The 140,277-nt window shown below is 52.4% G+C and overlaps 6 protein-coding genes across 7 annotated transcripts in view; 2 read left to right on the top strand and 4 right to left on the bottom strand.

Annotated features, from left to right (window-relative positions):
- Positions 1-11,806, top strand: part of FLNA (filamin A) — a 25,556-nt gene extending 13,750 nt beyond the window's left edge. The window contains exons 23-48 of one of the 2 annotated variants that reach the window (XM_036839568.1): positions 76-249; positions 336-498; positions 576-736; positions 829-999; positions 1,406-1,529; positions 1,619-1,775; positions 2,437-2,626; positions 2,782-2,805; positions 5,106-5,353; positions 5,437-5,532; positions 5,726-5,828; positions 5,916-6,056; positions 6,165-6,293; positions 6,489-6,662; positions 6,757-6,918; positions 7,012-7,215; positions 7,292-7,444; positions 7,561-7,683; positions 7,802-8,068; positions 8,205-8,342; positions 8,541-8,656; positions 9,183-9,315; positions 10,089-10,265; positions 10,430-10,648; positions 10,733-10,936; positions 11,319-11,806. In XM_036839568.1, coding sequence (XP_036695463.1) covers positions 76-249; positions 336-498; positions 576-736; positions 829-999; positions 1,406-1,529; positions 1,619-1,775; positions 2,437-2,626; positions 2,782-2,805; positions 5,106-5,353; positions 5,437-5,532; positions 5,726-5,828; positions 5,916-6,056; positions 6,165-6,293; positions 6,489-6,662; positions 6,757-6,918; positions 7,012-7,215; positions 7,292-7,444; positions 7,561-7,683; positions 7,802-8,068; positions 8,205-8,342; positions 8,541-8,656; positions 9,183-9,315; positions 10,089-10,265; positions 10,430-10,648; positions 10,733-10,936; positions 11,319-11,506 — 4,139 coding nt within the window. In that variant the 3' untranslated portion in view covers positions 11,507-11,806. The remainder of the gene's footprint in view (positions 1-75; positions 250-335; positions 499-575; positions 737-828; positions 1,000-1,405; positions 1,530-1,618; positions 1,776-2,436; positions 2,627-2,781; positions 2,806-5,105; positions 5,354-5,436; positions 5,533-5,725; positions 5,829-5,915; positions 6,057-6,164; positions 6,294-6,488; positions 6,663-6,756; positions 6,919-7,011; positions 7,216-7,291; positions 7,445-7,560; positions 7,684-7,801; positions 8,069-8,204; positions 8,343-8,540; positions 8,657-9,182; positions 9,316-10,088; positions 10,266-10,429; positions 10,649-10,732; positions 10,937-11,318) is intronic. The other variant, XM_036839569.1, reaches the window with a different exon arrangement.
- A 15,870-nt stretch (positions 11,807-27,676) lies between these two features.
- On the bottom strand, positions 27,677-65,496 carry TKTL1 (transketolase like 1). Its single transcript, XM_036839134.1, is given in 15 exon segments — positions 27,677-27,851; positions 29,134-29,253; positions 29,383-29,482; positions 31,763-31,846; positions 33,556-33,686; positions 35,253-35,409; positions 48,872-49,036; positions 52,446-52,639; positions 53,868-53,995; positions 54,077-54,268; positions 55,927-56,022; positions 59,639-59,731; positions 59,733-59,752; positions 60,364-60,481; positions 65,390-65,496. Coding segments are annotated over 15 exon segments (1,878 nt in total). The 3' UTR covers positions 27,677-27,678.
- Positions 65,497-71,383: 5,887 nt separating this feature from the next.
- Positions 71,384-117,387, top strand: TEX28 (testis expressed 28). The gene is made up of 9 exons (XM_036839351.1): positions 71,384-71,391; positions 71,485-72,216; positions 105,472-105,607; positions 105,885-106,287; positions 112,708-112,870; positions 113,048-113,243; positions 114,144-114,273; positions 115,690-115,859; positions 116,268-117,387. The coding sequence occupies exons 1-4, from the start codon at positions 71,384-71,386 to the stop codon at positions 106,194-106,196; spliced, it is 1,188 nt and encodes a 395-aa protein (XP_036695246.1). The 3' UTR covers positions 106,197-106,287; positions 112,708-112,870; positions 113,048-113,243; positions 114,144-114,273; positions 115,690-115,859; positions 116,268-117,387.
- On the bottom strand, positions 87,978-88,776 carry LOC118888921 (melanoma-associated antigen 10-like). The gene is given in 1 exon segment (XM_036840447.1): positions 87,978-88,776. A coding segment is annotated over 1 exon segment (798 nt). The 5' UTR covers position 88,776.
- Positions 93,041-93,838, bottom strand: LOC118888919 (melanoma-associated antigen 10-like). Its single transcript, XM_036840443.1, is given in 1 exon segment — positions 93,041-93,838. A coding segment is annotated over 1 exon segment (798 nt).
- Positions 106,611-123,869, bottom strand: LOC118888401 (medium-wave-sensitive opsin 1-like). The gene is given in 10 exon segments (XM_036839350.1): positions 106,611-106,721; positions 109,220-109,459; positions 110,412-110,577; positions 111,748-111,916; positions 114,032-114,292; positions 114,295-114,327; positions 117,339-117,401; positions 117,404-117,500; positions 119,213-119,347; positions 123,702-123,869. Coding segments are annotated over 10 exon segments (1,443 nt in total).
- Between the last annotated feature and the right edge of the window lie 16,408 nt (positions 123,870-140,277).

The raw sequence follows: 140,277 nt of genomic DNA, 5'->3' as shown, positions 1-140,277 counted from the left end.
CCCACCATAGGGCATGCGAGCAGGGAGAGCCGGGGCCCCTGGAGCCCCATTCTTCCTCTCCCTGCCCCCCTGCAGGCGTCTTCCGAGAAGCCACCACTGAGTTCAGTGTGGATGCCCGGGCTCTGACGCAGACCGGAGGGCCGCACGTCAAGGCTCGCGTGGCCAACCCCTCGGGCAACCTGACCGAGACCTACGTGCAGGACTGTGGCGATGGCACGTACAAAGTGGAGTACACGCCTTACGAGGAGGGTGCGTGCTGCGGCGCTGGAGGGATGGGCTGGGGGCCGGGGGCAGGGCGACCTGGGCTCCTCCTGACCCAGCCTGCCCTCCTGCAGGACTCCACTCTGTGGACGTGACCTACGACGGCAGCCCTGTGCCCAGCAGCCCCTTCCAGGTGCCCGTGACCGAGGGCTGTGACCCCTCCCGAGTGCGCGTCCACGGGCCGGGCATCCAAAGCGGCACCACCAACAAGCCCAACAAGTTCACCGTGGAGACCAGGTGAGTGAGAGCCCCAGAGGCAGGGGCCGCAGTGGGCCTTGGAACCCAGGGGATAACGGGCTGTCTGTTTGGACCAGGGGAGCTGGCACAGGGGGCCTGGGCCTGGCCGTAGAGGGCCCCTCCGAGGCCAAGATGTCCTGCATGGACAACAAGGACGGCAGCTGCTCGGTCGAGTATGTGCCCTACGAGGCCGGCACCTACAGCCTGAACGTCACCTACGGCGGCCATCAAGTGCCAGGTGAGGAGGCAGGTCAGCTGGGGCCGGGCTGGGACCACCCGTCCGCCCTCCACTCTGTATCACACAGCTGCCATCCCTCTGCCCGCCTCCAGGCAGTCCTTTCAAGGTCCCTGTGCACGATGTGACAGACGCGTCCAAGGTCAAGTGCTCTGGGCCTGGCCTGAGCCCAGGCATGGTCCGTGCCAACCTCCCTCAGTCCTTCCAGGTGGACACGAGCAAGGCCGGCGTGGCCCCGCTGCAGGTCAAAGTACAGGGGCCCAAAGGTGAGTGTTCCTGTGCCTGGGAGCGGGGGTCAGGTCAGGAGAGTGTGGTCCTGTGAGGGAGGGGACCCAGCACACGGCGGGGGCGGGGGGCGGGGCCGGTGGGCAGGCAGTTGATGGAGGAGCCTCAGGTGACCCCAGAGCCAGTGCCCTGGGGCAGGGGACCAAAAGGAGGTAGAAGAGACAGGACTCGGCCACTGAGCAGATGTGGCAGGCGGGAGGCAGGTAGAGCGGGCAAGGGTCTGAGATGTCACAGGGGCTCAGGGCTGTTCTGGGGACGGGCAGGTGAGGGCAAGTCGAGCCCCCCTGGGGTGAGGGCTGGGTGTGTGGCCCAGACTCGGCTTTCTAGTGTGGTGGGACTAGGGGCCCAGGGCACCGGCTAAGGCTCTGTCTGTGGGACTGGGGCCAGGCCTGGTGGAGCCAGTGGATGTGGTGGACAATGCCGATGGCACCCAGACCGTGAACTATGTGCCCAGCCGTGAGGGGCCCTACAGCATCTCAGTGCTGTATGGGGAAGAAGAGGTGCCCCGAAGGTAAGAGGCTGGGCCTTCTGCCTGTGGGGAGGGGCCTGGGCTGGGCACCAAGAGCCTTCCTGACCGCTCACAGCATCCTGGCCCAACAGCCCCTTCAAGGTCAAGGTGCTGCCTACACATGATGCCAGCAAGGTAAAGGCCAGCGGCCCCGGGCTCAACACCACTGGCGTGCCCGCCAGCCTGCCTGTGGAGTTCACCATTGACGCAAAGGACGCGGGGGAGGGCCTGCTGGCGGTCCAGATCACGGTGAGCTGGCCGCGCGGGTGGCCGCCTGGTCCTGCTGTTTTGCAGCTCCGGGCACAGGGAAGGCGAGGGAGGGGAGAGGCCCAGGCTGGAGCGGGGTGCAGCGCGGGGTCCGCGGCCTGGGGCAGATGGGCCAGTCCGGCTCTCTGGTCTCCCTTAGGAGCCGTGCCAGCCAGGGCAGGCCCCCCCGCCACACAGGCTTCCCCACGCACGCACTTGCTCACTTCTGATGTCACCAAAGCCCTTAGTGCCTCAGCTTTTCTGCCTGTAACATTCTCTGGGGCCAGGTATTAAGGCTAGGACTCTGAGATCTTCGGGGGAGCTCGTCCTAGTGCTGGGGCAGGCCCTGGGGTAGAGGATGGGAGCTGAGAGGTCCTCGTGGGGGTAAAGCAGGATGGGCGCCAAGTCCCTGGCCCTGCCTGTTATCACGCAGGGTGGGGAGGGGGGCACTGGGCATTTTGGCGCTTCCCTTCTGGACCTTGCCCGTGGGGAAGTAAAGGACAGTGGTGGACGCAGGCAGCCGTCTTGGGCCATGGTGGTTGAGCGCCTCGGAGGCTGTCCCTGCAGCAGTGGTGCTTGACGCTTGGTCCTTTGAGAGGGCCTGAGGGAACCCCGGGCCTGGCTGGGCTTGGGCCAACTGCCTCCCCTGTGCTCTGCCACACAGGACCCTGAGGGCAAGCCCAAGAAGACGCACATCCAAGACAACCACGACGGCACGTACACGGTGGCCTACGTGCCAGACGTGACGGGCCGCTACACCATCCTCATCAAGTATGGTGGTGATGAGATCCCCTTCTCCCCGTACCGCGTTCGGGCCGTGCCCACTGGGGATGCCAGCAAGTGCACCGTCACAGGTGAGCCAGCCCGCCAGCGGCCACGGCGCTCAGCACGGGGCTTGGGTGTGCCTGTGTGCAAGGGCTCGCTGCTTGGGGCGGCGTGTGGGAGTGGGGGCCGCCCCCTTGAGTGACTCACCTGACCTTTCTCCTTGCTCTCTGCCCTCTCACCTCAGTGTCAATCGGAGGTCACGGGCTAGGTAAGCTGCTTGCTGGGGCCACTCCCAATGCCCCTCCTGCCCAGAGGGCAGCTTCCTTTCCTCTTCCGTGCTGATTCCCAGGACAGTTCCAGCTGCAGCTCTTGGCAGGGACAGAGGGGGGAGCTGGAGGGTTAGGGCCCAGGGGGGCCTCCGGAGCTGAGCATGAGCGCTCCGGCCCTCCCCCTCTCTGGGCCTCCGTTTCCCCATCTGAGAAGTCGGGTTGCAGCTGAGAGCTTTGGGGTGAGGTGCATCCCGAGAGGCACCCCCCTGGGGGCTCTGGGGTCTGGGGATCTTGGCTTTCCGGGGAAGTCCCAGGGGCGGGCAGCAGGCCCTTTCTTTTCACTTCCTCTTTCCGCGTCCAGGGCTCTCGCGTGGGGTCTCCCCCAAGCAGCGGGAGTCCCCAGCCCCGGCCGGATCCACAGACCCCCATCCCCACCTCCCGGGGGCCTCTGCGTCCCAGGCCGGGGGAGGTGCAGGCTGCATGAGTGGGTGGGGCTGGCTGGTAGTGCCGTAGCACCAGCGTCGACTGCTTGGGCGGCCAGCATGGCGGGGCCCGGCCCGGCCTCAGAGCCCCAAAGTGCACTCGGTGGCCCCCCTCCCCCCCCCCCTCCCTCCCCCTATTCCCCAAGCAGTGACGTTATTCAGATGGTCCCCAACCAGGCACGGAGGTTCTCCTGCTCAGGCATGGGAGGGGAGAGCCAGCCCCAGCCAGGGACACCAAGAAGAGGCAACGACTACACGGGAGCCTCTGAAGGCTGTCGGCCTGGACCTTGGCCGAGGCAGCCAGGGAGAAAGTTAGAGGGTGGCTGGGGCTCCACGGCAGGGGCTCGATGACTTTGGACAGCAGGCCTCGGGGTCTGAGATGCCAGCCCTGCGTGCCTAGGGCAGGGGGTAGGGCCTGGGGGGGCAGGGGCAGGGGCAGGACTGGGCTGAGGGAGTGGTCTCGGTTTACCTGGCCACCGTGTGCAGAATGGAGACAGGGCGCCCAGCTGGGGAACCGAAGTCACTTCTGGACCAGTCGGAGGGGTGGCTTGGGCTAGGCTGCTGGTGGTGGGGCTTGAGGGGGAGCCAAATTGGGGGGTTACTTTGAGGATGGAGCAGCTGAGGGGCTGGGCGCTGGGCAGGGAAAGCGGGGAGTCGGGGCTGACCGTGAGGTTGGGGCCCGAGCTACTAGCTAGGTGGCAGGTCCAGGTTCTGAGCCAGGGAGACCAGGTGTGGCTGTGTGCGAGGTGAGGCCTCCCAGGGCAGGGGGGGCAGCAGGGGGGGCCAGGTGTAGAGCTCAGGAGAGCCGCGGAAGGCCAGCACGGAGCCCAGCAAAGTGGGAGCCCTCGGCGGACAGGAGAGTTCAGTGGCAGGCTGGCCGGGGGACCCCCTTGCACTCAGCCCTCGAGCTGGTCCGGTGCTCCCAGCTGCTTCCCCGGCAGGGGCCGGGCTCCAGAAAGCACTCACTGCCAGGCCTCACAGCCCACAGCCCCCCCGAGCCTCCACGGCTGAGCCCAGATCATAACGTCACTGTCCCTCCCCTCTCCTCGGGCACTCTGGGGCCCCGGAGGCTGCTCCGCTGCTCTGCTCTCGCCACCTCGCAGCCGCGGCTCTGGCTCGGGCCTCCTGCCCCCCTTCCCCCTGGGTGCTGCCACTGCCTGCTGCGCTGTGCTGCCTCCCTGCTTCCCTGCTCCCAGCTCCCTGCCTGCGCCGGGCCGCGCCGGGCCGCCCCTCTCTGCAAGCCTCCGGTCGAGCGAGCGTTCTCAGTTGTCAGGAAACTCCAACTTCACCTTCAGGCCCGGGGGGCGGGGGGCGAGTGTCACGTTCCCCACGCTGCAGCAGGACTCCGCCTCACCGCGTCCGCACACGGCACTGGGGGCCAGGGCCAGGCCGCGGGGGCGAAGGCAGCTGTGGGCCCAGCCGGAGCGCTGGCGCCGGTCAGCATGGTCCACAGCGCAGGCTGAAGCCAAGTGGGCGGGGGCAGTGGCAGCAAATGCTTGTGCCCTGATGGCAGCGGTGGCCTCGTGGGCTTCCCGGCCCTTCCTTCCTCTCAGACTCCTGGGTGCCACCCGTTGGGCCTTTCCCATGTGGGGGACTCCCCCGAGACAGGACTCCCAGGCTTGAGGTGGCTCGGGGGAACCTTTCCTGCCTTCTGAGAAATCACTCACCATCCCAGCTTGGGGGGGCGGGGGCGGGAGGCCTGGCTGTGCTTGGTGGTGGCAGTAAGAGGCCTGGGCGGGTGGCAGGTGGACAGGAGTGGCCCGAGCGCCGAGCTCATGCACTGGCCCCCCCTTTGGGGACCCACCCTGCCCCACCAGGCGCTGGCATCGGCCCCACCATCCAGATTGGGGAGGAGACGGTGATCACCGTGGACACCAAGGCGGCGGGCAAAGGCAAGGTGACCTGCACCGTGTGCACACCCGACGGCTCTGAGGTGGATGTGGACGTGGTAGAGAACGAGGACGGCACCTTTGACATCTTCTATACGGCCCCCCAGCCGGGCAAATATGTTATCTGCGTGCGCTTTGGCGGCGAACACGTGCCCAACAGCCCCTTCCAAGTGACGGTCAGGAGGGGTCAGGGGTGAGGCGTCCGGGCGGGACTCATCTGCGATGACAGAGTCTCCAGCTGTTGTGCGTTGCTCTGCAGGCTCTGGCTGGAGACCAGCCCACGGCACAGCCCCCGTTACGGCCTCAGCAGCTGGCCCCACCGTACACCTACGCCCAGGGCGGCCAGCAGACCTGGGTATGGCCTGGCCCACCTCCTCCCAGCCCTAGGGGACACTCGGGGACCGGCCAAGGGGACACTCGGGGACCGGCCAGCTGGGTGTCCCGTGAGGCCCTGTTCTGCCACCTGTTAGGAGGGACCCCAGATCCTCCCACGCGGGACTCCCTTCCCTCCTGCAGCTCCTCACTCAGGCCCTCTGTCTCCACTGCAGGCCCCAGAAAGACCCTTGGTGGGTGTCAACGGGCTGGATGTGACCAGCCTGAGGCCCTTCGACCTTGTCATCCCCTTCACCATCAAGAAGGGCGAGATCACTGGTGAGCGGGGGCGGGAAGGAGCTAGGGGGCCACAGAGGCCAGAATGTGCCAACAGGCTGCCCTGACCCGGGCCCCACTGCCCTGCAGGGGAGGTGCGGATGCCCTCGGGCAAGGTGGCGCAGCCGGCCATCACCGACAACAAGGATGGCACCGTGACCGTGCGCTACGCACCCAGCGAGGCCGGCCTGCATGAGATGGACATCCGCTACGACAACATGCACATCCCAGGTGCGCCCCCCAGCATGCCACCACCACCTTATAGGGGCGTGGGGCTAGGGGAGGGGCTTGGGGGCAACACGAGGCCCCCATTCCACGTGGCCCCTCTTCCTGCCTCAGGAAGCCCCCTACAGTTCTATGTGGATTATGTGAACTGCGGCCACGTCACAGCCTACGGGCCTGGCCTCACCCACGGGGTGGTGAACAAGCCTGCTGTCTTCACCGTCAACACCAAGGATGCGGGAGAGGGTGAGCGGCAGCTCTCGTCTTGACCTGCCTGTGTGTCGCGGGCTACTGTCAGCCGGTGGGGGGCTGGACACTGGAGATGCTCCCCAGATGAGGCTCCCTGCCCCACCCCCGGCCTCTGCTTGCCCGTTGGGGCTTCTCCTCATTGGCGCAGTGTCCCTGGGCACAGTTCCCACCCTCACCCACAACTCTCTCCAGGGGGCTTGTCCCTGGCCATCGAGGGCCCATCCAAAGCAGAAATCAGCTGCACTGACAACCAGGACGGGACGTGCAGCGTCTCCTACCTGCCCGTGCTGCCTGGTGACTACAGCATCCTGGTCAAGTACAACGAGCAGCACATCCCGGGCAGCCCCTTCACTGCCAGGGTCACAGGTAGGTGATACCCAGCGCAGTGACAAAAGGAGGCAGGTGGCAGGGTGGGTGCAGTCTCCCTCTGCCTGGACACACAGTGACCGTCCCCCGCCAGGTGACGACTCGATGCGCATGTCCCACCTGAAGGTGGGCTCTGCCGCTGACATCCCCATCAATATCTCGGAGACGGACCTCAGCCTGCTGACAGCCACGGTGGTGCCGCCGTCAGGCCGGGAGGAGCCCTGTCTGCTGAAGCGGCTGCGCAATGGCCACGTGGGTAAGAGGCTGGGGAGCAGGGCCTTCTGGGAAGGGGGGAGGCTGGGGGTGGGGGCACGCCTCTCCCCGGCTGACAGCCCCTCCCCGCGTCCAGGGATCTCATTCGTGCCCAAGGAGGCCGGGGAGCACCTGGTGCACGTGAAGAAGAGTGGCCAGCACGTGGCGAGCAGCCCCATTCCCGTGGTGATCAGCCAGTCGGAGATCGGGGACGCCAGCCGCGTGCGGGTCTCAGGCCGGGGCCTCCGCGAAGGCCACACCTTTGAGCCTGCGGAGTTTATCATCGACACCCGCGATGCAGGTAGGTGGTGGTGGTCTGGAAGCTGGGGTGAGCCCACTGTACTTGGCCCCCCGGCTCAGGGGTGTCCCTCCCGCAGGCTATGGTGGGCTCAGCCTGTCCATTGAGGGTCCCAGCAAGGTGGACATCAACACAGAGGACCTGGAGGATGGCACATGCAGGGTCACCTACTGCCCCACGGAGCCTGGAAACTATATCATCAACATCAAGTTCGCTGACCAGCACGTGCCTGGTGAGTGAGGCACCCATGCACCTTCCCCATGGCTGGGCAACCCTCCTTGCCACGCCCCAGGGTCCACCTGCAGAACGTAACTTGTGTGGGATGTGGGTTGTGCTTTCTTCCTGCAGGCAGCCCCTTCTCCGTGAAGGTGACAGGCGAGGGCCGGGTGAAAGAGAGCATCACACGCAGGCGACGGGCCCCTTCGGTGGCTAACGTTGGCAGTCATTGTGACCTCAGCCTGAAGATCCCTGGTAGGAGCTACAGGAGGCAGGGAGGGTCCCAGGGAGTCCTAGGTGCCAGCCCGAGGTGGTCCCAAACAGAGGGGTGGGCCCTCGGTCTCCTGCTCACCAGGCTGTCCCCCACCTACAGAAATTAGCATCCAGGACATGACAGCCCAGGTGACTAGCCCATCAGGCAAGAGCCATGAGGCCGAGATCGTGGAAGGGGAGAACCATACCTACTGCATCCGCTTCGTGCCCGCTGAGATGGGCATGCACACCGTCAGCGTCAAATACAAGGGCCAGCACGTGCCTGGCAGCCCTTTCCAGTTCACCGTAGGGCCCCTGGGGGAAGGGGGAGCCCACAAGGTCCGCGCCGGGGGCCCTGGCCTGGAAAGGGCTGAAGCTGGAGTGCCAGGTAGGCCCACTTCCCGCGGGGCTCTTGCCACTCCTGGGCGGGGGCTGGGGGGGAGGAGGGGGCTAGCAGCCATGCTTGGCGGGGGCCGATGCCAGGGGAGCAGCCCTCCGTGAGGACACACTGTACCTTCCCGCAGCTGAATTCAGCATTTGGACCAGGGAAGCTGGCGCCGGGGGCCTGGCCATTGCTGTCGAGGGCCCCAGCAAGGCCGAGATCTCCTTCGAGGACCGCAAGGATGGCTCCTGTGGCGTGGCCTATGTGGTCCAGGAGCCAGGTACTGAGATGTGGCTGGGGCTGGGAGGCAGCACCCGGGTTTGGGTGCTGGTCTGGGTCTACGCGGACAGCCCTGCCCGGCTCCCACCCTCCACCTTGAGGTCCCAGGGCCACTCAGGCTGTTTGTGGGAGGCGGCAGGCTCGAATGCTGACAGGTGGGGACCTCCCGGCACGACCTCTGTTCTCTCTCCCTGCTCAGGTGACTACGAGGTCTCAGTCAAGTTCAACGAGGAGCACATCCCCGATAGCCCTTTTGTGGTGCCTGTGGCTTCTCCGTCTGGTGACGCCCGCCGCCTTACTGTTTCTAGTCTTCAGGTGAGGCACCGAGAGAAACCGCCCGCCTGGGGCTCCTGGGCCCGGCCAGACCAGAGCCGCCGCACAGAGCAGGCCTTGGCCCTGTGTCGAGTGACCCGCCCAGCCCAGCTCGGGGCGCCGGGCTTCTGCTCTGGCCGGGTGCAGCCCACGCTTGGGGTCGGAGGAAGTACCCCTGACCGTCGCGTGGAGTTTTTCTCGTGTCTCAGCTCTAAAGGCTTTGAACAGAAGCCTGTGCCCCTTGAGCACCAGGGCTGAGGTTTAAAGAGGGACAGCCTGCCAGGGCTGAGTGCTGCCCGCAGGGCGGGGCCACCCCCCTTCCTGCCGCCCGGTGTGTGACTGTAGAGCGTGGGTCTGGGAGCGGGGGTGTGTGCCTGTAGCTTGCTGCCCCTCGAGAATCAGTGGCTCTCCCTCTTTAAACCAAGCTGGACGCCAGATGGGTAAGTGCAACCCCGTGGGCCTCCTGCTTCTGGAGCCCTGCCTTCCCTTGCCCCGCCCCAGCCCCTAACCGCGTCTGCTGTGCTTCCAGGAGTCAGGGCTAAAGGTCAACCAGCCAGCCTCTTTTGCAGTCAGCCTGAACGGGGCCAAGGGGGCGATCGATGCCAAGGTGCACAGCCCCTCAGGAGCCCTGGAGGAGTGCTATGTCACAGAGATCGACCAAGGTGAGGCCCTGTCCCTTCCCGGCCACCCAGCCGTCTGCCCTGGCCCCACTGGGAGCAGTGGGCCTCCCCCGGGCCTGGCCCACTGGCTGGAAGCAGGCTGAGAGTACAAAGGGAAGGCACAGACTCCGGAAGCAGCTGAGACAGGGCCCAGAGGCCTGGGCTCCTTCAGCCGGGCTCCTTCAGCCTTCAACTTGTGACCCAAGCCCTTGGGGACCTGGCTCAGCAGCCATGCTGCTAGAAAGGAAAACGCCTTCTGCAGGCCGTATAGCGCAGTCTCTTGAGGGAGAGACCTGAAGTCCAGTGATGGGGGCTGCCCAGGCGCCTGGAACCTGGGGACAGGCCCGGGACAGCCCCGGGGGTGGGGGGAGCTGCTCAGCCCAGTTTCACTAGTTCACAGCCTAGTCCTGCCCCTTCCCAGCTGCGTGACCTCAAGCAAGTTCCTGCCTGTCTCTGGGCCCCAGTGAACACGTGGGGGATAAGGCACTCATGGTACCCTTTGGAGAAGGAGGCATCGAGGCGGGCGTTTTGCCTACAAAAGATTCCAGCCCGAATGAGTCCTATCAGTAGCTTGGGCATCTAAGCTTCACCCCTCAGGCTTCAGGACGTCTGTGCAGTGGGGTGTGGTTGCCCACACGGTCTCCAGAAAAACCTGAGTGGGCCCCCTAGACCTGCTGGGCTCAACGCTGGCGGGCAAGGGAAGCCCCTCGCCGATGCCAGCTGCTCACTTTTGGAGGAGAGACCCCAGGCCCACAGCACGCTCCTCTGCTCCTCAGATAAGTACGCCGTGCGCTTCATCCCACGGGAGAATGGCATCTACCTGATTGATGTCAAGTTCAATGGCACCCACATCCCTGGAAGCCCCTTCAAGATCCGAGTTGGGGAGCCTGGGCATGGAGGGGACCCAGGCCTGGTGTCCGCTTACGGAGCTGGCCTGGAAGGCGGCGTCACAGGTAGGTCAGTGGGTGCAGCTTCCGGTGTGTGAACACAACTGCTCGGGTCCCTCCTCCGAGCTCTCAGTGACAACAGGAGGCGTGCGGAGGTGACAAGGCTACACTGGGGGGCTGGGGTGGGGAAACAGGCCAGGCCAGCTCTGCCTAACCTCCCGTGCCCCCAGGGAGCCCAGCTGAGTTTATTGTGAACACAAGCAATGCGGGCGCTGGTGCCCTATCGGTCACAATCGACGGGCCCTCCAAGGTGAAGATGGATTGCCAGGAGTGCCCTGAGGGCTACCGCGTCACCTACACCCCCATGGCACCTGGCAGCTACCTCATCTCCATCAAGTACGGCGGCCCCTACCACATTGGGGGCAGCCCCTTCAAGGCCAGAGTTACAGGTGAGCCTTGTACCAGACTGCTGCTACCCAACCCAGTGCATGACACTCTGGCCACCTCTTAGCCCCGCCTGCTCTGCCCTGCAGGTCACCGTCTGGTCAGCAACCACAGCCTCCATGAGACGTCATCAGTGTTTGTGGACTCCCTGACCAAGACTGCCAGTGCCCCCCAGCATGGGGCCCCAGGCCCAGGTCCCACCGACGCCAGCAAGGTGCTGGCCAAGGGCGTGGGGCTGAGCAAGGCCTACATGGGCCAGAAGAGCAGCTTCACGGTGGACTGCAGCAAAGCAGGTGGGCGTCCAGGCCGTAGCCCGCTTCCAGAAGATGAGGCTGGAAATAAGAGCAGACAGCCAGTGCCTGGGAATACGAGAAGGGGATGAGGGGGCGGGAATGCCTTTGGGAGCGGGCCACTTCCAGCCTGGGCCTCCCTGCCGTCTCCTCTACCCTTCAGGAGAGTGCCCTGGAGGAGCTGGAGTTTCCTTTGCTGGTCTTGCCGGGCGGGTGCGGGGGGTGGGGTGGGGGTTGCTGGCAGCTCCTTAGGAAGGGCTGTCACCCCGAAACAGGCGACGAGGTGGGAAGGGGAGGAGACAGGACAGGAGAAGGGAGTCAGCGCAGTCACAGCTGAGGGGAGGGACTTGGGGCCTGGCACTGAGGCCCCTTCCCCCACCCCCAGGCAACAACATGCTGCTGGTGGGGGTACACGGGCCCCGGACACCCTGCGAGGAGATCCTGGTGAAGCATGTGGGCAGCAGGCTCTACAGCGTCTCCTACCTGCTCAAGGACAAGGGGGAATACACGCTGGTGGTCAAATGGGGCGACGAGCACATCCCAGGCAGCCCCTACCGCGTCCTGGTTCCCTGAGTTCTGTGTCCGTGCCAGCCAGCAGCTCCCAGGATGAGAAGTGCCCCTGCGCCCGCCCTCCGCCACCCAAGCAGCACCCGCCCCAGCCCTGGCCAGCCCTGGCCACCCTGTCACCGCAGCCGACCCTGCCCTGTGCTGCGCTCACCTGCCTCCACTTGGGCAAAGGAGAGAGGCGAGCAGAGGGAGGCTGCCTGTCTTCTTTGCTCCTGGGAGGGGTGAGGGGTGGGGGTCTTGTGCACAACTGCCCGCTAGTTCTCTTCTCTAGCCAAGAGGAATAAAGTTCTGCTTCCATTCTCCTGAGGGTGGCTCAAGCTCTCTGGCAAGGGTGCTGACACGGTAGACAGGCTGGACGGAGGCACGGGCCCAGACCACAGGCTGCTGGATCTCCAGGCCCGGCCCCTTCCCACTGCCCTGGCACCCAGCGGGTCCTGACTCGGGTCCCATCTGCACTGGCCTCCTCTCTGCCTCCCTGAGTCCAGACCAATGTGGGGCAAGGGGTGTGTTGTGCCTCCAGAACAGGGCCTGACGCTAGTGTGCTTATCCCAGACCCCACCAGCAACGATGCTGTCCTGGGGGAAGGCCAGGCCATGGCCAGGCTACAGGAGGTAAAATGCTGGGTGGGAGGACCAGATAAGCAGGACCTGAAGTCACAGCGAGCCCTGGCCATCCCGCAGACAGCTTAAACGCGCCACCATCCCCCAAGGAGGGACTGTCACCAGGCCCCCCACCCGGGGGGCAGGCTGTGGGTCTCCAGGCCCCTCAGTGGGCAGGTGGCAGCAGGTGGACGCATTCCAGGCACTGGCCACAGAGACCACCCCATCCCAACTCCAGCCTCAGGTGTCTGCGCCTGTCCTGCCCTACCTCCCTGGGTGGGCCCTGCCACGGCTCCCGCTTGCCATTGGTGCGCAGGGGCGACCCCAGGCACTCGGGCTCCTCTGCATCCCTGCTCAGAGCCTCCCTCACCTCTGTGCCCAGTGCCACAACCTTGCTTTTCCGCCCTCTGCACACAGCTCTGATGTCCCTCCCGCGGCCGCACAGCCACCCTGCTCCTCCCCTGGGCGGCGGCCAGCCTCGCCCCCTGGATGTAGGGAAGCGCCTTAAAGCCAGCCAAGGCTCAAGCTTTCAGGCCTCCTCTCCCAACTGGGCAGCTGGAAACATGCTGGCCATGCCCCCCATGAGCCCAGATTCAGATCACAGTTGCTTCTCAGCCACAGCCCAGTAAAAAAAAGCATGAGCTCAGGAAGGGAGAGGAAGAGGAGCAGGCAGGGGCCAGTGGCCAGCTCCCCAACACCCAGACCAAGGGCTCCACCCAGCCTCCAGCCCCGCCTCGCGAGCATGCAGGGAGCAGGCAGAGCAGGGGCAGTCACTGATCTGCAGGAAAGGGTCGTGGTCCCCACCGCTACTGCCCCTGGGCTGGCCTGCGGCCAGTCCCTGGAGACTCTTCTTCTAGAAGCTGCTCAGGTGGAGAAGGGTCAGAGCCAGGCCCAGAGAAGTCCAGCCCCAGTGGGGGGGATAGAGGTGGTTCCCCCCCAGGCACCGCCTTCTGCCCTCGGCCCACCAGGCACCCCTCCCGCCGACTCACCCAGAGCCTCCTGCCTGCTCCCCGTACCAGTCGGCCAGGAGGAGACAGTCCTGTCTCCCGTCCTTTCCGAACCCCGCCTGCTGGACGGGCCCCCATGGGAGAATGGCCCCAGAGCCAGGCTGAGCTTAAACAGGAGGCTCCGTCCCCGCCCCGGACTCCACATCACACCCAGGCAGCCATGAGGCACGCTAGGCGGCAGCGGGGGAAAAGATGCCACCCTGGATGGGGGGGAAACAGGACCCTGATGACAGCCCTGAGGACAGAGGCCACGGGACAGACCAGGCCTGAGCCTGAGGCCTGCCCGGGCAGGGGTCAGGAGGGAGCGAGACTGGGGCGCCATCCCTGCCAGGGCTTCTGGGGCAGGGGGGATCAGGCAGATGGCACCAGGAAAAGGACCACCGAGACCCCATCCTGCTGGGGGCAAACGGCTTGGGACCTGGCCCCACTGAGCAAATCCCCCAGAGGACACCGCGGCCGCTAGGAGACAGGGAAGTGCGAGGCCTGGGCCTCAGCCAGGTTCACACGCAGGGTGTCCAGCCCGGGCCACCCACCCAGAGCCAGCAGGGGTGGTGGCCCAGCTCCAACAGGCCCCACGCCCATGCCCGAGCCCCGCTCACCAGCAGGTGCCAGGAGCAGAGACGAGGTCCCAGCCACACGCCTTCCCCCAGGCTGGCCCCATCTCACCTACTAAGTCTGGGGAGGGGGTGGCTGGTCGCCCCAGTTGGCAGCAGCCCCGCATCCTGCAGGTCCTGTCTGGCCTGAGTCCAGGCAAGGCAGGGGGATGGTGGAGCTGACCACCCACACCCCACGGCCAGCCTCCACCCCTGCTCTGGCCACACCTCTGCACCCGACCCTCCCTGCTGCCCGCTCCCCCAGGAGGATGGGAGGGACCCGGCTGAGGAAAGGGGAGCACCGGCCCCTCAGGATGGGACTGCCACCCACCCGACAGTGAGGGAGCCCCAGCACTTCAACAAGGGAGACATTAGTCTGGAGACCCTTGGGATTCCCATGCAGGCCCCCAGCACAGGCGGCCTCACCCAACTCCAGGGCACAGGGCCACGGCGCTCCAGGGCAGCCACCTCCACACCCCCCAGGAACCCCGATGAAGCCAGTGATGGGAGTGTGTGTGTGTGTGTGTGTGTGTGTGTGTGTGTGTGTCTGGAAGGTCCCCACAAGCCCAGCGAGGCCGCAGCCAGGGGAGCAGGACTGAGGACAGCGCTAAACAATGGGCGGGGCTGGGGGACTGCCCTTGGGTCGGCGCACCTACTGAGGACGGGCCAGGTACAGACGCCCGTGCTCAGCGGGGGAGGGGGGCACCCAGGTCCTCGGGCGGGCGGAGAGGGTGAGGGCCAAGGATGAGCACTGCAGGGGGGTAGCGGCTGGGTGGGGACAGGGCCTGGCTGCTGCCCTGATTATGCCCATCCACAGAGCGGGCTGCTAGGAAGAGCTCCCCCGGGCAAGGGAGGACCCACGCCCACGCAGTGCCCTGGGCCCCCGTGGGCAGGCCGCCTCAGAGGGAAGACTGCAGGGAAGCCGGGCCCGCCTTGTCGTTCCTTCTGCCCAGGGCTGAGGGACTGGAAGGTGGCTCTACTTAGGGGGACAGTCAGATGGCCCAGGAGTGTGGGGCTGCAGTGGGCCCGAGCATCTCCCGGAGCCCCAGGACCCTGCGGCCCCCCATCCCGGCCGGAGGGTGTCCCTGGCAGCCACCACCACAGCCAGGAGGCCGGGCCCAGCAAGCACGGCCTTGGCCTCGGCCTCTGCTCATGGGACAGAGACAGAGAGCCCGGCTCTCCTGACACCCACGGTCCTGGGGTTCAAGAAGTGCATGGCGGCCTTGGACGGGGCCGGGGAGCTGTCGCCAAGGGCCCCGGCGTTGCCCAGCAGCGAGAGCCAACAGGAAAGACACTCACCGCCCACAGAACCTGCGTGACAAATTCAGAGCCACCAAGCGTGTCATCAGGGAGTCACGTCTGAGTCCCAGCCAAGAAGGATGCGGCGGGCACCTCTCCCTTGGCCACAGTGGGAGCTCCTTCCTGGGACCAAAGGGACACTCGGCTGCCACCCCGGGCTGGCGCCTGCCACTGCTGAGCCATCACAACCCAGCCCGGGGCTACCTGGCATGGTCACTGAGGACAAGGGGCTCGCCAGCCTGCACCCTCACAATGGGGCCCACCCCTCTCTGCTCCCTGCCCCTACCCACTTCCCAGCTGCACGGTGGGAGGCTGGTGGGGTGGGGAGGGGAGCGGGGAGAGGAGGGCCTGCACCTATGGGCACAGAGAGGCCACCCCAGCCTCAGGCAAGGTAGCTGCCCCCGCCCCCACCCCACTGGGAAGGAGAGGGGGTGGGGACCTTGGAGGTCGGAGAGCACTGGGGCCCAGGCCTGGGTGCGCACTTGCATGGCCCTGGCAGTGGATGGGCTGCTGTGATGAGAAAGCGCTTCCGGCCCCCGCGCCCACGGCAGCGCAACTAGCCAGGACTCCCACCAGAGCTGCAAACTCCTGGGCAGGGGGCATGCACCGCTGGCTTTGTGGGCCACGCTGGGGTCCAGTCACATGTTCTTTCTTTCCTCTGGCTCTTTTTTTTTTAACTTTTGTTTTTAAAATTTTATTTATTTTTGGCTGAGGTGGGTCTCCGTCGCTGCGGCCGGGCTTTCTCTAGTTGCATGCGCAGGCTTCTCATTGCGGTGGCTTCTCTCGTTGCGGAGCACGGGCTCTAGGTGCACGGGCTTCAGTAGTTCAGGCTCGCGGGCTCAGCAGTTGTGGCTTGCAGGCTCAGTAGTTGTGGCTCGCGGGCTCAGTAGTTGTGGCTCGCGGGCTCCAGAGCGCAGGCTCAGTAGCTGTGGCGCATGGGCATTTTTTTTTTTCTTTTTTTTTTTTTTTTTTTTTTTTTTTTTTTAATAAATTTATTTATTTATTTATTTATTTATTTTTAGCTGTGTTGGGTCTTCGTTTCTGTGTGAGGGCTTTCTCTAGTTGTGGCGAGCGGGGGCCACTCTTCATCGCGGTGCGCGGGCCTCTCACTATCGCGGCCCCTCTTGTTGCGGAGCACAGGCTCCAGACGCGCAGGCTCAGTAATTGTGGCTCACGGGCCCAGTTGCTCCGTGGCATGTGGGATCTTCCCAGACCAGGGCTCGAACCTGTGTCCCCTGCATTGGCAGACAGATTCTCAACCACTGCGCCACCAGGGAAGCCCAACATGGGCATTGTTGCTCCGCGGCATGTGGGATCTTCCTGGACCAGGGCTCGAACCCGTGTCCCCGGCCTTGGCAGGCGGATTCTTAACCACTGCGCCACCAGGGAAGTCCCTCTTTCTCTGGCTTTTTGTGTGTTTTGTCTGCGACCGTTGAAAGGTGAAAAGCCACTCTCTGCCCTTACAAACACAGGCCTTGCCTGTCTCAGTCCCGGGCTGGAACCTGCCACCCCCGCTCAGACAAAGGACGCATTCCCAAGGGGCCTGTGCGGACCAGGAGTCCCGCACCCAGATTCAGGAGCGAGGACACTCCTTGGAGCCTTCTCATCCGCCATGAACGCGAACAAGCTACGCCCTAGCAGGTACCGTCCCTTCCTCCGCTGTTCCTGGGTTGACCCGTGTGAGCCATAAAAATACAGCAGAGGTGAGGGGGTGTCACTTCGAGCTGAAGTTCTTAGAGAAACACTGCGGCCTTGATCTCGGGGCTGCTCTGTCCTAGGTCGTGGGCTCTGGCGAAGCCCCGCCCTGAGCCGCCCTAGGGAGAGGCCCGGGGGAGGGGGAGGCCGGAGGCCCCGCCACAGCCACGCAGGCCATCTTGGAAGCAGAGCTGCCCCCGCCCATCCCCACACCCTAGGCAGACCAGGGGGCTGTGGCCCCAGCGGAGGCCTCGACTGAAGCCTGTGATGGACCCCAAGCCAGAAGCCCCCAGCCAAGCCTTCTAGAATCCTGTCCTTCACACACGCAGGAGAGTACGACGGTTGGCTGCGTTAAGGTGCTACGATTGGGGTAATCTGTTATGCAGCAACGGGTAACTAATACACGATGATTTTAAATGGAGAAGACCACTCCAAGTCAGTCTGAAGCAAACAAACCGACGAGAAGCCCCAGGAGCCATTAGGAGAAGCCTGGAAAGTCTGATGATACAAACACTAAAATCGTATGCCTGGCCAAACACAAACCCCAAACCACAAAGTCAAGACACAAGTGACAAAGCGGGGCAAAAAAATAGTAGCAAGACGTGACTCAGGGCTCATATCGTTAACGCATAGAGAGCTTGAACCAGTCAACAAGGAAAGCCCAACGACGCAAAGGAAAAGGGGGTGCAGGAGGGGGCCGCGGAAAATGCAAGCCGAAGGCTACCCCCCCATCTGATCCCACAGCCAGAACGTGCTCGGGTGTTGGGGTCCCAGAGCTGCTGGTTCCGGGCACACATGGGGGCTGGTGACTGGCACTGCATTTGCTCTGCGGCTCCAACTAGAAGGCGGGCCATCCTGGAGCCGAACAAAGAGCAGCCACCGCAAGGACTGGCCAGAACGGTGGGTGGTGGCGCTGGGCGTTGAGCAGGTCTGGGCAGCGTCACCCAGGAGCTGGGAGACCCTCTTGGTGAGGAACGTTTGGCAGGAAAGGCGGCGGCGGCGGCTGGAGAGGGCTGGCCACGCCCACAGACCAGACAACTGTCAGGGCAGTTCCCGGGCAGACAACCCCCTTTCTGGCCTCCACGCTCCCCCAAATCCACACTCTTGGTCTCAGGGCCCGTGTTCCTTTCCCATCTCTGAGCTAGGCGGTCAGGTCTTTTTCCTCTGCCTCATCAGAGAGTTCTTCCCATCCCCACGCCCAGGCCTCCGCCCCTCCCTCCTAAGTGTCCAGATGTTATCAGCCCCAGTCCGGGAACTGCTGAGCACGTGTACGAACCTGACACCTGATCCTGCCAGGGCGGGTGGGGGGGGAAGGGGGAGCGGGGCGCTGTGGACCACATCCTCAGGCAGGGAAGGGTGAAGGCTGCTCAACGGGAAGCCCCAGATCTCGCGAGAGCCAGCACCCTCCTGGCGCTTCCCAGGCCCGTGGGGACCCTGCAGAGGAGCCAGGGTGGGGTAGGGCAGGGGGCACACACCTAGGAGTCTCAGGCCTCTAGAGCAGTGCTTCTCACAGCGGGGTCCCTGGGCCAGCAGCAGCATCCCCCAGGATTGCTGGACTAGCAAATTCGCAGGCCCCGCCCCAGGTGTGCAAGATCGGAGCCTCTGGGGTGGGGCCCTGCAACCCAGGTTTGAACGCGCCCTCCAGGTGTTCTTACGCGCCTCTCAGCGTGAGAACCACCACCGGGATGGACGGTTCCTGATCGCACCCTCTTCTAGAGAAGCCATGAGCTTTCTCTCTCTGCGGGGCTCACCTTGACCTCCCAGGTGAGAGGCAGGCAGGCAGGCACTGATGGCCGATGGCTGCAACCACAGGCTGTCCTGGAGAACAGGCGTGCTTGGGCAGGACTCCTTCCCAGCAGGCCACACCTGTCAAGTGACATGGGGAAGACTTTGTTACTTCGTGCCGTCCCCCCCCTCCAGCAGCATGGACAGACACCCCTGGCAGACACCAAGTTTCCGGGCACGGGCCGCAGCTCTGCCCACCTCTCCCTGGATACCACGTGTGTGTGGAGCGGGGAGGATCCGTGCTTCACAGGGAACCGTCCGAATCACACTCAGGGGCGCTGGAACACAGTGGGCCAGGCAAGGGGTGGGGTGGCGGGAGGGTGGAAGCTCTCAGGAGCGCGGAGCCAAGGCCGCCCTCAGAGGCCAGGACTGGGGCGGGGGGGCCGCAGACGGAGTGACCGTGCCCTTTGCCATCCCGGTGGGGTCGCCGCCCTCCTTTCCCCCCTCACCAGGCCCCTGGGGACCCCCAATACACTGTCCCTGGCCATCTCGAGCGCCAGACGCCCTCAGGACAGTGCGGGGAATCCTGCCGGGAGCGGCGGGAGGGGCGCCCGACGGAGCCCCGAGGTCTCCAGGGGCCTGGACTCGCTGGAGGCTTCTCCTCGGCCTCTCCCCGGGAGAGGGCGTAGGCTCCCGGGGACTCGGGGAACGGGGACTCTGGCCAGGCCCAGGAACCAGAGGGGCGGGGGGCGGAGTCCGGGGAAGGTGGGCGGTGACCACAAGGCCGGGGCGTCGTCCCGGCGCGTCGAGCCCCGCCCTGACCGCCCCCGCGCCGGCCTCCTCACGTCCCTTCAGCGCGCCCACCGGAAGCCGCGGAGCACCGCCTTCCTGCCCACCCCTTCCGGCTGGCTTCGCCAATGACCAAGCTCGACTCGTGACGAGACCCGCCCCCAGAAAGCCCGGCCCCTCTGGTGTGACGGGCACCTCCGTTGCCCAATCAAAAGAAGCCCCCCTTGCGCGCTCCTCTCGGCTCTGCCCCCGCGCGGTTTTTCCGCGGCCGCCGGCTGGGCCGGCTGCGGCCTCTAGGTGTCCCCACCAGGAGAGCGGGGACTGTCCGTGCAGAGTCGCGCGAGTGGTCCGATGTGTACACTCTAAGCCCTGCTTGTGTGCTTTTGGTGTGAACTTGTATTCTGAAGGAATTAAGTTCACAGGAAGTTACACGGAAACGTCCAAGAGGCCGGAGCACCTCCCGCAGTTCCCCCAGCGTCAGCCTGTTGCACAGCTAGTGGGACCGCACACCAGGAAAGGGCATTGGTGCCAGCGGAGAGCTGCTCCGGGTTTTATCCCCGTTTGTGTGTGTGTGTGTGTGTGTGTGTGTGGACTCAGGTGACCACCACTGCCATCAATATCCAGCCCGTCCCCTCACAAGGACCCCTCCTGTAGACCTTTCATAGCCACAGCCCCCTCCCTCCTCCTCCTCCCAACCCATGGCAACCGGATTCTATTCTCAGCTCTGTAATTTTGTCATTTGAAGACATTACATAAGGACTTCCCTGGCGGTCCAGTGGTTAGGAGTCCCCGCTCTCACTGCCAAGGGCGGGGGGTTCCATCCCTGCTCCGGGCCGGAGCTAGGAGCCCGCGAGCCACCAGGGCTTTTTTTCACTCACACACTGCTCTTGAGATCCATCATCCATCGGAATGGTTGCAGGTATCAATAGTTAGTTGTTCCTTTGTATCGCTAGCTGTCGTCCTCGGTGTGGATCAGCCACAGTTTGTTCGGGCCTTCACCCGCTGAGGGACATGTTGCCGATTCCCACTTTTAGGCTTCTACAAATAAATCTGCTATGAACGTTCGTGTACAGGTTTTCCTGTGGTCAGAAGTTTCCATTTCTTTGGCATGCCTGCCCAACAGTGCAACTGCTGGGTTCGAAGGAGGTGGAAGTTTAGCCTTGGAAGAAACTGCCAATTTGCATTCCACGGTGGCTGGACCATTTTACACGTTAGCAACCCGCATATTTTTAAAGCACATAACTGAAAATTTTTACAAAACATTATCTTAAGCAAGACTGTTAACAGTTCTGTTTCTCACTTCTAACTATGTTCTTGTATGCAATCACCAACATAGTTACTCACACAGTTTTAAAAAACACAAACCCTGTACATTCAATTGTGATTTTCTTTTAACTAGCAATAATATAGCTTCGAAATTCTTCCATGTCAGTACAGAAACATGTAGCTCATTTCTTCTCTGGCCACGCGGTATTTGATAGAGTACACGTCCTATAATTTACATAACAAATCCCCAACTGATGAACTTTTACCTTTTCCCTTCTTCTTCTTCGTCTTCTCCTTTTTCTTTGTTTTTGCTACCTGCTCTGAACATGTGTCAGTGTCACCCTAGAATAATTACGTCTAAGTGGACCTGCCAGGTCAAAACCTATGGGCATTTACAGTTTCAATGGACACTACATAATTGCCTCCCCAAAAGACCCTGCTTGTCATACACTAGGGCTGTTAGTCCTTTGTTCCATATGTTGTAAATATTTTCCCTCAGTCTGTCTCTTGTCTTGAAAGACTAGGCTAGTTGGTTTGGGCTGTCAAGAAGCTATACAATTTTATATGACCAAATTTATTAAACTCTCAGTTGATGATTTCTGGGTTTTGTATCTTGGGCACAAAGGCCTCCTCCCACGTGTGAGGAGAGTGATGCGACTGCCGGGGGCGGGGCGGGGGGGATTTCTGAGTTCCCACAGCAAATTCCTCGTTGACCCTGGCTGGCGGGTCGGCCTGCCGGCCAATCACTGTGTGTGTGTGTGCGTGTGCGTGTGTGCGTGCGCGCACGTGTGTGTGCGTGCGCGCGCGCGTGTGTGTGTGTGTGCGCGCGCGGGGGGCAGATTGGGGGGAGGTGGTGTTTGTCACATGACCCCACGCTATGTAGACCGGGGCTGGGGGCAGTGCCTCTCAGACACCCAGCCCCTGCCCTCCAGGGGTGCCAGTCCAGTTGCGGAGAAGACAAGCAAATGTGTAACGAGAAGAGTTTAGCTATATTATTTAAATGCATAGGTGGCCCGCAGGGGAGCAAGGGAGATCCATGGGGGAAACCACAAGTGGAATCAGTGGGGTGGCTGGGGCCGAGGCTGGGGCTGGGAGAGGAGCTGCGGGCGGGCTTTCCGAGGGGCTCAGAGTTAATGGGCCGCAGAAGGTGAGAGAGCAGAACTGAGAATCCGCCTGAAACCAGCGCTCTTGAAAGGTCACCTGCACAGTGAAAAGGAAGGACAGGGCTGTAAGAAGAAGTGGGTCCATCCCAGCATGGGTCTGAGTGAGCAGGAGAGGAGCCCCCTGGCCCCATCATCCACAAGCTGGGGCTGCCTCCCCTCCCCACTGCCGCAGACAGAGGCACTTCAGAGAACCGCAGGCTGAGAGGGAGAGGACGCCCACCGCCCCCCATCGTGGTAGTACTGCTGGGCTCCCCGAAGAGCAGTCGCTCCCTGGACGGGGACACCTCACCCCTGGCTTCCCCCTCGGGACTCCCAGAGGCCCAGCCGAAGATGGGTCTGCCATCTCAAATTGAAGACACCGCCCACCCTCATGGAACATCGGAAGACTGGCCCTGTCAACGTCCCGTCCCCAGGGCATCCCGGTCAGAGGCCAGATAATATAGTTTTCGGTGAGGGCTGCGAGTGTCTGCTCCGTGCCTGGACTCGTCCATCCCACCCTCGCGGTGGCCCTAGGAAGTTGGGAGCGTGTCCTCCCCATTCTCCAGATGAGCAATGAGGACAGCACGACACAGAAGGGTTGAGTAGCTTGTTCTGAATCACTAGCTAGCAGGTGGCCGAGGCGAGGTGTGGATCAAGGACACTGGCCTCCAAGCCTGACCTCCTTTTGCGGGCCAGGCGCTGCATCTGGATCGCTCCCTCGCAGGGAGGCTCCTGGGCCGTGGTGGTGGTGCGTGTGGCACATCAGCTTGCCCTGAAGGCATCGGAGGTGAGTCCTGGTGACTATCCCCGCCCCGGCCTTGGGCCAGCCCATAAAGGAAGGAGGGTGAGAAAGAGAAACGCCTTCTACTCTTGTGCTTAATCAGGGGGGCCTTTGAAACACAGACTGACATTACCTTTGGATTCTCCTGAGATCAGAGAGCAGTTCTCATGGGTATTTACAAATCGTCTGCATTATTGTGACAGAAGGCTACTCCAACTCCCCAAGTCTTCAACAGCCTCCGAGACACAAAACAAAGATACCAAGGAAGGAATCACAAAGATAAGACTAATTTTAAAAGCCCAGGCCGATTTGAAAAAGAACTTTAGAAGTTAAAAACAAAGCCACAGGGCTTCCCTGGTGGCGCAGTGGTTGAGAATCTGCCTGTCAATGCAGGGGACACGGGTTCGAGCCCTGGTCTGGGAAGATCCCACATGCCGCGGAGCAACTAGGCCCGTGAGCCACAACTACTGAGCCTGCGCATCTGGAGCCTGTGCTCTGCAACAAGAGAGGCCGCGACAGTGAGAGGCCCGCGCACTGTGATGAAGAGTGGCCCCCGCTCGCCGCAACTAGAGAAAGCCCTCGCACAGAAACGAAGACCCAACACAGCCAAAAATAAATAAATAAATAAATTAAAAACAAAACAAAAAAACAAAGCCACAGTCATTGAAATAAAAATCTCAACAGATGAATCAAACCACAGATCGGATGCCACCGAAGAAGGAACCAGTGACCTGGAAGATAGGTGGTGCCTCGGAAATCCCCTCCTGCCCCTCCTGCCCCTCCTGCCCCTCCTGCCCCGTTGCCCCTCTTAGCCGGTGCTGTTGCTCTCTCCTTCCCTGAGAGACTGCAGCAGCCCCTCCTCAGAGATCCAGCCTCTGTTCTTCAAGGCCCCTCATCCTGGCTTCTAGGCTGCAGATGACGTTAACCCCCTCCCTTTTTCCCAGGCTCTGGGGGTGGGGGGCAGCTTCTTCCTGTACTATCTCTGTTCATCCAGCCCTCCGATCCCCGAGTAACCAAGTGGGGCTCGAGGCACCCATGACCTGCGGGGGCCTCACCATTCATCAAGCTCTCCCCTGTGGTTGACTGGGATGAAGGGCCAAGTGCAGCAAGTGCCCAGGGGAGCCGGACCGGCTGCTGCCCTGAACTGTCGTGGAGGGGACGCTGGGGAATCAAGGCTGTGCTGTGGGGTGACTCCAGAGTGTCCCCGGGAGGGCACAGAGAAAAAACTGACAAGGTCAGATTCCTTACCTCTCAGCTCAAGGCACAGTATGACAGCCAGAGCACTTCCACGGCCAGCCCTAAAAAATTCTCTTCCTCCTGTACCTGCAGGGCTGAGGGTGCTGGAAATCAAACACTACAAACACAAACAAAACCTGCATCATTGTGCAGAATCCCAAGGTCACCTGAATTCCCAGCCTCTCCATGTTTCTCGTGTGAAGGTACGGCACTGGGTGGAAGAGTGGGACCTGAAACCTAGAATCGGGACATCTGGTTGCCCTCAGGGGGGTTGACAGTCGGGAAGCCCGCAGTCCCTTGAGCCTCCCTTGCGGGTGTGGAAGTAGCCTGCCCTCCCGTGTCTGGCAGGCTGGTGTTCTCTCCCTTGGGGACTGTGTCATCACCTCACCTGGCGCAAGATGCCTTGCAAGGGGACACCCACTGTCCTCCACACCCTCTGCCACCACACCCTGTTGCCATTAGACCCGTAACTGGGGCCCAATCACAGCATGATCCAGGGGACAGACCAAAGCCTGACCTAGAGGAAACAGCTCATACGTCAATCAATATTTTCCATAAGGATATAAAAAAATATTTTCCGGACTTCACTGATACCTACCAATGAAACTGTATTTGAAACATTTGTGGTAGTAGGTTCTCAGGGTGTGCGACTCAGTAGGGGAGGTGGGCCACTCGATGGGGTGGATTAACTGATAGTGTATTTACTAGAGGTTCCAGATTAAAAGTATTAGGACAGGGACTTCCCTGGTGGCACAGTGGTTAAGAATCTGCCTGCCTAGGGACTTCCCTGGTGGCGCAGTGGTTAAGAATCTGCCTGCCAATGCAGGGGACACGGGTTCGAGCCCTGGTTCGGGAAGATCCCACAGGCCGCGGAGCAACTAAGCCCGTGCGCCACAACTACTGAGCCCGCGGGCCACAACTACTGAAGCCCGTGCACCTAGAGCCCGTGCTCCACAACAAGAGAAGCCACCGCAATGAGAGGCCCGCGCACCGCAACGAAGAGCAGCCCCCGCTCGCCGTAACTAGAGAAAGCCCGCACGCGGCTACGAAGACCCAATGCAGCCAAAAATAAATAAATAAATAAATTTAAAAATAAAAAAAGTATTAGGACATGCAGCTGGTGTGTAGTCTAGCACTCGCATGCTTGGCTTGGACCTACTGCTGACCTGCATTTCATGGGTTTTGATGCCAGAAATGCCCTGACAGGAGGTGCAGGACAGAATCCATAAGCTTAGGGAGAGAGGAATTTGAGAGTAGATTCATCATATCCAGCCTGAACACTCCACCCCCCAACTGTGTTCCAGGGATAGGTCCAGAAGCAGCTCTTTTCAGCAAGGCGCTGAGAGAGCCATTAGAGCAGGAACACCAGCGTAAGGACTGAGGACCAGCCGGAGCCAAGGCCCCGACCCCAAGGAACAATCTGGCATGTTCCAGGAAAAGCAAGAATGGCGGGCTGGAGGCAAGCGAGCAAGGCGCAGAAAATGAGCCTCTAAGCAGGAAATAGTTGGGCAGCCTGCTACAGGACTGCTTGATGCGTATAACCCTAAACCCTCTAGTTCTGGGAGCAAAAACCTGACTTGAGTTGCCCCCGTGGAGAGTCACACCTTCTCACCCAGTTTCCAGACCCAGAGCCCCCCTGATGGAAGGGGAGGCCGTGTTCCCTGGGAAGGACCTTGTTGCAGCATTGCTGGAAGTGCACACCGCAAATCTTCCCAAGCCTTCCTAAAGGACCCATTCACTAAAGTGACAGGTCGTCCTGGAGAAGAACAGGTGTGTCACACCTGTCAAGTGACATGGGGAAGACTTTGTTACCTTCTTGCTGTCCCCACCTCTAGGAGCGTGGGCGCCTCTGGCGGATACTTAGATCCCTGGTGGTATGGGTACTAGCTCTGGACACTTCTCTGGCAGCTATCCTTGGGCAGGCGGGGGAAGGATCCGTGCTTTATCTTAGAACATCTCAGAGGCACACTCAGGAGGCGCTGGAATTCAGTGGGCGGGGAGAGAACTGTGTGTGGGGGTGGGTGCCACATTCTGGGCCGTGGGAGGGTGGAAGCTCCCAGGAGTACAGATCAAGGCAGCTCTGAGAGGCCAGGACTGGGGCCCAGCCGGACAAGGAGTGACAGTGCTCGTTTGCCATCTGGGTGGGGTCGCCACCTTCCTCTTCCCCTTCTCCAAGTCACCCTGGGGAGCACAACGTCTCTTTTCTCTGCCGGGTCAGGGTGGGCCCAACGGTGCTCACGGGGTCTCCTGAGCCCTGGATCTTGGGGGCGGCTTTTTCTTGGCCTTTCTCGCGGGAGGGCGCAGACCCCGCCCCGGGTCTCCAGGGAAGAAGGACTTCTCGTACAGCCCGCAAAGAAGAGGGCTCAGGACTCTTCGGTTATGGCGTGGGGGGGGGGGGGTGCGGAGGCGGGGCCTATCTTTAATTTACCTGGCAGGTATTTTCTTCTTGTATTCCGGCCACATGGTTTACATGCTCAGAGCTAAATTAAGGAGTCAGCTCAGGGCTGGCTTTTCAGGCTGTATACTGTCCTCTAGTGGTGCATCTCCTGCCCAGTACCATTTCCAGGGCTTGTTAAGGGACATGGCTCTCTGCTGGTTTAGATAACAGCTCCTTCCTCATTTAGGATTTTGTCAAGGAGAAACCAAATTACACATACAAGGCACAAACGCAATAAAGCAGGTAGCCGGTTCTTAATTGCTTTATTAACATTAACTTTAACTAGCATGCTTAGCAGATGAGTACAGTTGAGATAACAGTTCGGGTTGGTCACTGGGCAAATGAGACACTTCTGAGATCTCACAGGAGAGTGCGGGGTGGAGACGAGAACGGGCTGTGTCCTCTCCGCGGAGCAGTCGCCACAAGCAGCACGGGACACACTAGGCGCAGCCTCCTCGCGGAAGAGAGGAGATGAAGGCAGACACCAGAGGAAGTTCCAGGGCAACTGCGCTGACACAGTGCCTGGGAGGCTACAGGTAGGATGGCAGCAGGTGGACTGAGCTGGGACAGCGGTGCGCAGCATGGGGGTATAGCGCTGCCAAACCTGGGCAACTGCAGTCTACAATTCAATTCGCATTTTCTTTACTTATGACACACATTTAAGAAACTGTTACCTTATGTTGGTCCCCAGCCCAGTTATCTGTAGTCTCGTCAGAAAATTTATTAGGTGGTTGTTTTGTTAGCTATTCTGTCACTTAAAACCTTGTCTTGTAACCCACATTTATGATTCAAAGGTGAAAGTTACTCTTGTATACGTAGTTATGGCTTAACAGGAAAGTAGTTAACTGGCTTTGCTTTTAAAAAGAATAAAGCGCAACAGTATAGATTTAAGTGATGGTTTGGCAATGAGCATAAATGTAAGGTAAAGAGACCAGTCTTCTAAGACCAAAGCCAACAGCTATTTTTTTTTTAAATTTATTTATTTAATTTTGGCTGTGTTGGGTCTTCGTTTCTGTGCGAGGGCTTTCTCTAGTTGCGGCAAGTGGGGGCCACTCTTCATCGCGGTGCGTGGGCCTCTCACTATCGCGGCCTCTGTTGTTGCGGAGCACAGGCTCCAGACGCGCAGGCTCAGTAGTTGTGGCTCACGGGCCCAGCTGCTCCGCGGCACGTGGGATCCTCCCAGACCAGGGCTCGAACCCGTGTCCCCCGCACTGGCAGGCAGATTCTCAACCACTGCGCCACCAGGGAAGCCCTATTTTTTTTTTTTTAAAGAGTTGCACTCAGTGCTACAACTTCTTTTCTTTTCTTTTCTTTTTTTTAATTTATTTATTTTATTTATTTTTATCTTTGGCTGTGTTGGGTCCTCGTCTTTCTCTAGTTGCGGCGAGCGGGGCCACTCTTCATCGCGGTGCGCAGGCCTCTCACTATCGCGGCCTCTCCCGTTGCGGAGCACAGGCTCCAGACGCGCAGGCTCAGTAGTTGTGGCTCACGGGCCTAGCCGCTCCGCGGCATGTGGGATCTCCCCAGACCGGGGCACGAACCCGTGTGCCCTGCATTGGCAGGCGGATTCCCAACCACTGCGCCACCAGGGAAGCCCCCAACAGCTATTTTAATTCATTAAGACACACTTCACAGCCATTATGATGTGTCTGGCACTGATTCCAAACATACTGAGCAGCTCACTCGGCCTTCCGCTCCGAGGCACTCCTGACACTGCCAGCTGATGGACCAGGATGTCAGGCTCCATGGACACCGCTGCACAAACAGCCTCCCCGATGCCACCTGGGGAAGCAAGGGACATCAGGCTCTGTTCTGGAAACAGCTAGTCAGCCTTAAAACCCCATCACATAGACGCCTTTGAATTTGTGGTTCCCAGGGAAAGATATTTTTCACTGGCTGTTGATTCATAAACAACCATTCCCCGACTGACCAGAAGCGTTCTCGTTCAAAAGTGCGAGTCTCCAAATTGCTCCCAGCCTCACTTATGGCAGGGGCTCTTTCCACTGGGGCTCCACGGATGCAGGCGTCTGTGGAACTCAGATTCTCAAAGCTGTCAGGAACCTACGAACTGGATGCCGGCTTCGGAAGGGCCAGCTGGCAAGGCTGCCCCTGGGGTGGTGCCCGGGCAGTGGGCTGGTGCGAGTGCCCTGCATCGACGAGACACTTTCCCTACTGATAAGGGTGGTCCCTGTGCCTGGACTCTGGCACCACAGGGTGGTTTATGGGGCACACCTGCTTTCCCCTGGGAACCGGGAAGTTTGGCACGTGCCGGGCTGCGACCAGCCCTCAATGAAACCCGGGGCGCTGAGTCTCGAGTGGGCTCCCTGGGTCCCCAGGGCGGCATCTGTGACTGCCGGGGAAGGGAGAGTGCTCGGCTGGCCCCTCATGGGAGGGAGAGAGGAAGCCGAAGGGGTGGGGCTCTCCACCCCCGACCCGTGTCTTCTGTCCTTGGGGGTGCTGGCGTGTGCCCTTTCCCTGCCATCAACCTCAGCCGGGAGGGCACTGGAGTGCTTTCCTGCAGATCACGGGGGTGCTCTTGGGGCCCCTGACACGCAAACACATGAAGCTCCCCACTCCCTCCTCTGCCCCACCTGACCTTCCCTGGCCAAACACTGCCCAGCCCCCTCTCCCTGGCCACACTTTTCCTGCATTTGCTGTGTTCTCTGCTTGCAAGGCACTATTGCCATTTTTCTGTGGGGGGCAAACTATTAATCATTCAATACTCAAGAGCAACTGTGAAGCTTCTTATGACGCCTCCCCTCACAATGCCAAGTTAGACACTCCTCTGCACTGCCACTGAGCCAGCTACCCGGGGACCAGGCACTGCACACTGCGCTGAGCACACACAAACGAGGATGGGCACGGCCCCAACCCTTAGCCAGCCAGTGCAGGCGGGCAAGAGACCCTATACCCATACCGTCGCAAAGAGCAAGTAATACAGGTTGCTGGGTGAGTGGTTGGCTGGAGGTGCCGCCCACGATCATGGCACACCTCTGGTCAAGGAAAACAGAAACACGCTGCACCAAAGCAGACTTTCAAAGTGGTCCCCAAGGCCTGCACACACCTTCTGAAGAGTGGTCCTCCACTGTGATAATCTGGCCGCCCGTGGCTTTTGCGTTGGAGATGATGGTGGCTGCATCCAGGGGTTTAACAGTAAACAGGTCGATGACGCGGATAGAGATATCTGGAGAACAGAGATAACCAGCTTGGTGTATGAAGCAGACTTAGCATAAAAGACAGACTGGGGCACACAGGCAGCCCAAGTCCCACCACTCCCAGCTTGAACTTCAGCATTCAGCAACAACCAACTGACCTTCTTGCTTAGAAAGATCATCGGCGGCTGCTAAGGCTTCATGCAAGGTCACTCCAGCTCCAACAACTGTGAGCTTGTCGTTGACACCGTTGCGGACGACCTGGTGTTGCACCCACAAAACAAAAATGCTGTGCTTACTACACACAGAGTGTGTCTCAAAGTGGAGGACACTCTGCTCCACTGCTCTCCTGAGCCTACCAATTCCACTCCTTACTAGCTCACTATAAAAAAGGCCGAGTCAGCACACTGACCAACAAGGACATATTCTTTTTAATAAGCCCCACTTCATGTTTGTTTAACAAATTCACCTACTTTTCCTCATGATTCACGATGCCAAATTACTAAGTTCTTTTACAATACGTATGCAAAATGACCCTTTAGCAAAGCAGGTGCATTTCCAACTGGGATGTGAAAGGCTGAAGGCCAGAAGCGAGTTGTACAGCCCATCTGCTCCAGAGCACGGACTCACGCCCACCAAGGGGTCTGCAAAGGCGCCACCTCTGGGCTGCGTGAACATCTTGCTGGGGCACTCACACAGACTGGACTCCAATCACGAACACGCGAATGGGGACCATTTGGGGGCATTTTCGAGGTGCATGCCCAAGTGCCCTGTGAAGCCCATGCATTAGCGGGCCCCTTCTGTGGCTGTGGAAAGCAAATCTCAGAACAGGAGGAACTCGCCCAGGGCAGGGCTGAGACCAGCAGCCAGGCCCATCTGACTTCAAAGCCCATGCTCCCAACCACCCGCTATTCTGTAAGCAGACAGGGTTCTCTGCTCTTTTTTCCATCGTTTTGTTTCCTCCAAAGTCACCCAACCAAAGGCATCTGGAAGTCTGCATTGCATTCCTCTGTATAGCTTTTCCTGTGGCTTAAGAACCATTGCTGACTACAGATATTCAGGGCTTCAAACCACTCACCCCCATTCTTCGAGAATGTTCTAGTGTTTTCATACACACACACACACACACACACACACACAAATATACATGTATAGATACATACATATACACACATACATACACACACCTACGTCCCCCTTTGCAAATCCAGCCCTTGAATTATCCATGACATGCATATTATCACACACGTTTTAACTCACATCAGGAAGTTTACTTCATTTTGTCAGGACAGGACAAACATCAGGGGGGGGGGAAAAAAAGAAGAGAGATATGAGAAAGCTTTGAAAACCATATAACTATCACCAAGACACACTCCCCACCACCCCCGGAGGCAAACATATGGCTTTGAGTTAAACGTGGGAGTCCAGGGAACAATAGTGTGAACGTGTAGTTCACACTGAAGTGAATAATACAGCTTTTCCATTCAGCAGAATGGAACTATGGGGGACTATTAACTGCTCTGGGTACGCCTGCTCTACTGTGGCACTAAAGCCACCCAGCGCTCACTCACTCATTCTGAGCACTAGCCACTGTGAATTCTGGGGCAGCCTAGCCCTTAGCAATCACGTTGGAAGTCACCTATTGCTCTTCAAGAGTGGCTATCAGTCTTTCACATACTTAAGGAGAGTATTAATGACGTTCTAAAAGGCTTATAAGATAAAGACAGGACATAAAACTTTCCTATGCAGTATGATCTCAACTAAGATATACACATATATATATACGTGTATATAGAAAAAGCCAGGAAGAAAACGCGGCCAAATGTCTGTAAGCCCTGCTCTCTAGGTGGTGGGCAGTCACTTGTTTTCTCCACAGACGCTGCTGGTTTTCTGCACGCGCAGCTCGGACAGGCAGGCACACAGACGTCGAGCTGCCGTAGGGGCTTGAATCCTGGTCTTCCTGAACACCTTCTCTGGCCCTCATCTACAAAACATGGCTGGCTGCTAACAATCTGTGCTTCTAGGGCTTTCTCAAGGATACAGGAGATAGGAGGCACCTTGCAACGCCAGCCTTTATCAGCAGGCCTGGGGGCGAGGCCACAATCCATGTGCAAAACCAACCGCAGGATCACACAATGGCCAGAGGCAAGATGGTTCATATTTGTTATATTCCTGGCCTTGGACCTGCACAACCAGAACCTAACAGATATACTATTCATCTGAAATGGGTTCTATTATTTTGTTTAGCTTGAGGCTGTGATAAGGTACAGCAAAGCAACTCAAAAGCCTTCAAGTTGTTACCAGCTTATCTTTAAGGGCTCAACAAAGAGACTCCTTTCAGAAAGGAGAAAAGTTCAGTTCAGGCTGATATTGGCAGAATGTTCCTTCCTGAAGAAAAGCAGGCAAAGGTCATGAATTTTTTTTAAACTAGTGCAAAGAAAGAATGAAGCGTCAACTGTGGATGTCTCTAGCGCTGGCTTTAAGAACAGTGCTCTCCACGTGAACTGATGCTGGAAGACACTGGAGAACTTAAGGCCTTACCTTGGCCCGTCCAACCTCAAAGTTTTCGTATACGGTGTAAATAACTGCAGTTGCTGGCCGACTGGTCCGAATGTAGCACATCCCCTAGGGTGTAAATGAACACCAGAGCCACAGTTTAGAAAATCAAACTAAATTTCCAACTAATAAACCTCAAAAAGAAGCGGGGGAGGACCTAACAATTCTTTGTACTAAAAACAAAATGTGCCTTCTGGAGTGAGGGCCAACTGTCACGGGGTCAGGTTACTACGAAGGACCCTGCTGGGTGCCCTGTGACGAGCTCTCCACACTGTCCTGCTCACCCGTTTAGGAAAGCTTTCTCAAATATAAATCGATCTGTTGTGTCTCCACAGAACATAAACGTGGAGCAGGAGCGCTGACTCACCTTGACTAGAAAGCCTAAAACACATGGGAAACAACTTTTGTCACAACAGCTTGTAATGAATGCTCCATCCTTAGAAGTACCTTAGACACCGGAATATAAAATGACTATTTCTCCAATAAAAAGATGTAAATACGTTTTTTATCACCTTGAACATATAAACAGGAATGTAAATGAATACTCAAATGTCTAGTATTTGTTAATTTACATACATATTTAAATCGTACATGATAAACCCATACATTAATTTAGGAACACTGATTCCTTTTGTTCATTTACATGTTATGAACTAGTTCTATTCGGTGTATTTTTACAAGGTAAAATTTACTTAAGTGGAGCACGCCCCGAATTCTGATAAGTTATACACCATGTAACCATCTCCTGAGTCTGGACAGCATTTGCACCTGCCCAGAAAGTTCCCTCATGCCTCTCTCCTGTCACTCTCCCCACCCAAGAAGCAACCTCTATTCTGATTTCCGTCACCACAGCTTTGTCTCTTTTGAACTTCCCACAAATAAGATCCTGCAGCACACGAGATTGCACTGTACATGCAAGGACATAGAACAATGTCCCGGATATAGCACGTAGAAAAATCCAGAACAATGTGTGAGGCCACTTAGGTTTAAAGGAAAAAAGTAAAAGAAACTCATGTCTCTAACACGTTGGAAATGCTTGGAACGGAACTCGTACAACCCACCCCAACTGTGCCCAGGTTTGCCTGTGCAGGGGCATGGGTGCGTGCAGGCCTGGAGGGTGAGGTGAGTCTGGCGGCCGCTAGCTAGAACGGTTAGAAAGGTAAAGATTCTGTCCCCTAGCCTCTGCTGCGGCTGGGTTCTGGACAGGAGTTAGGTTGTGTCCATCTGATGCCCCTGGGTGAGACTTCAGGAGGGGCAGGCAGGGCAGAAGCCAGACTTGTAGCCTTCTAAGCTGTTTCTGAGGGCGGGACAGGGCTGGGGACCCCAGGGTTTGTCTGCAGTGGCCTCCCACTGGCAACTGTCCAGTTTTCTGATATCACGAGGTGGCAGCTGCACGGGCTGTGTCTAAGGCCAGCACATGATGGCTTGTCGCTGGGACCCACTTCCGTGGCCCTGCCAAGGGCTCCCTGTCTCAGAGCCCCAGAGCACCCCCTCTTCTTGACCCAAGTCCCACCCGATACAGGTCGTCAGGGGTTCGAAATTCTTCTGCACTGCTTTTTACAATGCGAATGTATTCATGTTCTTCGTGGTTCATCACCCTTTTCTGGGGCAATGGTTCTACTTTTAAAAGGAATCCTACAACCAAATTTCCTATAACGAATATCTATTTTCTTTATGCTGAGAAAAAAATGGGGAAAAAAAAATCAAGCTATCAGTACCAAAGCAGCATCAGAGCCCAGCAATGTTTTCTGTCGGCGCCAGTGCCCCCTTACGGATACCTCGGTGTTGGCCGCCAGGAGCACGGCGTGCTCCGTTGAGATGGCATCGCTCGGATAGAAAATCGTGCAGTTCGGAACCGCTCGGAACATGGCCAGATCCTCCAGGGCCATCTGGGAGGGGCCGTCTTCACCTGAGAAAGCAAAGCCACAGCCCAATGGAAAGGTGAGCCCGCCCCGTCAGCCAAGCACGCGTGCCACCGGGGTGGCCGCCAGCGCAGCGCAGGTCACTGCCACGCCCCGCCTGAGGCTCCCAACCGACGCTGCAAGCAACACGGCACAGGCCTCTTCTCGGCCCCAAGCCTCGCCAACCCCTGGCACACGGTCCTAGCGCTGCTGCCCTGAGCGACCCAACACTCGTCCCCGAGCACCAGGTCTCTGGCCCTGTGCACTTCTCCCTAGGAGGCCCCCTCAGACTCTGTCATTTCTTCTCTGCTCTTCTACCTTCTCCATCAAGAGACTAAAGTTTTCAGACTCAAATGGTCTCATTCATTTCTCATGGCCTTCAAAGTAGCTGAGAATCACAGAACATAGCCTTTGGGGTGCCCTCGGGGTGCTGCTGGAACTCAGAGGGCCTTCGTGTGGGGGGGGGGAAAGAGACTCTGTGCAAAGAGAAAGCCCGATGTACACCAGGGCGGCCTAGCTCTTCCAGCTAGGAAGGGAACTGTCGCCGCGTACACCGCCTGGCCTGGGACCACTGTCTCTCCTCAGAACCCCGGCTCCTCTGGGCTGGACCTAGAGCCACTTCTCCGCTCAGCTGAGTCTAAAACTTACTCCTCACCCAGCCCCAGGCAGAGACCCCGGACCCCTGTCCAGGCCCTCCTCCCTCCTTGCTCTCTTCCCCTGCATCTGGCCATCCAGAGACTTCTTAGCCAGTCTTGCTCTCCCAGGAAGTCCCCAAGACGACACCCAAACACGCACGTCCAGCCCTCCCCTCCAGCATTCTGGCAGCAAGCGTTAGCTGCCACATCTACCTTGACCTGCCCCGCCACAGGAATGTCAGGTGCCCCGTCTCTCTAGACTCCCCATTTCTGTCATCCCGGACGTTTCCCAGGCAAGAAACCCCCGGGGACTGGGGTTCTGCTGTTCCTGCCGTCTGAGACTCCTCCTGTCAGCAACGCTGAAATCCTTCTTCAGGTTCTCACAGACTCGCCCGATTTTCTATCCACTGCTAACACACGCCTCGGTCCTCCTCCCGGCTCCCGTGTTCCCCCCAGCTTCCATGTAGCCCATCCACGGTTAATGCCCACGTGTTGGGCGCCTCGAGGTTTCCCATTCTGTCCAAGCAGGCTGCTCGGGCCGGGGGAGCCCTGGCAGGCTGTGCTGCTCACTTTGCTGTGCCCATGCAGCTTGTCCCCACTTAGACTAAGGCGACCAGAGAGCAGTAAACAATTCGGTGATGCCAGGGTGACCCAATCTCTACCTAGTACGTGGCTTGACAAAGAAGAGGCACTCAGGACAGATAATTATTTCTCGATGACAGAAAAAATGGGCACTTTTCAGTAATACCAAGAGATCGGCTCAAAAGTTACCCAGAGTGTCTGGAACTTCTAAAACATGACATGGCTTTTTTCAAAACGGAGGTTATGATAATCAAACATTATGGAACCTTAAGCACGCTGGCAGTTCAACCTCTTACAGGCTAATCTTTCTCTGTAAAGGAGGAAGGCGATTAAAATGACGGCATTGAGAACTCATACCTATGGATACCCCGCAGTGGGACCCAATGAGGTTGATGTTGCTTTGAGAGATGGCTCCCATCCGGATCTGATCAAATGCTCGGCTCAAAAAGGCAGCGAAGGTGCAAACAAAAGTAACAGTCCGACCACGGGTGGCGCATCCCAGAGCCACGCTCACCTGCAACACAAAGCAGGTGAATCAGAACACTCCCGGACACCACTGCCCCTTCCGTTCCCCAGCACAGAGTGTGGGGATCTCAGGGAAACCTCTACTCTGCACCCTCTCACCTTGCCACCCCTCCCCCAGGCACCTACCTGGGAAAACCCCAAACCTGGCAAATCCACGGTGTCCCCTGAATGCTGCCACAAAAGAGGAGCTGCAGTGCTGACCCTGCTCCTTCAAATCCAAGATGTGGAAGCTCGAGACACTCAAGGCTGCCCTGCAGTCACCGTGGGTCTCCTTCCTATTCTCTTCCCCTACCTTCTGTCCCCTCTCTCCCTGCCCCTTCGCATGCTTCCCCTGCGCATGTCCTGGGGAAGAGAGGCAAACAACGGAGGCTCTCCCATCCCGTCCCCACGTCCCCGCCGTGTCAGTAGGAGACGGGGCAGACCGGTACCTACTTGAGGCCCACTTGCCCACCCTGCTGAACCTCAGCCTTCTCCTGCTTCCTCAAGGGCATCTCTGAATGTGCAATCATTCCCTCCCCTCCCATGTTCCCTCAGTTTCTCCCTCTCTGATCACTGAAGTGTGTGCTACTATCTTCCATCTTCCCCCCTCACTTTCACCTTGTCTTCCCGTGCCAGATGCTGCCCTTCGTCTATGTTCTCCTTCACAGGAAACTTTGCACACTTCCTAATTTCCCACTTTCTGCCCGTTTCCCTTCATCTAGGCTGCCATTCCCTGTGAGGGACCCAGAAGCTGCCAAACGGAGAGGACACCTGACCCTGTCTGCATCGTACCTGGCCTCTCAGGAGCCTCCGGCACTACAGACCCTGCCTGCATCCTACCTGGCCTCTCAGGAGCCTCCGGCACTACAGACCCTGCCTGCATCGTACCTGGCCTCTCAGGAGCCTCCGGCACTACAGACCCTGCCTGCATCGTACCTGGCCTCTCAGGAGCCTCCGGCACTACAGACCCTGCCTGCATCGTACCTGGCCTCTCAGGAGCCTCCGGCACTACAGACCCTGCCTGCATCGTACCTGGCCTCTCAGGAGCCTCCGGCACTACAGACCCTGTCTGCATCGTACCTGGCCTCTCAGGTGCCTCCGGCACTACAGACCTTGTCTGCATCGTACCTGGCCTCTCAGGTGCCTCCGGCACTACAGACCCTGCCTGCATCGTACCTGACCTCTCAGGTGCCTCCGGCACTACAGACCCTGCCTGCATCGTACCTGGCCTCTCAGGAGCCTCCGGCACTACAGACACTTCCTGCATCGTACCTGACCTCTCAGGAGCCTCCGGCACTACAGACCCTGTCTGCATCGCACCTAACCTATCAGGAGCCTCCAGCACTACAGACCATGCCTGCATCGTACCTGACCTCTCAGGAGCCTCCAGCACTACAGAACCTGTCTGCATCGTACCTGACCTCTCAGGAGCCTCCAGCACTACAGACCCTGCCTGCATCGTACCTGATCTCTCAGGAGCCTCCAGCACTACAGACCCTGTCTGCATCGTACCTGATCTCTCAGGAGCCTCCAGCACTACAGACCCTGTCTGCGTCGTACCTGACCTCTCAGGAGCCTCCAGCACTACAGACCCTGTCTGCGTCGTACCTGACCTCTCAGGAGCCTCCAGCACTACAGACCCTCTCTGCGTCGTACCTGGCCTCTCAGGAGCCTCCAGTACTACAGACCCTGCCTGCATCGTACCTGATCTCTCAGGAGCCTCCAGCACTACAGACCGTGTCTGCATCGTACCTGGCCTCTCAGAAGACTCCAGCACTACAGACACTGCCTGCATCGTACCTGACCTCTCAGGAGCCTCCAGCACTACAGACTCTGTCTGCATCGTACCTGGCCTCTCAGAAGACTCCAGCACTACAGACCCTGCCTGCATCGTACCTGGCCTCTCAGAAGACTCCAGCACTACAGACACTGCCTGCATCGTACCTGACCTCTCAGGTGCCTCCGGCACTACAGACCCTGTCTGCATCGTACCTGAACTCTCAGGAGCCTCCAGGACTACAGAACATGCCTGCATCGTACCTGACCTCTCAGGAGCCTCCAGGACTGCAGACCCTGCCTGCATCGTACCTAACCTCTCAGGAGCCTCCAGCACTACAGACCGTGCCTGCAACGTACCTGACCTCTCAGGAGCCTCCAGCACTACAGACCCTGCCTGCATCGTACCTGACCTCTCAGGAGCCTCCAGCACTACAGACCCTGCCTGCATCGTACCTGGCCTCTCAGGAGCCTCCGGCACTACAGACCCTGCCTGAATCGTACCTGGCCTCTCAGGAGCCTCCGGCACTACAGACCCTGCCTGAATCGTACCTGGCCTCTCAGGAGCCTCCAGCACTACAGACTCTGTCTGCATCGTACCTGACCTCTCAGGAGCCTCGAGCACTACAGACACTTCCTGCATCGTACCTGACCTCTCAGGAGCCTCCAGCACTACAGTCCCTGCCTGCATCGTACCTGACCTCTCAGGAGCCTCCAGCACTACAGACACTGTCTGCATCGTACCTGATCTCTCAGGAGCCTCCAGCACTACAGACCCTGTCTGCATCGTACCTGGCCTCTCAGAAGACTCCAGCACTACAGACACTGCCTGCATCGTACCTGACCTCTCAGGAGCCTCTAGCACTACAGACTCTGTCTGCATCGTACCTGGCCTCTCAGGTGCCTCCGGAACTACAGACCCTGTCTGCATCGTACCTGACCTCTCAGGAGCCTCCGGCACTACAGACCCTGTCTGCATCGTACCTGACCTCTCAGGAGCCTCCGGCACTACAGACACTGCCTGCATCGTACCTGGCCTCTCAGGAGCCTCCGGCACTACAGACCCTGTCTGCATCGTACCTGACCTCTCAGGAGCCTCCAGCACTACAGACCATGCCTGCAACGTACCTGACCTCTCAGGAGCCTCCAGCACTACAGACCCTGCCTGCATCGTACCTGACCTCTCAGGAGCCTCCAGCACTACAGACCCTGCCTGCATCGTACCTGATCTCTCAGGAGCCTCCAGCACTACAGACCCTGTCTGCATCGTACCTGGCCTCTCAGGAGACTCCAGCACTACAGACACTGTCTGCATCGTACCTCACCTCTCAGGAACCGCCAGCACTACAGACCCTGCCTGCATCGTACCTGACCTCTCAGGAGCCTCCAGCACTACAGACCCTGCCTGCATCGTACCTGATCTCTCAGGAGCCTCCAGCACTACAGACCCTGTCTGCATCGTACCTGGCCTCTCAGGAGCCTCCAGCATTACAGACCCTGCCTGCATCGTACCTGATCTCTCAGGAGCCTCCAGCACTACAGACCCTGTCTGCGTCGTACCTGACCTCTCAGGAGCCTCCAGCACTACAGACCCTCTCTGCATCGTACCTGGCCTCTCAGGAGCCTCCAGTACTACAGACCCTGCCTGCATCGTACCTGATCTCTCAGGAGCCTCTAGCACTACAGACAGTGTCTGCATCATACCTGGCCTCTCAGAAGACTCCAGCACTACAGACACTGCCTGCATCGTACCTGACCTCTCAGGAGCCTCCAGCACTACAGACTCTGTCTGCATCGTACCTGGCCTCTCAGAAGACTCCAGCACTACAGACCCTGCCTGCATCGTACCTAGCCTCTCAGAAGACTCCAGCACTACAGACACTGCCTGCATCGTACCTGACCTCTCAGGTGCCTCCGGCACTACAGACCCTGTCTGCATCGTACCTGACCTCTCAGGAGCCTCCAGGACTACAGAACATGCCTGCATCGTACCTGACCTCTCAGGAGCCTCCAGCACTACAGACCCTGCCTGCATCGTACCTGACCTCTCAGGAGCCTCCAGCACTACAGACCCTGCCTGCATCGTACCTGGCCTGTCAGGAGCCTCCGGCACTACAGACCCTGCCTGAATCGTACCTGGCCTCTCAGGAGCCTCCGGCACTACAGACCCTGCCTGAATCGTACCTGGCCTCTCAGGAGCCTCCAGCACTACAGACTCTGTCTGCATCGTACCTGACCTCTCAGGAGCCTCCAGCACTACAGACACTTCCTGCATCGTACCTGACCTCTCAGGAGCCTCCAGCACTACAGACCCTGCCTGCATCGTACCTGACCTCTCAGGAGCCTCCAGCACTACAGACACTGTCTGCATCGTACCTGACCTCTCAGGAGCCTCCAGCACTACAGACTCTGTCTGCATCGTACCTGGCCTCTCAGAAGACTCCAGCACTACAGACCCTGCCTGCATCGTACCTGGCCTCTCAGAAGACTCCAGCACTACAGACACTGCCTGCATCGTACCTGACCTCTCAGGTGCCTCCGGCACTACAGACCCTGTCTGCATCGTACCTGAACTCTCAGGAGCCTCCAGGACTACAGAACATGCCTGCATCGTACCTGACCTCTCAGGAGCCTCCAGGATTGCAGACCCTGCCTGCATCGTACCTAACCTCTCAGGAGCCTCCAGCACTACAGACCGTGCCTGCAACGTACCTGACCTCTCAGGAGCCTCCAGCACTACAGACCCTGCCTGCATCGTACCTGACCTCTCAGGAGCCTCCAGCACTACAGACCCTGCCTGCATCGTACCTGGCCTCTCAGGAGCCTCCGGCACTACAGACCCTGCCTGAATCGTACCTGGCCTCTCAGGAGCCTCCGGCACTACAGACACTGCCTGCATCGTACCTGGCCTCTCAGGAGCCTCCGGCACTACAGACCCTGTCTGCATCGTACCTGACCTCTCAGGAGCCTCCGGCACTACAGACCCTGTCTGCATCGTACCTGACCCCTCAGGAGCCTCCGGCACTACAGACTCTGTCTGCATCGTATCTGACCTCTCAGGAGTCTCCGGCACTACAGACCCTGCCTGCATCGTACCTGGCCTCTCAGGAGCCTCCGGCACTACAGACCCTGTCTGCATCGCACCTAACCTATCAGGAGCCTCCGGCACTACAGACCATGCCTGCATCGTACCTGACCTCTCAGGAGCCTCCAGCACTACAGAACCTGTCTGCATCGTACCTGACCTCTCAGGAGCCTCCAGCACTACAGACCCTGCCTGCATCGTACCTGATCTCTCAGGAGCCTCCAGCACTACAGACCCTGTCTGCATCGTACCTGACCTCTCAGGAGCCTCCAGCATTACAGACCCTGTCTGCATCGTACCTGATCTCTCAGGAGCCTCCAGCACTACAGACACTGTCTGCGTCGTACCTGACCTCTCAGGAGCCTCCAGCAGTACAGACCCTGTCTGCATCGTACCTGATCTCTCAGGAGCCTCCGGCACTACAGACCCTGCCTGCATCGTACCTGACCTCTCAGGAGCCTCCGGCACTACAGACCCTGTCTGCGTCGTACCTGACCTCTCAGGAGCCTCCAGCACTACAAACCCTGTCTGCGTCGTACCTGACCTCTCAGGAGCCTCCAGCACTACAGACCCTCTCTGCATCGTACCTGGCCTCTCAGGAGCCTCCAGTACTACAGACCCTGCCTGCATCGTACCTGATCTCTCAGGAGCCTCCAGCACTACAGACCGTGTCTGCATCGTACCTGGCCTCTCAGAAGACTCCAGCACTACAGACACTGCCTGCATCGTACCTGACCTCTCAGGAGCCTCCAGCACTACAGACCCTGCCTGCATCGTACCTGGCCTCTCAGAAGACTCCAGCACTACAGACCCTGCCTGCATCGTACCTGGCCTCTCAGAAGACTCCAGCACTACAGACACTGCCTGCATCGTACCTGACCTCTCAGGTGCCTCCGGCACTACAGACCCTGTCTGCATCGTACCTGACCTCTCAGGTGCCTCCGGAACTACAGACCCTGTCTGCATCGTACCTGACCCCTCAGGAGCCTCCAGCACTACAGACTCTGTCTGCATCGTACCTGACCTCTCAGGAGCCTCCAGCACTACAGACCATGCCTGCAACGTACCTGACCTCTCAGGAGCCTCCAGCACTACAGACCCTGCCTGCATCGTACCTGACCTCTCAGGAGCCTCCAGCACTACAGACCCTGCCTGCATCGTACCTGATCTCTCAGGAGCCTCCAGCACTACAGACCCTGTCTGCATCGTACCTGGCCTCTCAGGAGACTCCAGCACTACAGACAATGTCTGCATCGTACCTGACCTCTCAGGAACCGCCAGCACTACAGACCCTGCCTGCATCGTACCTGACCTCTCAGGAGCCTCCAGCATTACAGACCCTGTCTGCATCGTACCTGACCTCTCAGGAGCCTCCAGCACTACAGACCCTGTCTGCGTCGTACCTGACCTCTCAGGAGCCTCCAGCACTACAGACCCTGTCTGCGTCGTACCTGACCTCTCAGGAGCCTCCAGCACTACAGACCCTGTCTGCGTCGTACCTGACCTCTCAGGAGCCTCCAGCACTACAGACCCTCTCTGCATCGTACCTGGCCTCTCAGGAGCCTCCAGTACTACAGACCCTGCCTGCATCGTACCTGATCTCTCAGGAGCCTCCAGCACTACAGACCGTGTCTGCATCGTACCTGGCCTCTCAGAAGACTCCAGCACTACAGACACTGCCTGCATCGTACCTGACCTCTCAGGAGCCTCCAGCACTACAGACTCTGTCTGCATCGTACCTGGCCTCTCAGAAGACTCCAGCACTAGAGACCCTGCCTGCATCGTACCTGGCCTCTCAGAAGACTTCAGCACTACAGACACTGCCTGCATCGTACCTGACCTCTCAGGTGCCTCCGGCACTACAGACCCTGTCTGCATCGTACCTGACCTCTCAGGAGCCTCCAGGACTACAGAACATGCCTGCATCGTACCTGACCTCTCAGGAGCCTCCAGGACTACAGACCCTGCCTGCATCGTACCTAACCTCTCAGGAGCCTCCAGCACTACAGACCGTGCCTGCAACGTACCTGACCTCTCAGGAGCCTCCAGCACTACAGACCCTGCCTGCATCGTACCTGACCTCTCAGGAGCCTCCAGCACTACAGACCCTGCCTGCATCGTACCTGGCCTCTCAGGAGCCTCCGGCACTACAGACCCTGCCTGAATCGTACCTGGCCTCTCAGGAGCCTCCGGCACTACAGACCCTGCCTGAATCGTACCTGGCCTCTCAGGAGCCTCCAGCACTACAGACTCTGTCTGCATCGTACCTGACCTCTCAGGAGCCTCCAGCACTACAGACACTTCCTGCATCGTACCTGACCTCTCAGGAGCCTCCAGCACTACAGACCCTGCCTGCATCGTACCTGACCTCTCAGGAGCCTCCAGCACTACAGACACTGTCTGCATCGTACCTGATCTCTCAGGAGCCTCCGGCACTACAGACCCTGTCTGCATCGTACCTGACCTCTCAGGAGCCTCCAGCACTACAGACTCTGCCTGCATCGTACCTGACCTCTCAGGAGCCTCCAGCACTACAGACCCTGCCTGCATCGTACCTGATCTCTCAGGAGCCTCCAGCACTACAGACCCTGTCTGCATCGTACCTGGCCTCTCAGGAGACTCCAGCACTACAGACACTGTCTGCATCGTACCTGGCCTCTCAGGAACCGCCAGCACTACAGACCCTGCCTGCATCGTACCTGACCTCTCAGGAGCCTCCAGCACTACAGACCCTGCCTGCATCGTACCTGACCTCTCAGGAGCCTCCAGCACTACAGACCCTGCCTGCATCGTACCTGGCCTCTCAGGAGCCTCCAGCACTACAGACCCTGTCTGCATCGTACCGGGCCTCTCAGAAGATTCCAGCACTACAGACACTGCCTGCATCGTACCTGACCTCTCAGGACCTTCCAGCACTACAGACCCTGTCTGCACGGTACCTGACCTCTCAGGAGCCTCCAGCACTACAGACCCTGTCTGCATCGTACCTGACCTCTCAGGAGCCTCCAGGACTACAGACCCTGCCTGCATCGTACCTGACCTCTCAGGAGCCTCCAGCACTACAGACCCTGCCTGCATCGTACCTAACCTCTCAGGATCCTCCAGGACTACAGAACATGCCTGCATCGTACCTGACCTCTCAGGAGCCTCCAGCACTACAGACCCTGCCTGCATCGTACCTGACCTCTCAGGAGCATCCAGCACTACAGACCCTGTCTGCATCGTACCTGGCCTCTCAGGAGCCTCCAGCACTACAGACCCTGCCTGCATCGTACATGGCCTCTCAGAAGACTCCAGCACTACAGACCCTGCCTGCATCGTACCTGGCCTCTCAGGAGCCTCCAGCACTACAGACACTGCCTGCATCGTACCTGGCCTCTCAGGAGCCTCCAGCACTACAGACCCTGCCTGCATCGTACCTGGCCTCTCAGGAGCCTCCAGCACTACAGAGCATGTCTGCATCGTACCTGACCTCTCAGGAGCCTCCGGCACTACAGAACCTGTCTGCATCTTACCTGGCCTCTCAGGAGCCTCCAGCACTACAGACCCTGCCTGCATCGTACCTGGCCTCTCAGGAGACTCCGGCACTACAGACCCTGTCTGCATCGTACCTGGCCTCTCAGGAGCCTCGGGCACTACAGACCCTGCCTGCATCGTACCTGGCCTCTCAGGAGCCTCCGGCACTACAGACCCTGCCTGCATCGTACCTGGCCTCTCAGAAGACTCCAGCACTACAGACCCTGTGTGCATCGTACCTGGCCTCTCAGGAGCCTCCAGCACTACAGACCGTGTCTGCATCGTACCTGACCTCTCAGGAGCCTCCAGCACTACAGACCATGCCTGCATCGTACCTGACCTCTCAGGAGCCTCCAGCACTACAGAACCTGTCTGCATCGTACCTGACCTCTCAGGAGCCTCCGGCACTACAGACCCTGTCTGCATCGTACCTGACCTCTCAGGTGCCTCCGGCACTACAGACCCTGTCTGCATCGTACCTGACCTCTCAGGAGCCTCCGGCACTACAGACCCTGTCTGCATCGTACCTGACCTCTCAGGAGCCTCCGGCACTACAGACCCTGTCTGCATCGTACCTGGCCTCTCAGGAGCCTCCGGCAGTACAGGCCCTGCCTGCATCGTACCTGACCTCTCAGGAGCCTCCAGCACTAGAGACCCTGCCTGCATCGTACCTGACCTCTCAGGAGCCTCCGGCACTACAGACACTGCCTGCATCGTACCTGACCTCTCAGGAGCCTCCAGCACTACAGACTCTGTCTGCATCGTACCTGGCCTCTCAGGAGCCTCCGGCACTACAGACCCTGCCTGCATCGTACCTGAGCTCTCAGAAGACTCCAGCACTACAGACCCTGCCTGCATCGTACCTGACCTCTCAGAAGACTCAAGCACTACAGACCCTGCCTGCATCTTACCTGGCCTCTCAGAAGACTCCAGCACTACAGACTCTGTCTGCATCGTACCTGGCCTCTCAGGAGCCTCCAGCACTACAGACCCTGCTTGCATCGTATCTGGCCTCTCAGGAGCCTCCAGCACTACAGACCCTGCCTGCATCGTACCTCACCTCTCAGGAGCCTCCGGCACTACAGACCCTGCCTGCATCGTACCTGACCTCTCAGGAGCCTCCGGCACTACAGACCGTGTCTGCATCGTACTTGACCTCTCAGGAGCCTCCAGCACTACAGAACCTGTCTGCATCTTACCTGGCCTCTCAGGAGCCTCCAGCACTACAGAACCTGTCTGCATCTTACCTGGCCTCTCAGGAGCCTCCAGCATTACAGACCCTGCCTGCATCGTACCTGACCTCTCAGGAGCCTCCAGGACTACAGACCCTGCCTGCATCGTACCTGACCTCTCATGAGCCTCCAGCACTACAGATCCTGTCTGCATCGTACCTGACCTCTCAGGAGCCTCCAGGACTACAGACCCTGCCTGCATCGTACCTGGCCTCTCAGGAGCCTCCAGCACTACAGACCCTGCCTGCATCGTACCTGGCCTCTCAAGAGACTTCAGCACTACAGACCCTGCCTAATCGTACCTGGCCTCTCAGGAGCCTCCAGCACTACAGACCCTGCCTGCATCGTACCTGGCGTCTCAGGAGCCTCCATCACTATAGACCCTGTCTGCATCGTACCTGGCCTCTCAGGAGCCTCCGGCACTACAGACCCTGCCTGCATCGTACCTGACCTCTCAGGAGCCTCCAGCACTACAGACCCTGCCTGCATCGTACCTGACCTCTCAGGAGCCTCCGGCACTACAGACCCTGTCTGCATCGTACCTGACCTCTCAGGTGCCTCCAGCACTACAGACCATGTCTGCATCGTACCTGGCCTCTCAGGTGCCTCCAGCACTACAGACCCTGTGTGCATCGTACCTGGCCTCTCAGGTGCCTCCAGCACTACAGACCAGCCGTCTCACTGAACGCTGCTGACCCTGCCTAGGCCGCTTCTGCTGGGCGGCGCACCTAGACTGAGTCCTGGGCCTCGGGCCACACTCCTCCTCATCTGCGCCCTCCACAGGGAACCAGCATATGGTCCCACTGTGTCAGTCTGATGTGCTTGATGCTAACCACGCTTCTCTCTCTCTATTCTTCACCTCCGCTGGAAGGGCAGGCTCACATACCCTGGCAGGCTTCAAACTAGAAAATGAACATCTTGAGGTAAACAAAGACCGTCCAAGGGGCACATGGCTGTGGCTGGTCTCAACGTCAAGATCCTTGACTCCCATGTCCGTCTGCCAGCAAAAGGGCCCAGGGCCTACTTCCCGCTGTCTCCCTGATAATCGCCTCCCAGTCACTGACTGCCGAAAGGCGCTCTCTCACCCTCATCGGGTCCTTCAGTTGGGCAACACCCTGGAGTGTAAGAGCTCCGGGTCAAAACAGAAAGGACAATTCGAAATAATCATAGCAGCCTTGAGAAACTACAGAACTCAAAAGATTGGATAACAAATTCTTTTTTAAGTCAGGGGTTTTCCAATTCTTTTAACAAAACTGAAAGAGAACCTAATGTAACTGTCAACCCTTTACAAATAATTTTCCACCAACAACTTAACATGAAAGATCACTGTGTGATATTTGGCTTATAACTGGGAAGGAATTCAAATGAATTGAATGATGTTGCCACAACAAAACTCTTTCCCTTCCCATCACCTTATTTATGTAAACAAGGTTTCTTGGCACTTACATCATTAAAATACGAATAGATTTTGTTCTGAAGCTTGTCTCATTCTAGCTTTAAGTGTACTTAACCAATGCTACACGAGCTAATAATTATAACTGTAGCTCAATCTAGAAGAAAACAAATTGTAATGCTCCAAGGCCTATGGACATAAGAAAATTTTTAAAAACTGTCAATGTATATGCATATTTTTATTGCAGAAAAGAACTGTCAACAAAAGGCTTTCATGCATAAATATATTTGGGGAAGCAGAACGGAAATAAGAATTCAAGTAGAAAAACGGATTTAATTTCTGACAAAGAGAGCCTTCATGTAATTGGATGATTTGAGTGTTAAAGTGTCACAAATTTCAATATACGGGAAATTATATCCTTTGCATCTACTTAAATCTGTGATGAAAAATTTAGATGTTAACTTAAAGCTAGGCAGAAAAAGATCTAGTTTAGAAAAACACATTCAGCAGTTTGGAAAGCAAACACATTTGGAGATAAATGATCTATCCTCTAAGCTACCTGGCACCCCCATCCCCAGTCTAACAGGTACCCTGACCCCCCTACCCCAGGGCCCAAAGAGAGCTCCTGACTGCGTTCCCAAAACCCATTCCTCCCCCAGTCTTGTCCATCTCAGGAAGCAACACTCCTCCGCTCCCAGGTGCTCTGGCCTCTGCCCTAGCGCCAGCCTTGGTTCCTGCCCTGACACCTACCCCATGGCATCCTGCCGACTCTCCCGGCAAAGCAGATTCTGGATGAGTCTGCTCCTCTCCAACCCCACAGCTGCTGCCCTGGTCCAAGTCGCCATCTCCTGTCACCTCCCCCGCTCCCCCCAGCAAGCTGTTCTCCACAGCGGCCCTCCCTTCTGCTCCCTGAACAGCTCAGATTTGGGCGTGCCACAGAGCTAGCTGGGCCCCCTGCTGGGAATACCGTCCCCCAAAGATCTGCGCATGACTGACTCCTTGTCACTTAAGTCTCAGCTTAAACGTCACGTCCTCTGAGACCTTGCTGCTGACTGGCCCTAGTCACGCTATCACTGTAGTCACCAGTTTCACCTGGTAGCCCTGGATGCTACCCACTTGCTGGCTGCTGCTTTATTCGTTGCCTTCAGCTGCTGACTGAAAGAATCAATGAGTTAGGAAGTAAGCTTTTTGATAGGTGGCTCAATTCAGAAAATTATGAATTGTATTTTTTTCCATTCAAAATGGAAACAGCTTAGCTTAATGAGACCCACAGAAAAATGTACATATTCTTACAATTGCAATGACCTACTTTACTGAACAGGGGGGCTTAAATTCCAACACTGACAGGGCCAGGGAAGCACCGTGAACAAATGAGCGGGCCAGCAGGACGCAGGGACATGGTGAGCTGGCTGTGGACCCCCATCTAAATGGGGCCCCTGCTTGGCTCCAGCTAACTGGTGGCAGGAAGGAAGGAATGTCGTCCCAATGTTGCCAGATCTTCCCATTCTTCAAGAGAATCCAGAAATTTGGATTCCATATAAAATTTCCTGACTTTTAAAAGCTGGCAACTGGGACTTCCCCGGCGGTCCAGTGGTTAAGACTCCGTGTTTCCAACACAGGGGGGCGCGGGTTCGATCCCTGGTCGGGGAACTAAGATCCCACACGCCACATGGTACAGGCAAAAAAAAAAAGAAAAAAGAAAAAAAAAAGCTGGCAACTAATTTAAAATATCTGTAAATACTACTTGTTCCAAATACAATCTCTCTGGTGGTCACGTAAGGCCTGCTGGCCCATAGATTTCTGGCCAGTGCTGTTTTTGGCCTCTACGATGTGAAGGTACATGTGCGCTGGCCTCTGCAGTGGCACAGAGCTTTACAAGTCAAGGCGTTTACTTGCACAAACTCCTTTCTCTCTCTCGAGGGGAGTGTGTGCGGATATGTGCATGCATAAGGGACTCCTGCGCTAATGTCATCCTGGGAAGAGACTGAAGCACAGATAAGCAGAACAGCTCTACCTAAGGCCACAGCACTACTGACATTCTTGAGGCTGCAATTAGGGCAACATTTGAATATCTAGGATATATTAGGCCCCATGCAACAAGGTGGAGAGAAAAACCACAGTCCCTTGTAGCTTTCAATCTATTGGCCTCTGGGATGTTGTAGGATTGCCTGGTTGTGGGATGGGCAGGGCAGGAAGAGTGGGGTCACCTAGAGCTACCAGGGAGCTGGGCATGCTTTAGGCCTGGAGACCTGAGGGCAGATGGCTGGAGCCCCTCCCTGCGGTCCTGGAAGTCACCCCTCAGACTCTGCCTGGCTGCTCTGTACTTGTTTCCCCCGACACTTTTTTCCTCCAGCTCCTTTGCTTTTATAAGTGGAAAGAAAAACTGTAACACAGCGCAGCCCCTCCTATGTCTGGTGGGCCACTGTTTGTCAATGAGAAGACTCAAGATGGATGTCCCCAGCATACATACCATGTTTTGCTCAGCAATACAACACTCAACGAAGCGCTCAGGGTGTTCCTTCTTGAATATCTCAGAGAAGGTGGAGTTCTTGCTGTCACCGTGCAGCACAACGACTCTGTCATTTGCATGGCCCAGCTTAGCCAGGGCCAAACCACATGCTTTCCGAGTAGCTATCTGGAAGTTAAACAGTAGAGTTTCTTAGAATGGGTTTAGAAGGAAGGTGAATTGGTAGAATTATAAACTGTCATCTACCTTAATGAAGAAAGCAAATTTGTGATTCACCAATAATCTCCTTTAGGGTCATAAAAAAGGACTGCTAGCCAATTTTAAATCCATACTTGGCTCACTGGGTATCAATTTCCCCCAAATAAATTTATTCTTCTGTCCCATTCCTATAGTTGATTTAAAAATTTACATTGCCCAAAATGCAAATGCCTCTGTGAGTGTTTAACTATAAAACTGATAATACTCACTGTAAATATTAAAATGTAGAACTTTAGAAACATAATACAAATAATAAACAATTCCATTAGGATATTGTTTGAGATTGGACTCAATCTATGGATTAATTTAGGGGAGAACTGACATCCTTACAATATTGAGTTTTTCTATTAAAAAAAACAAGGTTTGGCATTTCCTCAAAGAGTTAAACAGAATTACTACGACCCAGCAATTCTACTCCTAGGTATATACCCAAGAGAAAAATACATCTATACGAAAGGTTGTACACAAATGTTCATTGCAGCATTATTCACAATAGCCAAAAGGTAGAAACAACCCAAATGTCCAGCAACAGGTGAATGGATAAATAAAACATATGATATACCCATAAAATGGAGTACTGCCACCACACGGATGAACCTCGAGAACACAGTGCTGAGTGAAATAAGCCAGACTCAAAACTTTGCATATTATATGATCCCATTTACATGAAATGTCTGGAATAGGCAAATCCACAGACACAGAAAGTAGATTAGCAGTCACTAGGGGCTGGGTGGGAATAGAGAGTAACTGCTAATGGGTATAGGGTTTCTCTTTGGGATGACGGAAATGTTGTAAGATTGAGTGTGGTGATGGTTGCACAACTCTTGTCAGTATGCTAAAAACCATTGAATTGTACATTTCAAATGGGTAGATTATATAGAAATCTATAGCTTTATATAGCTTTATTATCTCAATAAAGCTGTTATTTAAAAAAACAAGGTTTGGGCTTCCCTGGTGGCGCAGTGGTTGAGAATCTGCCTGCTAATGCAGGGAACACGGGTTCGAGCCCTGGTCTGGGAGGATCCCACATGCCGCGGAGCGGCTGGGCCCGTGAGCCACAATTACTGAGCCTGCGTGTCTGGAGCCTGTGCTCCGCAACAAGAGGCCGCGATAGTGAGAGGCCCGCGCACAGCGATGAAGAGTGGCCCCCCCTTGCCACAACTAGTGAAAGCCCTCGCACAGAAACGAAGACCCAACATAGCCATAAATTAAAAATAAATAAATAAATAAAAATTTAAAAAAAACAAGGTTTGCCTCCGCATTTGTCTTTGTTCATTCATCTAAACACTCCTAAAAATATTTTTTAAAACAGGCAATTCATGTAGATGAGTACGAAAGTCAGGTTATGAAAGGATATCGAGTGAAAAGGCCATCTTCCTCCTGCTCTCCCAGTTCCTCTCCCCAGAGGTAAGGGAAATGACAGGTTTGTGTGGCATCCTTTTGGCAATGGTCTACTCACAAATACTTGGTGAGCACCTCATGCATACAAGGCATGTGAGCTTCTTTTAGGGCTATAGTTTTATAAGTATCTTAACATAGACCTTATATACTTAAGTTTATTTTTAGTTATTTTAGTTTTTATTGCCATTGTAAAAGGGATAATCTCTCCATTTTATTAATATAAGAATCAATCTTTGTATATTAGTTTTGCTACAAGTTCTCGTTCTGGACTCCTCTTATTTCTAACCATTTTCTGTCGATTCTCTTGGGCTTTCCAGACATACAACTCTACCACCTGCAAATAGGCTTGCCTTTTCATCGTCAGGACTGAGTCTTTAATTGTTAATGATCATAATTTCCCCCCTCCTAATACTGGGGAATGATATGCATTACTAATTTGAACTTCACTGATTCATATACCTCTTTAAGGTACTGAGTTGAGACCAGCGAACATTTTATTTAGAATTTTTACATCAATATTCATAAGTGAGGTTGGCCTGTAGTTATTTCCTTTGGGCTAGCATTATAACATTTCGGCTTCATAAATGGCTTTTTCCATATTCAAGAAGGTTTGAAATAGCCTAGGAATTAACCCATTCCTTGAAGGTTAAAATTAAGTCACTCTTGCAACTTAGTGAGCCTGGCACTTTGGAGGTACAACTCTTGGACAGTTTTCTCAAATTTTTCTATGGCTGTTGATCTACTTAAGTGTTTTGTGTCTTTTTAGTCAATTTTGGTATTTTATGTATTCCTAAAAGAGGTCCTTTTTTTTTTTTTTTAGGTTTTCATACCAATTAGCATAGTTTTCTCAAAATTCTGTTTTCCGCATCTGTGGTTATCTCCTCTAGTGACTAATTTTATTCATTTATGATTTTCATCTCTTTAAGTAGGCTAGATAATGGTTTGTCTACTGTATTAGTAATTCAAAGAGCCAACTCTTTGATTTGTGTATTAATGTGACTTCTTGTTCTTTAATTCATTAACTTTTTACGAACTGGCCTGTTTCCTTAATTTTTCCTATTAGTAAAATATATACACTTCTTTCAAAAAATGAAAAGCTCCCATAATCCCACCTACCTTCCAGACATAAACATTTCATCATAATCAATGCTGCAATTGACATTCATTCTATTCTGCACACTTGCACAGGTGTTTCTGTAGGATAAATTCCTGTGAGTTGCACTGCTAGTTTGAAGGGTGTGAACAGCTAAAGTGTTAACACATATTACCAAAGTAGCCTCTGTTTATATGTACTTTTCCCTTATTAATAGCGTTCTTCTGCTTTTAAATTTGTTTTCTAATTTCTCAAATAGTCAATTCATTTATTTTAAACCCATATTTACCAGGCTAAGAAAACGTAAGTAACACTCAAAATGTCCCCAAATAAATAAGTATTTCCTTCCTCCCAGGCTCACCACCTTATTTCCTTAGGTTGTGAAGACCCTGCATACTTTGAATACAAAAATGGTAACAAAAAGCAGAAAGGTTTTATGTTCAGCCTTTAGTGCCTAATTTGTTTCCTTTTTGAAGAACTGGTCCTTGATGAATTGGTGTGTTTCCTTGTGTAATCCAGGGAATAAGCCCAACAGATCAATCCAGCCAGGCCCCCATCCTTTGAGTAGACACAGAAGCAAACAAAAGTTGCACAGCACTGGACACAAATAAGTAGTGACTGACTGGTAAGAAAATTCAGACCTGAGTTAAGTTTGAAATCAAAGAATAAATATCAGAAACAGTACAAGAGAAGGTAAATCCATATTTATTGCTTATAATCTTTAGTTAAGTACCACATCACCTAACAATTTGTTCATTCCTGGAGATCAGAGTAAACAGAGTCCTCTGTATTTAGGAAAAGCAGAGAAAAAAGCAGTTTGCCTACCATGTCACCAACATTGTAAGCAGGTGGAGAGATCATTTCTATATCTGTGATGTTGATTTGAGGCGAGTCTTCAACAGGGGGTTTTGGGTCAAGCTTCTTCTTGGTCTGTATCTGGCTCTCAATTAGTTTGATAATTGTATCCACTCTTTCTTTTGGCATTGGCCTTTCATGCCAATTTTCTGAATCCTCAACTTCTGCAACCCAATGGATAAAACACATTCATTCCCTAAGTATCTAATGAGCTCCTATTTGGTCATCTGAAAGACATCCAGATGGAAAAGATGTCAGCCACAGAGTAAAAAGCTGGCACAGGGGGCCTGACATGGTACTGCAGTCGCAGGAGACAGCCTTGACAAAGGCCGAGAGGCTCCTGAGGGGGCCACTGGCCCATGTGCTGGTGAATGGAGGGGAGAGTGAGGGAGATGAGGCTGGACAGGCAGAGCAGACCATGGAGGATCCTATGGGTATAAGGAGTCTGAGTTCTGTCCAAAGCAAGATGGGAAACCACTGACGGGTTTGGAAGGGGGATGGTGACTGATCAGATCCGTGTTGTAGAAAGATCACCACGGCAGTCATGTGGGGGCTGGCTTGGGGAGACTGCAGTTAGGGAGAGGTGACTGGGCCTGGGCAAGAGAGATGGAGAGGAGCGAACAGACTTGAGACGTACGTCAGGAGCAGAATCAATCAGAATCGATGAAAGACTGGGTATGTGTGTAGGGGGCACATAAGGGAGAGGTGGAGGCAAGGACAATACCCAGGTTTCTGCCAGGAGCAAACTGGTCCAGTCGTCATTTACTGAACGGGGGTACCAGAATAAGACTGTATTTTGAGAAGGAGTCATAGAAGAGTTTTATTCTAAAATGTCAACACTAAAAACACACCAGGGATCACACCTACTGCAACTATTTATACTTGAGATGAACAACTTCAGAGGTCCACTTTGAAATCTGCAAGAAGTTAAGACTTTCAAAACCCCCTCCCTTCCCCGACCCTCAGTTCCACAGTTACCTTTCCCAGAGGCGCTGCTTTACTAGTGGCCTGTGTGTCCTCCCAGGTAGCGTGGGCACAGGCTAGGGCGCTCGCAGGCACGTACACTCATGTTTACGTATCTGCTCACGCTCAGCCCCCCTCTGGCTCTGCACTCCCGTGGAGATGGCTCCCTGCTGGTCCTCTAACTGAGGGACTATCCTCTCAGCCGCTCCCTTGCGCTCGCTTGCTGGGGGTCTGGGCTCCCTCCCCCTTGCCCTAACCAGATCTGCTATCTACAAGCATGAGAAAGAGCAAGAGCGCTGGGCGCACGTCACAGGCGTAATCACCGTGCGTGAAGTCAGCTGTCTGCCCAGCTAGCCTAAGCCTCCCTCCACCTCATATGCTAGGCAGAGGTTTTTGACAACCACAAGCAGAAAAGCAACACTTCCTTACGTGGCATGCCGTGGCCCCTGAAGGTCTTGGCAACTATAGCAGTGGGCTTGCTCTTCACTTGAGCCGCCTGCTGGAACACCTGGCACAGTGCCTCCACATCGCGGCCATCCACCACGAAAGTATTCCACCTGTCAACCGAGAAGTGGGCCAGGTTAGAAGGCGAAGGGGGGATGGGGCGGAAAGAAGGTGCCACAAAACAGGACAGTTACCCAAAGGCTTCACAGCGCTTCTGAAAGACGTCTGTGCAGTGCTTGAGGGGCAGGGTGCCTCTGTGGTACAGGCGATTCACGTCAAAGATGGCCACGAGGTTGTCCAGACTGTGGTGGGAAGCAAAGGCCATGGCCTCCCAGACGGAGCCTTCCGAGGACTCGTCACCTCCAATGAGGCAGAACACCCGGTAGCTGGGGCAAGCCGAGAGACGTTAGGACCGTGCCTGGGGCTCCTCTGGGCAGCTCGAGCAAATATATTTCATGGAGAGAAACAAAGGAGGAGACAGAAGCAGCTGCTTCAGACCTAAGACAATTTTCCCTGTCAACGCTGCCCAAATTCCACAGCTGAGGAAACACAGCTTTAAAAGCTTGGGCCTCACGACATGGGCTGCACCTTTGGCTAGTCTTCTCATTCTAGCTGTAAAAGTAATTTCTACGTTCTTCTGCCACTTCCCTGGGCCCAACGAATAAGAGCGGATGGGGAGAAGGCAGCTCCCTTAAATGCCCAAACATTTACATATATGGTTTCTTGATAAGCTCCATGTTAAGCACTGCCACCTTCTATTTCTGATCTTACAAATTTATATACAATAACAACAATCAAAACATCCTACCTCAGGAGCGTATGTTCTGTTACAAATATTAAACTCCTCCGCAGCAGAAACATGAAATGTTTAAAGCACTAAAACACAACCCAGACCCCCAAAAAATGCTATAAATGAGGTATAAGAAAAGTGATTAACCACAGGATAGGGACTAACAGAGGCAACAGTGAGAGATGAAAAAGGTCAACAGTGGAGGAAGCACAACAAAGTGCCTCCAGAGGGGCCACCTGGGCTGGAACCTGGGACCGAGGGGCTGCAGACTCAGGCACCCTGGGTGAACCATGGGAGTAGAACATGCACACCATCATGGCCAACCCTGAGCCCCCCAGGATCCCCCATCTTGCTGCTCCTACCATCAGCAGCACCTGGGCACACACCCCTGCAAGAAAGGCATGGATCTGCCTGTCTTCAGGAAGGTGGACCATTCCAGAAAAAGAGACCTTTGATTAACATGTAGGGGTCCCCAGTGGAAAGGCAAATACACCATCTGTTCACTCTACAGTGAAGCTCACTGAGATATGGGAAACAGGAAGATGTCTCTCTTAGTAAAAACTTGAATCCTAGGACTTCCCCGGTGGTCCAGTGGGTAAGACTCCGCACTCCCAATGCAGGGGGCTCGGGTTTGATCCCTGGTCAGGGAACTAGATCCCACAATGCTGCAGCTAAGACCTTGCATACCACCACTGAAGATCTCGCATGCCGCAACTAAGACCCGGCGCAGCTAGCTAGCTAGCTAAATAAACAAACAAGTAAATAAATAGATGTTTAAAAAAAACTTAGACTTGAATCCTAATAAACTGTTTTCTTTCTTTTTTAAAATATTTATTTATTTATTTTGGCTGTGCCGGGTCTTAGTTGCAGCATGTGGGATCCTACAGTTGTGGCATGTGGGCTCATAGTTGCAGCATGCGGGCTTCTTACTTGCGGCATGCATGTGGGATCTAGTTATCTGAACAGGGATCGAACCTGGGCCCCCTGCACTGGGAGTGCGGAGTCTTACCCACTGGACCACCAGGGAAGTCCCTAATGAACTGATTTCTATACTGCAGGCAGCACTTAGAACCCAACAGGAGATGCTAGAACCGCTTCATGAAATATGATTTCTTTTTACTCCTTGAGTACTTGGTAAGCTGAACTTTTAACACAATCACTGCCTTCCCAAACTAATAAGCGATAAATAAAGCCAAAGTGCTGGGGGTGGGGTGGGGTGGGAACAGTTAAGTGGTTTCTGGGTAAGCGCCTTACCTGGCCTTGTCAAGGTACTTGCCAGTATATGCCATCCCACACGCGACCCCCAGTCCTTCCCCCAGCCATCCAGTTGCCACATTAACAAACGACAGACTCTGTAAGAGAAAGCACCAAATGAATCTACACACCCTCATGCACCTCAAAGTGTCAGATCAACGTCACAAAGACAACAGAGTCACAGGTAATCCATGCAGCTGGTGAGGGCAACTGGAGCTCTGACAACACAGAAGTGGGAAGCTTCTGCACACAGCAGTCTAAACAGAGCCCAAGAGCAAAGCAGAAAAAAACATAAGCAGAAGTCTTGCCATTTCCACAAGACCTTTTATCTAGCTGTACACAGACCAGATGTTCAATGTTTTTGGAGAATATGGACTCTTAAACAGAAACTAGAAACACTGAAGAAGATTTCAATTTCCCTGGTTTGTAAAACTCAAGTCAACTGAGATTTGGGAAGTGGTGATGTAGGAGGTTATGCTAGAAATAAGTCACTTTCTACCACCACTCCATTTATCCCCACTGACCTGCTTGTACGCACAGGCTATCACGGTCCCACGGAGAGAATGTGGCCCTCTGAGGGCCACAAGGTGGTGCCAGTGCCAAAGGTCTGCTGCACTGAGGCCTCACTCACTCCCAAGCTTCTGAAGAGATATCAAACTTATTCAACACTTCTGCTGCCACCATCTTGGCCTGGCCACAAACACCTCTTGCCTCTGTCAGAGCAGTGGCCTCCCTGCTTCCCTCCACAGTCGTTCTCAACACAGCCACCAGGCGGAGCACGATAAAACCGAAGCCCGCCCCTCAATCGCTGCGGAGAACTGTCCAAGGTCTTGTCGTCTAACGTCAAGTAGAGCTCAAGTTCTTGCAGTGGCCTGTTCACTCCAGACCCCCATCACCTCCCACTGCTCCGGGTGCCTGGCCTCCTGGATGTCCTTGGAACACGCCACGCACATGCCTGCCTCAGGGCTTTAGCACGTGTGGCCCCCTCTCCCCCGAGTGCTCAGTGCTTGTGCCTAAATAAGGGCACAGCTCACTCCCTCACACCCTCCAAGTCTCTGCTCAAATGTCAACACCAAGGCTTTCCTGGACCATCTCTTTCACCTAGTACCTGCCCTCCACTTCCCTTGGATCTAGGATACTCAGCCCCATCTGACATGCTATTTCTGGGTTTGTTTCTTGTCTGCCCCCTTCCTCCATTCAGATGTCAGCTCCATTCAGAGACTGGTTTGTGTTGTCACTACCACGGATGAGTGGATGGTACTTGTTAGTCTCAGATCCCTCTCCTGTCTTGCTCCACCCTACTGTTCTGCTCTTCCTGGGGCTCTTGACCTTCCTTAACTTTCTCTACGTGCTTTGTGCCCTCACAGATTTGTTTTGCATCTCTAGCCCCGAGAACTGCCCCACTGAAGTCTCTCTTGACAACATCGCTAGCTTAGTCTTTCTCCCTACAGCTCCTATTTTACGCCTGTAACAAGCTCTGGCTCCCAGGTGCCTTACGTGCCCTTGGAGTGAGCCTGCGCTCTACACTCAGACCAACTCCACTTCCCCCCAGCTTTAACGCAGGGGACAAGTAAGCCCACTTCCATAAGGCTTTGCTCTCTGGGTATGATGGCGAGGAAAGCCCCGTTCAGGAAGCAAGAGGCTGTAGGATTAATTGAGAAGATTGGTGGGGCATCAGCATGATGTCTGGCATGGCGGAAGCACGCCCACATGGGTTCCCTTTCCTTTCCCAAGAATCCTTTCGCTGTAGGGGGGACACTCACAACTGAGGGGCCAAGAATAAAGATGCACACAAGCTGCTGAGGGCACCCAGGAAAGAAAGCTTTCTCTTCCAGGTGGTACTTCTCATCTTTGTTCTGACACAAAGTGTGCTTCAAGAACAAATTTACAAGAAGGCTTTTTGGTTACTTCCCAAGCCTCCTTGGCTAAAGAAAACAAAAGAGCTGATAAAACAAAAACTAAGGCCTGGGTGGTGGACGGAGAGATCATGAGCACCTCAGTCAGTGCCATGGCCAGGCCTTAGCAAGCGGCCTCCTCATGCAGCTGTCTACATAGACACTCCTGCCCCGGGAGCACAGATTATGGAGACCCTGGCTTCTCGGCCTCTAGCGAGTCCATTTACTCCATTCCCAACCAGAGCCAAGATGGACTATGCTCCTGAGTGTTTTTTTTTTTAAACTAAATTTATTTATTTTATTTATTTTTGGCTGCATTGGGTCTTCGTTGTTGCATGTGGGCTTTCTCTAGTTGCAGTGCACGGGCTTCTCATTGCAGCGGCTTCTCTTGTTGTGGAGCACGGGCTCTAGGCGCACGGGCTTCAGTAGTTGTGGCGCGTGGGCTGAGTAGTTGTGGCTCGTGGGCTCTAGAGCGCAGGCTCAGTAGTTGTGGTGCACGGGCTTAGTTGCTCCGCAGCATGTGGGATCTTCCCGGACCACGGCTCGAACCCGTGTCCCCTGCATTGGCAGGCGGATTCTTTTATATATATATATATATATTTTTTTAAATTAATTAATTAATTTACTTATTTTTGGCTGTGTTGGGTCTTCGTTTCTGTGCGAGGGCTTTCTCTAGTTGTGGCAAGCGGGGGCCACTCTTCATCGCGGTGCATGGGCCTCTCACTATCGCGGCCTCTCTTGCTGCGGAGCACAGGCTCCAGACGCGCAGGCTCAGTAGTTGTGGCGCATGGGCTTCGTTGCTCCGCGGCATGTGGGATCCTCCCAGACCAGGGCTCGAACCCGTGTCCCCCTGTATTGGCAGGCAGATTCTCAACCACTGCGCCACCAGGGAAGCCCAGCAGGTGGATTCTTTACCACTTCGCCACCAGGGAAGTCCCCTGAGTGTTTTTTCTTGTCTTCAAACTTTATCTGCTGCGTAAGCCTGATGAACACACAAATCTGGCAAATGAGTACAGCCCAGCCTGAGGCTACACGCCAGAAAGTCTCTCTATCCCTCTAAGGCCAATGACTCTGATTATATGATAGCAGCGGTTATGGGATAGTCTAGGCATCTTTTTTTTTTTTTTTTTTTGGCTGTGCTGCGCGGCTTGCGGAATCTTGGTTCCCTGACCAGGGATTGAACCCAGGCTCCCAACAGTGAAAGCGTGGAGTCCTAACTACTGGACCACCAGGGAATTCCCACATCTTTCCCTTTTTTAAAGTAAAGCTCTAAACACCCATACTTTGTTTGTACACCTATAGTTATTCAGTTTTTAGGATGAAGGAAATTCAAGCTTACAGAAAAGTTGTACGAATAGTACAATGAAGTTCCATATACTCTTTACCTAAATTTGTCAACTATTACTAATGGACTTCGTTTGCTTCATCTCTCTTCCTCTACACACACGTTTTATTTATCCTTTGCCAAACCTCATTTGAGATTATGTTTTAGACACCAAGGCAAGGATCATAACTACGGCTCCAGGTACTCTGCCTATACTCTGCCTTTGTCTTTACTTCCCGCTGCCCAGATTTGGGGTTTCTATTTGCACATGTTGTTCTACCAGTTGAGCTTTAAATGCTTTGCTCAGAACACAGCAAACTTTCAGACAGCATCAAAAGAGCTGCTTGTTCTTCTAGATCGACCTTGCTTTTAATATTTCTTTTCTTTCCTGTCCCCCAGTGTCATGAGGTTATCTCGTACTATAGCTAGCCTAATGAGAAACTCCTTATTGGTATCAGGTCAGATATGCAGAGAAATGGAAGAGAAAGCTGACTGACGGGTGGGACATCCCTCCAAATCAAGCTCAACGCTCCTCGAGCTCAACAAGTTGGATTCACTCATGTGGCCCTCCTCTACCCAGGTGGCAGAGGATCGGAGCAGCATGACCCTGACAAGGGGGGCTTTAGTGCTAGGTGGGGTAAAGTGAGGCACCATCAAAGGAAAAGAAGGACTGCCAGCTGCCGCAAGTCATCCTTCCCACCACGCAGTCCTCACTAGAACACCTTTTAGATCTCTATGAGGTGCCATGGTCTGAATGTTTGTGCCCCCTCCCCAAAATCCATTATGTTGAAAACCTAATGCCCAAGGTGATAGTATTAGGAGGTAGTGGTCTTTGGGCAGTGATTAGGTCATGAGGGCAGAACCCTGAAGAGTGGGGTTAATGCCCTTATAAAAGAGAGACCATTTCTCCTTACATCACACGAGGATACAGTGAGAAGTCTGCCACCAGGAACAGGGCCCTCACCAGAACATGACCATGCTGGTGCCTTGATCTTAGACTTCTAGCCTCCAGAACAGTGAGAAATAAATTTCTATTGTTTATAAGCCACCCAGTCTTTGATGTTTTATTATATCAGCCTGAACAGATGAAGACATGAGGCAAAGCGAGAAGCACCAAAAGGATAAACAGAGGCCATTTCAGGTCTTGTTGCCACATGGTGGCTTTTAAAATGAGTTCAGGAACCAAGTGTCTGAGCATGGGTTCCCATGCCAGCTTACCTTGGAGAGGACGAATCTGTCATTGTTCGGGTTCTCCGGGTCCATCTGTTTATACCTCATGATGTAGAAAAACAGCACAGACATGATCTCAGCAGCACTGCTGCACACTGTGGGGTGGCTGAAAGACATGGCACAGGTCGTTTCTCACAGGCAAGTGACTCACCAGGGACACACACAGTGCATGAGGAGGCCTTTCAGCACATGGTCTCCTCAAACTGGAAGCAGCAGTCATTTCTGCCAGTCCTGAAAGAATCCAGCCAAGGGAAAGGGATGCTGGGCCACTGCCCGCCAAGTTCACAGCTTGTAAGGATGCTTTCAGGCCCAGGAACCTCACAACTCCTCTCCCTGTAGGGAGCAAGACCTCACAGGCCAGCCCCCTTCTATCAGTGGAGCACTGGCATACTTGGGGAAGTTCGCCTGGTGACTCTGTAAGCATTTGAGTGTCATTTCACTTGTTTGAATTCACCTGTGATATCATTAATCAGAAATTTCACAAAGCAGAAATAAACCCACACGTATGTGGTCAACTAATTTTTGATGAGGGAGCCAAGAATACTCAATGCAGAAAAAAACAGTCTCTTCAACAAGTGATACAGGAAAAATTGGATATTCACATGTAAAAAAATGAAACTGGACACCTACCTTATACCACTCACAGAAATTAACTTGAAATGGATTAAAACTTAAACCTAAGACCAGAAACCATAAAACTCCTAGAAGAAAAACATAGGCACTACGCTACTTGACCTGAGTCTTAGAGAGGGTTCTTTGAATCGGACGCTAAAAGCAAAAGCAAAAAAAAAGCAACAAAAACAACAAACAAAAACCAAGTGGGACTGAACCAAACTCTTCATGGCAGAAGAAACCATCAACAAAATGTAAAAGCAACCTACTGAATAGGAGAAAGTATTTGCAAATCACATATCTGATAATGTGTTTATATGGAAAATATATAAAGAACTCACATAATTCCATAACAAAACAACAAAAAATCCGCTTAAAAATGGGCAAACGATCTGAATAGGCATTTTCCCAAAGAAGACATACAACAGGCACATGAAAAGGTGCTCAACACCATTGATCATCAGGGAAATTGCAAGTCAAAACCACAATGAGATATCCCCTCACACCTATCAGAACGGCTGTCATCAAAAAGATGAGTTAACAAATCTGGCAAAGATGTGGAGAGAAGAGAACCCCTGTGCACTGTTGGTGGGAATGTAAATTAGAGGAGCCACTATGGAAAACAATATGGAGGATCTTAAAAAAAAACACCACCATATGATCCAGCAATTCCACTACTGGGAGTATATCTGAAGAAAATGAAAACACTATGTGGAAGAGATATCTGCACCCCTACGTTCACAGCAGCACTATTTACAATAGCCAAGCTATGGAAACAATCGAAGTGTCTGATAGATGAATGGACAAAGGAGATGTGGTACAGATATATAATGGAACATAATTCAGGCACAAAAAGGAAATTCTGCCATTTATGACAACATGGATGGGCCTTGAGAACATTATGCTAGATGAAGTAACTCACAGAAAAAGAAATACTGTATTATTACACTGTGGAATCTAAAAAAAAACCCAAACCCAAACTCACAGAAAAAGAGATCACCAGATTTGTGGTTACCAAAGGTGGGGGTTGAGGGGATGAGGAACTGGATGAAGGTGTCGAAAGTTACAAACTTCCAGATATAAAATAAATAAATACAGGGCTTCCCTGGTGGCGCAGTGGTTAAGAATCCGCCTGCCAATGCAGGGGACATGGGTTCGAGCCCTGGTCCGGGAAGATTCCACATGCTGCAGAGCAACTAAGCCCATGAGCCACAACTACTGAGCCTGCGCTCTAGAGCCCGTGCTCTGCAACAAGAGAAGCCACGACAATGAGAAGTCTGCACACCGCAATGAAGCCCCCGCTCACCACAACTAGAGAAAGCCGGCGTGCAGCAACGAAGACCCAACACAGCCAAAAAAAAAAAAAAAAAAAACAAACCCACAACACCCCACAAATAAGTAAATAAATTTTAAAAATAAATAAATAAATACTTGGGATGTAATATATAAAATGACTATAATTAACACTGCTGTATGGTATATTTGAAAGTTGTTAACAGTGGATCCTAAGAATTCTCATTACAGGGAAAAAACATTTTTCCATTTTTTGGTATCTATGAGATGATGGGTGATAAACTTATTGTATTTATCATTTTACAATATATGTAAGTCAAATCATTATGCTGTATACCTTAGATACTGCTGTGTGCTCAATTACATCTCAATAAAACTGGGAAAGAAAATTTTTTAAAAATCCAACAAAGAAAATGCATTCTACTTCCTAAAATGAATTTCTTTTAGGAAGTGAATGGTCAGACTGAGAAGTTTCTCGTTGTGGTGTAACTTGAGGCCCTTATAGAATGAAGTAACTGCTACTCTTAGAAAGCAGCCTGCATGGGAGTCCAGGCAGTCTGCCATTAATTAAGAAGGGGAGGAGGTGGCAGGGCAGAGGACAAAACCAACTCCCTAGAGCCCTGCCACACCCCAAAAGTCAGAAGAGTAACATTTTAAGCCCAGCTCATGTGTATTAATAATCTCCCCTTTCAAGTTTCACAATACAGAAAATGGAGAGTTAAACCTCTTGCTTTTGCAAGTATCCCAGGTGGATGATTTGGATTTAAAAGCTGTTACAGATCTCTTGAGAAAATGCAAACTTATTAATTTTGAAGGTGAAGGGAGCAAAATGAAAGTGTAAAAAAAAAAAAAATCCAAAACCATGCAGGTCTTAAACTCATTGACATTGCCTTTTTCATGTTATAGCACAGGCTGGAAAACAAAACTTAAAAAAGATATCACGCAAACTATTTTATCTGAGCAGGACAGGGTGAAGTTAGAAGTCAATAATAGAAAGAAAATGGTAAAATTCACACATTTGTGGGAATTAAACAACACACTCTTAGAATAACTTTAAATGGGGTATAATACATAAAAACATTAAATCACTATATTGTACACGCGACACTAATGTAAGAGTCGACTACACTTCTATTAAAAAAGAAAACAACCTTCCCCCACAACGCACTTAAACGAACAATGGGTCAAAGAAACTTCAAGAGAGTTGGAAAGTATTGAGACAAATGAAAAAGAAAACACAAGATACCAAAATTTATGGGATGTGGCAAAAGCAGTGACAAGAGATAAGTTTATAGCTGTAAATGCTTGCATTAAAAAAGAATGATCTCTGGGAATTCCCTGGTGGTCCAGTGGTTCGGACTTGGCGCTTTCACTGCCGTGGACCCAGGTTCGATCCTTGGTCAGGGACCTAAGATCCCGCAATCTGCACGGCGCGGTCAAAATAAATAAATGAATAAGTAAATAAAAATTTTAAAAAAAAGAACGATCTCGAAGAAAACCTAACTTCACAACTTAGTAACTAGGAAAAGCAGAACTAAACCCAAAGCTACCAGAATGGAAAACGTAATAAATATTATTGCAGAAATAAATAAAAGACTAGGAAAGCAATGTAGAAAATGAACCAAAAGCTGGTTCTTTGAAAAGATTAACAAAATTAATAAGCCTTGGGCTTCCCTGGTGGCGCAGTGGTTGAGAATCTGCCTGCTAATGCAGGAGACACGGGCTCGAGCCCTGGTCTGGGAAGATCCCACATGCTGTGGAGCAACTGGGCCCATGAGCCACAACTACTGAGCCTGCACATCTGGAGCCTGTGCTCCGCAACAAGAGAGGCCGCGATAGTGAGAGGCCCGCGCACCGCGATGAAGAGTGGCCCCCGCTCGCCGCAACTAGAGAAAAAGCCCTCGCACAGAAACGAAGACCCAACACAGCCAAAAAATAAATTAAAAAAAAAAAAAAAGAATCCGCCTGCCAATGCAGAGGACACGGGTTTGAGTCCTGGTCTGGGAAGATCCCACATGCCGCGGAGCAACTAAGCCCATGCGCCACAACTACTGAGCCTGCGCTCTAGAGCCCGCGAGCCACAAGTACTGAGGCCCGTGTGCCTAGAGCCCGTGCTCCGCAACAAGAGATGCCTGCGCACCACAACGAAGAATAGCCCCCCCCCCCCCGCTCGTCACAAAGCCCGCGCGCGGCAACGAAGACCCAACGCAGCTAAAAAAAACCAACAAAAGCCTTTAGCTAAAGTAAGGAAAAAAGAGAAAATTACTGAATTTACTAAATCCGATTTGAAATTACTAATTACATTTCAGGAATGAAAGTAAGGATATAACCACCAATTCTACAGACATAAAGAGGATTATAAAGGACTGTGAACAATTGTACGCCAATAAATCAGTTAACCTAGAAGAAATTTTTAGAAATAGAAAATCTGAATAAACCTACAATAAGGAGATTGAATCAGTAGTCGAAAAGCTCCGTGACAAAAAACAACTTTGAACCTGATGGCCTCACTGGTGAATCCTCAATCCTCCTCCAACTTTCCCCCAAAAACTGAAGGGAACACATTGAAACTCACTCTGGGGTCAGAATTGCCCCCATACTAAAGGCAGACAAATACCTTCGGGGAAAGCTAACGGCAGACAAATACCTTCGGAGAAAACTAACGGCTAAAATCTCTTACGAATACTGACGCAAACATCCTTGACAAAAGCAGAACCAACAGTCCCCTTTTGCTCCGATTCTTACTCGCCTATTACTTTTAGGCTTTATTTCCCGGAACTCCACGTCCTGGATCGGACCCTGGCGTCGAGGACAACCACTTACACGGATAAACGCCGGGCCGCTCCCACTCTAGCCCGACGGACGCAGGCGCTCCGCCAGCCGGCCCGCGTCCCGGCTTCTCTCCGTGGGCCAGTGAGGGGCGGCTGCCTTAGTACTTGGCCAGCGGCGGCTACGAGTCTGGGGGTGGCTGCCAAGCCCCGAGGGCCTGAAATGGGGCCACTAAATAACGGAGCCCACCCCGCCCCCGACGGCTCCGTTCAACTCTCTCCCCGGTCGTCGCCGCAGGGCCGGCCGCTCAACGACCGGAGCTTCGACCAGGGTGCCTTACCAACAGTTTGAGGCACAGAGGGACCTGATGACGTGGAGGCGCAGGCGATTGGCCATGTCTTGCAGCACCTGCAAGATGTTCTCGTCAAGCTTGGCTTCTTCCGCCATCGCTCCGTTCGCCTCCTCGTCAGCCATAGCTGCGATCTCGCCCGCGTCTGAGGAGCAAATGGCCCGGAGCCTCCTCAGCCGGCCGCACGCGCGACGCTCCCGCCGCGCGACGCTCCCGCCGCGCGACGCTCTCGCCGCCCGACGCTCCCGCCGCGCGACGCTCCCTCCGCGCGCCCTCCAACTCTATGGATTTTGAACAATTGTTATTCATGTGTTGCACATTATTCGAAATAATTTAATTCTTTTATATCTGCCCTGGTCCTATCAATTTAAAGAGGGCTGCCTCCGCGCAGGACCAGGTCTACTTTTGGGGTGATAAAAAAATTCTGGAACTAGATGGTGTGATAGTTGTGCGACGTGGTGACTGTAGTAAAGGAGGGCCGATGCATTCACAGGCTTTTAAAGAGTTAGTGATACAATAGTGCAGTTTGTTTTGCGCACTTCCTCACACTATTAAAAAAAGCCACGCTGGAATTTTCCCCTTTGCAGCCGCCTCCCTCCAGCCCCTTAGCAGCCCAGCCCTGGGCAGTGGGGGTTGGGAGGTCTTCACAGCAGGTGAGGCTGCCTGAGCGTTCTGAGGCAGTGTGGCGTCTCTGCGCGGACCTTCTTTCTCTTTCTAGAACCTTCTGGACGGCCAGCCCCGCCTTACCGTTGAGGTGGCGTGAGCCCAACGCTAGGCTACAGCTTTTCTGGGAAGCCTGAGTTGAGGGGGCTTCCGTTAACTTTCAGTCTGAAAGCCCCCATCACCAAGGCCACAGTGTAGTGTTGGAGCTTATCCCTCCGACTCTGAGATGCTTTTCCAATGCCCCAGTGGCACCATCCCCACAACACCACACCCTCACTTCAGCCACTGGGGAGCTTCTTAGTTCAAAAGTGTCGCCCTCCCGAGAGACCCCCAGCGGCCCTGAGGTTGGCCGGGGGCCCACGTTCTCGCCAGGTTAAAGGCTTCGTGCATTGACAATGGCGCAACGAAACCCCAAACCTCCATGTCCTCCTACCGCAGATATATGAGTGCGCCTTTCCCCACGTCCCCATCACCACCTGATGTTAGTCTTTTTAATGTGTGGCATTCTGATGTTCTGATGTTCTGATGAGAACATCTTTTTTAATCATTTGATTTATGTCTGCCTGATTTCCTTGCAGTTGCACATTTTTCATATGTTTACTGGTATTCATAGTTCATCTTTTCTGAATTGTCTATTACTACCCTTTACTGTTTTTATGTTTGATGATTTGTTTTTAGCTTCCTAATTTGTAGGAGTTCTTTGTATATTATGTTGATTAGCCTTTTATCTCTTAGAGGTAATTGCAAATCTTTTTTTCTTAATCTGTTGCTCTTTAAAAATGTTAATGGAGATACTTTATTTTTAAGAAGAAGCAAGTGTTTGAACCAAAACCGAAAGGTTGCTTCTTAACTTTATGCTTCCTTCACCATAAGAAGGTTTAAACATTTTTTTAACTGTAGTACAATATGTAAATCTTTTCCTTTATGGCATTTTGGTTTGAGACTTGTTCAAAAAGGTGTTCTCCACAGAGAGATTATAAAAACATTTCCTATTGTGTCCTTCTGATACCTTTAGAGTTTCATATTTATGTTTAGTTCTCTATTCTGTCTCGACTTTATTATTGTATATGATGTAAAGTAGCACTCTAACTTAGTTTTATTCAAATAGCCAAGTATCCCAAGACCATATTTATTTTTCGTTCCCAAAATTTCTTAGCTATTCTTTTGCATTTTGGAATTAGCTAATCTAACATTCATAAGACATTCCCATTGGGTTTTTAACTGTTATTTCATTGAATTTATAAGTTAATATGTAGAGGGCTGACATATTTACAGTATTGAGTCTTCTCAAGAACATGGTATACAGCCATTGATAATCACATCTTATTGCCATCCTATTTTGTATTTTCTATTTAACCTGATATCTCATTTCTTTTTGTTCCTCCTTTCCTTCCCTTTTCTGGATTAATCGAGCTCCTTTTTTTCTGCCCTTGATTATTTGGATGTTATTTACCTGGCTTTTTTCTACTGGTTGCCTTGAATTTTTTTTCCACCAGTATATTCTTTTGTCAGTTTTGAGTTTTATATGATATCTATAAAATTCCTCAATAGAACAAGTCATTAGCAAATTTTAACTTTCTCTATTAACTACTTTCTTTAAAAATACTTAGTTCTTTCATTTATCAGTGCTATGTATGAACATTGTTTAAAGCAGGGGTCAGCAAAGTGTTTCTGTAAAGGGCCGTATAGTAAATATTTGATGCCACATGTTCTCTGTTGTAGCTGCTCAACTAGACCTTTGTTGTGGCACAAAGGTAGCCATACACTCTATGTAAGTGAATCAGTGTGGCTGTGTGCCAATCACACTTTGTGGACACTGAAATTTGAATCTCATATAATTTTCACATGCCACAAAATATCCTTCTTCTGATTTTTTTCAACCATATAAACACGTAAAAACCATTCTTAGCTCACACCTGTACAAAACCAGTCTATAGTTTGCCAACCCCTGGTTCAAAGAGTTAAATGGTTCTACAAGGTTTATTACAAAAAATAGCAATCTCTACAGGACTTCCCTGGTGGTCCAGTGGCTAAGGCTCCGCACTCCCAATGCAGGGGGCCCAGGTTCGATCCTTGGTCAGGGAACTAGATCCCACGTGCTGCAACTAAGAGATCGCATGCCGCAACTAAGAGATCGCATGCTGCAACTAAAGATCCTGCATGCTGCAACTAAAACCTGGCACAGCCAAATAAATACATATTTTTAAAAAATAACAGTCTCTTGCTTCCACCCACAGTCGTCCATACATTCCCCAGAATCAACTACATTCAACCCTTTTAGCTGTTTCTTTTGGCATTTACCTCTAGTTCTGTAAATAAATTGTTTATAGTGCTGTTTCTTTATTTTTTAGATTTTGGGAATTATTGATTGACTTCTCACAGTAAAAGATGATTATGTAGCTCTTTCACCACCCCCATCCTTCCAGTACAGTATACAATCATCTGCATTAGATTATTCTTTGGTGTTCACGTTATCAAGTCTACGGCAACTCTGATGACTTTTCCTTTCTCTCCTGATGTTTTGTTTTCCTTAGAGTTAACACTTGTCTCTCCCCACCCCGTGTTGCTTGTTCTCTACTACTTACTATAGGTCAGCACTTCCCCAAACTGGCTATATCTCCTCTCCAGCTGCTGAAAGATGTCCTGCATATTTCATTCACTTGGAGCACTCTCTCCTGGAGCCTTTTGACTTGCCCGCCAGGCCCACTGCCCAGCTGCCAGCCTGGGTCCCCTTCCATCATCCTGGAGATTGCACTTGCCTTTCTTTTAGCTTGGGGCCCCAGTTTCATAAATCCCGTCTCTACCTCTGTCTTAGGTTCCTCTCTGGTTTTGGTGGCACGTCTTCTCTAGTAGCTTCCAGAAAAAGAATTCAAAGGAAGTAAACTATTTGAGTTCTTTCATGTTAGAAAATGCCTTTAACCTAAAAATTGACAGTTTGGTTATAGAATTCTAGGTGAGAAAATCGTTTTTCCCCCAAATTTGGAAGGCATTACTTCATTGTTTTCTAATTCTTAGTGCTTCACTGAAAAGTTTGAAGACATTCTGGCTTCTGATTCTTTGAATGTGACCTTTTTTTTTTCTCTCTCTGACAGTTATTCTCTCAGCATATTGAAGATATTATTCAACTCTTCTGGATTTCATTGATGCCTTAGAGAAGGTAGCTTTCAGTCTAAAAGTCATGGTAATCAGCTTTTACAATCTGGCTGCTTCTAAGATCTGTGTCTAGGTGTGGATCTATTTCCGTTTTATCCTGCTTGGGATATCTTGGGCTTCTTTTTTTAAAAAAATTAATTAATTAATTGATTTTTGGCTGCGTTGGGACTTCGTTGCTGTGCGTGGGCTTTCTCTAGTTGCGGGGAGCAGGGGCTACTCTTTGTTGCAGTACGCGGGCTTCTCATTGCGGTGGTTTCTCTTGTTGCGGAGCACAGGCTCTAGGCGTGCGGGTTTCAGTAGTTGCAGCACATGGGCTCAGTAGTTGTGGTGCACGGGCTTAGTTGCTCCGTGGCACATGGGATCTTCCAGACCAGGGCTCGAACCCGTGTCCCCTGCATTGGCAGGCAGATTCTTAACCACTGTGCCACCAGGGAAGTCCCCATGCTTTTCTTTAAAGCTTTACTTCCTGTGTATGCATCCCTAAGCAACATCATTTCATTTTGCCTGCTTTTGAACTTTATATGAGTAGAACCATATGTAGTATGGATTCTTCTGTATTTGGCTTCTTTTGTTCAACATTATGTTTGTTCATTCATGCTTTCAAGGCTGTAGTTTATTTTTATTGTTGTATAGCAGTAAACTGTTGAATATATTACAGTTCACTTACACATTCTATGATGATAGGCCAGGTGGGTTGTTTCTAGCAGTTGGTTATTGGGAGTATTATTGTACCTGCCTTTCAAGGATATATCTAGGAATGCAATTGCTGGACCATTCAGTATGGATGTCTTCAACTTTATGATATTACCAAATGCTTTCCCAAAATATTTGTACCAATTACTCTCCCACCAGGAGTGATTGAGGGATCCTGTTGCTCCATATCCTTTCTGAGATTTATTATAGTTTAAGTTTTGCCAATCTGCTAGGTGCATAGTGGTATCACATGTTTTTTTAAATATCAAGGTATAATTTGCATAGAATAAAATACACAGAACCAAAATATCTATTACACTATAATCACTCCTTGCTTCCCACTGGGAGAGCATTTTCAGATTGAAAACAGTCATGAAGGGCTTCCCTGGTGGTGCAGTGGTTAAGAATCCGCCTGCCAATGCAGGGGATACGGGTTCGAGCCCTGGCCCAGGAAGATCCCACGTGCCGCGGAGCAACTAAGCCCGTGCACCACAACTACTGAGCCTGCACTCTAGAGCCCACGAGCCACAACGACTGAGCCCGAGTGCCACAACTACTGAAGCCCGCGGGCCTAGAGCCCATGCTCCACAAAAGAAGCCATGACAATGACAAGCCTGCGCACCGCAATGAAGAGTAGCTCCCACTCACCACAACTAGAGAAAGCCCACGCACAGCAACGAAGACCCAACGCAGCCAAAGATAAATAAATTAATTAATTAATTAATTAAAAAAAAAACAGTCATGAAGGTGCTTTTAGTTAAAAAGTAGAAACAGAACAGAGGCTCCACCTGTCCTGACCTCACCTACCTCTCCTAGCTCATCCCTGCCCACTCTACCCTGGTCTCCTGTGTTCCAGTTATGCTGCTATGTCCTTCTTTATTTTAGAGATGAGAAAACCGACCCTCTGAGCGGTTTATTAATTTACTCAAGGTCTCAAGAGTGGTAGAGTCAGGATTTGAACTGGGCTCTGTCTCCAAGGCAGTGCTCTTACTATTATCCTTCACCATGCAAGAGACTCATTTGTTTGTGTTACAGTAGAACTGTCCACCCTAGGCTGTCAGCTCTGTGAGACCAAGGAATATGTCTGGCTTCTGTACCACATAGTAGGCACTCAGGAAATATGTGTTGAATGAATGATTAGATGAAGGAATGAACCTGATAGGATGCAAATCTCCCTGTCTATCTCTTCTATCCACCTGGCAGTAGCAATACAGCAAGCTGTATGGATTAATGGAAATGAGTTTATTCCATGCTTTACAAGAACAGTTCTCTATAAAACGAGACCCACTGTTGGTAATTCTTGGAAGAGAAGTCCAAGAACAGGGCAGGTGTGGAGGGGGTTGCTAGCCACCTGGAGGTCATAGTGAGGTGCACCCATAGAGCAAGGAGCCAGGTGCTGAAGAGGAGGGGAGAATGTCCAGTCTGTGTCGGGCCCACCTCAGATGCACAAATCTTGCAAATGAAGTAATTGCGCATATGCATAAGTATTGTTATAGAGTGGAGCAATACGTGTCTAATTCTCCAACCATTTGCATTCACAGAAGTACCTGTTTTGTGAGTCTTGTTTCCCAATGCAGGCGGAATACACTAAGCCCAACTGCAACCTTCCCCTCCAATGTTCCCTCCTGCAGATCCCTGTCATCCAGTGAGGCTGGCCCCAGTGGCCCCTCCAGCCTCTCAGATGGGGAGCTGGCCCGGAACTTACAGGACAGCATCAAGCACCGCATCCTGTACCTCTCAGAGCAGCTGAGAGTGGAGAAGGCCAGCCGGGCCAGGAACACTGTGGGCTTCCTCAAGCTGGTGTCCACAGCCGACCGGCACCAGGCCCCCCACATCTGGCAGGCCTTCGAGAAGGTGAACCAGCATGCCTCTGCCACCGTTGCCCAGATTGAGCGAAGGCTCCACCGGTGTCACCAGCAGCTGCAGGAGCTGGAGGAGGGCTGCAGGCCCAAGGGCTTAGCGCTGAGGGCAGAAAGCAGCCTGGGGGACAACTGCGAGCAGCCCAGCGAGAAGGCTCTGTTTTCAGAGCCCCCCAAGCCAGGTGCGGAAGACTGCCCGTCCACTGGCCTGTTTGATGTCATTAGACACTTCTCTCCGGAGAGTCACTCCCCAGCCTTGCGGCAGAGGAGGTCCTCGGAGACCAAGCATGGGGTCCAGCCGCGAGACCTGCTGTGGCAGAAGGTGAAGGAAGAGCTGATCAAAGTCAAGACCTTCCACCTCAGCTTGCAGGTGTCCTATCAGAGCCTCAAGGAGCGGTATGTGACCAACCTGCAGGCATTGCTGGAGTCCCTCTGGGAGGAGAAGTGCAGGTGAGGCGGCCCCCTTGGCCACCTGAGCTCTGGGGCGGGTGGGGGGTGTCTGTGTTCCTCTCAGTGACCAAGCCCCGCAGCGGAGAGGGCTCGTCCCCTGCCCACCGTGCATGCCTGCCTGGCCCTCTCCTGGCCAATGGGGCTCTGACTGGGCTGACACCAGCCTGTGGTGGCGGGTGGGCCAGCAGAGGCCTATCGTCAGCCAGGCAGGTGTCCGCTGGTCCCCATGTGCTGCAGTGGTGTGTGATGCGCAACTGGAATCGCCTCGCCAGCCCTAGTCCCTTCACCTGGGCTCATGGCTAAGTTGGGGCACAAGGTCCTGTGTGGGTTATTTGTTCCGAAAATGGCTGCCTTGTGGGGAATGCTTCCCCCCCGCCCCCCTGCCCCCGTGTGGTGGGTTGATTTTATTTTCATCTAAGGTCAGACTAGGGCCCACCAACAGAAAAAAAGGTGAACTCAGTCTCTCAAAGGACCCTCTCCATTTCTATTTGGACCCTTCCTGGGGTCCCAGCCACCCTCAGAGGTGCCATACTCCCTCCTCTGCATTAACTAATCCTTCCAGCAGCCTGGCCAGGCAGGGAGGGATTCGCTGAGATGAGCCCAGATTCCCAGCACTTTCACGAAAGAACTCTGCAATCCCTTTAGCATCCGTGTGTTTGTGGGGAAGTGGTGATGGGAATCAATTGTCTTGTTTTCATAGAGAAATCCTACCCGCATTGACGCCACTTGACAAATCCCTCAAAAGCAGTTAAGGAGTACGAAGGGGCAACCCATGGTCAAGTAAGGTAGCCAGTGAGAATTCAGGTTTCTTTTGGAGGTGATTTTCTTTTTGAAATTTTGAATTTTATTTTATTTTTTTATACAGCAGGTTGTTATTAGTTATCCATTTTATGCATATTAGTGTACATATGTCAATCCCAATCTCCCAGTTCATCACACCACCACCACAGTCCCCCCGCCCCCACCACTTTCCCACCTTGGTATCCATACGTTTATGCTGTACATCTGTGTCTCTATTTCTGTCCTGCAAACTGGTTCATCTGTACCATTTTTCTAGGTTCCACATATGTGCATTAATGTACGATATTTGTTTCTCTCTTTCTGACTTCCTTTACTCTGTATGACAGTCTCTAGAACCATCCACGTCTCTACAAATGACCCAATTTCGTTCCTTTGTACAGCTGAGTAATAAAGTACTAGTAATAAAGCTCTTCTTTATATGGACTGATTTCTTGTCTAGTTGTATCAACTAGCCATCTTCTCACGTGGCAGAAGAGGATGAGGCAGCTGTCTGGGGTCTCTTTTATAAGGGAGCTAGTCTCATTCATGAGGGCTCCCCCCTCATGGGCTAATCACTTCCCAGGGCCCCACCCCCAAATCCCATCCCTTTGGGGGTTAGAATTTAACAGGTGAATGAGGGGGACAGGTTTACAAATATTCAGTCCATAGCACTGTCTGTCCAACTATTTTTGCTCCTATGTTCCCTTTTTCCTGCTGAGATCATCAAGTTTTTCATTTACATTTTAACTTCTCTACTGCCTTTTTAGGCAATTATCAGTTTGTGCTAAAACTTTACAATTCACCTATGAAATGGAAGAAAAACCCTCACCATGTCTGCGTCTGCAAAGTGCCTACCCTAGCCTTTCACTGGAGAGGTGTCCCATGGGTGCTGAGCAGGAATCCTACTCTGGACCCCCGCCCTCACCCCCAGCAGCCCTTTCCCTCCATTGCCCACAGCAGAGGCCAGACTCAGCTGAAACTTTCAGGGAAATTTACTAAGAGAAACATTGACTGAAACCATTGAACAGAGGGCATGATAACACAGAGAGGAACTTCTAACAGCCACCGGAGACCACAGGTCCCCGCCCACCCCCCTAGTGTCCCCAACAAGGTGCCTTGGCTACACCCCACCCGGCGGCCCTCCATCCCCCCACAGTCTCCCTTTCTGAGGGGCCCGCGTGTGGCTTCTCGCAAGGAAGATAGGCGCCGGCATTGCCCCCTTCCCCCAGGGCAGCCCCTCCCACTCTGGCCCAAATGCCCGGGGCCTGGCCCTGCCCTATGGTGGGAACAGGACAGTCTCACAGCAGGGCACGCACCACTGAGCTGACGACGGGGTGTCCCGAGGAGCAACTGGGTGGCCTTTAGTTGTACTGCTAATTACTTTCACATTTCCAAGTAAATTCCTATTCCAATGCCATGTTACCTTCTTCAGGATCACAAAATAATATGGGAATCTTACAATTTGTGTTACACAAATGCAAAACTCTTGTCGTTGAACCGAATTGGTTCAAATACATGTGTGATTAATGTCATTCACAAACTTATATACTGAAGCTTATTAAGCCTTCTTTTAAGTGGAACAATATTTGAAAATTTCCTAAAGAAAACAGAGATGAAATTCCACGTCATCATACACAACAGGAACCCAAAGATGCTGCACACCAGGTTCCCCCGACAGGCCCGGGCCCTCACTACTTAGAAGGCTAACCGCTCCCTCTTCAAACTCCGAGGGAAGGATCAGCCTCCCTTCCTGCCCCACGGGAGAAGCTGCTGGACGTGGGCCTGGAAGGAGCCTGGCTTCTGCTCTGGCCCAGGCCCCCTCTTCCTCATCGCTCACACCCTCTGCACACAGGGATGGGAAGGACCTGGGATCCCATCCACTGACCCTGAGCAGATGCTCCAGGACCTGCCACTTGCTGGTCTCCGCGTGGGCCCGGGGACCCCACAGGAACTCGTAGCGGGCGGGGTCGCTGTGGGGCACCTGCCGGTACTCCAGGTAGCCCTCCTGCACCCACACTTTGGTGAGCAGCTCCCTGGGCTCTCCATAGATGCAGTGCTGCCTCCCGGCACACAGCCCCGTCTTGCTTTGCACGTACATGAAGATCAGCTTGAGTAAGAGTCCTTCTAGTGATAAGCTGATCAAATCATGGAGACTCCCTATGCCTCGATTTCTCCATCTGTAAAATGGGCCTCGTAATAGTACAAGGCAAAAGCATTGGTGTGGGTTTCCCCATGATGTGACCTGTTTGTAAAAGGCCTGGGCCAAATGAAGTGGTCGGTGGATGTAGCTCTTGTTACTGAGTGTGTAAGAAAGATGCGCCCTCCCCCATGTTGTGAAGATTCCAAACCAGTACATGTCTTCTGATCCCCGCATACGTGGATTAGTGCAGTTTTCCTTTTCTCGTGAAAATTTGTTATCAGAATGCTTGGATTCGCCTTACTCTTTTTCTCGCTTGTCCCTGTTCACGATGAGGCTATTGATTTGAGGTGTTGCTTCCATGTGAACACAGGTGTTTGTAGCTTTAACTCCCAAGTGCCTCTTTGGCCGCGTGCCATAAGTCCTGGGGGCGTTGGTATGTGTTTTCTTCATTTCAAAGTATTTTCTAATTTCCCTTGTGATGTCTTGTGTGTTCCCTGGGCTATTGTTAGGGACTGACCTGCGTCCCCCCAAATTTTGCATGTTGAAGCCCTAACCCCTAGAACCTCACAATGTCACTGTGACGGGAGTTAGTGGCTCTCAGGTTGACATGAGGCCATTGGGATGAGGTCTAAAGCGAGATGGCTGGTGCCCTTGAGGGAAGAGCAGATCAGCACATGCAAGGAGAGAAGGCAGGGCCTGGGGCTGCGTGCACAGAGGGTGACCATGTGAGGGGCGGTTAGAGCACGGCCACCTGCAACCAAGGAGACCGGCCGCAGTACAAGCCACCCCTGCTGGACCCTCCCTCTCGGCCTCCCGGGCCCCACCACCGTGAGAATCTGTGTCTGCTGTTTCAGCCCCTCATCCTGTGCTGTTGCATTTGGCATCGTCCCAGACTAATGCTGTTCTTTGGGGAGGCCTGGCACAGTTTCCCTCTATTTGCAGATTTCCCAAGTTTCCTTCTGTTATTGATGTCTAATTTCACTCTATTTTGGCCAGAGAACATACTTTGTATGATTTCAGTCCTTTTGTTTGTATCCCCTTAAGTCTACTGAGGGATGCTGTGTGGCTTAACGTGTGGACTATCCTGGAGAACGTTCTAGGTACACTTGACGAGCACGTGTGTGTTCTGCTCTTGGGGCTAATAGTCTACACGTGTCATGAGATCTAGTCTTTGTACAGGGCTCTTCAAACCTGTGATTCCCTTACTGCGGTGCTGGCAGGTTGTTGTACCCATAATGAAAGCAGGCTGTGTTAGTCTGCTTAGAGCTGCCATAGCAAAGTCCCACAGAGTGGGTGGCTCAAACTACAGAAACGTACTGGGTCCCACTCCTGGTGGCTAGGAGTCCAACATCAACTTGCTGGAAAGTTGGGTTTCAGGTGAGGGAAGGCCTCTCTTCCTGGCTCGCAGAGAGCCGGTTTTCTCTTGGTCTCTCACTTGGCTGCTTCTGTGCACAGGTTGGGGGGACGGGAGGGAGGGAGGGAGAGAGAGAGAGAGAGAGAGAGAGGGAAAGAGGGAGGGAGGGAGAGAGAGAGAGAGGGAGGGGAAGGGAGAGGGAAGGAGGGCAAGAGAGAAAGGGGGGAGGGAGGGAGAGACAGGGAAGGGAGAGAGAGATAGAGAGGAGCAGGGAAGGAAGGAGAGAGGGGGAGGGAGGGAGAGAGAGAAAGGGGGGGCGAGGGAGGGAAAGAGAGAGGGGGAGGAAGGTGGGGAGAGAGAGAGAGAGGTAGGGAGGGAGAGAGGGGGCAGAGGGGGACGGGAGGGAGGGAGGGAGAGAGAGAGGGAGGGAGGGAGAGAAAGAGACAGAGAGAGGGAGGGTGGGAGGGAGGAAGAGAGGGTGAGGGAGGGAGGGAGATCTTCCCTGTCTCTTCCTCTTTTCCAAAGGACACCACTCTTGTGGAATTAGGGTCCCACTCTTATGACCTCATTCAACCTTACTGACTCCCCCAAGGGTGCTATCTCCAAATACATTCACCTTGGGATTAGCACTGCAACAGGTGGATTTGATGGTTGGGGTGGGAGCTGGGGGATCCATTTGAATCCATCACAGGGGGAACTGAAGTCTCCCACTTCTGTTGTACACCTGTTTCTTCCTTCCCTTCTGTCCATTTTTGCATCGCTCATTTTGGGGCACTGCTGTTGGGTTGCTCAAGAGACCCCCCTGACGTCCACTAGCTGTTGGATTGTGACAGACGGGAGCGGCAGATGGGACCACCCCTCACCCGGGCTGACCCGCGGCTCCTCTGGCTGCTGGTGGTTGGATCATTCCTGGTACCTTGGGTCTACTTCCCCTCCTCCCCCAACCCTCCTTTTTTTGCCTTTTTTGTGTTTTTGGCCACCCCACAAGGCTTGGGGGATCTTAGTTCCCCGACCAGGGATTGAACCCGGGCCACCACAGTGAACGCGTCGAGTCCTAACCCCTGGAACTCCAGGCAATTCCCGCTCCCCCCCCGCTGCCTCCTTAGCAGTGTTTCGGAGGGGGTGTCGCCCTATCGCTGTGACAGCCACAGAGGCCTGGCCAGGTCCCCCAGCCCATCCCCCACACGTGGAGGCAGCAGCTGTGAGCTGGGGGCGCGCCCTGGCCTTCAGTGCTCTGCACACATCACTGGGCGCTGACCCTGCTCACTGTCTTCGTGGGGACGCAGGCTCAGGACGCCCGCCCCCCACCCCCGAAGCTGGGACCCAGCACATTTCCAGAATTTACGTCGTTGACCAGTGCGAGCTGGCTCAGTCACGTGTGTGCCCGCGTGGTGCTGAGCCCTCGGGGCCCTGCCGCGGCTGGTATCGGCACAGCCGGCAGCGAGGGCGACGAGGCCGCGGCTGGTGGACGGGCAGCCCCGGGCTGACCACGGGGCTGAAGGAGGCTCGGGCAGAGCTGGTGGCAAGTGAGTCCGCCATCGATCGCCAGACTCACGTGGCTCTGCCCGTTTCGGCCTCCAGGGTCACCCTTACAGAGTCTGGAGCACTTGTGACGCAGCCCTCTCTCTCTCTGAGCCACCCTTTCTGGTTGAGAAGCCTTTCCACTGTCCTAGACACTGTCGCCTGGGACGCCCTGGGAGCAGAAGTCAAGCCCAGGGCTCGGGACCAGCCTGGCCTCTCCTCTGGTGGCCCGGGCACGAGTGGTTCGGCAACTCTATGTGGTTGTCACAGGTCAGCCTGTGAAGCCCCTTCTCGCGTCCCCTTTACTCCTGCGGGAGCTTGGGCAGCTGCCTCTACCCAGCCCAGGAGGGCGGGAGCTCAGCCAACGCCAGTGCGCAGACATGCGGTGCAAAGTCTAGAGGGACTCAGCGCTGGCGTGAGGTACGCCGCTGCTCTCTTTACTGACGCCAGGCAGCCTAGACTTCGTAAATCAAAAGGTTCCTTTGTGAAAAGCAGAGAGCTTGATATTACAGTCCGCACAATCTCCCCTTTCTCTGTAGAGTTACATGGAAGCAAGTTCCCCACGGGCTGAGGTGAACGGGAAAGTGGTTTTTAAATACAAGCATCTCCCTGTGGTCCCAGGTCAGGAGGCCTACGGAAGTCCACGACCAGGAGGAGAGCAACCTACTCCTTAAAAGCTAAGGCGTGCCCCAGTCAACGAACCCTAGAAAGGGGCTGAGCGCGCATCAGCGGGCCTCGGGCTGTAAGCGCGAGCATCCCGGGCCGGGCGGCACCTGCAGGTCAGCGCCCGGGTGACGGCGCTCCTCTCCTGCACCGCCCAGTGTGCCCGTCTCAGGGGGCCTGCTCTACCTGCCGCCAAAGTGCAAAGAAGGGAGCCCCCAGTCTTCTGGTTCTGGTGGACTGGTGTGTGCGCTCTCTCCTCCCACTGAGCTCGGGGCTCTTATCTCGACAGTATGACCGTGGAGCCTGTCCCGGACGTACAGATGGCCAAAAAGCAGATGAAAATATGCTCAACATCACTAATTCTTAGAGAAATACAAATTAAAACTACGATGAAGTACCACCTCACGCTGGTCAGAATGGCCATCATTAAGAAGTCTACAAATAACAAAGGCTGGAGAGGGTGTGGAGAAAGGGAACCCTGCTACACTGTAGGTGGGAATGTCAGTTGGTGCAGCCACTATGGAAAACAGTATGGATGTTCCTCAAAAAACTAAAAATAGAGTTTCCATATGATCCAGCAGTCCCACTCCCGGGCATATATCCGGACAAAACTCTAATTCCAAAAGATACATGCACCCCTATATTCATAGCAGCACTATTCACAATAGCCAAGACATGGAAGCAAGCTAAATGTCCATCGACAGATGAATAGATAAAGAAGATGTGGTACATATATGCAATGGACTACTACTTAGCCGTAAAAAAGAATTAAATAATGCCATTTGCAGCAACATGGATGGACCTAGAGATTATCATACTAAGTGAAGTCAGACAGAGAAAGACAAATACCATAGGATATCACTTATATGTGGAATCTAAAATATGACACAAATGAACTTTTATGAAACAGAGAGAGACTCTCACAGACATAGAGAACAGACTTGTGGTTGCCAAGGGGGAGAGGGGTGGGGGAGGGAAGGATTGGGAGTTTGGGATTAGCAGATGCAAGCTAGTATGTATAGGATGGATAAACAACAAGGTCCTACTGTATAGCACAGGGAACTATATTCAATATCCTGTGATAAACCACAGTGGAAAAGAATAATTTTAAAAAGAATGTAAAGAGAAAAGAGATACTTTCCTGTGGACAGATTGAGCAGCCCAAACTTAGCTACAGGTGGCTTCAACCCAAACAGGCATGAAGAGTTAGATTGTCAGTTCAGACACCTGAATAACAGACACTGTTGCCCTGTCAAGAGCTTCACAGACAGAGACCAGGCAGGCTTCTCAGAGTCCAGAGCCTGGAAGGCAGGCACCACTTTGATGAGGTCCCAGGGAGTCCTGGAGCTGCTGCTTTGCAGGCCTATAAATTCAATTTTAGCAGTTCCTCCAGAGATAACCAGGTCCTGGAGGCTGCTCAGTAGAGACAATGGGACACTAACACACAATTTATCAATCTCCAGGTTTTTCACTATTGAGTGGAAATTTGCAGAGAAGCAAGCAGGGGAGGCAGTAATGATCTATGTGATGGTGGGTCAGAGTTGGAGACATCAGTAAGCACTCTTGTTTAGCTTAATATATATGCAGATGATTACATATAAAATATTTAGAGGTATATAAATAAAGAGTAGTAAGCACACATATAATTCTTTGCTCTGTCAGCCAAGGGGTCCTAGAAGCCATGACACCCCAGTAGCAATGAGCACACGTAGTGCCCAGATCTAGTTTTTTCATAGCATTTTACAATAAAAGGAACAAGGGCTCCATGGAGAAATTGATGATTCTAGAATTGGGACAGGAAATATGCAAAATGAGCCTGGGGCATCTTGTAGTGTGTGAAAAGAAAGTGCTCAAAAAAAAAAAAAAAGAGCAATATTTCCAGGGGTATGACAAAGGTATGTACGAAGGGAGCTAACAGGAAGAGCACCGAGGGCCAATCCTACAACAATTTGAAAATAAAAATATATAAAGTTATATTGGATTTTACCCCCAAAGTGTCATACAAATACCATGAGTCCATACTGAGAAAAATAAATGATTTATTAATGACATAAATAAGGAAGAATAGACACATCTCCCTCAGAGAAAACTTCCGGTTTATACAGGTACTTGCACTTCAAGAAAGTGCAGCACAACTCCTCACCCCTGAAGTATGGGCCACACGTAGTGACTTTCTTCCAAAGAGGACAGTATGAAAAGGGGGCACAAAACAGTCACTTTTCAGTGTAGACACCTGACAAGCACTACCTCAGCCAGATGCTCAAGGTGAACGTCATCAGTGCTCAGTCGTGCTCATAGTGTGTACACACTTGGCATGGTGTGATGAGAATGGCATTTTACATCTGTAATCCTCCTCCTCCACACTCATAACCCCAGACTAATCATGAGTAAAATAGCAGACAAATCCCAACTGAGGGACATGGTACAAAATACCTAATGAGTGCTCCTCAAAACTGTCAAGATCATCAAAAACAAAGAAACTGTTAAAGCTAAGAGGAGGCCAAGGAGACATTACAACTAAATGTCATGGGTTTCCTGGCTGGATTCCTGGAGTGGGAAAAGGACATTTAGGTAAAAACTACAGAAATCTGAGTAAAGTACGGGCTTTAGTTGATAATAAATAATGCATCAATACCTGCTCATTAATTGTAATAAGTCTGTCATATTAATGTAAAATGTTAGTAATAGAGGGAACAGGTGAGGGGCATGTAAGAATTCTGCTATTTTCACAAAATGTTTTCAAATCTTAAAGGAAAAGGTCAAAATAAATAAAGTCTATTGACATTTTCAAAATAAAAAGGACAAAAGGAAACTTTGGACAAAAGGTGATGGGTATGTTAGAAAAGGAAATAGAAAGGAAACCAAACACAAGCACACAGAGCCTGTAAGTGTGAAACAAACCCTTCCTAAATTATCTTCAGCTTTCCCTCTCCCTTAACCTCCAAGCCCATATGATACACAAGCCCGGCCTCTTCCACTGCATAAACATACCTGGAATCCACTTTCTTCTCAAGCCCCGCAGTCAGTGCCTTGATTCAGCCTCATAGATGTTTGCCTGGACTACGGCAGGAGCCCCCTAATGAGGCCAGGTGTGGACCTGGAACCCCGTACTTGCTCAAGAATGGCTCTAGGATATCTGCCAGTGTTACTTAAAGAGGTCTGTCAAGACCCAGGCAAGATTCAGCTTGTTGCCAAGGAAACGGGAGTTCAGAGCAAACCATTAGGTATGCGTGGGGAAACACGGGCTTCTCAGAGGAGCGGGACCTTGACTGAGAGTCCTCAAGCCAGGGCTGCTGTCTAATCTTCCCCACTCTGGGTAAGATTGGTTTGGGAACTGCGTGGTGTGTGCCCACACAGAGGCTGCTGCTAAAGATGCTGGATCCTGGAAATGCCTCCAGATAAGTCAGCGGGGTTGGGAGGGTTGCTTTGGGCCTCTTAGCTGCCACGACCCTGAGGCAAGACGTCACCCACACCTGACGGTCGCCTCCAATAAGGGGCAAAAGGAGTGTCTGTTTCCAGAGGCGCACTTCTTCCATCCTGGAGTGTCCCGCAGGGACGTGTCCCAAGAGTACACATTTCATGATGGGGTCCAGGGCTACAGCCTGGGGAAAGGTAGATCTTGGATACGCAGTAATAATAGCCCCTTGGCATTGAGCACCTACACTGGGTCAGGCACTTCATATGCAGGTGACACCTTGTGGCATATTTGCTTGGGGTTAAATTACGCCCCCCAAAAGATATGCTGAAACCCTCATCCCCAGTACCTGCGAGGGGAACTTATTGGGAAATAGGGCCTTTGCAGATGTAGTCGAGTTAAGATGAGGTCATTACAACAATCCCACTACTGGGCATATACCCTGAGAAAACCATAATTCAGAAAGAGACATGTACCACAATGTTCATTGCAGCACTATTTACAATCTCCAGGACATGGAAGCAACCTAAGTGTCCAACGACAGATGAATGGATAAAGAAGATGTGGCACATATATATGATGGAATATCACTCAACCATAAAAAGAAATGAAATTGAGTTATTTGTAGTGAGGTGGATGGACATAGAGTCTGTCATACAGAGTGAAGTAAGTCAGAAAGAGAAAAACAAATACCGTACTCTAACACATATATATGGAATCTAAAAAAAAAAAAAAAAAATGGTTCTGAAGAACCTAGGGGGCCGGCCAGGAATAAAGATGCAGACGTAGAGAATGGACTTGAGGACATGGGGAGGGGGAAGGGTAAGCTGGGACAAAGTGAGAGAGTGGCATGGACATATATACACTACCAAATGTAAAATAGCTAGCTAGTGGGAAGCAGCCGCATAGCACAGGGAGACCAGCTCGGTGCTTTGTGACCACCCAGAGGGGTGGGATAGGGAGGGTGGGAGGGAGACGCAAGAGGGAGGGGATATGGGGATATATGTATATGTGTAACTGATTCACTTTGTTATACAGCAGAAACTAACACACCATTGTAAAGCAATTATACTCCAATAAAGATGTTAAAAAAAAAAAAAAGATGAGGTCATTAGACTGGGCCTAATCCCATATGACCGGTATCCTTAGAAGAAGAGGGCAAGTTGGCCGTAGGCATGACCAGAGGGGAGACAGCCATGTGAAAATGAAGGCAGAGACTGGAGTAATCCAGCCATAAACCAGGGAACACTTGGGGACATCACGAGATGGAAGAAAGAAGAAAAACCCTCCTCCAGAGCCATCAGAGGAAGCATGGCCCTGCCAGCACCGTGATGTTTTTCACTTGAGCCTTCAGAAAAGGGAGAGAAGTCGCAACCCCACTGGCGACTTCAATTTGTGCTACCTTGTTGGGCGGCTCCAGGAACCGAACACAATCTCATATCAAGGCTCAGAAGTTGTACTGTTACACTCTCCATTCTACAGATGAGGACGCTGAGAGCCTGACGTCGGACCCTGCCCACGGGGACTCTCCTAAACCCTGTCAAGACACCACCTCCCCTGAAATGAAGATGAGACCCTGGAGGAGAGGTGGGATCTAGCAGAGAGGGCGTGAGGATGGAGGAGGTTTCCATCTGGACGTGGGGGTCCGAGGCACGGCCCTCTGAAGGCGGCTCTTCTGCGCAGGCTTGGGCCCTGCTCTCTCCTTCCACTGCCCACTCTGCTCCCGTCTCTCCCGGCGGCGTGGTGGCCCCACGTTCTCCTGCAGGCTCACTTCCCTGGGCAGACTGGCTGTCAGGCAGGCGGCAAGCCTGCATTCAAAGCACGGGGACCGCCGGGCTGGAGGACTCTCACAGTGTCCTCACGGGGCGTGAGTGTCTGTGCCCTTCAGGGCCCTGTGGATGCACCCCCTCTGGATGCTTGAGCGCACGTGGCTTTGCACCCTGCTGCTGTCTTGTGAATGTCCCTTGGCTTCACACCCTGCATCCCGCCACCATCCCAGCCCTATCCCTGTGCCCAGCCCCGTCCCTGTGCCCAGCCCCAGCTCAGGGACCAAGGACAGGCAAAGGCCCGGGACCCCTTACTTGCTCACGAAGGCCCCTCAAGCAGCAGCCGGCGATGTTTGCCACAGAGGAGGGTAGGCGAGAGGCAGGCAGGAGGTCAGCGCTTTGCCAAGGGGGCTGGAGCTCAGAGCAGACTTTAGCTGGGGCCCGGGAATGGGGGCTTCTCGGGAAACAGGGCCACGGCTGAGACAACTCACACCAGCCCCTCACGGGGCAGGCTCAGGGCACGTAGAGGACGTCAGACCTTCCCGCTGATGGGCAGGGAGCTCCCGTGTGCTCTGCCCCGCCCTGGTCAGGACTGGCTGGGTGCCGGGGTGGTGTGTGCTCGTCCAGAGTCTACTGGGGAGGGTGCTGCTGCCCCCCTGAAAAGTGCCTCCCGGAATGTCCCTGGGGTGCTCTTGGCGTGTCCCGGCCGCTGCTGCCCTGCCTGCCGCGGCCGTGCCTGGGCTAGCACTGTCCCCCATCAGTCAGTTCACTGCACGAACGGGCACTAGGAATCCTGCTTTCCCCCGGGAGTGCCCCACGGGGGTCTGGTCCTGGAGCACCCATTTCCTGCTGGGGTCCAGGGCTGCAGCTCGCCGGCAGAGGCGCCTGCTCCCACCGGCCGCCCCCGGCCAGCCCAGGGCAGGTCACATGGGGTCTGGTGGGCGCTGCCCCTTCCCCCTCTCTGGGGCGGCTGACCCTCTTCACAGCCTGCATCACCGGGACCCCAAAGCCCTCTCCTGCCTGGCTCCTTTCCACATCCTCATGCGGGTCTGCGGGTGGCTGGGGCCTGGGGGAGCGTCCTGGGGACCACCCCTGCCATCTGCTGCAGCCTGGCCCTCTGCTCAGACACCCTGATCGGGGACACCAGAGTCCTAGCCGGCTCTGCGCGGGGCTCACAAGACGCCCCTCTGCCTCTCACACTCAGGCTCAAAAACCAAAAGCTCACGGTCACATTCAGAAGGCCATCAGTGTACTCAAACATTGGGGCATTACGTAGGGAATGATTTCAAAATAACTCGGAAGCACAGAGATTCGCCCCGCATCCACGCGGCCATGATTATCATTTACCAACCACGAGGAGACTCGCTGGGTGGCTACGTCCCGTCCTGCCGGCTCCACCCGAAGCATGATATTGGTGGGAGGGGATGCTCCTCTGGCACTTTCAGATAAACACACATGCATGAGGTCATCAGGACCGGGGCCTAAGCGGCTCTCCGTGGGGGGACAGGCGGGGCAGAAGCCAGGCTGCGCAGACCGAGGCCAGGTTCCGGAGAGAGTGGGCGCTGGGGGCAGCGGGGTCACCCCCGGGGGGGACTCGGGGCTGGGCCCCCCGAGGACGCCCCCGACCCCAACAGGGCCGTTTGGCAGCTGGCGGCTGCCCTCCTGACAGAGACTCAGCACAGCCCCGTGGGGATGGATGGGTGCAGCTCAGGGACCTAAGGGTGCGGGTGGCTTGGGGGAATTCCCTCCGCGGGCTCCCTGTGGGGCAGCCTCTCTCTGGAACACCTCCAACCCTGCCCAGGGCCTTAAAGGCACAGAGGCTGGCATCTCACATCTAGGGGTCAAAGGTGCAGGACTTAAGACCCTGGGGGAGGAAACACAGTGGTCTGTGTCTGTGTTGTCATGCCTTGAGGATTAACCCTCGGCCCCGCTGTGCCTTCTACACAGTTGGCCGTGACAAAAGTGCTTCTGCTCAGAATTCAGTGGCAAAAGGTCATCACATGAGCCCTCCTAAGTAAAGAGGACTGGCAGTGCTGTGTCCCCATTTGTGCGGGGAGGAGAGGAAGACAAGATGGGGACGAGCACCTGACGTCTCTCCAAGTCCACACTGCCTAGTAGAGGCTCAACAGAAGCAGCGCTTACCATTTGTGATGACAAAATCCCCTTCTTTTCCGGCAGGAGTGTCTGAACACGTCACATTGGCCTTGAAATTCTCCTCCTTTTCCAAGTGCCCACCTGCTATGTGGCAGGTGCTTCAAATCCAGGATCACACGTAACGTTCACGTTGCTCTACGGCGCTCAGCAGGGAGGGCTGCCTCTTTAGCCCCCGGCGCCGTCTGCACCTCCCACTGCAGTGACCTCACAATCTCATTAGGCCCAGAAGTTGCTCCTTCCTTTCGATGCCAGGTCACGGCCCGAACCTGTGGGTCTCTGATGCCGCCACATTTCTGAACTTGCCTGAACCCGGGGACACTGGCGGACATTGCTTCTTTAGTGGCTAGGACTTATTTCTAGTATTATTCTGATCCCAGACTCTGTCCCTCTTTCCTCTGGAAATTCTTTTCTTTTCATGACATCTCAGGGAATTTGCAGCTCCATAGGAAACGGAATAGAAAACCAGCCAAAATTGCTGCTCTGTGTGTTTTACTCCTGGAGGATGTATTATTCAATTTGGATGTGTGTGTGTGTGTCTGTCAGCGGGGAGGGAGGGGTGGTGTTTTCCCCAGCTCAGTGCAGCTCACGCAAAGCTCCCAGGATTCCAGTCACACAGCGAGTCCTTTCCACTTTGGCAGCCTCTCTTCGTTCAAACCACCTATTTTCATCCATTTCATCCCAGTGAAAGCTAGACCTTGCTCACAGGTGGCCAAAGTAAACTCCAGGTGACTAAAATAGTCGTTTCAATATAGTTGGTAACCGGCTCTCCCAGGGCAGGGAGAGCAGGGCCAGCCCAGGGAATACTGAGCAGTACTTCAAAGTGCAAGATCCTCATTTCTCTGGAAATCCTTGCAGGTGGTGGGGATAAAACACCTGCTGCTTCAGTGTAGTCCACCGCAATGCGACAAGAGCCGGCACCCCTTCCTTCCTGCCCCAGGACGGTATTCCTCTCGCCTTTATCCATGATCCAAAAGGACATCTCACAGCCATGTCGCATTTCAGACTTTCCCCCCAAACCCAAGACACACCCTCTGCAGGTCTGGCTGTTGCCACCACCCAGCTCCATCACCATCACCTCCCACAGATGGAAGCCCCGCTTCCCAAAGGCCCAAACTGCCCTGGCTCCGGGCACTTACCCTCCAGGGCTCGCTCCTGGAGCCCCACCGCCTCGTCCCATGTCGACTTGTTCTGTGGGACTTGGGGGACGTCTCACCACCTTCCTCATGTGACTGCGGCTCCTAGACCATCCCCCTAGGTGTGGGTGTGTCCTGCTTTTCCTAGCATTCCCGCTACTAACACAGGCCCTTCCGGAGAGCAGAGGCTCCCTGGAGGTGTGCGGAATAAACAAGCCAGTGGGCAGGGGGCTTATTGACGCAGATTAATCTTCTCCTACTTTCTTAAAATACCCATGCAAATCCAACTGAACAGAGATAGTTAGTGTTATAGAATGACAGACATGACAGGGAAGAAGCAAGAACTGGAACTACGATTACTTTTATTTTTCTAATTCTTCCCCCATCTATATTACTGTTAAGTACTTCCACATTTCCAAAAGAGTTCTAATTCTTATTTCCTGTTATCTTGTACACGGTCACAAAATGAACTGGGATATTTCCCAACCTCTCTTACAGAACAGCAAAACTCTTGTTCTTGAACTGGATTAGTACAAATACATGTGGGATCAATGTCATGCACAAAGTGAGACACTGAAGCTTGTTTAGTCTTCTATTAAAAGAACCAACATTTGACAAATTCCTAAAGAAAACAGAGATGAAATTCCATGTCATCATACACAACAGGAACCCAAAGATGCTGCACACCGGCTTCCCCCGACAGGCCCGGGCCCTCACTACTTAGAAGGCTGACCGCTCCCTCTTCAAACTCCGAGGGAAGGATCAGCCTCCCTTCCTGCCCCACGGGAGAAGCTGCTGGACGTGGGCCTGGAAGGAGCCTGGCTTCTGCTCTGGCTCAGGCCCCCTCTTTCTCATCGCTCACACCCTCTGCACACAGGGATGGGAAGGACCTGGGATCCAAGGTATTGACACTGGGCAGATGCTCCAGGACCTGCCACTTGCTGGTCTCCGCGTAGGCCCGGGGACCCCACAGGAACTCGTAGCGGGCGGGGTCGCTGTGGGGCACCTGCCGGTACTCCACGTAGCCCTCCTGCACCCACACTTTGGTGAGCAGCTCCCTGGGCTCCCCGTAGATGCAGTGCTTCCTCCCGGCACACACCCCCATCACGCTAAGTGCTTCCCAGACCTCCTCCTCAGGGGCGCGGTCACCGTACAGGGCGATCAGTCACAGGACCATCACCAGGAGGCCGGCCTTGGGCCTCTGCCCGTCGCTCAGCACTGCATCACAGGTGAGGCCCAGGGTGGGGACCAGGACGTAGGTGCACTCGCGGGGGTCCACCTCCTTCACGTCCACGCCAAACACCAGCTGCATGCACTCGCAAGCTCGGCTGAAGACCACGGGGAAGTGGTCCCGATGGTCACGGAGGACCATATTCAGCATCTCCGCCTTGGAGATCGGCTCCTTGGTGCGATACTTGAGGAGCAGGAACGCCACCAGGTCAGCCATCAGCACAGTAAGTGCCTCCTGGGGCAAGGACTCGGCATAGGCGGAGAAGGAGGGGGCGACGGGGGAGGAGGAGGACGAGGGGGATGCGGCCTCCTCGCCCGCAGCCCCGAACAGCTGCGCCTCCACCGGGCCCTGGGCCTGGACTGGGGCCTGAAGGTCTGCCTCAGGCTGGCGCAGCTCGCTCATCTCGACCAGGGGCCTGATGACTGGGGTCAGGCCGCCGACGGGAGTCTGGGCAGGGGTGACAGATACGGACCACGGGCCTGTGGGAGAGAGGGGGTGTGAGTGGCCTCGGCGGAGAAACACACCCTGGGCAGCTCTGACGAAGGCCACTTACAGGGCTCGTCTGGAAGGGTTCCCTCGGGCATCACAGGGGCGCTCCTCCTGGGCGGCCTGTCCCCTGCCAACCTGAAGAAGGAAGCGAGGTGGCTCCTCAGGGTGCAGCCAGCGCAGCCCCAGGGACCGACCGGGGCTGAGAGGGCTGTGGGGAGGTGCGGTGACTTGAGCCTTGTGGGGTCCCCTCTGTTCTGGGAGGGGGAGCCCCTGGGTGCACACTCAGGGCACGCACCTCACCTTGACTCCTGGCGCTGCCTGGGCCTCCTCTGCTCTGTGGCCTGAGGACACGTGCCTCAGACCTGGGCCTTCGCCTCCCGGTTCCTGGAGCCCCTGTAAGAGGAATGGAGGGCGCACCTCGGGTGTAGATTGTGGCACAGCTCTGGGCCCCTCGATGCTGGTAGGAGGGGTGGGCCGGACTCTGTGGGCCCCCCATCGTTCGGGGATTGGGCTTTACCCCAAGTCCCCACTCTCTCTGGGACCCAGATGTCAGGAAATGCTGCCTGTGGTCATCCCGCCCCGCTGTTGCCCAGGGCTGACCACACGGATGGGTTTCTGTGGGCTCCCCTCAGTCCTCCCTCAGGGGCCTCACCTTGACTCCCAGCTGGACCTGGGATTCTCACCTCTTCCCACCTTAGGCGCCGCCCCTTATAGCAGGTGCCCAGTCGCTCTGAGAGCCGGACGTCAGAAACTGCTGCATGGGGTTATGCCCCTCCATCGCCATCCAGGGCCCACTCTGTTCTGGGACCCTGGTTCCCTTCAGTCCTCCCTCAGGGCCCTCACCTTGATTCCACGCAGGACCTGGGATCCTTCCCTCGGCCTCCCTGAGACACCGCCCCTTATACCCGCTCCCCAGTCTCTCCACGGCCAGGATGTCAGAAAGTACTGCAAGCGCTCATCGCGCCCTATGGCCTCCAGTGCGACCTGGAGCTTCTCGATGCCTCATGCAGGGGGCCAGAGCCCCTCTCTGGACCCCCACAAATCCATCTGCCATGGCCAACAGCCTCCACCAGATCATAGCAGCCCCAGCGCCTCCCCTCTCAGCATCACTTACGACTTACGCCCCTCGTGGCCAGGCGGCTCCTCCCCGCACCCTCCCCCACTACATCCCCCCATACACCCTCCCCCACCCCTCAGCTGGTGGCACTCCGCTCTGGGCCCTGCAAGCCGGGCGCCCCCCATGCGTAGAGATCAGACTGCCTCTCTCACCTCCCCATACCAGGGAGTCCTCCCCCGAGCACCCTCCGAGCCAGGGACTCTCGCCTCTCGCACCCCAGACGCCGAGCCCCCCCCTCTTGCCCCCGCCCACCCGGGAGCCGGAGCCCCCTTCCTGCCACGAGCGTCCTCCCCCCCACCCCCCCCCCCGCCCCGGCGGGAGCTCCCCCAACGCCTACCGCACCCGCGCCCGGGAGTCCTCCCCATCGACCCGCGCCTGCGCCAGGAGTAGCTCCGCCTTCCTCCCGCCACACGCAGCAGCCGTTAGCCCTCGCCTCGTGTCTCGGCCCGAGGAGGGGGAGTGGCCCGCCCGTCGCGTCCTCCCCACCCCCACAGCCACTCGTCCTCTCTTCTGGCCCCCAAAGCCGGCCCCACCCGCCCAGCAGGAAGCCCTCCGCTCCGGGCCCCCCCCACGCTTAGCCATTACCCCACCCTCTGCACCCCGACTCCAGAACGACCCCACCCGCCACCCCAGCAGCTAACGGTCCTCCCCTCAGACCCGCACACTGAGGGACCCTTCCCCCAGCCCCCCTTCAGCCCGCTGCCCTCCGCCGCCCCTCCCCCACTCCCCATCGAGCAGCCCGTACCCCTCCCCCCACCCCCACTCCTTCCCAGCGCCCCCGGTACCTGCGGAGTCCAGCCCCCGGCAAAGCCCCCGCCTGTCTCCTGACTCTCTCTGACTCTGTGGATGACGCCGGAGTCCCGCTCAGAAGGGGCTGAAGAGCTCGTCTCAGCACTGCAGCCAGGAACTGTGCAGCCCACTGTCCCAGGCACTCTGTGCGAACGCCACGTGGGTTTCCGGGTGCTCCCGGAAGCCCGAGGAAGATGAGAGAGAAAGTTCTAGACGTCTCCTTACAGAGAAAGTGGTTGGATCAGGAGAGCACGTGAGGAGGCGCTTTGCTACAGAAGCTGCAGTAGCCACTCGCACTGAGGGCGTGAGGTCCCAAGGCTTGGCGCCTCTGGAAGCAAAAGACACGCCCATTGGCCTTCCACCAATAGGAAGGCCTCCCTGCAAGGCTGCGGAGTTGGAGGAGCAAACTTGGAGATGCAGAGCCCATGGTGGCACATTGGTCAATCTGTCTTTACAGGTGGGTTTCTACTGTGATTGGCAACGTCAGAAACCTACTGTTTTTCCTTTTTCTTCTTTTTTTAATTTCTGAATTTTGTTTTATTTTTTTATACAGCAGGTTCTTATTAGTTATCCATTTTATACATATTAGTGTACATATGTCAATCCCAATCTCTCAATTCATCACAGCACCACCACCCCCGCCCCCACCACTTTCCCACCTTGGTGTCCATACGTTTGTGCTCTACATCTGTGTCTCTATTTCTGTCCTGCAAACCGGTTCATCTGTACCATTTTTCTAGGTTCCACATATGTGCATTAATATACGATATTTGTTTTTCTCTCTCTGACTCCCTTTACTCTGTATGACAGTCTCTAGATCCATCCACGTCTCTACAAATGACCCAATTTCGTTCCTTTGTACGGCTGAGTAATAAAGTACTAGTAATAAAGCTCTTCTTTATATGGACTGATTTCTTGTCTAGTTGTATCAACTAGCCATCTTCTCACATGGCAGAAGAGGATGAGGCAGCTGTCTGGGGTCTCTTTTATAAGGGAGCTAGTCTCATTCATGAGGGCTCCCCCCTCATGGGCTAATCACTTCCCAGGGCCCCACCCCCAAATCCCATCCCTTTGGGGGTTAGAATTTAACAGGTGAATGAGGGGGACAGGTTTACAAATATTCAGTCCATAGCACTGTCTGTCCAACTATTTTTGCTCCTATGTTCCCTTTTTCCTGCTGAGATCATCAAGTTTTTCATTTACATTTTAACTTCTCTACTGCCTTTTTAGGCAATTATCAGTTTGTGCTAAAACTTTACAATTCACCTATGAAATGGAAGAAAAACCCTCACCATGTCTGCGTCTGCAAAGTGCCTACCCTAGCCTTTCACTGGAGAGGTGTCCCATGGGTGCTGAGCAGGAATCCTACTCTGGACCCCCGCCCTCACCCACAGCAGCCCTTTCCCTCCATTGCCCACAGCAGAGGCCAGACTCAGCTGAAACATTCAGGGAAATTTACTAAGAGAAACATTGACTGAAACCATTGAACAGAGGGCATGATAACACAGAGAGGAACTTCTAACAGCCACCAGATCCCTCGGGTCCCGGGCACCCCCCCCCAGGATCCCCAACAAGGTGCCTCTGCTATACCCCACCCGGTGGCCCTCCATCCCCACACATTCTCCCTTCCTGAGGGCCCCGCGGGTGGCCTCTCGCCAGGAAGATGGGCGCCAGCAATGCCCACTCCCCCCAGGGCAGCCCTCCCCATCTGGCCCACATGCCCGGGGCCTGGCCCTGCCCTATGGTGGGCACAGGCCAGTCCCACAGCAAGGCACGCACCACTGAGCCGACGACAGAGTGTCCCGAGAAACAATGGGGTGGCCTTCAGTTGTACTGCTAATTACTTTCACATTTCCAAGTAAATTCCTATTCCAATGCCATGTTATCTTGTTCAGGATCACAAAATGATATGGGAATCTTACAATTTGTTTTACACAATTGCAAAACTCTTGTAGTTCAACTGAATTAGTGCAAATACATGTGTGATTAATGTCATTCACAAACTTATATACTGAAGCTTATTAAGCCTTCTTTTAAGTGGAACAATATTTGAAAAATTCCTAAAGAAAACAGAGATGAAATTCCATGTCATCATACACAACAGGAATCCAAAGATGCTGCACACCGGGTTCCCCCGACTGCCTGGGCCCTCACTACTTAGAAGGCTAACCGCTCCCTCTTCAAACTCAGAGAGAAGGATCAGCCTCCCTTCCTGCCCCACGGGAGAAGCTGCTGGACGTGGGCCTGGAAGGAGTCTGGCTTCTGCTCTGGCTCAGGCCCCCTCTTCCTCATCGCTCACACCCTCTGCACACAGGGATGGGAAGGACCTGGGATCCCATCCACTGACCCTGAGCAGATGCTCCAGGACCTGCCACTTGCTGGTCTCCGCGTGGGCCCGGGGACCCCACAGGAACTCGTAGCGGGCGGGGTCACAGTGGGGCACCTGCCGGTACTCCAGGTAGCCCTCCTGCACCCACACTTTGGTGAGGAGCTCCCTGGGCTCCCCATAGATGTAGTGCTCCCTCCCTGCATACACCCCCATCACGCTAAGTGCTTCCCAGACCTCCTCCTCAGGGGCGTGGTCACCGTACAGGGCGATCAGGCCCAGGAGCATCACCAGGAGGCCGGCCTTGGGCATGCTCTGCCCATCGCTCAGCATCCCATCCTAGGCGAGGCCCAGGGTGGGGACGAGGACATAGGAGTGATTGCTGGGGTCCACTTCCTTCACGTCGAGGCCAAGGACCAGCTGCGAGTGCGCGGAGGCTCGGCTGAAGACCACGGGGAAGTGGTCCTGGTAATCACTGAGGATGGTCAGCATTTCTGCCTCTGTGGTAGTCTCCTTTGTGCGATACTTGGGCAGCAGGAACGCCACCAGGTCAGCCATCAGCACAGTAAGTGCCTCCTGGGGCAAGGACTCGGCATAGGCAGAGAAGGAGGGGGCGACGGAGGAGGAGGAGGATGAGGGGGATGCGGCCTCCTCGCCCGCAGCCCCAAACAGCTGCGCCTCCACCGGGCCCTGGGCCTGGACTGGGGCCTGAAGGTCTGCCTCAGGCTGGCGCAGCTCGCTCATCTCGACCAGGGGCCTGATGACTGGGGTCGGGCCGCCGACGGGAGTGTGGGCAGGGGTGACAGATACGGACCACGGACCTGGGGGAGAGAGGGGGTGTGAGCGGCCTCGGCGGAGAAACGCACCCTGGGCAGCTCTGACGAAGGCCACTTACAGGGCTCGTCTGGAGGGGTGCCCTCGGGCCTCACAGGGGCGCTCCTCCTGGGCGGCCTGTCCCCTGCCAACCTGAAGAAGGAAGCGAGGTGGCTCCTCAGGGTGCAGCCAGCACAGCCCCAGGTACCGACCGGGGCTGAGAGGGGTGTGGGGAGGTGCGGTGACTTGAGCCTTGTGGGGTCCCCTCTGTTCTGGGAGGGGGAGCCCCTGGGTGCATACTCAGGGCACACACCTCACCTTGACTCCTGGCGCTGCCTGGGCCTCCTCTGCTCTGTGGCCTGAGGACACGTGCCTCAGACCTGGGCCTTCGCCTCCCGGTTCCTGGAGCCCCTGTAAGAGGAATGGAGGGCGCACCTCGGGTGTAGATTGTGGCACAGCCCTGGGCCTCTCGGTGCTGGTAGGAGGGGTGGGCCGGACTCTGTGAGGCTCCCACTGTCCTGGCGTGTGTGGCCCCCTGTGTGCTCACTCAGGGCAGGGCCTCCGCTTCCCCCTGGCAGGGCCTGGGCCCTCTGTCTGCTGTCCTGAGGCAAAATTCTCAAGACACATTCCCTGCACTGAAAAGAAGGAAGGGAGGACCTCCACATCAGGCCATGGTGCCCAGGGGCTAACAGGGCTCACAAGGGACAACCAAACTCCGTGGGGTCCATCTGTGCTGGGACGATGGCGGTCGGCTCAGTTTCCACCTTGACACCCTGCAGGGCCTGGGACAGCTCCCTCTGCTGACTGTGACTCATCTCCTTCAGCCAAGGCCTCACCTCCATAAGACACCAGAAGAGGAAGTGAGGGGCAATGTACCCACCTATTCTGGGACACCCACGGCTGACAAAAGGGGCAGGGCCGGCTGGGCTCCAAGTACTCTGTGTGAGGAGGGGTCTCCCCAGTCTTCTCCATGACCCTTGCCAGGGCCTGAGGCCAGACCCCCAGAGCAAGGCACCCGCCTCCCTGAACCCACCCATCTGGAAATGAGGAGGGGTCAGTGAGACAGGTCCTGGCTGGGGTTTCCAGGGTTGACAGTTGGGTCAGGCCAGATTTCTGTGGGACCCCCCCCGCTTTGTTCCGGGGATTGGGCTCCCCTCCGTCTTCTCTCGGGGTCCACACCTTGACTTACAAATGACCCAATTTCGTTTCGTTTTATGGCTGAGTAATATTCCATTGTATATATGTACCACATCTTCTTTATCCATTCGTCTGTCGATGGACACTTAGGTTTTTTCCATGTCCTGGCTATTGTAAATAGTGCTGCAATGAACACTGGGGTACATGTGTCTTTTTGAATTATGGTCTTTTCAGGGTATATGCCCAGTAGTGGGATTGCTGGGTTGTGTGGTAGCTCTAGTTTTAGTTTTTTAAGGAACCTCCATACTGTTCTCCATAGTGGCTGTATCAATTTACATTCCCACCAACAGTGCAATAGGGTTCCCTTTTCTCCACACCCTCTCCAGCATTTATTGTTTGTAGATTTTTTGATGATGGCCATTCTGACTGGTGTGAGATGATACCTCATTCCAGTTTTGTTTTGCATTTCTCTAATGATTAGTGATGTTGAGCATTCTTTCAAGTGTTTATTGGCAATCTGTATATCTTCTTTGGAGAAATGTCTATTTAGGTCTTCTGCCCATTTTTGGATTGGGGTGTTTGTTTTTGTAATATTGAGCTGCATGAGCTGTTTATATATTTTGGAGATAAATCATTTGTCCGTTGATTCATTTGCAAATATTTTCTCCCATTCTGAGGGTTGTCTTTTTGTCTTGTTTGTAGTTTCCTTTTGTTTGCAAATGCTTTTAAATTTCATTAGGTCCCATTTGTTTATTTTTGTTTTTATTTCCATTACCCTAGGAGGTGGATCAAAAAAGATCTTGCTGTGATTTATGTCAAAGTGTGTTCTGCCTATGTTTTCCTCTAAGAGTTTTATAGTGTCCAGTCTTACTTTTAGGTTTTTAATCCATTTTGAGTTTATTTTTGTGTATGGTGTTAGGGAGTGTTCTCATTTCTTTCTTTTACATGTAGCTGTCCAGTTTTCCCAGCACCACTTATTGAAGAGGCTGTCTTTTCTCCATTGTATATCCTTGCCTCCTTTGTCATAGGTTAGTTGACCATATGTGCGTGGGTTTAGCTCTGGGCTTTCTATCCTGTTCCATTGATCTATATTTCTGTTTTTGTGCCAGTACCATATTGTCTTGATTACTGTAGCTTTGCAGTATAGTCTGAAGTCAGGGAGTCTGATACCTCCAGCTCCATTTTTTTCCCTCAAGACTGCTTTGGCTATTCAGGGTCTTTTGTGTCTTCGAACAAATTTTAAGATTTTTTGTTCTAGTTCTGTAAAAAATGCCATTGGTAATTTGATAGGGATTGCATTGAATCTGTAGATTGCTTTGGGTAGTATAGTCATTTTCACAATATTGATTCTTCCAATCCAGGAACATGGTATATCTCTCCATCTGTTTGTATCATCTTTAATTTCTTTCATCAGTGTCTTATACTTTTCTGCATACAGGTCTTTTGTCTCCCTAGGTAGGTTTATTCCTAGGTATTTTATTCTTTTTGTTGCAATGGTAAATGGGAGTGTTTCTTTAATTTCTCTTTCAGATTTTTCATCATTAGTGTATAGGAATGCCAGAGATTTCTGTGCATTAATTTTGTATCCTGATACTTAACCAAATTCATTGATTAGTTCTAGTAGTTTTCTGGTGGCATCTTTAGGATTCTCTATGTATAGTATCATGTCATCTGCAAACAGTGACAGTTTTACTTCTTCTTTTCCAATTTGGATTCCTTTTATTTCTTTTTCTTCTCTGATTGCCATGGCTAGGACTTCCAAAACTATGTTGAATAATAGTGGTGAGAGTGGACTTCCTTGTCTTGTTCCTGATCTTAGAGGAAATGCTTTCAGTTTTTCACCATTGAGAATGATGTTTGCTGTGGGTTTGTCGTATATGGTCTTTATTATGTTGAGGTAGGTTCCCGCTATGCCCACTTTCTGGAGATTTTTTTATCATAAATGGGTGTTGAATTTTGTCAAAAGCTTTTCCTGCCTCTATTGAGATGGTCATATGTTTTTTTTCTTCAGTTTGTTAATATGGTGTATCACATTGATTGATTTGCGTATATTGAAGAATCCTTGCATCCCTGGGATAAATCCCACTTTATCATGGTGTATGACGCTTTTAATATGTTGTTGGATTCTGTTTGCTAGTATTTTTTTTTTTTAATTTTATTTATTTATTTTTATTTTTATCTTATAAATTTATTTATATTTATTTATTTTTGGCTACTTTGCATCTTCGTTGCTGCGCATGGGCTTTCTCTAGTTGCGGCAAGTGGGGGCTACGCTTCGATGCGGTGCACGGGCTTCTCATTGCGGTGGCTTCTCTTGTTGCCGAGCACAGGTTCTAGGTGCGTGGGCTTCATTAGTTGCAGCACGCGGGCTCAGTAGTTGTGGCTCACAGGCTTAGTTGCTCCGCGGCATGTGGGATCTTCCCGGGCCAGGGCTCGAACCCGTGTCGTCTGCATTGGCAGGCGGATTCTTAACCACTGCACCACCAGGGAAGTCCCTGTTTGCTAGTATTTTGTTGAGAATTTTTGCATCTATATTCATGAGTGATATTGGTCTGTAATTTTCTTTTTTTGTAGTATCTTTTTTTTTATGCTATCTTTTATTTATTTATTTATTTATTTTATTTATTTATTTTTGGCTGTGTTGGGTCTTCGTTTCTGTGCGAGGGCTTTCTCTAGTTGCGACAAGTGGGGGCCACTCTTCATCGCGGTGCGCGGGCCTCTCACTATCGCGGCCTCTGTTGTTGCGGAGCACAGGCCCCAGACGCGCAGGCTCAGTAATTGTGGCTCACAGGCCTAGTTGCTCCGCGGCATGTGGGATCTTCCCAGACCAGGGCTCGAACCCGTGTCCCCTGCATTAGCAGGCAGATTCTCAACCACTGCGCCACCAGGGAAGCCCTTTTTGTAGTATCTTTGTCTGGTTTTGGTATCAGGGTGATGGTGGCCTCATAGAATGAGTTTGGGAGTGTTCCTTCCTCTGCAATTTTCTGGAAGAGTTTGAGAAGGATGGGTGTTAGCTCTTCTCTAAATGTTTGATAGAATTCACCTGTAAAGCCATCTGGTCCTGGACTTCTGTTTGTTGGAAGATTTTTAATCACAGTTTCAGTTTCATTATTTGTGATTGGTGTGTTCATATTTTCTATTGCTTCCTGGTTCAGTCTTGGAAGGTTATACCTTTCTAAGAATTTGTCCATTTCTTCCAGCTTGTCCATTTTATTGGCATAGAGTTGCTTGTAGTAGTCTCTTAGGATGCTTTGTATTTCTGCGGTGTCTGTTGTAACTTCTCCTTTTTCATTTCTAATTTTATTGATTTGAGTCCTCTCCCTCTTTTTCTTGATGAGTCTGGCTAATGGTTTATCAATTTAGTTTATCTTCTCAAAGAACCAGCTTTTATTTTTATTGATCTTTGCTATTGTTTTCTTTGTTTCTATTTCATTTATTTCTGCTCTGATCTTTATGATTTCTTTCCTTCTGCCAACTTTGGGTTTTGTTTGTTCTTCTTTCTCTAGTTCCTTTAGGTGTAAGGTTAGATTGTTTATTTGAGATTTTTCTTGTTTCTTGAGATAGGCTTGTACTGCTATAAACTTCCCTCTTAGAACTGCTTTTGCTGCATCACAACGTTTTGGATCGTTGTGTTTTCATTGTCATTTGTCTATAGGTATCTTTTGATTTCCTCTTTGATTTCTTCAGTGATCTCTTGGTTATTTAGTAATGTATTGTTTAGCCTCCATGTGTTTGTGTTTTTTACATTTTTTCTCCTGTAATTGATTTCTAATCTCATAGTGTTGTGGTCAGAAAAGATGCTTGATATGATTTCAATTTTCTTAAATTTACTGAGGCTTGGTTTGTGACCCAAGCTGTGATCTATCCTGGAGAATGTTCCGTGTGCACTTGAGAAGAAAGTGTAATCTGCTGTTTTTGGAGGGAATGTCCTATAAATATCAATTAAATCTATCTGTTCTATTGTGTCATTTAAAGCTTGTGTTTCCTTATTAATTTTCTGTTTAGATGATCTGTCCATTGGTGTAAGTGAGGTATTAAAGTCCCACACTATTACTACTCCAGCTTTCTTTTGATTTCCATTTGCATGGAATATCTTTTTCCATCCCCTCACTTTCAGTCTGTATGTGTCCCTAGGTGTGAAGTGGGTCTCTTGTGGACAGCATATATATGGATCTTGTTTTTGTATCCATTCAGCGAGCCTGTGTCTTTTGGTTGGAGCACTTAATCCATTCACGTTTAAGGTAATTATCAATATGTATGTTCCTATTACCATTTTCTCAATTGTTTTGGGTTTGTTTTTGTAGGTCCTTTACTTCTCTTGTGTTTCCCACTTAGAGAAGTTCCTTTAGCATTCGTTGTAGAGCTGGTTTGGTTGTGCTGAATTCTCTTAGCTTTTGCTTGTCTGAAAAGCTTTTGATTTCTCCTTCAAATCTGAATGAGATCCTTGCCGGGTAGAGTAATCTTTGTTGTAGGTTCTTCCCTTTCATCACTTTAAACATGTCATGCCACTCCCTTCTGGCTTGTAGAGTTTCTGCTGAGAAATCAGCTGTTAAGCATATGGGAGTTCCCTTGTATGTTATTTGTCGTTTTTCCCTTGCTGCTTTCAATAATTTTTCTTTGTCTGTAACTTTTGCCAATTTGATTACTATGTGTCTCGGCGTGTTTCTCCTTGGGTTTATCCTGTATGGGACTCTCTGTGCTTCCTGGACTTTGGTGGCTATTTCCTTTCCCATGTTAGGGAAGTTTTCGACTATAATCTCTTCAAATATTTTCTCTGGTCCTTTCTCTCTCTCTTCTCCTTCTGGGACCCCTATAATGCAAATGTTGTTGCGTTTAATGTTGTCCCAGAGGTCTCTTAGGCTGTCCTCATTTCTTTTCATTCCTTTTTCTTTATTCTGTTCCGCAGCAGTGAATTCCACCATTCTGTCTTCCAGGTCACTTATCTGTTCTTCTGCCTCAGTTATTCTGCTATTGGTTCCTTCTAGTGTATTTTTCATTTCAGTTATTGTATTGTTCATCTCTGTTTGTTTGTTCTTTAATTCTTCTAGGTGTTTGTTCTTTAATTCTTCTAGGTCTTTGTTAAACATTTCTTGCATCGTCTCCATCTTTGCCTCCATTCTTATTCCGAGGTCCTGGATCATCTTCACTATCATTATTCTGAATTCTTTTTCTGGAAGGTTGCCTATCTCCACTTCATTTAGTTGTTTTTCTGGGGTTTTATCTTGTTCCTTCATCTGGTACATAGCCCTCTGCCTTTTCATCTTGTCTATCTTTCTGTGAATGTGGTTTTTCTTCCACAGGCTGCAGGATTGTAGTAGTTCTTGCTTCTGCTGTCTGCCCTCTGGTCAACATGTGAATTCGTTCAGAGGCCTGAGCAGTGGGAGCTGCAGCCCTGACTCCAGCAGAGGCCTGAGGCCCAGTCGGTCCTCAGCAGAGAGTGGCAGGATGGGCACTGGGGGCTCCTGAGCACCTTTAGCACCGTCTGTGGCCTCAGGTTGAGGAGCAGTAAGCTCGGGAGCTGGAGCAGTCCATTCACTGTGAAATTCCTCCTCATTTGTGGCTTTTTCTGCAGCCCCTGCCCTTCCTTTCCAATCTCTTCAGGATCTGTGGAGGTGATTTTCATAGGACACTTCAACCAAATTGGAAATCTTGGGATTCCTAAAAGCCCCTTTGTCCAAATAAGACTTCCAAGGTCGGACTTATATAAAGCAAAACCAGAGCTCGATGGCTGTTATGAATATTCTCATATGTTTCTATACTGCCCAGGCCAATGGGACTGTTGTGCTCTAGTAAGTTCTTAACCCGTAGCAAATCAGCAGCTGCCAGCCGTGCACGGGAGCAGAGAGACCTACCTCCCTGCAAGACTCTGCGTGAATTCTGCAAGCGTGAACTTCTAAGCCACCACCCTCCTCACACATCACCACCACCAGCAGCATTGGACTGTGGTGGGAGTGTGAAATAAGCTTTCATCGTCTTCAGCCACAGACATTTTCTGGTCATTGGCTACAGCAGTTAGCCTACCCTGATTAATATACATTAGAAACAAAAGAGCAGGTCTGTATGACTCAGATTTACCAGGAGAAATGGAGACTGGGCTGAAGAAGACTTAATGTAGTAACAGTGACAACAGGGAGCGTGTAGCATTGATCACCTGTAGCGTTCAACACCCACTTTACAGACAGGGAAACAGAGTTTCAGCTCAATGAAGTGTCACCCAGTGTCCACAAATGTGTGGTCACTACCCAGGCCCCTGCAATTGTCACATCTCCTCTGGTGTGTCACAAACTGAGGTTTCAAAATGAAAAGTTCTGTGACACTTCTTACACGTTATATCTGTTTGCTTTCAAGAGGGCTTTTTAATTTTTCAATTGAGACAAAATTCACAAAACATAAAATTGTTCATTTTAAAGTCTACAGTGGCATTTAGTGCATTCACAGTGTTGTGCAACCACCACCCTATCTAGATCCAGAACATTTTCATCACTCTAGAAGGAGACCCCGCCACTCCCCATTCGCCTTCCCTCAGCCCCTGGTAACCACCAATCTGTTTTCTTTTTTTTTTTTTTTAAACATCTTTATTGAAGTATAATTGCCTTACAATGGTGTGTTAGCTTCTGCTTTATAACGAAGTGAATCAGTTATACATATACAATATGTTCCCATATCTCTTCCCTCTTTCCAATCTGTTTTCTGTCTCTCTGGATTTGGCTATACTGGGACAATTCATGTAAATGGAAGCATATGTTATATAGGCCTTTGTGTCTTACTTCTTTCACCCAGTGTAATGATTTTGAGATTCATCCACGTTGCACACAGGAACAATTCATTCCTTCTTGCTCAGCAGTGCTCTGTGGTGTGAATGCAGTGCATTACCCATTCATCTGCTGCCAGTTGGGGCTGTTATGAATAGGGCTGCTATGAACATTGTTCTACACAGCTTTTTGTGAACATATGCTTTCATATGTGGAATTGCTGGATAATAGGGTAGACGTATGGTCAACCTTTTTTTTTAATTTTTTAAATTTTATTTATTTATTTTTGGCTGTGTTGGGTCTTCATTTGCTGCACGTGGGCTTTCTCTAGTTGTGGCAAGCAGGGGCTACTCTTCATTGTGGTGCATGGGCTTCTCACTGTGATGGCTTCTCTTATTGCAGAGCACAGGCTCTAGGCACGCGGGCTCCAGTAGTTCCGGCATACAGGCTCAGTAGTTGTGGCTTGCGGGCTCTAGAGTGCAGGCTCAGTAGTTGTGGCGCATGGGCTTAGTTGCTCCTCGGCATGTGGGATCTTCCTGGACCAGGGCTCGAACCCATGTCCCCTGCATTGGCAGGCAGATTCTTATCTACTGCGCCACCAGGGAAGCCCTGGTCAACTTTTAAAGAAGCTGTTTTCCAACATGGTTGTACCAGTTTATGTTCCCACCAGGAGTGTGTGAGAGTTCTGGTTGCTCCACGCTCTTGCCAACACTTGGTATGGTCAGTCTTTGAAACTTTAGCCTCTTAAATTCAGGCGTCACTTGGTGGCCCTAAACTCCAGATTGTGTCACCATAGCCCAGATTTTCTCAACCTCAACACTACTGACATTTTTGACCAGATGATTCTCTGTTGTAGGAGGCAGTCCTGTGCATTGCAGGATATTTAGCAGTGTCCCTGGTCTCTACACACTAGATGCCAGTAGCACCCTGGAGGGATTTCGTCTGGCTGTCCTAACAGGGTATCCCAAACTTGGTGGCTGTAAACAACAGAACTTTATTCTCTCATGGTTCTGGAGTTCAGCAGTCTGAAATCAGTTTTCCTTGGGCAAAGTGTGTCAGCAGGGCTGTATCCCTGTGGAAGCTCTAGGGGACAGTCTGTTCCTGGCCTCTTCCAGCTTCTAGGGGCTGCTGGCTTCCTTAGCCTGTGGCCTTGTCACTCCAGTCTTCAAGGGCAGCATCTTCCCCTCTCCCTCTGCTCTGTCTTCACGTGCCCGTTCCATCTTCTAAGGATGCGTGTGATAGCACATGTGCTCAGGAGGAACTGCCCTGTCCCTGCCGTGTTACCCCATCTGACCCATGCTGCCTCACCCCTCGTACCTCTGTTTCTCCATCTCAGACTTCTCCTCCAAGTTTCAGGCTGTTAGGTTCTAGCTCAGTTTGTCAAAGCCCATCCTCAGATGTGAACAAGAATACACTCTTCTGCAACAACAATAACGTTTGAGACCATTTGTATTGGAGAGGGTGGCCTTAACAGCTCTGGAAGATTTGGGGGGCATTTTGGTTGACTGACCATGATTTTGTCTTTGTAAGAGCATTTTCTACAGTGGTGCATTTGCCTCCACGGCTGTAGGAGATGGACAGAGAGGAGTCCTTGACCAAGGGAGGGACAAGAGAGGAGAGTCAGCCGTGTCACAAGCCAGGACGCTGCTGCTGCCTTGCAGAGGGCAAGGAGGCTGGGCGCCGGAGAGAAGGGGAGACGGAGGGAATAGCCTTATAAATTAACATCTTCTTATTTAGGAATCCCTTTAAGAATGTGTTTAAGAGTATAGTCATGGGACTTCCCTGGTGGTCCAGTGGTTGAGAATCTGCCTTTCAATGCAGGGGACGTGGGTTCGAGCCCTGGTCAGGGAACTAAGATCCCACATGCCGCGTAGCAACTAAGCCCGTGGGCCGCAACTACTGAGCTCGCGCGCCTCAACTAGAGAGCCTGTGTGCTGCAAACTACAGAGCCCACACGCTCTGGAGCCCTGGAGTCCATGCGCCACAACTAGAGAGAAGCCCGTGTGCCGCAACAAAGATCCCGCGTGCCAAAACTAAGCCCCGACACAGCCAAATAAATAATAAATAAATTTTTTAAAAAAATAAAATTTTTAAAAAGAGTATAGTCATATGTTCTTATAAATATATATTAATGAAGAATCTACTTGTTGACTTCATACTTGTGAAGAATATATTCATGAATATACACTTGGACGTGGTTGGTATCTTGAATGTCCTTGCAGCTCCATCCTTCATGTAAATGGAAGGACAGCCATGGGGAATGTGCTTTCGGGGTGGACACCCCACCATCTCACCCTCTTTGTGGGTGGTAGCCTTGGCCACATTGTCAGACCAATCTCTTCTCAACAGGGAACAAGGCAGAGACTAATGGAACAGTCCTTGCAATACCATCACGAACTGGCTCTTGATTAATTGGCTTCAACAAATGCGTGTTCAGCTTCTCAGCTGCCTGGGGGCCATCTCCACGTGGTGCCAGTCAAGTCCCTGAAGTAGGACCTAGTTGACCCGCTCACCTCCCATTCCCTGTCGGTGCCTGTGCTTCTCCGCAGGGCCCCGGGCCCCAGCCATTCTTCAGCCTCACCACCCCTGGCTCGGGTCAGGCCTTCCTCGGCTCTTCCCTAAAGAGCTAGAAGCTGCTGTTTGGAAATAGTCTAAACCCAGGGAAAACAGAGAAGAACATGATGAAGGTGATATGACCGCCCCCAGCTTTCTCAAGTCTTAATCTATTTGCTTCAAAAAATTTTTTAAGAAATAAAAGTTTAAAAGATGATTCGCTTGAAACTCTCCCATTCCCCTTCCCCCTTTCTCCCCACCTCGCTATCCTCACTAGGCGCTTACCTTTTCCAGGCATGTTTTTAGACTTTTACTACTTACATATGTGGCCATAAACAACAGGTAGTGATGTTTTATTTGTGTTTTTTTAACAGGTCTACTGAGATATAATTTATGTGCCATAAAATGCACCATTTGAACTGTTTCAATGATCTTTAGTAAATTTACTGAGTTGTGCAGTCGTTACCACAGCCCAATTTTGCTTTTTGTTTTAAACAGCTTTATTGAGCTACAGTTCACATCCCATACAATTCAGCCATTTAAAGTGTAAAGTTCAGTGTTTTTAGCATATTCACAGAGCAGGCCCAGTCCAGAACACTGTCATCGCTTCCAAAAGAAATTCCATCCCCACTAGCAGTCAATCCCCACCTCCTACCCCGTCCAGCCCCCAGCAACCACAGATTTATTTCTGTCTTTATGGATTGGCCTATTCTGGACATTTCTTATAAATGGAATCATACGATATGTGGTCTTTTGTGATTGCTCCATCCCTGTAATCAACAGACTTTTATGGAAGAACTACTGCATACCAAACACTGGTGTGGGACTATGTATGGAATTTAACAGCACGCACGGACAGTTTAGATCTTGATTTGTGCAACTTCTAGTTTATTGCTATTTTTGTAAAGCCGTTACAAAACAGTGACTATATATAAAAGATACATGAATATCGGTGTGGGTGTGTGGCTGACGTGCACCTGGGGTGTTCTGAGGCAGCCCTGGAGGAGGAGGAGGAAGGTGGATTCTGAACCCAAGTCTAGTCCTGAGGGAGGGCCGCTCAGCCCCAGAATGAGCTTGGGGCCGGGCACTCAGGGAGTGTTAACTTTCCCTTTTGCTCCCAAGACAAGTGCAGCTGGAAGGACAGGTGAATGAGCACCTACAGGGGCACCTGGACAAGATTTACCACCTCAAACAGAATCTGGCCTGCACCGAGGAGAGAATGGCCTATCTGTCCTACGAGAGAGCCAAGGAGATATGGGTGAGAACCTCACAGTGGGACCTTGTGAGAAGCGGCCAGTGAGAAGGCCGTGGGGACGAGAGAAGCAGAAGATGAGTGAATCCGCTCTGACACCCCTGAACCGAGGGAAGAGGCAGATCCTCAAGCTGTGCCCCACAGCGTCCCGTGTTCCCGTTCATGCTGCCCTTTCCCCGGCTCTGGCTCCGGCTTAGCTGATCTGGGAACTCGCGCACTGAGGCTCCGGTACCCCCGGGTGGTGGGGGATCGGGGTGACAGCGTCACTCTCTTCCTCCTGCAGGAGGTTATGGACACGTTCAAGAGCCGTGTAGTCAAGCTGGAGGCTCTGCAGCAGGTTACCCAACTGGAGGTGACAGAGGGCGTGCGTAGCCGGCCCCGGGGCTTCCTGGTCCTGGTCTCCAGTGCCTGCGCCTGCCCGGTGCCGCTGCTGAACTCGCGCCTGCGCACGGGCACCGCGTTCCTGCTCGTCGGGCTGGACGCCCTGGCCTGGCAGAAGCAGCATGCCATCCCCGCCGCGGACTGGCAGGCCTGGGTCCCCTCCAGATGGAGACTGTGTTCCGGGGATTCCAAGCCTCTACCAGAGGGGCCTTAAAGGGCCTGGCTTCGCTAGCTCCTCCCGCCTCCCCAGACAGCTGCTTCTCGGCTCCCCCTTTCTTGTTCCATCACCAGCAGCCCAATGAGAGGTACGTGGACGCCCGCCCGCCTTGCGCTCGCCTTTCTTGCGATCCTTCTATCCCGTCTGTAGACATGAGGCTTAGAAAAGATGAGCAGCTCCAAAGTACGGTGCTGCGCCCCTCTCTCCCCCACGTGCTCTCTCACGACCCAGTGACCCAGCGCTCAGAGGCTCGGGTGTCCCAAAACTGCAGTGGCAGCCTCTATGACTCGGTTGCTTTTGGCAAAGAGAAACTACATTTATTTCACAGGGATGGAAAAAAGGGGCAGGGGCGGGGTGGCCAAAGCCCCGGAGGGTGGGGGTGGTTACATTGTCCAGTGGGAGACAGACGACTCAGGCAGGTGAGATCGAAGAGACAGATGAAGCTTCTGCTTTGCAAACGCTGGAGAGCTCAGAGCTGTCTTCCACCTTCTTCCCAAAAAGCTGCAAGCTGCAGCTTCGAAACTGACAGGACAGAAAGTGTCATTGAGCAGAGCAGGCAGGGCCAACGCGCTAGGCTAAATGTCGTGCTGGGGCACTCCGAGGAAAGCGCTCGTTCAGTGCCACCTCGATGGCGTACACGCTCACGATCTACAAGGAGAATGGACGAAGCCTCCAGTTACTCCTTGCACATGGGGATGGTCTACTCCTGAGTATTCGATTATCTAAGTCATCTAATTTAGCAGTTGACAGTGACTATTGTGGGCCCAATTGTGTTCCCCCAGACATATGTTCAAGTCCTGACCCCTGGAGCCTGTGACTGTGACCTTATTTGGAAATAGAGTCTCTGCAGATGTGATTAAGATGCATATTATCATGAGGTCATGCTGGAGTAGAGTAGGCACTAATCCAATGACTGGTGTCCTCATGAAAACAAGGGAATTTGGAATCAGACACAGAGGGAAGGTAAAGGCAGAGATTGGGGAGACTCGTCTACAAGCCAAGGGACACCAAAGGTTACGGGTACCTGTCAGGACCTAGGAGAGGGGCCTGGAACAGACTCTCCCTCAGAAACAACCAACACTGCCCACACCTTGATCTCAGATTTCTTGCCACCAGAACGATCGTCTCTTCAGCCAAGAGAGTCTTCTGGCAACAGGAGGGCTCTGCGCTTTACTGCTCCACCCCTAAAGGCATGCGGGCTGTGCTCACTTCTCAGATTGTATCTCCTGTCGTCACTGAGTTAAGAACAATGCTTTGAGAATACAAAGCAGAGGCATTTGCTGTATATTTCGGGCCTCTTCTCGACTACGTCCAGCTACTCCAACATCAAAACTCTTAAAAAAACCATAATTTCTGAAATCAATAGCATTGGGCCGGACAGCAGAACTGACTCGGCTGAAGAGCTGGCAGATGAGGCTGAGGGACTCACCTCTTCAGCTGAGTCAGTTCTGCTGTCCGGCCCAATTCTTATGTTATTTTTTTTAAATTTATTTATTTATGGCTGTGTTGGGTCTTCGTTTCTGTGTGAGGGCTTTCTCTAGTTGCGGCAAGCGGGGGCCACTCTTCATCGCGGTGCGCGGGCCTCTCACTATCGTGGCCTCTCTTGTTGCGGAGCACAGGCTCCAGACGCGCAGGCTCAGTAGTTGTGGCGCACGGGCCCAGTTGCTCCGCGGCATGTGGGATCTTCCCAGACCAGGGCTCGAGCCCGTGTCTCCTGCATTGGCAGGCAGATTCTCAACCACTGCGCCACCAGGGAAGCCCTTCTTATGTTATTGATTTCAGCAATTATGGGTTTTTTTTAAGAGTTTTGATGTTGAAGTAGCTGGACGTAGTCGAGAAGAGGCTGGAAATATACAGCAAATGCCTCTGCTTTGTATTCTCAAAGCATTGTTCTTAACTCAGTGATGATAGGAGATATAATCTACATACTGGGCGCCCACTCTGTACTAGACTGTGTCCTCGGGGCATCAGCAGTAAACCAAAAAGAGCAAAATTCCATGTCTTTGTGGAGCTCAATTCCAGAAAATTCTCTCTGAATGCAACAGGAAGGGATAACAGTGTGGAAAGGGTGAAAGCAAAGTTCGAAAGTCTGGAGAGTCTGGAAGTGCAAATAACTGTAGAGGAGGGGGAGTTCCAGAAGGGGAGAATGGAAAGGCTCAAGTAAAGACAATATTTGGCAAGATGGCCTAGGATTCCACAACCAAAAGCCAGACCTAAAAAGAGACCCACGTGAAAGACAGGAAACAGTGGTCAGGTGTAGAGCTATGCTCTGGGTGTTGAGGTGCCAACGGTGGAGTCCCGGGCACTCCTTTGTGGTGCCGGTCCTACTTGATACTTAAACGTTACCATGGTGAGATGGGACGCCCCTGAGGGGGTGGTATTTCTGACCCACAGACCTTGCTGGTCATCATCAAGTCACATCACAGCTGCACCTTAGTGAAGTGGACATGATGGATTCAAGGACGAATAAGGCAAATTGCCCTTGGAAGATGATGAGCCTCAATCACCTGTAACCTACTAAGAGGCCTAGGACTTGTGGGCTGCCATCTAGCAAGACCACAGCATGTCCTGCCTGAACTAACCCATGAAGTCACAACAGCCAAAGATCAGCACAGGCAAGAAGGGCCTCTTTGTGTCCTGGTCACTGTTAGGGCTTGAAGGTGGAAAGATTAAGTTCAAGAGAAGAGTTGTGTCTATGAAATCAAGAAGGGCATGCCTAGGGGACATGTAGACACGTTCTGGCAATCCTAGGCTGTCTGAGCTCCGGGCTCGCCCAAAGGCCAGCAGAGGGGAAGGGCACGCAGCACACAGTACACTGCGGGAAATGCCCACCCTCAGGCCCAGATCATAAAGGGATCCAGAGGGAGGGCTGGCTGGGGCTGGGTCGCGTGCTGAGCCTTCCCTGATTATTGTCCTGGAGGTCATTGTCAGCCTTCCCACAGACACGCTTCCAGGTGGGAGCCATCACTGGGCTCTTCCAGGGTCCATTTCCAGTTTGCTCTGTCAACTGCGTGACTTACCTGCCGGTTCATAAAGACATAGATAATGGGGTTGTAGATAGTGGCACTTTTGGCGAAGTAGGATGGCAGGGCGGCCACCAGAGGGTGGAAGGCATAGCCAGGGTGGGCAGCGGCAAAGCATGCAAAGAATGTGTAGGGCCCCCAGCAGAGGCAGTACGCGAAGATCATCACCATCACCATGCGGGTCACCTCCTTCTCCGCCTTCTGGGTGGACTCGGATTCTTTCTGCTGCTTCGCCACCTGGGGGAGACAGAGAGTCGCCCCGGGGGCAGTGCGTGGGAGAGCCCCTCAGGGCTCCGTACCCCAGGGCATTCCCTGCTGCTGCTGCTTGGGTAGCTAGTCAGGGAGGGTAGTGGGGAGAAGCAGATGGGCCCAGCTGTGTGCGGATACCTGTGGGAGTCGGCTAAGTTGCTTCTGGTCCCTGACTGCCAACATGGTGAGGGGAGCGAGAAGGGGGGCAGGCCACACACTGAAGGCAGCGAGGGGAGGGGAGCTTATCTCCAGCCCGTGGCCTCCACTCCACAAAGAGCTCATAAGCACGTGCTGATCCGATTGTGGGCACAAGCAGCTTCGTAGAGGAAAGGTGCCACCCCAGAGGCCTCTTATTCCCTGTGCCAGGCAGGAGCCCCACAGGGACAGATGGCACCTCCAGATCAAGCTGATTGTAGGTAAGCTGACTGACAAAGGGACAACGTACGCACAGTGTTCAGGACCCCGATCTCATTCTCCTGCTTCGCTCTGATTTCCCACACCAGGGGATCACCTTCCCGGGGGGAGGGGGGAGTACAGGTCTGGGGGGCAGATGGCATGTGAAGGGGACGCGAGCACTCCGGTAGCAGCCTTTTCAAAACACCCCTTGACTGGCAAGTTTAGCCTTTGGATCTGGCCGGCTGTGCTCCGCTCCATGGCAGAGGCTGGCTTTCCACCCCCGGGATCAGGAGGAAATGCAGTTGTGTTCCCTTATTGGGTCCCTCCGCGAGGAGGCGGGCAGTCCCTTCCCACCCTGTAGGGGCGAGGCCGAGGGAGCCAGGGCTGCACCTGCCACCCCGAAGGCATTGGCAGATTCTGGCAGTTCCAGATATCTGGTTTTGGGGCTGGAGAGCGGACTGGGCGGTCCTCTGTGCCAGCCTAGACCTCCCCGGCGTTCATGATCCTGCCCGCGGGGGTGAAGCTGGGAGGGTGCGGGGCTCACCGCTCGGATGGCCAGCCGCACTTGCAGGTAGCAGAGCACGATGACGCTGAGCGGGAGGAAGCAGCAGGTGGTCATGAGCACGATCATGTAAGACTGCGCCCCGGGGTACGAGCTGCCGCTGAACACGTCCGGGCCGCACGAAGTCTTCAGGCCGTGGGGCCAGTACCTGGGGAGAAGGGCCGGCAGCCCGTCCTGAAGTGGGCAGGGACCCGGACCCCCGCCCGCCCCAGCACACCACTGACTTGGGTAAGGTTGTTGGGCTTTTTTATTGAGGTGAAATTCACATTACATGAATTAACCGTTTTTGAAGTGAACAATTCGGAGGCATTTAGTACGTTCACAGTGTTGTGCAACTGCCACCTCTGTCTAGTTCCAGAACATTTTCATCGCCCCCAAAGGCAGCGCCTCAGAAGGATTGTAGTAAATCCTTGTCCGTCTCTGCTCTCACGTTCCCTTCTTTCTTTATTGAGGTAAAATACACATAACATAATTATGAGGTTTGGTACATTCACAATGTTGTGCATCCATCACCACTATCTGGTTCCACAACATTTTCATAACCCCAGTCACACCCCCTTTCTATGAAGGGAAGGCGAGGCACCCTCTCGTCTTAACACCTGTGAACCCCTGAGGATTCAGTGAGCACATGTTCAACAGTCGCAGCCATTGTGGGCCTGGGAGCATGAAGAGGGGGACAGACAGAGCCTGGTTTCCCACAGTGATGGAAGCTTCCCAAAGAAGGACTATACCCTCTCCAGACACCACAAGAACTTGTTCACGAGCTTGCAGTGGAAGATACGAATGCAACGGCCTTGTGCCCGTCCAGCCCCCTCAAACACCTGAGCCGTTTCCTTGGAAGTTCGGGACTTCCCCCAAAGGATCCGCCTGGTAAGGACACTGGTAACCAACAGCCCAGGTGTACCTGCGACCCAAGGAGCCTCGGAAAGGGGAGGCCCCTCAGCAGGTGCAAGAAAGAGGCCTGGGGCAGAGTGGGCAAGAGGGCTCTGGAATCCAAACGTGCCTGTGGCCTCAGCCGGCAGCGTTTCTCTGTGTGTTCTCATGAGCTGCCCCTGTTTGGGAGAAACAGACCTTTCCAGAGGCCTGGAGACCACGCGGCCCATTTCCATGTTGCAGCCAGGCAGATTCACGCATTCACAGACAGCGCATGCTCCAAGGGGTCTCAGGGAGAGTCAGGGCCATCCTCACTTTACTCGTGGAGCCACAAAGGCCCAGGGACAGGAAATGATTTGCCTCAAGGTCACAAAGGGAATCACGAGTTTGACCCTCCCTGCTCTGTTCTAAACGAATCGCCTTCCTGGCACCCTGGCATCCTTACCTGCTCCAACCAAAGATGGGTGGAGCTGCCCACACAGCAGCCCAGATCCAGGAGAAGGCAATGCCCGCGATGGCCAGCTTGGCATCAAATCTCACGTTGCCAAAGGGCTTGCAGACCACCATCCACCTCTCCCAGGAAATGATGGCCAAGGACCAGAGACCGGTGATCCCTGCAGGAGGAGGAGCAGACAGAGGAGGGCTTTGAGTCAACGCTTTTCAAGATCAAGAGGACACCCCCCACCTACCTGCAAAACCTAATTCTCCAAAAAGTGTTTTCCGGTCCAGGGAGCAGCGGGTCTCTTGGTCAGTTTCTTTCTCTAACCCCTGCTTTCCCGGCTCCTTCCCCATTCGGCCTGCACCCGCCTCCCCTTGCCTTCTCTGATTTGGCCTCATGGCCCACCTCACTTCCCATCTCTCTTTTACTCGGCCACCAGCCTTTCTTGTGATGCTGTCAGTGCAACTCCTGATGGCCACGTACACACCTGAGGCCACACTGAGGTGCTGCAGTTCCAGCCCAGAGCAAGGAAACAGGAAGTGTGCAGTAAGCTGTGCCCTCCTGCCGGTGGGCAGGCCTCCCCTCAGCCCAGGCCTCTCAGCACCACCCACCATGCAGCGGTCCGTGGATGGGATCCGGGGCTCCATGAACTGGGGTGGGGAAAATGATGTCTTTGTTTCCACTAAGGTCTACTGGACACTTGGACTTCTTTACTTCCATTACGAGTGTGGTAGCATTAGCAGTGCCCATGACTTGGTCACTTTACAGGGGTGGCAGACATTTCCCAATATGACTATATTCATTACTACTTTGACATTTCAGTGGCTGTCTGGCCAGATACAGTTATTTGATACCTTAATAAAGAATAGCATCACGAATACTTCTAAAAATACTGTTAATACTAATACTCTTAATGAGGGATTATGTCGCTAATTAGTGTTTAATACTTTGATAACTATATTTCAGTATCATTGGCTTCCTTTGTAATCCTATGGATCTCATTGTGCACGTCTGCCAACGTTCTTCTAAGAAGGGGTCCACGGGCTTCCCCAGAGGGCTGAGGATGTCTGTGGCCCCAAGACTGGTGACCCGAGAACAGACCTCGAGCAGTTGCAAAGGCAAGACGGACGTAAGTGAGGAGCCGCCCAGGGGGGCCGGGCACCAGCTACCGAGGTGCATGGAGTGTTTGAACTTGGGATGGACTTTCTCTGCCTAACTTCGCTGGTAAAGTAACTTGGTGGAGCTGACACCACTAGTAATTCAAGTCATTGACCAGGTCCCCGCTCCCATGTCCCTCTAATCCTAGTGTCTTTCTGTCATTCTCTCCTCAGAATCTGAATTGGAGATCACTTCAGGCGGCAACAAGACAAACCCAAGTTAGATGTGGGAGCTAAGGACCCAGGCATTGTGACCAGGTGGCCCTGGGAAACTTGAAAAATGGGAAGGCAGCTGCAAGTCTTCGCTGCTTTGATGGCCGGGGGCCTGGAGACAGGCTGCACGTGGTGAGTGCTGTGGCCCTTGGGCTCCCTGTCATCTCGGGTGGACGCCAAGCTGCAACCCCACAGCCCTTGGTTCTGTCCTGGGGACGTGGTGCAAGGGCCTCTGAGGCGTCCTTGGCCTTGTCAGGCCTGCCTGTGTGCCTGTTCTTCATGGGCCCTTGGCAAGGAAGCCCCGCCACCCTGACCTTGCCTGGCACCCAGTGCAGGCCCACACCCTGCTCTACCTGCCTCAGCCCTCGCTCCCTCATTCAGCCTCCCCGCTGTCAGCCAGCCTCCTCCCGGTCTCCCCATGGGGTCCCCTCCTCCCCACTCCTCAGCGTGCCGTCCTGCTCTGGCCACCCAACCAGCCCAGCTGTCTGTGCCCCTTCCCGCTGACTCAACATTCGGCTCCCTCATCGCCTCCTCCTCCAACTCACGCTCCTCTGAGAGTACTGATGACACCACGTGCTCACTATCTGGGGTGGGAGCCCCTCAGGGCTCGGACCCCGTGTGCAGCATCCTAGAGGCCTTACAGCACGGAGCCGGGAGCGCAGGTACTTCTGGCCCAAGTTGACGTGAACAGGGTCACAGCCCACGGAGATATTAGCAATGGGGCTGGTAGGATCTAGTTTCAATATCTCGGAGCCCTCCCCTCCCACACTGTTCTGAGGTTATGTGGATCTGTCTGTCCCCGTTCAGAGATGTGCCTCGATCACGCCCCAGAGGCACACCTGCAGATTTTGCCGCATGAGTGTTTCCTTTACGCACGGGAGGCTGTGCCCAGGCCTGTGCCCAGGCCCCGGCTGGCTTACCACACAAGGAGACAGTGTAGCCCTCCACGATGCACAAGCGGTGGCCCAGCACAAAGTAGCCGTACATCTGGTTCACAATGCTGATGGTGCCGGCAATGATCGTCTCCGCCAGGTCAGCGATGGCCAAGTTCACCAGGATCCAGTTCAGAGGGTGGCGCAGCTTCTTGAACTTCATGGTGGCTGCCAGCACGAGCCCATTGGTGAGGATGGAGGCGACGACCACAAAGACCATCCAGACACTGGTGAGCTGATACACCCATCGGGAGCGATGTGGTGATTGGGGCCGTCGAAGGGGTCTGGAGGCAGGAGACACGCAGTGAGGAGAGGAGCTGGACAGCTACATCTCTGCCGCCCTCCCCACCCCATCAGAATCTCCCCTCAGCCCCCCTGCCTTCCTCCCGCCGCACTCACCTTTGCGACTGGTCTTTCCCTCTAGCTTTGCACATCTGCAGACAACCTTCCCTCCATTCTGTCTCTCGAGCTCGAGGCCATGGCCTGCTAGATGCCTGCACGGGCATCCTTGAACTTAACAAAGCGGAACTCCTCATCATCGCTGCCGGGTGTCGCTCCCCCGTCTGATCTGCGCCCTGCCATATGCCAGGTCGGCCTCCTGGAGTGTGGTTGGCCGGCTTGCTCCCCTCCCCTGAACCCTTCTGCGCCTGGGCCTCATTCGCCCCTACCACAGGGAGCTCCCAGAAACCTGCCGACAGTATCTGCAGCCACGCTAGATACCACAGGTTCCCGAGGAACAGGCCTCTGACAACTTAACACCTGTGTAGTGCCAGTTTCTGTGCAAAAGGGAGCAGAGGGGAAGCCCTGGGGTTGCTGATGGGCCCGAGAACAGCAACCCCCCAAATTGCCAGCAGATCTGACCCAGAAAGTCCAATGGGTTAGTGTGAGAAAAGCAGCTGGAACTAGGAGGTGTGTGGAATGCTCCGGCTCGCAGGCCAGCGAGAGGGGCTGGGACGGTTTCAAAACAAGGCAGCCCGACTGTCCTTCCTGGACGACCCATGGAGTCTGAACCAGGCAGGGACAAGGGCCATGTGTGGCACGGAAGGGACAGGAGCATTCCAAACGCGGGAAGCAAAAAGAGGGGGCCTCCGGCAGCGCAACAAGAGCAGGTGCACCGGCCTGCCCCCTTCTCCTGAAAGTTTCAGGTCTAATTTTGTGAAGAAATGAGCACGAGAAGGGTATCACAGTCAACTCCCAGGTAAGGGTCTCCTGAGCAATACAGGGCGGGAGGGAATTGGGTACGGGGGCTGGCAGGAAGCAAGATTTCTTCCAGTATACCTTGTTTTCTGGATTTTAATTTGGAGCCTTGTAAATATTTTATTCCATAATTATAAAACAACATTAAATTTTAAAAAGCAATCCCTGAAAAATCAAAAATAAAACAAATGGACCTGACCGCATATGCACTCGGTGGCATGGTCACGTGGAGAGGGGCTACTCGGAGCGACTCAAGAAGACGCTAGTTTGCCTATTCGAGCCTAGTGGCACGTTCCCAAAGGATGAAAAGGCCTGTCCAAAGGTTAAGCTTTGGGTAATCATGTTGTTGGCGATAGTGTTGGCATCATGATTCTGAGACCATTTTGAGTGTGTTTGAGATAAAGCAAATGAGTAATGAAATGATATTCTAATTCCAACTCTACCCACAGCCCTTAAGAACACGATTCTTAGTGGGAGAGAAAGGAGACGCAGAGGTCAAACCCAACTGGCTCCACTGGGGAACCAAGTCACTATTTGGAACTGGGCGAAATAGAAGGAGACTCAAGCATCTCTTCTGCCTTTCCCATGCACACCGTGTCCCTGGGGAACCCGATAGCACGTGAGAACCTGTTTCTCTTTATCAAAGTAGTTAAGCTAATAAATGAAGACAGGGTCAGAAGAATCCCAATGTCACCATTTCGAAGTCCCCAGTAGTTTAATGGGTCCTGGCATTGGGTGTCAGCAGCTGCCAACACTGTGGAAAAAGGGACACCCTCCTAATGGAGCGGGCTTGCCCAAACACCTGACACATCCGCCTGGCTGCCCGGCGGACCTTCAGCTCGACAGCTAGTTGACGGAAACAGGCGCAGCAGAAGGGTGTGGGGAGCCGTCAGCCAAGTCTGAAGTGGGTGAGTCTGGGGACAACAGACGCGCTTTCTTCAACAAATAAATTGCAAGGAGGTTGAGGGGGAACCTCTAAAAGTATGACCTTGTGGTTATGTTTTTAAAGAGTCCTTTCCTCTTACAGGTACCTACCGAAGATTTACAGAGGAAATGATGTGATGTCTTGGATCTGCTTCCAGAAATCGGCAGGAGTGGTTGGTGGAGGGGTTAGAGATGAAATAAGACAAGTGATGGATACCCGGGGGCCATTATACTGTCCCCTCTACTTTGGTAGACACTTGAACTTTTGAAAAAATTTTACAATAAGGAATCTTGTGCATCGATGAAGCCCCAGGGGCCTCCAGGGAGAGCATTGTTGTGTCTACATCGAGGACGTTTTGGGGTGCAAACAGTCAGGTCAAGGTGAACTTCACGGTTCTCAACCGATTCGGCTTGGGAACCCTGTTGCTGGTCCTGCTCTGGCTGTCAAGGAGCTGGTGTGGCTTCTGGAAACTGCAGCAAGTGAGACATTCTTAAAGGAACTGAAGGTCTTTGGTTTGAAGAAGGGACCTGGGGAAGGGGGGCCACGGGCTGAGGGTCATTACACTCCTCAGGTCTCTGATGGACTGGCATGCCCAGGGCAGAACTCGGGCTACCTCGATGGAGTTTTCGGCTTTCTTTTGGGCCAAAGCCCTCTCTACTGGGGCAGCTTGGAGCAGAACAGCTGCCCCGGGAGCCGAGCTAGCCTCTTCCCTAGCATGTACTGCCAGAGGCCATGGGCTCTGCGCATGAACTTGGACAAGATGGCCACCACGGTCTCTTCTACCCTTAGGCTCTCGAAGTCACTCACCCTCCTCCGGGCCAACCCAGCCTCCCACTCCTGCTGGTGGTCTCCATTTGGCTTTGGGAGATGCAAAGATGAGTCAGGCCCAGTTCCCTCCCTGGAAGCTCAGGGATGAGTGTAATAAGCGCTCACTGGCAGTCTGGGGCCACACGGGAAGAGTTCCTGAACTTTCCTGGGGCAGGAATTCTCAAAGGGTCTGGGAAGCCCATGTGGTTTGAAAATGCGCATTCGATATTACGGTGTCCTTTTATATTCAGAGAGGACCCCCCCATTCATGTTATCATAAAGGCTAAGAAAGAAGGCCACTCGGGCCTGTGTCCCAGGAGGGCTGTCCCAGCCAGCGTGACCCAGCCTTGGCACCTACTCGCTCACCTCTGGTGGAGCTGCTGCTGGTGTAGGTGAAGACGCTCCCCTGGGTGCTGTCCTCAAAGCTGCCTGTGCCTGCCCGCCTGCAAACCTTTGAGGGCCCCCCTGCTGGGCCCCGATGCCTGCCAGCCCTGGCGCTGCCCGGCGGTCACGGTGCTTTATACCAGCCTGCGGGATCAGCCCAGGCCTCCTCACCTTAAAAGCTCCCAAACCTTTCACCATCTGATCTCTTAATTGGGCCTGGGACTTAGACCTCCTACTTCCCCACCCCTGGGCCTCCTGGCTCCTAAGGCGAGCCCACGAGAGCGGCTCAGAGGGATTTGCTGGGAGCCAGACTCAGAGCCAGGGTGGCTGTGGAGGCTGTCGTGGGCCCTCGCTGCTATTTCCCTGTCCTCTCTTCCCTTCTACCGTCCAGTGTCTGCTCCTAGGCCAGGCAGGCACAAGTGCCAGGTTTTTCAGCCCGAAGCCCAGACCCACCTTTCCCAGCGGCTGCTCCCCAAGTGACTTAGCGGGGCTGAGGCCTGGAGCTGGAGCCTCCCTGTGGGTCAGACCATCTCGGGGGCCCAGATGGATGCAAGTTGTGCCAGTGGGGCTCCTTCCCTGGGAAGGGGTGGACAGGCCGGGGGTGGGAGAGACTCTGCCGTGCATCTTGCTTCCCCTTCACCCCACCACCTTGCTCCCTGTGAGCTGCAGCTCGTTCCGTCACCAGGGAGCTCGGCCAGGCCCTCCCAGCAGCCCTCCCGAAGCAGCTGAGGGTGCCCAGAGGCCCTCAGACCCCACCTCAACTCTCCCTCCCCTGAGTTGACAACCTTTCCTTGGCCTGCCTGTGACTACAGCCTCCCTCTAGACTTGCCTTCAAAAGCAAAGCTCTCGACAGAGTGTTCCAGGCAGGCTGCCTTCACTGTCCCTTTTGACCCACTGCAGTCTGGCTGCTGGTACCGCTTACCTGCTAATTGCCCAATTCTGCAGCCTTGCGTGTTTCCACACAAGAAGGCGAATAGGAATGCTCAGAGCAGCATTATTCACAAGAGGTCAAAAGGTAGAAACAGTCCAAAAGTGAGTCGACAGCTGAATAGATAAACAAAATGTCGTCTATCCATGCAATGGAATATTATTCAGCCATCACAAGGAATGAAATTCTGACACATGTTCCAACATGAGTGAATCTTGAAAACGTGATGCTAAGTGCGAGGAGCCAGACACGAAAGACCTCATACTGTATGATTCCGTTTACATGAAGCGTCCGGAATAGATAAATCCATAGAGACAGAAAGCAGATTGGTGGTGCCAGGGGCTGGGGTGGGGGGTGATGGAGAGTGACTGCTAGCGGGGACGGGGATGCCTTTGGTGGTGATGAAACTATTCTAAAATTAGATGGTGATGGTGCAGCCACTGTGGAAAACAGTTTGGCAATTCCAAAGATTGAAAAATAGAATTACCACGTGATTCAGCAATTCTCCTTCTGGGTACGTAACCAAAAGAACTGAAAGGGGTCTTTGAGGGGCTCACAATGCGAACATAGCATGTTTGATGGCACTTGATGTCACAAGGTCAGATGCCTAGAACTCAACCCCAGGTTCTTCTGACTTCCAAGGCCATTCTTTTCCCTCTTCCTGGATCCCTGGGAGCTCTGCCTGTCCCCCCCGAACCAGAGTCAAAGAATCAGCGCATCTGAGAATGTGAGAGCCAGAGGTGGGCCCCCTCTGAGATCACCTTCTCAACCTGGTCCCTTCTGAGCATTGGCTGCAGGCCTGCCTCTTCCCAGCACTGCCATGGACTGGCCAGGTGGCCTTGGGTGGGGTGACCCCTCCCTCTCAGGCCAGGTTCACCTTCTGTCTAAAGGGAGAGGACCCATCCTGCCTGCCCCTGCCACCCCCCACCCCACGGGGCTGCCGCGGGCCCTTTGGAAGCCCTTCGTGAAGCCTCCAGCCGGAGCTGGCCCACTGCTTGCCCAGCCTGCCCCTGTCCAGCATGGCACCAATGACTGAGCTCAGCGGCAGGGCTGCCCCAAGACCCTGGGGAACAAGGGGACGGGGCAAAGGTGGGAGGAGGTGGCGATGGCAGTGAGTCCTGGACCCTACCCTGGGCCGTCTGCAGAGTGGGGTGCTAATTGATGATTAGGGCTAACAGAAGATCAAGTCCACTTTTAGCCAAAAGCAGATTACTGCCCTGGAAAGTCCCCTGGCACCTGGGTGCACACGTGTGCTTCCCGAGCGAGGCCCAGCGAAAGCTCACCGGTGTCCCGCACTCTGGCAAAGCGTGGAGAAAAAGGGAGGGGCTCTCGAGACGGAGATGAAGAAAAGTGGGTGGGGCCAAAATGTGAGTGAGGAGTGGGAGGAGAAATAGGAGGGGGGAGGAGGGAGAAAGGGCCAAGCCCGGAGGGTAGCGTGCTTCAGGAAACGGCCCCCTGGGCAAAGGTCAAGCCCTCCATTCGGCCCTGGGTCACCCGCCCTCGCCCCAGCTGGGGCCCCCTGGCCAGGCTGGAAGATGAGATGTCAGCCTTGTCTCTAATCCAACTACTCCGAAGTGACTCGACATGGGGGTGCTGATTAGGAGCCCTGGGAGCTGACTGTCACCTGGATTCAGCTCTTGGCTCTGGCCAGTAGACCAGGGGCTTTGTCTTTAATAGCCGGTGGCTGCTACAGCTGCAGGGCAAGGAATCTTTTGGCCATTTGCCTTTGACCTTTTTTTTTAATGTGACAAAATATACATAACATCGTTTACCACATTAACCATTTTTCAGCGCCCAGTTGGGCGGCATTAAGTACACTCAGGTTGGTGTGCAGCCATCCCCACCATCCATCTCTAGAACTGTCCACCTTCCCCAAGGGAAACTCTGTCCCCGTTAGACACTAGCCCCCCTCCCCCTCCCCCAGCCCGTCCTCCCCCAGCCCGTGCCCCCTACCCCTCCCCCAGCCCGTGCCCCCTACCCCTCCCCCAGCCCGTGCCCCCTAACCCTCCCCCAGCCCGTGCCCCCTCCCCCTCCCCCAGCCCGTGCCCCCTACCCCTCCCCCAGCCCGTGCCCTCTACCCCTCCCCCAGCCCGTGCCCCCCTATCCCTCCCCCAGCCCGTGCCCCCCTATCCCTCCCCCAGCCCGTGCCCTCCCTACCCCTCCCCCAGCCCATGGCTCCCCTACCCCTCCCCCAGCCCGTGCCCCCCTACCCCTCCCCCAGCCCGTGCCCCCCTATCCCCCCCCCAGCCTGTGCCCTCCCTACCCCTCCCCCAGCCCATGGCTCCCCTACCCCTCCCCCAGCCCGTGCCCTTCCTGCCCCTCCCCCAGCCCGTGCCCCCCCCACCCCTCCCCCAGCCCGTGCCCCCCCATCCTACGTTCCGTCTCTAGGAATCTGACGACTCTAAGCGGCTCATACAAGTGGAGTCATACAGTATCCGTCCTTTGTGCCTGGCTTATCTCACTTAGCACAGTATTTTCAAGGATCATCCATTGCCTTTGACTTGGTGTTTGGAAAAGATTTATATACATTGAATTTTCATTTTTATGTGGTCAAATATGACTCCATTTCCCTTTTGGTTTCTGTTGGAAAAGTTCTCCCAGCTTAAGCTCCTCAGAGATCTGTAAACAGGCACCGCAGATATGAAGTCCAAAGACAAGGGACGGGCTGTTTCCCCGTTTCTGTGGTGGTCCCAACAAGTCCCCGATCGCTCACCTCAGAACCGACAAGCATCAGATTTTCCTCACCTGTCCAGGTGGCTGATCCCCCAAACTGGCCGAGAGGTCCTCCTCAGTCTAGCCTGCAGACACTCACCTCAGGCCCACACTTTCACCCCGTCCATCTGCTGCGGGCCTCCCGAAGTACTGCCCTGCCGCCCTCTGTGACCTTGAGCAAGTCAGCCACCATCTCTGGGGTGTGTGTCCTCATCAGGAAGATGGGGATAACATTTACTTGCTGTAAAGCTTGAATGAGGTCATCCTTGAAAAGTTCTAGCGATTCATTCCACAGCGACCCAGCCAGCACCTATTGTGGCCAGGCCGTGTTCTAGGCTCCAGGTGAACAAACAGATGGAGATCCCTGCCTTCTTGCAGCTGCCATTCTAGTTGGGGGCAGGGAGACTACAACATGAACACTAGACATAATAAATAAGCTGTGATAAGTAGGATGGAGAATGGGAGAAAGAGAACAGGTTGTGGAGGTCGGGGAGGGAATGGAGGCCCATTTTCATAGGGCAGCCTGGTGGGCCTCTCCGAGAAAGGGACATGTGAGCAAAGACTCAAAGGAGGGAGGGAGCCATGTGGAGAACTGAGGGGGCCATCGCAGGAGAGGGCCCAGAAAGTAGTGCAAAGGCCCTGGGGCAGGAGCGTGCCTGGCGTGTTAGAGGAACAGTAAGGAGACCAGGGGAGCTGAAGCAGAGTGAGCCAGTGGAGACTAGGAAAGGGAAGGTCAGAGAGGGGATGAGGGCCAGAGACTGTGTGTCCAGGAGGCCGCTTTCAGCATTACCTTTCACTGTGAATGAAATGGAGAGCATTTGATGATTTTGAGTGAAAAGTGGCACGCTGTGATTTTGATGCTAACAAACTCCCTCTGGTTGCTGTTCTGAGAGTGGTGGGGGCCCCGGAGGAAGCAGCGGTATCGGGTGGCAGGCCCTCTGGGCATCCATCCAGGTGAAAGAGCAGAAAGGCTCCCAGCAGGGAGGGGCCCCAGGCCTGGCGACAGTGTGGATTGGGGGATAGCTTGGGAACTGAGCAACTAGAGGGATGGAGTTGTCTGCAGCCCAGAAGTCAGGGCAATGGGGGTGTGGCTGGTGGAGGGAAGGTGTGAGTGTCAGGAATCCAAGCATAAATGTCCAGTGTGAGGAATGAGAAGGAGCCGGCACCTCAACCCAAGTTATTCCAAAGGGGACTTGCTGATCACTTGATTCAAATCAATGTGAAAATTTGGATGAAATGGATAAGCTCCTAGAGAAACACAAAGTAACCAAATGAGCCCAGAAGAAACAGAAAATCTGAAGGGCTCTGTATCTATGAGGACATTGAAGCCCTAGCTTCAAAGCTGCCCTCAAGGACTGCCTCTGTTCTGTTTCTCCTCCCCACAAGGCTTCAGATGATTTTCGGCTGGGCTATGACTTTTTTGTATCATCTTCATCAGCAATTCCCACACCTTTGCAGCTCATCCCCAGAAGTCTTTATTCCTGCCCCAACATCAGAATTAACAAGTGATAGCTTAAAACTTCTGGTGCAAATATCCGAAATTTGAATGGATTAAAAGTTGTCATGCCTCTGCCCCCCAATTCTGCTTGCTGTGGTGGCCATATGATCACCACTGGGAAGAAACACAGTTTTGTTCGTTTACAATATTATGAAATGTTACTCTAGAAAAACCTGTTGGGCTTTTGTTGCTTTTTCTTTCTTTGTTTCTTCTTCCTTGTGTTTTAAATTTTATTTTTCTTCTTTTTACTTGGAAAAATGTGTTTTATTTCCAATCTGATCCATAGTTATAATCCAGTTCAGAGCCAAGCCTTAAACTGTACAGAATTTCGACTGTAATTAAACTGTCTATTTTGGAATGGAAAGAGCCTTCAAAGAGAGATATTCTCCAAAGCCAGTTACAAAAGGACAGAGAAAGTAGGGGGGTAGGGGCCAGGGGCTGGGGTAAGGGAGATGTAGAGTTAATGTTTCATGGAGACCGAGTTTCAGTTTTGCCTGATGAAAACTTTCTGGAGCCTGGCTGCACAAAGTGTAACACTACCGAACTGTACATCTAGAAATGATTAAGTGTGTGATGCAAATACGATTAAAAAATATATTTATATTTCCCATGACACCGTCAGTGACGTCACATCCATGGTGAATGTATGCTCCTGCAGGACAAAATTAAAATGGCCAAAGTCACCTTTGGCAACAGTGTACCCCATCGGTCCCTGCGACTAAAAAGAACACGAAGAAGTTGTTATACGGTTGGCACTGAAGTCTCTGATAGGCGAACGTGTGGGTCTATGACAGCGGTGTTGCCCCTTCGCAAGTATTGGTGTCCACTCCAAACAGGCCAACCACGCATTTGGCTTTGAGCTTGAAGCTGCATTGGGCCAGGGCCGGTCACTTCTTAAGCTCCTGGGGTTTCTGGGAGCCGCCCCTGCACACCTGAGGCACCATGTGGTCTGTAGGAACCTCCCGTGGGAGGGGGACCCACACTGCAGCACGTGCGGCGATGGGGCGCTGAGCCCGGGTAGGCTCCGCTCGGAGGGCACCGGCGAGAGGACACGGGAGCCAGCTTGAGGGGCTGCCCCCGGCCAAACTCGCGACACATTGAGCATCGAACAGAATTTCTGACAGCAGTGGAGTGTGTGCAAGCCTCTGAGTCCATGCTGGCGCGCAAGATGTTTCGCTGCGAGTGAAACGACTCGGGTTTTCCTAACCGCCAACTCTCGGCGCGGGGACCCTGAGCGGGCGGGGGAGGGAAGGGCCCCCGCTGGGCCCGCGCGCCGGCTCTCGGGCGCCCTCTCCTGGCGGCGCCGTGCCGCTCGCCCGGCTAGACCTCGCCGCGCGGCCGCCGGGGCCGCTTCCGCTCTCTGAGCCTCCTCCATCCCTCCACCCGCACCGCCTCGGTCCTGAACCCCCTCAGATCTGCCCACCGCTGTCCCCGCGCGGCAGCGGGCCGTGTCCCGAGGGGCTGGATCCCAGCCGGTGCGTCCTAGGGACGCCCGGGACCCTTCCTGCCGCCCTGCTGCCCCGCCACACCCTAGTGGCTTCTGGTCGTACAGATTCTTCTGGTGGCCAGTTGTCTGTGCTTTCTGGTTCCCCGAAACACGTGAATTGGGGGTGGAGGGAGTTTCATGCGTTTTTATGTTTCTGTGCTTTTAGAAGTGGGGGAGTTCGGATTTTTTGCTGCTCCCTACTCCTACCTGAACCCAGAAATCTCTTCATTATCCTTTTTTAAAAAACTAGGTTTTAAATTGTGGTAAAACACACATAACAAAATTAACCATCGTCACCATTTCTAAGTGTACAATTCAGTGGCATTAGTACATTAACACTGTCTTCATTGTCATTTTTGTATTAAGATCATTTAAAATTTTTTTAAATTTTATTTTTGGCTGCGTTGGGTCTTCGTCGCTGCGCATGGGCCTTCTCTAGTTGTGGGGAGTGGGGGCTACTCGATGTTGCAGTGTGCGGGCTTCTCATTGCGGTGGCTTCTCTTGTTGCACAGCACGGGCTCTAGGTGCGCAGGCTCAGTAGTTGTGGCGCACGGGCTTAGTTGCTCCGTGGCATGTGGGATCTTTCCGGACCAGGGCTCGAACCCGTGTGCCCTGCATTGGCAGTCCGATTCATAACCACTGTGCCACCGGGAAAGTCTTGTATTAAGATCATTAATTCAGTTTATGGTCCAGTTAATTATTTTTTTTTAATTTTCACTATCACAAACAGTGAAAATCAGACAAAAGCTTACCCAATATATATGCAATTAAATTATCAACAAGATGTGCATATACAATATGACTCCCTTTAATTGTCCACCATGGTTAGGGAAGAAATTCCAAACAGAAGCCTAGGGAGAATCCGTTTTTTAACAGTAGTATTTGCTGTAGCTCAGGGCTCCGTGTTTTTATTGTGTGTATTCACATTATCTGTTCCTGTGTGTGTTCCTCTTGTCTGTCCTGCCTTTTATACACAGTTCAACAAGAGATATGCTGCTTTGTTTCCATTGTTCTAGAAAGGTTTTTTTACTGTCTTGATTCAGGGAGCCAAGGACAGAGGCTCGTCCCCACCGGGTCCAATTGCAGGGCGCCCCTCTTTCCCTAGAGGAGTGACCTGCTTGCTTCTCTGTAAGGCTGTGACCTTCCACGTCGTTAGGGGACTCCCCAGGCCATTTTCTGCAAGGTCGATTCGTGCTTTCTTCTCTAAGGCTGGGTGTCTGAATCCGATAAGATGCGCTTTACCTTTATAAGTGACATTTCTGGTGAGGTTGTGATTAGAAATTCAATTTACGCACAAGCCCCACGCGGACGGACCGATGCAAATGACTGCTTTGCTCTGAAGCCCAGTGTGGCTGCACAGTGCTTAGGGATGAGCCAGCTGCCTTCGGCCAAGGTCTCTGTTGACTTGTTATAAACTTCACCTGAGGTTACTTATCAATGTATTATGATCTTGCTATGACCTGAATATTTGTGTCCTCCCCAAATTTATATATTGAAATCCAAATGGCCAATGTGCTGGTATTAGGAGGTGAGGCCTCTGAACAGTGATAAAATCATAAGGGCAGAACCCTTGTGAATGAGGTTGTGCCCTTGTAAAAGAGGCCTGAGAGGGCTTCCCTGGTGGCGCAGTGGTTGAGGGTCTGCCTGCCGGTGCAGGGGACACGGGTTCGAGCCCTGGTCTGGGAAGGTCCCACATGCCACGGAGCAACTGGGCCCATGAGCCACAACTACTGAGCCTGCACATCTGGAGCCCGTGCTCCGCAACAAGAGAGGCCATGATAATGAGAGGCCCGCGCACCACAATGAAGAGTGGCCCCCACTTGCCACAACTAGAGAAAGCCCTCGCACAGAAACGAAGACCCAACACAGCCAAAATAATAATAATAATAATTAATTAATAAAAAATTAAAAATAAAAAAAAGAGGCCTGAGAGAGACTCCCTGCGCTTCTGCCATGTGAGGATACGACGAGAAGTCTGAGACCCCGAAGAGGGCCCCCGTCTGACCATGCTCACGCTCTCATCTCCAGCTTCCAGCTCCCAGCACTGTGCGAAACCACTGTTTGTGGTTTACAAGCTACTCCAGTCTCTGCTATTTTGTCACAGTGGCCCGAACTGACTAAGACAGGAACTTGGTACCAAATAGCGGGAGTGCTGCTGTAACGAGTACGGAAAAATGTGGAAGCAGCTTTGGAACCCCACCATGAGTAGAGGCTGAAAGAGTGTAGAAGCGAGTCCGATGTGGACCAGAAGGTAAAGAGGAGAGCCTCAGCCTTCTCAGAGAAAGCCTAAGTGGTCGTGAGTGGAATGTTGGCAGAAGTGTGGACGGTAAAGGCCATTCTGACAAGGTTGCGGGTGGAAATGAGGAAGAAAGGCCATCTTTGTTATAAAATGGCAAAGAACTTGTCTGAATTGTGTTCATGTTCTTCTAGTGTTTTGTAGAAGGTAGAATCTGTGAGCAGTGAAATTGGCTATTTGGGTGAGGAAATACCCAAGTAAAGTGGTGAAGGTGTGGCTTGGCGTCTCTTGAATGCTCACAGTAAAATTCAAGAACGGAGAAATGACTTAAAGATGGAACGATTAATCAGAAGGGAAGCAGAACTTAAAATTTTGGAAAATTCTCAGCCGTTCCGTCTTGCAAAAAATGAGCAGGCGTGTTGGGAAGAGAACAGTAAGGGTGTGGCCGAGCGAGCCTTTGCTGAGGAGACTAGCGCTCAACAACCTCAGCGGGAAAACTGCCCACTGGCACCGAACGGAGTGAAGGGAGGCTATTCAGAGATCGTCGGCGCTGCCTCCTCTTTTTCAAGGGGGGGTATTGCCTGGGTTTCATCAGGCCAGAAGACTCCCACCCAAAACTGTGGGACAGCGCCTCCCACAGCTCTGGGGGCGTGGCTCCCTCCACCTGGGTTTTGAAGGATGGAGGGCACCTGGTGCTGCAGGCGTGAGACCCAGGCAGAGAGCCTCGGCTTGGGCAACACCCGGTGGAGACATGGGGCTGGCACTGCCCCCCGGAGCCCAAGACTGCTCGAACCACGGGCATGTGACTGGAGCCCGGGAGGGCTGCGGGCGCCCAACTCCAGTCCGTGAGAGCTGCTGCGTGGGCTGCGCCCAGCAGAGCCCTGGGGACAGGGACGCCCCAGTTGTCTGGAAGGCAGGACTCCTGTTCCACTGGGTCTGGTGGGCAGAGCATCGGGTTAAAGAAGCTGATACTCAAGCCTTTGTGCTTGATGTTTTGCACTTGCTTGGGACTTTCTTTCTGATTTCTCCCTTTTGAAATGGGAGCGTTCACCCTCTGCCTGTCCTGCTGTTGTATTTTGGAAGCACAGAACTTGTTTGATTTACAGGTTTACAGCTGGAGAGGACTTTGCTTCAGGATGGATTGGACATCAAGTCTGACCCATATCTGATTTAGATGATATTTAGATGAGACTTTGGACTCTAGACTTTTGAGTCAATGCTGGGACTGCTTAAGACTTTGAGGGCTGTTGGGATGGAATGAATGTATTTTGCATGTGAGAAGGACATGACTTTGGAAGGCACGGGGGAGGGGGCGGGGTCCAGGGGCAGAAGGCTAAGACAAATGTGAATGAATAAAAGTCAAGGTTAATGTACTGTCAACCCAAATTCCTCTATCAAAAGACAGTTGTGGGCTTTCGAATCCATTTGTGATACAGTGGATCTGCATCTCACTCTGTACTCATCGTCTTCAGGTTTTCTGGAGCATTTTCTGCATTGCAGCGCTTCCCATTTGCATGGTGGCATCAGGAAAATCTAACGCGATCCTGGTGTCAGTGGGCTGTGTAGTACAGTCTGCACAGGTGTAACCTGTTAAATGGAGAGCTAGAGAAAGAGCAAGAAGAAAAGGTTTCTTTTTTTAAATTAATTTATTTACTTTTGGTTGCATTGGGCTTTTGTTGCTGCGCGCGGGCTTTCTCTAGTTGCAACGAGCGTGGGCTACTGTTCGTTGTGGTGCGCGGGCTTCTCATTGCAGTGGCTTCTCTTGTTGCGGAGCACGGGCTCTAGGCACACAGGCTTCAGTAGTTGTGGCACGTGGGCTTCAGTAGTTGTGGTGCACGGGCTTAGTTGCTCCATGGCATGTGGGATCTTCCCAGACCAGGGATTGAACCCGTGTCCCCTGCATTGACAGGCAGATTCTTAACCACTGCACCACGAGGGAAGCCCCTGAAGTAAAGGTTTCATTGTGTGACTATTAGAAAATGGGACTCTAAGGACAATGCCCCCAAAATGCCAGGACAGATCATGATAGCTGGCTCTCCCTCATCAATTTCACTTGTTCCCTGAACGTTTCTGGTAATTACATCTTGCTCACTGGTCTTTGGCCAGCAGCCCACTCCAGGAAGTCACCTACTTCTGGTCAGGGCTGATCCTAGGAATCTTGAGCTTTCGTCCTCTACAGGTTGACGTGGGTTCTTCAGGTAGATTCAGGCTGTTCTCAGGAGTTTACATACATTCTATGATTTGGTCTGGATCTCAGGTGTATCTGCTATCTAGTGCTGCTTACCAAGCCACCCTAAAAGCACAGTGATTTGTTATTTCTTATGAGTTGATGTGTTGGCTAAGCTCTGGGGGGGGGGCCTTTGCTCCTCATGGTATTGGTTGGGGTCCCTCTTGTGACTTCATTCAACTGGGCGCATAGCTGAGGAGGCCGGAACATTCTAGACGGCCTCAGTCCCGTGTCTGGCAGTTGGTGCTGGCTGTTAGCTAGGTTCTATTATTCTCTTCCACATGGCATCTCATCCTCCAGGATCTTTCTCCCTGCAGGGCCTCTCAAGCAAAACAGCCCAAACTTTTTTTCCATGGGACTGGATTCCAAGAGGGCAAGTACAGAAACTGTAAAGCCTCCTCTGCTTAGGCCTGGAAGTCACCCAGTGTCACTTCTGCCACAGTGGATTAGTCAAAGCAAGTTGCAGGGCCAGACGTGGTCAAGAGAAGGGGAAATAGACTCCACCTCTTGTTGGGAGGAGGAGTGGCCCAGGCATATTGCAGAAGGACGTGCAGAATGGGAGCCACTGCAGTGGCCATCTGTGGAAACAGTCCGCCCATCCGGTGAGAAGTGCTGCCACTCCCCCCATCTGAGAGAAAACCCAGGAGACAGGAAGATGCTGTTAAAAGTTGGCACTGAGGTCTCTGGTGGGGAGCATGTGGGTAAGTGACAGCAGCACTGGCCCTTCCCAAGCATCGGTGCCTGTGTTGTCACCACTTGATAAGCCTTAGTGTGGATGCAGAGTAGCCAGGCTGCCCACCATGGTACTGTCCTGTGGGGCCATGTGTTTCCAACCTCCTTGGGCCTGACAATCTGTCCATTTTGTGTGTCCCTGAAGCTATTAATAAACAAGGGGATTTTAAACCTTCGAATACGATCTTGCAGTAGGTATAAAAGTCATTGTGCTGAGAGGGCTTGTGTTAGCTCTTGCATAAAAATAGGAGCATTTAAACACTTATCCTAAGAAGTTATACAATTGCCAAAACATATTTTAACTGTTTTTATTGAAGTGAAATTCATATAACATAAAATTAACCATCTTAAAATGTACAATTCAGTGGCATTTAGTACCTTCACAATGTTGTACAACTATCACTGCTGTCTAATTCCAGAACACTTTCATCATCCCTGCTCCCGTTAGCAGTCACTCGCCATTCCCTGCTCCCCCCAGCCCTTGGCAACCCCCCAACCTGCTTTCCGTCTCTATGAATTTGCCAGTTCTGGACATTTCATATAACTGGAATCATGCAATATGTAGCCTTTTGTGTTTGGCTTCTTTCATGGAGCATCGTGTTTTGGAGATTCATCCAAAATATAGCATGGATCAGTACTTCATTCCATTTTATCAAAACATATTTAAATTAATAACACCTAAATAAATGTACAGGGTAGCTTTTATAATCCCATTGAGCAATTTTTAATAACTATGTCGCATTCTTTTTTAAATTAAACCTTTTTTTAGATAAATTTATTTATTTATTTATTTATTTATTTATGGTTCTGTTGGGTCTTCGTTGCTGCGTGCAGGCTTTCTCTAGGTGCAGCGAGCAGGGGCTACTCTTGGTTGCGGTGCACGGGCTTCTCATTGCGGTGGCTTCTCTTGTTGCAGAGCACGGGCTCTAGGTGTGCAGGCTTCAGTAGTTGTGGCACGTGGGCTTCAGTAGTTGTGGCTCGTGGACTCTAGAGCACAGGCTCAGTAGTTGTGGCGCACGGGCTTAGTTGCTCTGCGGCATGTGGGGTCTTCCTGGACCAGGGATTGAACCCATGTCCCCTGCATTGGCAGGCTGATTCTTAACCACTGTGCCACGAGGGAAGTCTAAACTAACCCTTTTTTGTTGAAGTATGGTTAATTTACAATGTTGTGTTAGCTTCAGGTGTACAGCAAAGTGATTCAGCTATACATACATATATATATATATATATATATATATATATATATATATATATATATATACATATATTCTTTTCCAGATTCTTTTCCATTATTGGTTATTACAAGTCATTGAACATAGTTCCCTGGGCTGTAGAGTAGGACCTTGTTGTTTATCTATTTTATATAAAGTAGTGTGTATCTGTTAATCCCAAACTCCTAATTTATCCCCGCCCCCTTGCTATCGCCTTTGGTAACCATGTTTGTTTAACCAGTTTCTAGGTTTTTTAAAAAATTTTATTGGACTATAGTTTATTTGCAATGTTGTGTTAGTTTCAGGTACACAGTAAAGTGATCCAGCTATACATATACATACATCAATTCTTTTTCAGATTCTTTACCCATACAGGTTGTTACAGAATATTGAGTAGAATAACCAGCTTTTAGTTTCATTGATCTTTTCTATTGTTTTTTTTAGTCTCTATTTCATTTATTTTCTGCTCTGACCTGTATGATTTCTTTCCTTCTACTAACTTTGGGTTTTCTTTGCTCTTCTTTCTCTAGGTGCTTTACACATAAGGTTAGGTTGTTTATTTGAGACTTCTCTTGTTTTCTGAGGTAAACTGGTATCACTATAAACTCCTCTTAGAACTGCTTTTGCTGTGTCCCATAGGTTTTGGATTGTCGTGTTTTTGTTGTCATTTGTTTCTAGGTATTTTTTGATTTCCTCTTTGAGTTCTTCAGTGATCCATTGGTTGTTTAGTAGCATATTATTTAGCCTCCACGTGTTTGTGTTTTTTGCAGTTTTTTTCTTTTAGTTGATCTCTAGCTTCATAACATTGCGGCCAGAAAAGATGCTCGATGTGATTTCAGTTTTCCTAAATTTACCGAGGCTTGCTTTGTGGCCCAGCGTGTGATCTATGCTGGAGAACGTTCCATGTGCACTTGAAAAGAATGTGTATTCTGCTGCTTTCAGATGGAATGTCCTATAGATATCAATTAAGTCCATCTGATCTAATGTGTCATTAAAGGCCTGTGTTTCCTTATTGATTTTCTGTCTGGATGATCTGTCCATTGATGAAAGTGGGGGTGTTAAAATCCCCCACTATTATTGTGTTACTGTTGATTTCTCCTTTTATGTCTGTTAACATTTGCCTTATATATTGAGGTGCTCCTATGTTCAGCACATATATATTTACAGTTGTTATATCTTCTTCTTGGATTGATCCCTTAATCATTATGTAGTGTCCTTCTTTGTCTCTTGTGACCGTCTTTATTTTAAAGTCTATTTTCTCTGATATAAGTATTGCTACTCTGGCTTTCTTTTGATTTCCATTTGCATAGAATACCTTTTTCCATTCCCTCACTTTCAGTCTGTATGTGTTTCTAGATTTGAAGTGAGTCTCTTGTAGGCAGCATATATATGGGTCCTGTTTTTGTATCCATTCAGCCAGTCTATGTGTTTTGGTTGGAGCATTTAGTCCATTTACATTTAAGGTAATGTAGTGGAAATCACTGCCACCAAACAGAAAAGAGAATGAAAAGAAATGAGGACAGGTTAAGAGACCTCTGGAAGAACATCAAGCACACTAATATTCACATTATGGGGGTCCCAGAAGAAGAAGAGAAAGGAAAAGGGCCTGAGAAAATATTTGAAGAGATTATAGTTGAAAACTTCCCTAACCTGGGAAAGGAAGTAGTCACCCAAGTCCAGGAAGTGCAGAGAGTCCTATACAGGATTAACCCAAAAAGGAACACACCAAGACACATTGTAATCAAAATGATGAAAATTAAAGATAAAGAGAGAATATTAAAAGCAGCAAGGGAGGGACTTCCCTTGTGGTGCAGTGGTTAAGACTCCGTGCTCCCAATGCAGGGGGCCTGAGTTCGATCAATGAGATATCATCTCACACCGGTCAGAATGGCCATCATCAAAAACTCTAGAAACAATAAATGCTGGAGAGGGTGTGGAGGAAAGGGAACTCTCTTGCACTGTTGGTGGGAATGTAAATTGATACAGCCACTATGGAGAACAGTATGGAGGTTCCTTAAAAAACTACAAATAGAACTACCATACGATCCAGCAATCCCACTACTGGGCATATACCCTGAGAAAACCATAGTTCAAAAAGAGTCATGTACCAAAATGTTCATTGCAGCTCTATTTACAATAGCCAGGACATGGAAGCAACCTAAATGTCCATCGACAGATGAATGGATAAAGAAGATGTGGCACGTATATACAATGGAATATTACTCAGCCATAAAAAGAAATGAAATGGAGGTATTTGTAATGAGGTGGGTGGAGTTAGAGTCTGTCATACGGAGTGAAGTAAGTCAGAAAGAGAAAAACAAATACAGTATGCTAACACATATATACGGAATCTAAGGAAAAAAAAAGCCATGAAGAACCTAGTGGCAAGACGGGAATAAAGACACAGACCTACTAGAGAATGGACTTGAGGATATGGGGAGGGGGTGGGGTGAGATGTGACAGGGTGAGAGAGTGCCATGGACATATATACACTACCAAATGTAAAATAGATAGCTAGTGGGAAGCAGCCGCATAGCACAGGGAGATCAGCTCGGTGCTTTGTGACCACCTAGAGGGGTGGGATGGGGAGGGTGGGAGGGAGGGAGATGCAAGAGGGAAGAGATATGGGAACATATTGTATATGTATAACTGATTAACTTTGTTATAAATCAGAAGCTAACACAGCATTGTAAGGCAATTATACTTCAATAAAGATGTTTAAAAAAAAATAAAAATAAAAATAAAAAATAAAAAAAAAAAGCAGCAAGGGAGGGACTTCCCTTGTGGTGCAGTGGTTAAGACTCCGTGCTCCCAATGCAGGGGGCCTGAGTTCGATCCCTGATCAGGGAACTAGATCCCACATGCATGCTGCAACTAAGAGTTCACATGCCACAACTAAGGAGCCCACGTGACGCAACTAAGGAGCCCACGTGCCACAACCAAGACCCGGTTCAACCAAATAAATAAATAAATAAATATTTTTAAAAAAAGCAGCAAGGGAAAAGAAACAAATAACATACAAGGGAACTCCCAAAAGGCTATCAGCTGATTTTTCAGCAGAAACTCTGCAGGCCAGAAGGGAGTGGAATGATATAGTTAAAGTGAAGAATGGGAAAAACCTACAACCAAGAATACTCTACCCTGCCAGGCTCTTGTTCAGATCTGATGGAGAAATCAAAAGCTTTACAGACAAGCAAAAGCTAAAAGACTTCAGCACCACCAAACTAGCTTTATGACAGATGTTAAAGGAACTTCTCTAGGTGAAAAAGAAAAGACCACAACCAGAAACAAGAAAATTATGAAATGGAAAAGCTCACTGGTAAAGTCAAACATACAGTAAAGGTAGGAAATCATCCACACACAAAGCTAGTTGGGAGGTTAGAAGACAAAAGTAGTAAAATGATCTGTATCCACAATACGCAGTTAAGGGATACACAAAACAATTAGATGTACAATATGATATCAAAAACAGTCATCATGGGGACTTCCTTGGTAGTGCAGTGGTTAAGAATCCTCCTGCCAATGCAGGGGACACCGGTTCGAGCCCTGGTGCAGGAAGATCCCACATGCCACGGAGCAACAAAGGCTGTGTGCCACAACTACTGAGCCTGCGCTCTAGAGCCCATGAGCCACAACTAATGAGCCCATGTGCCACAGGTACTGAAGCCTGTGTGCCTAGAGCCCATGCTCTGCAACAAGAGAAGCCACTGCAATGAGAAACCCACACACCACAACCAAGAGTAGCCCCTGCTCACGGCAACTAGAGAAAGCCTGTGTACAGCAACAAAGACCCAACGCAGCCAAAAATAAATAAATTAATTAATTAATTTAAAAAAAAAACAGTCATCATGAGGGGAGGAGAGTACAAATACAGGGTTTTTAAAATGTATTTGAAATTAAGAGATCAGCAACTTAAAACAATCACATATATAGAGAGAGTGCTATACAAAAACCTCACAGTAGCTGCAAAAAAAAATCTATAATAGATATACACACAAAAAAGAAAAAGGAATCCAAACATAACACTAAAGATAGTCAGCAAGGGCTTCCCTGGTGGCGCAGTGGTTGAGAATCCGCCTGCCAATGCAGGGGACACGGGTTCGAGCCCTGGTCTGGGAAGATCCCACATGCCGCGGAGCGACTAGACCCGTGAGCCACAATTGCTGAGCCTGCGCGTCTGGAGCCTGTGCTCCGCAACAAGAGAGGCCGCGATAGTGAGAGGTCCACGCACTGCGATGAAGAGTGGCCCCCGCTTGCTGCAACTAGAGAAAGCCCTCGCACAGAAACGAAGACCCAACAAAGCCATAAATAAATAAATAAATAATAATTAAAAAAAAAAAAAAAAAAAGATAGTCAGCAAATCACAAGACAAGAGAACAAAAGAAGAGGGAAGAGAGACCTACAAAAACAAATCCAAAACAACAAAACAGCAATGGGAACATACATACGGTGCATTCTGATCATGCCTCACTATTCCTGACCCCCCGCTTTATTCACATGCACTGTACAGTGGGTCACCCAAGCCAGACAAAGGAGCAAACCTTGCTGCTATTAGGCAGCCATCTACCAAGGATGGTGGCATGGAGGAGACCCTCATCAGCATTGTTATTAATTTGAGGACAGACCTTGGAGAAGACCAGTACCAAAGAACATTGTGAGAGGAGAGCTGTCAACTGCTTGATAAGAGCAGAGGTTCCCTAGAACCAGAAATGCCTGTGGCCTTGACAGTGTAACAAGAGTCACAATATTTGATAACAACCCACAGGAGAAAGTAACACAATGACCAGTAAGAATTTTAGCTCCTCCATTAAGGAAGGTCCTTTGCTACTTGTTTTGTTTGCTTGTTTATTTTCCTACAATTGGCCTCAGTTGTGAAATAACCATACCAAGGGGCAGCAGGAAAGCACCTCTGTTAATGGAATTTTGAGCTGTCAGTTCCTACTAGGGTGAGAAAAAAACCTCTGCCCTCTGGGTAGAATATCTGTGTTGAAAAGATATTGATTACTTAAAGACCCCTTTCCTTCTGAGTGCCCAGGCCTCTCTACTGTATTATACATAAGTTTTTAAAACATTTATTGACTTAATACACCTTTACATGTATTATGCAAATTTACACTTACATACAGTGACAGTGAAAGATGTTCAGGTGGCAATGTTATTTAAAGCGTTAAGATTTTAAGTTTTCAAATACAACTAAAACCACCAGGCAGAGCACAAAACAATGTTTATGCTACAGTAATTTTCTGAATTTGAGTGTTATGAGGGGCAATTTTGTTTATACACAGACAAGAATGTATCAGCAAAAAGTGATCATGTACTTCTGGGGACTTCCCTGGTGGTCCAGTGGTTAAGACTCTACATTCCCAATTCAGGGGGTCCAGGTTCGATCCTTAATCAGGGAACTAGATCCCACATGGCGCAAAGAAAAGATCCCACACGCGGCAACAAAGATCCCGCATGCCGCAGCTAAGACCCCGCACAGCCAAAAAAATGTGATCATGTACTTCTGTATTCTCTGTCTTTATGAATTTTAATTCTTTTGGAGATTGTCCAGGTAAAGATTATTTGCTAATTACCTCAATTTATTATTCACCCAAGGACTCAAAGTCAAGGGATTAGGGAATCTTAGAAATTATAGTGGGTCGAGATAGAAGAAAAATACAATCACAGTTGATGAATGAGAATTACTCACTTTACAAAGTGGAGTAGCTTTGTAGAGCTACATAATTACTGCTATTGTTGGAAATTTAAAAGGATCAATTTTTAAAATAAAAACATTAATTATGGGACTTCCCTGGTGGTGCAGTGGTTAAGAGCCCGCCTGCCAATGCAGAGGACACAGGTTCGAACCCTGGTCGGGAAGATCCCACATGTCATGGAGCAACTAAGCCTGTGCACCACAACTACTGAGCCCGTGTGCCACAACTACTGAAGCCTGCACACCTAGAGCCCCTGCTCTGCAACAAGAGAAGCTGCCGCAATGAGAAGCCCGCGCACCACAACGAAGAGTAGCTCCCGCTTGCCGCAACTAGAGAAAGCCCACGTGCAGCAACGAGGACCCAACACAGCCAAAAATTAATTAATTAATTAATTAATTAATTTAAGAAAATGCATTATTTTAACTCAATTTAGTTCAACTCACGTGTTTACATTTACATAACCATTGATATTTAGTGTAAGAAGTGATAACATATCTGATCTATAACTATCATGAGTTTAGGAAGTTACATTCAATAAAGTTTCTTGTAAAAAATTAATAATAAATACATCTCAAACCTTGCAAAAACCCAAATGTAGTGTTTGCATGATATTTTATATTGTGATAAAACTGGGGAGAAGACAGAGCTATCTTTTAAATGAAAATTAACAAAATAATTTATTGAAGGGTTTACCTTGCATAGAAATATTGAAGGAACTTGGAGTTTTAGATTACTACCTTGGCTTTATTTCATCAAATGGAGTACAACTAAGGTCACGACTTGATAAGTGGGGTCCAAAAATTTTAATCACAAAAAATGAAGGGTTTTGTCATTTGGAGATGAATGCAGTGACCGGGGCCTTTGCAACCCAAGGCCACCCAGTTTCCAGCTTAAATGGCCCTAGAATCCCATGACTGGTGGGGACTTGAGAAGCCTCCCAAGTGTTGGCGCCCATGCCTCGGCCCTGGAGGTGTGTGAAGCAGTCAGACCTCAAGGCTCAGGGCATTCCTCTTGGCTTTCCCATTCCCGTCGGGCTTGCAGGCCACTGCCCCATTTATCTCTCTTATGTTGTTAAAGCCCTTGACATATTGGTGAGAGTGTGTAATACGGAAGGGGTTCCTGAAGCTTCTTTATAACTGCTAACGTTTGGCCTGATAGCAATATATGTTTCCTTTCCCTTATTCTGTAACTTAGCAACCAGAATATTGTGACAATTACAGAAAAAAAAATCCAGTTTTCCATTTTCTATCCTCCAAAAACTTTTTTTTTTTTTAAAGGAAAGGTTTGAACTTTTTTTTTTTTTTAATTTTTATTTATTTATTTTTGGCTGTGTTGGGTCTTCGTTTCTGTGCATGGGCTTTCTCTAGTTGTGGCAAGTGGGGGCCACTCTTCATCACGGTGCGCGGGCCTCTCACTATCGTGGCCTCTCTTGTTGTGGAGCACAGGCTCCAGACGCGCAGGCTCAGTAGTTGTGCCTCACGGGCCCAGCTGCTCCGCGGCATGTGGGATCCTCCCAGACCAGGGCTCGAACCCGTGTCCCCTGCATTGGCAGGCAGATTCTCAACCACTGCGCCACCAGGGAAGCCCCAAAAACTTTTTTTAGAGAGAGAAAGAATGTATTGAGGAAAGAGGGCTACTGCTTAGACTTTTACTATAATAGCCTAGTTGGTTTTATATGGTTATTTATACATTTTTAAAAACTTATTAGAGTATTATAACCTCAAGTTCTATGAGTTTATTGATTAATTTTTCTCTTTTCCTTTTTGAGCATTTAGAAATTACCTTTGTGCACAGAAAATAACCCATGATGTGATATTGTCCCCACAAGATCAATTTCTTTAATTTATTTAAATATCTGAATAGGTATACTGACCGGAGGGCAGGTCCACATTGTGTGGGTTCTGAAGTTTAAACAATCTGGGTCCCTCTTTAAGAAAAAGATACAAATTTAGTTCCAAAAGTGTATATTTATTTAGGAAAAGAAAAGAAATCCCAACAAATTACAAATTTTAAAAAGTTGACAAGTACCACAAAAATAACAAAAGCCAGCAAAATTCTACTATTGTTGCATTATAATTTCAACTTCAGCTGACTGTATTATCTTTTTCTCCCTTCGTTTTGGCTGCATACTCTGATCACATCTTTATAGGACAATGATTGTGAAACAGGATTTTCTTTTAAGGGAATAGAACAGTAAGTAAAGCTGTCTTCCTTCCAGCCTGCTTGATGGAAACGGCTTACTGTGGATGGTTTAGAACAGTCTGTTTCCGTTTCGCTGGTCCTTGTCAGGAAAGCCACCTCAGGAGCTTCCTCTGAGGTTTCTTGCTCAGAGGCCCAGTCCTTGGGGGTGAGCTGTGGGTGGGAGCGTGGCCCGGACCCTGCCACTGCTCCAAGCCAGCCTGTGGTTTCTTCTGTGTCCTCACCTTGAGGGACCACGACTTTTACAGCATCAGAGGTGTGGGCTTAACACTTCCAAAGGTTTTCCTCCTGGGAGTCTTTGAGACCAATGAGAACAGGAGTTCTCTGGGCTTTGAGAACCTCGTATCTTTGCTTGTTCATTTCTTCCGGAAGTGGGCAAAAGTAGCTTTCCAAGGAAACTCCTCCCACTGATATGCATACGGAGGAAAAGGCCCCGCTGTCACCCAGCAGAAGCATCTTCTTGAACTCGCTGGCATGCTGGAGGCTGTCAAGGGGTCCCCCCACTGCCACTGTGCCCCAACTGGGGGTCCTCATTGGGTGCGGGGTCGATAGGGTCAGGAACTCCTGGGTGCGAATTGGCAGGTGGAGTGGAGCGCCCGCATTTCCTGGAACCTTCCCACAACTTCTCCTGCCGTCCTGCCACGTGGGTCTATTCCTGGGATTCCTCTGCTTCTTCAGAGGGGAAGAAAGACAGAAAGCCGACAATAAAACACCATGACACATGCACCAGATTGGCAAGAATTAACAGTCCCAACTCTGACAGCACCAAGTCGGCAAGGGACACCAAGTCTCAGGAGCCCTCGGGCATTGCCGCTGCGACCGCAACTTGGCGCACGTGCTGGGAGAAAGTCTGCTCAGCTTGACCATGCACGTGCCCTTGGCCCCAAGCAGTCACTCCCAGGTGTGTGTCTGTGCCCAGCAGAGAGGCATGCTGCGCACAGGCTCCAAGACGAACTTTCATAGCAGAATGTTTGACTCTTTGTCATGAGCAAAAACCGAAAACCACATAAATGCCCATCAGCAGTAGAACAGAGAAATAAATTGTGCTATAGTCACACATCGAAAGATCGTACAGGAGTGACAATTAATTAAGTATAGCTGTATTGAATAACACACGTAAATCTCATAATGGTGAGTGAAAGAAAAGAGACACCAACTAACCTATACTGCATTACTCCATTCACATAAAGTCCCAAAATAGGCCAAAGGAAACTCTTGTTTGGGGAAGCCTCTTTAGGGGGCAACACTCTAAAGAAAAATGAGGACGTGATTATTGCAAAAGTGAAGACAGGAGTGCCAGCTGGCTGTGGGAAGAGGACTGCGGCTGAGAAGTGGTGACACAGGTGTTCGCTTCAGAATTGTTCTTTAAACTGTACAGTATATTTCATGCGCTTTATTTCAAACAGCTTTATTGAGGTATAACTTACATACAACAAAGTGTATTGTTTAAAGCGTACAATGTGGCACGTTTTGACACATATATACACCTGAGAAACCACCACAATCAAAATGATGAGCATAGCCATCACTCCAGAAAGTTCCTGGCACCCCCTGTAAATCCTCTCCCCGCAGCACTCCTCATAGACCAATCCCTGGGCAACTCCGATCTACTTTCTATCACTATATGTTAGCTTGCATTTTCTAGAGTCTTATATCAATGGACTCACAGTACATACACTTTTTCTGTCGGCTTCTTTCTCTCAGCATGATTACTTCGAGGTTCATCCAGGTGGCTGCATGTTTCGATATTTCCTTCTTTTTTGTTGTTAAGCAGTATTCCCTTGGGTGGGTGGATCACAGACTGGTCCCCATTCATATTCTGAAGGACATTTGAGTTGTTTCCAGTTGGAGCTATTACAAATAAAGCCGCTCTGAACATAAAAAGGCAGAGAGTTTAATTCCAGGTTGAGATAGCAGATTGAACATCTGTATCTAATTCTGCCCTTCAGTAAAGCTACAGTCAAGAGACTTTTGGGAGAAAAAACAACATAAA

The sequence above is a fragment of the Balaenoptera musculus genome, chromosome X (genome assembly GCF_009873245.2).
Source record: "Balaenoptera musculus isolate JJ_BM4_2016_0621 chromosome X, mBalMus1.pri.v3, whole genome shotgun sequence".
NCBI classification, from domain to species: Eukaryota; Metazoa; Chordata; class Mammalia; order Artiodactyla; family Balaenopteridae; genus Balaenoptera; species Balaenoptera musculus.
Note: the sequence above shows the minus strand (reverse complement) of the source record. Positions and strands in the feature narration are given on the sequence as shown.

Coding starts and splice junctions, on each gene's coding strand:
- TEX28 (XM_036839351.1), top strand. Junction 72,217..105,471: donor CTCTGGGAGGAGAAGTGCAG/GTGAGGCGGCCC, acceptor TTTGCTCCCAAG/ACAAGTGCAGCTGGAAGGAC. Junction 105,608..105,884: donor AGAGAGCCAAGGAGATATGG/GTGAGAACCTCA, acceptor TTCCTCCTGCAG/GAGGTTATGGACACGTTCAA.